General features: G+C 45.5%; 1 protein-coding gene across 1 annotated transcript; it reads right to left on the minus strand.

The window, feature by feature from the left end:
- Positions 1–15829: 15829 nt before the first annotated feature.
- Positions 15830–101183, minus strand: RNF19B (ring finger protein 19B). The gene is made up of 9 exons (XM_069223402.1): positions 100386–101183; positions 75716–75921; positions 65542–65686; positions 65024–65186; positions 64325–64439; positions 57150–57290; positions 25642–25849; positions 17875–18006; positions 15830–16981 (listed from the first exon to the last, which is right to left on the minus strand). The coding sequence occupies exons 1-9, from the start codon at positions 100829–100831 to the stop codon at positions 16576–16578; spliced, it is 1962 nt and encodes a 653-aa protein (XP_069079503.1). The 5' UTR covers positions 100832–101183; the 3' UTR covers positions 15830–16575.
- Positions 101184–144179: the final 42996 nt, after the last annotated feature.

The raw sequence follows: 144179 nt of genomic DNA on the forward strand, positions 1-144179 counted from the left end.
GCGCATTATGTTTGGTCTCCAATGTAGCACAAGACTCTCCGATTTTTCCTTGATTATACTCAGAAACCTTGAATTCACCTCTGATCTCCTCAGATAAGGAAATCAAGAGGTTCTGTACCACAGAATCATGGGGGGATGGACCTGACTAAAGCCTTCATAGACGAGGGGCCCTGCGCCCCGCCACACTCAAGTTGAATTTGCGCAGCCTCTTTCTCGCCAGCCTGCTTCCCATTCCCAAAGGAAGAGGCTAAGGGGGCCAAGGAGCAAAGAGTTCTCTAAAGGTTGTGGAGGCTGCCTCTCTGTGCTGCGTAAAGTGTTTCTCAAAGAGCGTGCAAGGGGAGATACCAGCTTACCCCCCTCAGATAATAAGCCTTGAGCGCAAAAGGTTTTACTGATATTACTGAGTTTATTACTATGCCTCTTTCGACTCAATGTCAGACGGAAGGGGCACGGGAAAACTCCCTTTTTTTTAGATTTTATAGTCACCTTCCCTTGCGCTCTCTTGGTACCGGACCCCACCTTACTTGGCACTGCTGAGTTACTAATGGTGACTTTTTGGAGGGCCTCTTCACCCTCCCCAATACATAAAAAAATCTTTCTGCTTCTGCGCCAATGGGGGGCCCCTGCTAGACACCTGCGCTCTTAATTTCACTGGTGTCATAAACAAGCTGCCTCCCATTGAAATGGCCGAATAATACTTGCTGTGAGTCTGGGATTCCTTCCCCAACTCTTTCCTGAAGATGTTGAAGGCTGCTGCAAAATGTGGCCCCTGGAAACAGCAGAGGGTAAGATAGCGTTTCCCCTCGATGGAAAACATAGGCTGCCTCTGCCCAGGATCTGATATGTGAGACGCTGAGCCTTGGCGTCTCTGCGAGAAAATCCGTCTCCACGCCTTGCCCTGGCTCGCGCTGGGGGCTGAGATGGAGCGAGAGGCTTATTCAGCCGGACTGAGCCTCGCGGCATCCAGGAACGGCGTTGCACCACACAATTCCGTGCGCCGACCAGAGAGACCTCCCGACCGCGGAGCTTACGCGGCCGCCATGTTAATGTTGTGTAAGGCGGCTGGACAGAGATTGCCTGCATCTCACTCATGAGTCAAGCTGATGCTATTCAACCAGAAAGACCATTTTCAGGGGCTACAGGTGTAGTAGACAACTTTTCGCTGGCTCGGATAGGGGTACATTAGAAAACTGGGACTCAAATTCAAACCCCACTGAAAAAAAGGTTTTGGCAGAAACTGTGGTAAACCTTTAAGAAATCCCAACACAACAGGTGATTTAAACAAAGAAAGCAGATCTGGCAAACTTAAAAAGCAGAAGAGCTCACAAACATCCTATTATAGTGTCCACCGCAAATCTTTGCTGGGTACATGTAAGGAAATGCCTCCTTGGCATGGTTACCCCCTGACTTTTTGCCTTTGCCTTTGCTGATGCTATGTTTTGAATTGAAAGTGCTGCTAACCAGGCCCCAGCACCAGTGTTCTTTCCCTAACCTGTACTTTTGTATCCACAATTGGCACACCCTGGCATCCAGGTAAGTCCCTTGTAACTGGTACCCCTGGTACCAAGGGCCCTGATGCCAGGGAAGGTCTCTAAGGGCTGCAGCATATCTTATGCCACCCTGGGGACCCCTCACTCAGCACAGACACACTGCTTGCCAGCTTGTGTGTGCTGGTGAGGACAAAACGAGTAAGTCGACATGGCACTCCCCTCAGGGTGCCATGCCAACCTCACACTGCCTATACAGTATAGATAAGTCACCCCTCTAGCAGGCCTTACAGCCCTAAGGCAGGGTGCACTATACCATAGGTGAGGGCACCAGTGCATGAGCACTGTGCCCATACAGTGCCTAAGCCAAACCTTAGATATTGTAAGTGCAGGGTAGCCATAAGAGTATATGGTCTGGGAGTCTGTCAAACACGAACTCCACAGCATCATAATGGCTACACTGAAAATTGGGAAGTTTGGTATCAAACTTCTCAGCACAATAAATGCACACTGATGCCAGTGTACATTTTATTGTAAAATACACCCCAGAGGGCACCTTAGAGGTGCCCCCAGAAACTTTAACCAACTACCTGTGTAGGCTGACTGGTTCTAGCAGCCTGCCACACTCGAGACATGTTGCTGGCCCCATGGGGAGAGTGCCTTTGTCACTCTGAGGCCAGTAACAAAGCCTGCACTGGGTGGAGATGCTAACACCTCCCCCAGGCAGGAGCTGTAACACCTGGCGGTGAGCCTCCAAGGCTCACCCCCTTTGTTCCAGCACCGCAGGGCACTCCAGCTAGTGGAGTTGCTCGCCCCCTCCGGCCACGGCCCCACTTTTTGGCGGCAAGGCCGGAGGAAATAATGAGAATAACAAGGAGGAGTCACTGGCCAGTCAGGACAGCCCCTAAGGTGTCCTGAGCTGAAGTGACTAACTTTTAGAAATCCTCCATCTTGCAGATGGAGGATTCCCCCAATAGGGATAGGATTGTGACCCCCCTCCCCTTGGGAGTGGGCACAAAAGGGTGTACCCACCCTCAGGACTAGTAGCCATTGGCTACTAACCCCCCAGACCTAGACACGCCCTTAAATTTAGTATTTAAGGGCTTCCCTGAACCTAAGAATTTAGATTCCTGCAACTTACAAGAAGAAGAGGACTGCTGAGCTGAAAAACCTCTGCAGAAGAAGAAAGAAGAAACCAACTGCTTTTGGCCCCAGTCCTACCGGCCTGTCTCCTGCCTTCCAAAGAAACCTGCTCCAGCGACGCTTTCCCCAGGACCAGCGACCTCAGAGGACTGCCCTGCTTCAAGAAAGACTAGAAACTCCCGAGGACAGCGGCCCTGTGCCAAAAAGACTGCAACTTTGTTACAGAGGAGCAGATTTAAAGACCCCTGCAATCCCCGCAAGAAGCTTGAGACTTGCAACACTGCACCCGGCGACCCCGACTCGACTGGTGGAGAACCAACACCTCAGGGAGGACCCTCCGGCGACTCCAAGACCGTGAGTAACCAAAGTTGTCCCCCCTGAGTCCCCACAGCGACGCCTGCAGAGGGAATCCCGAGGCTCCCCCTGACCGCGACTGCCTGACTAACATCCAGATGGTTGGAAAAGACCCTGCACCCGCAGCCCCCAGCACCTGAAGGATCGGAACTCCAGTGCAGGAGTGACCCCCAGGAGGCCCTCTCCCTTGCCCAGGTGGTGGCTACCCTGAGGAGACCCCCCTTGCCTGCCTGCACCGCTGAAGAGACCCTTGGTCTCTCATTGGAAACAATTGGAAACACGACGCGTGTTTGCACACTGCACCCGGCCGCCCCCGCGCTGCTGAGGGTGTACTTTTTGTGCTGACCTGTGTCCCCCCCCCCCCCCCCCCGGTGCCCTACAAAACCCCCCTGGTCTGCCCTCCGAAGACGCGGGTACTTACCTGCTGGCAGACCGGAACCGGGGCACCCCCTTCTCTCCATTGAAGCCTATGTGTTTTGGGCACCTCTTTGACCTCTGCACCTGACCGGCCCTGAGCTGCTGGTGTGGTAACTTTGGGGTTGCTCTGAACCCCCAACGGTGGGCTACCTTGGACCCAAATCTGAGCCCTGTAGGTGGGTTACTTACCTCCAAGAACTAACAATACTTTACCTCCCCCAGGAACTGTGAAAATTGCACTGTGTCCACTTTTAAAACAGCTATTTGTGTTTTATGTGAAAAGTATATATGCTACTGTAATTATTCAAAGTTCCTAAAGTACTTACCTGCAATACCTTTCAAATGAGATATTACATGTAGAATTTGAACCTGTGGTTCTTAAAATAAACTAAGAAAATATATTTTTCTATAACAAAACCTATTGGTATTGGCTGGATTTGTCCGAGTGTGTGTTCCTAATTTATTGCCTGTGTGTATGTACAACAAATGCTTAACACTACTCCTTTGACAAGCCTACTGCTCGACCACACTACCACAAAATAGAGCATTAGTATTATCTCTTTTTGCCACTATCTTACCTCTAAGGGGAACCCTTGGACTCTGTGCATACTATTCCTTACTTTGAAATAGTGCATACAGAGCCAACTTCCTACATTGGTGGATCAGCTGTGGGGTACATGACTTTGCATTTGCTGGACTACTCAGCCAATACCTGATCACACGACAAATTCCAAAAATTGTCATTAGAAATTGATTTTTGCAATTTGAACTATTTTTCTACATTTTTAAAAGTCCTGCTAGGGCCTTGTGTTAGTCCCTGTTAGCATTTCTTTTAGAGTTTAAAAGTTTGAATTAGAACCTAGAACTAGTTTTAGATTCTTAAAAAGTATTCCAACTTTTAGAAGCATAATGTCTAGTACAGATGTGAATGTGGTGGAACTCGACACCACCCCTTACCTCCATCTTAAGATGAGGGAGCTAAGGTCACTCTGTAAATTAAAGAAAATAACAATGGGCCCCAGATCTTCCAAACTACAGCTCCAGGAGCTTTTGGCAGAGTTTGAAAGAGCCAACCCCTCTTAGGATGGCAACACAGAGGATGAAGATAGTGACTTGGAGGAGAATTCCCCCCTACCGGTCCTATTTAGGGAGAACAGGGCCTCTCAAGCCCTGTCTCCAAACATAATAGTCAGAGATGCTGTTCCCCTCACAGGAGGGACCGACCTCTCTGAAATCACTGAGGATAACTCCAGTGAAGAGGACATCCAGTTAGCCAGGATGGCCAAAAGATTGGCTTTGGAAAGACAGATCCTAGCCATAGAAAGGGAAAGACAAGAGATGGGCCTAGGACCCATCAATGGTGGCAGCAACATAAATAGGGTCTGAGATTCTCCTGACATGTTGAAAATCCCTAAAGGGATTGTAACTAAATATGAAGATGGTGATGACATCACCAAATGGTTCACAGCTTTTGAGAGGGCTTGTGTAGCCAGAAAAGTGAACAAATCTCACTGGGGTGCTCTCCTTTGGGAAATGTTCACTGGAAAGTGTAGGGATAGACTCCTCACACTCTCCGGAAAAGATGCAGAATCTTATGACCTCATGAAGGGTACCCTAATTGAGGGCTTTGGATTCTCCACTGAGGAGTATAGGATTAGATTCATGGGGGCTCAAAAATCCTCGAGCCAGACCTGGGTTGACTTTGTAGACTACTCAGTAAAAACACTAGATGGTTGGATTCAAGGCAGTGGTGTAAGTAATTATGATGGGCTGTACAATCTATTTGTGAAAGAACACCTATTAAGTAATTGTTTCAATGACAAACTGCATCAGCATCTGGTAGACCTAGGCCTAATTTCTCCCCAAGAATTGGGAAAGAAGGCGGACCATTGGGTCAAGACTAGGGTGTCCACGACTTCCACAGGGGCTGACCAAAAGAAAGGGGTCACAAAACCTCCCCAGGGGAAGGGTGGTGAGACAGCCAAAAACAAAAATAGTAGAGTCTTCTACAGGCCCCCAAAAACCTGCACAGGAGGGTGGGCCCAGAGCCTCTTCACAAAACAATTTTGGGTACAAGGGTAAAAACTTTGATCCCAAGAAGGCCTGGTGTCGTAGCTGTAATCAGCCTGGACACCAAACTGGAGACAAGGCCTGTCCCAAGAAAACAACCACTTCTAACTCCACTCCAGCTAACACTGGAATGGCTAGTCTCCAAGTGGGATCAACAGTGTGCCCAGAGCAAATCGGGGTTCACACTGAAGCTACATTAGTCTCTGAGGGTGGGGTGGATTTAGCCACACTGGCTGCCTGGCCTCCTAACATGCAAAAATACAGGCAGCAGCTCTTAATTAATGGGACAAGTGTAGAAGGCCTGAGGGATACAGGTGCCAGTGTCACCATGGTGACAGAGAAACTGGTTTCCCCTGGTCAATACCTGACTGGACAAACTTATCCAGTCACCAATGCTGACAATCAAACTAAAGTACATCCCATGGCTATGGTAACTTTAGAGTGGGGAGGGGTCAATGGCCTGAAACAGGTGGTGGTCTCCTCGAATATCCCAGTAGACTGTTTGCTTGGAAATGACCTGGAGTCCTCAGCATGGGCTGAGGTAGAACTGAAAACCCATGCAGCCATGCTGGGTATCCCTGAACTGGTGTGTGTCAAGACAAGGTCACAGTGCAAGGCACAGGGTGAACAAGTAGAGCTAGAGTCTGGAAAAAGGGCCCAGCCTACCAAGAGAAAGGGAAAGCCAGCCGGGAAACCAACTGCAACACAACACCAAAAAGAGAACCTCTCTTCTCAGGAAGAAGTTCTGCCCTCTGAGGGAACTGAGCCTATGGAGCTGGAACCTTATCAGGTTGAGCTCTTGGGCCCAGGGGGACCCCTCAAGGGAGCAGTTATGTAAGGGACAAGAAACCTGTCCCTCTCTTGAAGGCCTTAGGCAGCAAGCTGCTGAAGAGTCCAATGGCAAGAAAACTGGAACACATAGGGTCTATTGGGAAGATGGACTCCTGTACACTGAGGCAAGAGATCCCAAACCTGGTGCCACTAGGAGAGTGGTAGTGCCTCAGGAGTTCAGAGAGTTTATTCTGACCTTAGCCCATGATATTCCACTTGCTGGGCATTTGGGACAAACCAAGACGTGGGAGAGGTTAGTCAACCACTTCTACTGGCCCAACATGTCCCAGAAAGTTAAGGAGTTTTGTGTCTCCTGTACCACCTGTCAAGCCAGTGGTAAGACAGGTGGACACCCAAAGGCCCCCCTCATTCCACTTCCAGTGGTGGGGGTCCCCTTTGAAAGAGTGGGTGTGGACATAGTGGGTCCACTTGAACCTCCCACAGCCTAAGGAAATATGTACATCCTGGTAGTAGTGGATCATGCTACTAGGTATCCTGAAGCTATTCCCCTTAGGTCGACTACTGCCCCTGCAGTAGCCAAGGCCCTCATTGGTATCTTTACCAGAGTGGGCTTCCCCAAGGAGGTGGTGTCTGACAGAGGTACCAACTTCATGTCAGCATACCTGAAACACATGTGGAATGAGTGTGGAGTGACTTATAAATTCACTACACCCTATCATCCACAAACTAATGGCCTTGTTGAGAGATTCAACAAGACATTAAAGGGCATGATCATGGGGCTCCCAGAAAAACTCAAAAGGAGATGGGATGTCCTCTTGCCATGCCTGCTTTTCGCTTACAGAGAGGTGCCTCGGAAGGGAGTAGGGTTCTCACCCTTTGAGCTTCTGTTTGGCCACCCTGTAAGGGGACCATTAGCTCTTGTTAAAGAAGGCTGGGAGAGACCTCTTCATGAGCCTAAACAAGACATAGTGGACTATGTACTTGGCCTTCGCTCAAGGATGGCAGAGTACATGGAAAAGGCAAGCAAAAACCTTGAGGCCAGCCAACAGCTCCAGAAGTTTTGGTATGACCAAAAAGCTGCAATGGTTGAATTTCAACCAGGGCAGAAAGTCTGGGTTTTGGAGCCTGTGGCTCCCAGGGCACTCCAGGACAGATGGAGTGGCCCTTACCCAGTGCTAGAGAAGAAGAGTCAGGTCACCTACCTGGTGGACCTAGGCACTAGCAGGAGCCCCAAGAGGGTGATCCATGTGAACCGCCTAAAGCTCTTCCATGACAGGGCTGATGTAAATCTGTTGATGGTAACAGATGAGGACCAGGAAGCTGAGAGTGAGCCTCTCCCTGATCACCTCTCATCAGACCCTAAAGATGGCTCAGTGGATGGAGTGATCTATTCAGACACCCTCTCTAGCCAACAGCAATCTGACTGTAAGAAGGTCCTGCAGCAGTTTGCTGAGGTCTTTTCCTTAACCCCTGGTCAGACACACCTGTGTACCCATGATGTGGACACAGGAGACAGCATGCCTGTCAAAAACAAAATATTCAGACAGTTTGACCAAGTTAAGGAAAGCATCAAGGTGGAAGTCCACAAGATGCTGGAATTGGGAGTAATTGAGCACTCTGACAGCCCCTGGGCTAGCCCAGTGGTCTTAGTCCCCAAACCTCACACCAAAGATGGAAAGAGAGAGATGAGGTTTTGTGTGGACTACAGAGGACTTAATTCTGTCACCAAGACAGATGCCCATCCCATTCCTAGAGTTGATGAACTGATTGATAAATTAGGGGCTGCCAAATTCTTAAGTACCTTTGACTTAACAGCAGGGTACTGGCAAATCAAAATGGCCCCTGGAGCAAAAGAAAAGACAGCATTCTCCACACCTGATGGGCATTATCAGTTCACTGTTATGCCCTTTGGTTTAAAGAATGCCCCTGCCACCTTCCAAAGGTTGGTGAATCAAGTCCTTGCTGGCTTGGAGTCCTTTAGTGCAGCTTATCTTGATGATATTGCTGTCTTTAGCTCCAACTGGCAGGATCACCTGGTCCACCTGAAGAAGGTTTTGAAGGCTCTGCAATCAGCAGGCCTCTCTATCAAGGCATCCAAATGCCAGATAGGGCAGGGAACTGTGGTTTACTTGGGACACCTTGTAGGTGGAGGCCAAGTTCAGCCACTCCAGCCTAAGATCCAGACTATTCTGGACTGGGCAGCTCCAAAAACCCAGACTCAAGTCAGGGCATTCCTTGGCTTGACTGGGTACTATAGGAGGTTTGTGAAGGGATATGGATCCATTGTGACAGCCCTCACAGAACTCACCTCCAAGAAAATGCCCAAGAAGGTAAACTGGACTGTAGAATGCCAACAGACCTTTGACACCCTGAAACAAGCTATGTGCACAGCACCAGTTCTAAAAGCTCCAGATTACTCCAAGCAATTCATTGTGCAGACAGATGCCTCTGAACATGGGAAAGGGGCAGTTTTGTCCCAAACAAATAATGATGGCCTTGACCAGCCTGTGGCTTTCATTAGCAGGAGGTTACTCCCCAGGGAGCAGCGTTGGAGTGCCATTGAGAGGGAGGCCTTTGCTGTGGTTTGGTCCCTGAAGAAGCTGAGACCATACCTCTTTGGTACTCACTTTGTAGTTCAAACTGACCACAGACCTCTCAGATGGCTGATGCAAATGAAAGGTGAAAATCCAAAACTGTTGAGGTGGTCCATCTCCCTACAGGGAATGGACTTTATAGTGGAACACAGACCTGGGACTGCCCATGCCAATGCAGATGGCCTTTCCAGGTTCTTCCACTTAGAGTGCCATGCCAACCTCACACTGCCTATGCAGTATAGATAAGTCACCCCTCTGGCAGGCCTTACAGCCCTAAGGCAGGGTGCACTATACCATAGGTGAGGACACCAGTTCATGAGCACTGTGCCCCTACAGTGCCTAAGCCAAACCTTAGACATTGTAAGTGCAGGGTAGCCATAAGAGTATATGGTCTGGGAGTCTGTCAAACACGAACTCCACAGCACCATAATGGCTACACTGAAAATTGGGAAGTTTGGTATCAAACTTCTCAGCACAATAAATGCACACTGATGGCAGTGTACATTTTATTGTAAAATACACCCCAGAGGGCACCTTAGAGGTGCCCCCTGAAACTTCAACCAACTACCTGATAGGCTGACTGGTTCTAGCAGCCTGCCACACTCGAGACATGTTGCTGGCCCCATGGGGAGAGTGCCTTTGTCACTCTGAGGCCAGTAACAAAGCCTGCACTGGGTGGAAATGCTAACACCTCCCCCAGGCAGGAGCTGTAACACCTGGCGGTGAGCCTCAAAGGCTCACCCCCTTTGTTCCAGCACCGCAGGGCACTCCAGCTAGTGGAGTTGCCCGCCCCCTCCGGCCACGGCCCCACTTTTGGCGGCAAGGCCGGAGGAAATAATGAGAATAACAAGGAGGAGTCACTGGCCAGTCAGGACAGCCCCTAAGGTGTCCTGAGCTGAAGTGACTAACTTTTAGAAATCCTCAATCTTGCAGATGGAGGATTCCCCCAATAGGGATAGGATTGTGATCCCCTCCCCTTGGGAGGAGGCACAAAGAGGGTGTACCCACCCTCAGGACTAGTAGCCATTGGCTACTAACCCCCCAGACCTAAACACGCCCTTAAATTTAGTATTTAAGGGCTTCCCTGAACCTAAGAATTTAGATTCCTGCAACTTACAGGAAGAAGAGGACTGCTGAGCTGAAAAACCCCTGCAGAAGAAGAAAGAACACACCAACTGCTTTGGCCCCAGTCCTACCGGCCTGTCTCCTGCCTTCCAAAGAAACCTGCTCCAGCGACGCTTTCCCCAGGACCAGCGACCTCTGAATCCTCAGAGGACTGCCCTGCTTCAAGAAAGACCAGAAACTCCCGAGGACAGCGGCCCTGTGCCAAAAAGACTGCAACTTTGTTACAGAGGAGCAGATTTAAAGACCCCTGCAATCCCCGCAAGAAGCGTGAGACTTGCAACACTGCACCCGGCGACCCCGACTCGACTGGTGGAGAACCAACACCTCAGGGAGGACCCTCCGGCGACTCCAAGACCGTGAGTAACCAAAGTTGTCCCCCCTGAGCCCCCACAGCGACGCCTGCAGAGGGAATCCCGAGGCTCCCCATGACCGCGACTGCCTGACTAACATCCCAACGGCTGGAAAAGACCCTGCACCCGCAGCCCCCAGCACCTGAAGGATCGGAACTCCAGTGCAGTAGTGACCCCCAGGAGGCCCTCTCCCTTGCCCAGGTGGTGGCTACCCCAAGGAGCCCCCCCCCTTGCCTGCCTGCACCACTGAAGAGACCCCTTGGTCTCTCATTGAAAACAATTGGAAACCCGACGCGTGTTTGCACACTGCACCCGGCCGCCCCCGCGCTGCTGAGGGTGTACTTTTTGTGCTGACCTGTGTCCCCCCCCCCCGATGCCCTACAAAACCCCCCTGGTCTGCCCTCCGAAGACGCGGGTACTTACCTGCTGGCAGAACGGAACCGGGGCACCCCCTTCTCTCCATTGAAGCCTATGTGTTTTGGGCACCTCTTTGACCTCTGCACCTGACCGGCCCTGAGCTGCTGGTGTGGTAACTTTGGGGTTGCTCTGAACCCCCAACGGTGGGCTACCTTGGAACCAAATCTGAGCCCTGTAGGTGGGTTACTTACCTGCAAGAACTAACAATACTTTACCTCCCCCAGGAACTGTGAAAACTGCACTGTGTCCACTTTTAAAACAGCTATTTGTGTTTTATGTGAAAAGTATATATGCTACTGTAATTATTCAAAGTTCCTAAAGTACTTACCTGCAATACCTTTCAAATGAGATATTACATGTAGAATTTGAACCTGTGGTTCTTAAAATAAACTAAGAAAATATATTTTTCTATAACAAAACCTATTGGCTGGATTTGTCTTTGAGTGTGTGTTTCTCATTTATTGCCTGTGTGTATGTACAACAAATGCTTAACACTACTCCTTTGATAAGCCTACTGCTCGACCACACTACCACAAAATAGAGCATTAGTATTATCTCTTTTTGCCACTATCTTACCTCTAAGGGGAACCCTTGGACTCTGTGCATACTATTCCTTACTTTGAAATAGTGCATACAGAGCCAACTTCCTACAGTACACAACAAATCAAACATCATAGCTTGTAGCAGATCAATCAGACAGGTGCTGCATCAAGCCACAATCTTTTAACAGTGCCTACAGTACACCAATTTCGTAAATGGGTATCTGACTGACTGCAAAAAATGCAATGACGACCTTTGAAGGAATAGCAAAGAGACCAGCTTCCGACCCGCAAACTCCAAGCATGGCAGTACACGTTGCAGAGGCCCGGGCCCAGGACAATGCCCTTTTGCAGCGACAGTAGATCCTCCCAAAGCTTGATCTGCTCATGCCCAGAAACACCAGATACAACGCCCTCGTAGCCCAATCCTGAGCCACTAGGATGACTTGAGCCGGTCAGCCTTTACTTCTTCAAATATAGAGCCAAGAGCAGTACAAGCATGGAAGCATGTAGAGTCAAAGCATCACTTTGGGAATGGCAGAAGGGGGTAAAACGGTAGAGCACGAAACTGCAGTGCACTCAGGATGGCTTAAATGAATGAAAATGTCTGAGAAGGAGTCAGATGTGTCTTCAGAATATTGATATTGAATATGGAACTAAGTGTCCTGTAGGTTCATTGCTATCATCCAGTTTCCAGGGTAAACAAAACCTAGGCAGGAGTGAGAATCTGTAATTTATCCTTCCATAGAAAGGCGCAGAGTGGGTCCATACTTCTTACGTACAAGTAGCAGAAGTAACTCCCAGTCCTTACTTGCAAAGCATAACACATTCTACAGTTTTTTTTTTTTTAAGCTAAAAAAAGGGCATGCACTTCATGCTGCAAAATAAACATGTGTTCCTCCATCAGCCAACTTACGGGGTGGAAAGTGCAGCGGGTTAGAAAGAGATGAACAGGCATAGCCCATGGCACAATATGGAGGATCCATGTGTCCAAAGGAATCAATGTCTCCCCACCATTAGAGAAAATGTCTGCTCTCCTATAGGGTGAGGCTTTGTCGAAAAGGACACACTAAGTGGTTTTGAAATTGCAATAGCTGAGGAGGCCGGGGGATGGTTATAGGGGGTCGGGGGACAACTGCATGTAATGCCATGGATGTTGCTTTTGAGAGCCTCAGTCACTAAGTGGCTGAGAAGGTTGTTGTGCAAATGTTGAGGTCATGTGTCAATGATATTGGAAGCTCCCAGTATAATCATGGAGAATAAATGGTTGGGGAAATTGACTGGTAGGGGCAAGACAGTCCTAATAAATGTTCTATGATACAGAATTTCCTTAAAGGCTTTCAGGGCACAGTACAATTTCTCCCCAAAAAAGTGAGAGTTATCTAACAGCATGCTCACTAACTGTAACTGGACATCCCCAGAGAAGCCTACAGACCTCATCGAGAAAGGACACCAAAGCGCCACACTCTTGCCTATCGTGCAGCCCAATCAATCTTGTGTGTCCAGGACAGAGTGTATAACAAATATTGCTGCATCCTGTCTGTCCTGTCGGGTTTTGGGCTAAAGATGCCTGTATGTCCTTTGGAGCTGCCAGCAGGTCTTGACACTATATCCCATAAATCATGGTTACAGCCCAAGAAGCAACATGGAGCTGCAAAAAGCCTCCATCCATTTGGACTCACAGTCAGGAGTGGTTGCAGGAAAGGCATTGGGGTTCACTCTGCTGGCGGACACATGATCACCAGATTCTCCAGCATCTGGTGTTGAGTCAGGATCGTCCAGCATCAGTTTGTGACAACAAGCTACCCGTCTATTCACTGGCAACACAGAGCATGGTTTTTCCCAATAAGGTTTTTGAAAGGGCTTCATTGAAAGGCAGGAGATCATTTGGTAGACAACTGGTTAAACTGAAGAACCTCCATGAGGATTTTCATTTAGTCTTACATGGTAGGAAACAGTAGGACAAAGCCCTGCACAGCCCGTTGCATAACTATGGCAGACAAAACTTTCTTCTAGGACCAGGATAGACAAGTTCATTCCACTAGTGCAGGCCACTAGTATCTTGTAAGTCTGCAAACCAATTGCCATCTTACTCTTGGACAAACTTGTTCCACTTCTCATAGCTGTAAGAATCGAAACGAAAAAGAGCTGATGTAAAGTATAAGCACTGCACATGGTAAAAGCAATGTATTGGAATCAGGAGATGGCTGTAGACTGCTCTGGAGGGATCAGAACTTTACCTCAGTCGAGGTTGCGATTTTGGTGGCTCAAATTTGGAAAGCCCTATAGACAGTGGATCACTACCAGCATCACAGCTAAGGGAACATACATGGGGAGTGGCGCTGTAGCCAGTGCTGCCTCCGTAGTTGATTCAAGAGAAACAGACAGAACCGCATCCACCAACGGGACCACAACTGGAGGCCTCTTTGGGAAGAGGGACCCAAAATGATGCCAAATATGTGCAGCACAGCCTCCCTAAAGTCCATTTGCTGTGATGTTGCCAATAGATGCAGAAACTGGGACTGCACCAGGACCAAATCTGAATCAGCTCTAGAGAAGTGGGACACAGTGGCTCATTGAAGCACCTTCTATGGAGCTGAAGACTGATGTCAAGGGGCTGATTCTCACCTGAACTGTTTGTGCTTTTCCTACTTACCCAGAGACTTATACAAGGATCTTCTGTGTGACCAATGTTTGGAGAAGGGGAGTTTTACAGTGCAGCCCCGTTATTATTTGGATTCATCTGGGGGCAATTTTCACAGGTCCTGGGGTTGTGCTCTGACATAGTCATATGTCATAGGCATAGACATAGGCATATTTCGCAAGGTGGTGTGGGTGGGAAGGAGAAATTTGTCACAAACATCTTTTAGGAAGGTGATCCCTTTACTTTTCACATGGGTGAAAAAAAAAAAAAGAAATTTGAAGGGAAAAAAAAAAAAAATAGAAATTCACTTAAAGACGAGAGGAGTAGAGTGCCGGACCCACGTCTGACGGCATGAAAAGAAAAACTGAATTCAGCACGATGGGTGACACTTTATATTTGGCCCCGTTGATCACTTCTGGAGGAGTTTGGGGAAATGTGGGGGTGTTATTGCCCAGTTTTTTTTCCTGGGAGTCTAACCTTTGAAACAGACAACAAAAATCTACTTGAACACTAAAATAACTTCAATTGGACACTATGAATATCTATTAATGTACAAAGGATACAGCGAACCAAATGCTGTACCTGTTCTTAATACCTAGAACCTCACATGACTGCAGACTCCCGCCTGTGAGGCAACTCTAAAACATGGTAGCAAGACGTCCTAGACAGCCCACAGCCTTATAAGGCACTTGTGCACTGTACAAATGCATATAATATCACATGTATCTCCACACCATATTACACCATCCATTACTACATTTCATACACGAAGGTACAGCCAGCACGTGATACATAATATCCAGCACCATATAAATAAACCCATGTCACATCTCGTATAGCAACTACCTCAGTGCATTAATTGATACTTAAAGTGAGAGTGCATCTTGCATATTCAGGCTTTGGCAAAATTGTTGGCATTATCATAATCCTAAATCTTCGCCTGGACATTTCCTTGTTTACACCATTGTCAGGATTAAATGAAATACCTACACCCGTTATCTCCAAACTTGGAATGCCACAACTGGACCAGTGCTTACTAATAAGAGTTCAGAATGTTTTGTTTCAACATTGTGGCTTGATCACAGACTTGAATTTTTGAAAAAATTCCTTATAGAGCTAGTATCAGGAGGACTATTTATTAAATTGCGGCATCTATCTCTGGAGATCACATTATTTGGAAGTGTGGAATTTCAGCGGTAGCCATCTAGCGGCAAATTCCTTGGTGGCTGTTCATTCAGTCAGCTGTGCTCTCTGGGGGAATGCTTTTGGTCAAATACCTAAACTAGGGTTAGAACCCAGGAGAATAGCTTGTAATAAGGTCCATTTTCTAGTTGCTTGTCACTCCTATTGAAGTGTCATCTTAAGGCTTGCCTTCAAGAGTAGAAGGCTGTCAAAATCAAAGCTGTTGGTAAAGTATCCCTCCAGTAATGCATCTTGAACAGTGATCCTTCATAGCTATGGCCATTCAATGTTAACGTTAGGAGTCCGGGATCTAGCACTACTTACAATCTCCACCACACCTCACTGAGCCCTCTGGCACCTAGCCACTGTGACCTCTAGTGATTGGGAAGAAAAGCACAACATGTGCCGAAAGAGCCAGAGCGTGCACGTCCAGCACAGTGTTTCCACTATGCATGGCTGCAAAAGCCCATGGTAACAATTTTCTCTTTTTTTCTAAAAAATTACAATGTAGTTAGCAGTATGCGTTCAGAAATCATGCACCAATAAGAATTCAGTGTTGATTATCGAAGAACCCAGGACCAAGAAAAATACTCAGAGGCTACTTTACCCTACAAGCTAATACTACGGACCCACAAGACAAAACGCTCCCTTCTAAATGGAACGTCTTTAACTAGAGAATCACTTTACAGCCTCAACGAACATTGAGCTCCACATATTAGGCCATAAAATCTTTATTGAAATGTGCTCTCAATATGGTCTGCATACACACAATTTACACATGTATGTACATAACGCAAACATATGTACACTCATACATACACTATACACACATATACACTGTACCCAGACAGCCCTACAGAGGTTACTCTTGCCAGTTTCTGAAATAACAAGGCTGTGCGTGCCCAGATACTGCAGTTTTCAGGCAGAGAAGAAAACCCACCTCAATATACAAATGATTTTGGAAGTGGGTAAACCACTGCAACCCACCCAATTAGGAAAATGGAAAGAGGATAACAATGACCTACCCCCTGAGCATACAACTGTAATTTTGTCTCATTGGCAATTTAGCACAATTACATAATCATTTACATTCGAGGGAGAGCCTGCCCCCTCCCAGTTCACTAACAATCACATGTGCCCCAGTCCCTTAATGCCAACCCCCAGTACCCACCCACCTCCCACACAATAACTGCCCAAGCTGTATTTGTCATGGAGCTCCATTTTAGTGTCACTCCAAGTAGTGGACTGGCTAAGCTTCTGAATGCCAATCTGTCCAGCTGGGGTAGTGTCAGCTCCTCCCAACCTTCAAGGGAGGATAAGCAAATACAGGACTATCTTGGGCTGCTGAAGCAATGGACTCAGATTTTGGAACGCATTAGAAAGAAATGACAAAACAAAAACAGAAAAAAAAAAAGAGTGCTCAATAAGTGTGCTTCATTGTACAGACAAGTGTACACCATGCTATACTTCGATCTCCACTTGCTCTAGGCTGACCACTGCCTCCTCGCACATGTCCTCCCCCTGGAGTTCCATGTCTCCAGCTGTTGGCGGACGAGGCTCAGGCCCTCTATGAATATACGGGGAGTCACACTCGTCCATTGTGAGGTCTGGCACATCTTCAGACTGTGTGTCTGAGCTTTCCAGGTCACTGCGTAGGCTCTCTGGCTGAGCTAGGGTGATGTTACACGTTTGGCTGACTACACAATCCAGGCCACCATAGCTGGAGAATTTGTAATGGTGCTCCTCCTCCTTCTCGATCATCTGGGGGTGTGCGTGCAAAGAGTCTTCTGTGCTGCTTCCACTAACCAGAGGATAGTGGCTGGGCTTGGCCTCGATGTCCACCTGAATCTCCATGTTATTACAATCCCTGCAGAAAACAGTTATAAATTCAGTACAGACAGGTGATAAGACATGTTTGGAGGAAGTCATGCAAGAATGCAGCAAAGAGAAACAACAAAACTATATAGCAGCATGGTAGCATATGCCGATAAGGCGATCAAGCGGCACTCAAAATAATATGGTATGTAGTCAACTTACAACTAAAAAACAGTTCTGTTGACAGGTCAGACGCCGCTGTCAAACTAAAATGACAGCCATGTTCACGCCTTCCAGCAATTCTACCCCACCAATCAGGCTGTACCAGCCCGTGTTCACATCCTGCCGAAGCTATTGTGTGCCTGTAGTATGCATAGGAATATAGAACTCTTGGGAGAGGATTAGAACCATGTGATGTCAGGTCTGAGGTCATTGAGAATGTGTTGGTGAGGAGATGCAGGCAGTGGGATTGAGGCTGGATGGGACCTTTATTTACTGGAATAAAGCTTCCTTGTGAACTACGTGCCTTTAACTTCTTTATTTCATCTGGAAAGACATCTTGATTTACCACAGTGCCCCTCGACAGGTCCTGTTAATGTCCCATGCATAAATGTTGCTGCTCATTTTCCCACTTGTCTTGACTACAGATCAGCTTCAGCCTCTCTACCAGGTTCTCGAGAGGGGATTTTCTAAAGAAGATGTCCCTCGCCAAGTCTACCCTATCTCACTTGCACAGTCTTATTTCACCAACCCACATGCCACCTCATGTCAACCACTTATGTGGATTTCTTTGCCTTGCACCCACCAATCCAGGCTCTTTCCTCAGTTATTCTGCCTTATATCTTGTTTCTGTGCCATCTGTCACAGCAGGTTAAGCTACAGCCCCACTGCACATCGGCCCCATGTGAGGCTTTGCACACCCAATGGCTACCAGTACAAACTCACCTGTCTTGCGGGTTGTAGGAGCTGATGATTGAGCCTGCCATTGCACGTGTGCTGGCGCTGTCACTCACAGCACCAAGGCTGACTGAATCCTTGTGAAAAGTCTCTTTCTGCACATCAGCTTGGACTTCTAACCTGTAGTGAGGATTAATGTACAAACATCAGATCGGGTGAAGCCTGAAATGGTCATACTCTTCAAGTTGGTGACTGCAAAACTAGAAACAGTTGGCAAAAGGTAGAGAGATGTGCAAAGGGTACAAGGGGCTTGGGCGGGTGAGCAGTGGGAGAAAGAGAATAGGCAGCAGAGAAGAGAGACTGGAACAGATGAGATAGAGCGAGAAAGGCAGTGAGAGAGGTTGAGAGATAGGTGAAGGAGAAAGGGCAAAACAGTTACAGGTTGCTATTCTGCACCACTTCAGAGGCTGAAGGAACATATTTAGAAATGCAGATGGTGAAGCAAGGAGGCAGTCAGTAACTATGTTGCTCTAGGGAAGAACAATGGATCACTACACACTAACAGCTGCTAGAGACTGTTGGCCTTAAATGAGGATTGACCGTTCTGGCATTTGTTGGGGTACTGGTACAACGGGTGAGCTTAGCCCTGGAACCAAATGAACATTTATTAGTGGAGCAAAGTACAAAGAGGCCAGCAAGGGTTCAACACCTAACTGAAGCAGCAACCATAGCTCACCTGCTGCAGGTGTTTGACATACATGGACTGGCAACAGATCTACAAGGGGAAGACTGAGGCTGGTGACAAATCAGCAGAAGATGGAGTATTCAGCAGAAGTAAAATGTTACTTACCCAATAAGCATCTGTTCGTGGCATGTAGTGCTGTAGATTCACATGCTTAGCATAATTCTGCTACCTAGTGTTGAGCTCAGATGTGTAAAAAAAAATATTTTCTTCAAAGAAAGTATTTTGAGTCACAAGGTAGAGTGACTTCTCTTGCTGGCCACACACATGGTCATCAACTCCATTGTTGGATAGTTTCTTCTGCCGGTACTCCTCTGCTCCGGTTTTACACAGTTGTCGCTCAATCTTTTGCACACTTTATAGTCTGTATTGTTTTCAATCACGGTTTTTTCAGCATCCCTCATCCATTCATATCCATGGACTCTGTCAGGGAAACTCGAGTCGGCTGGGGCCTATGTGGGTCTTCGCCTTCTGGGGCAGACTTCATATCTTTGATGTTCCCTTTGCACCATGTCCAGCCGATGACGGAACAGACACCTTTCCGATTCTGTCCTCGCTGCCACACCCAGTATACAGGCACCAATCTCCATCAGGTGTGTAACTTGTGCCTCTCCACTAAACTTGAGGAGGTTACCTGTGAGGCCTGCATGTCCTTTCGGTCCAAGAAGAGGCTGTGTGACGGTCGAGCTTGACGCCTCGAAATGTCCCATTGCTGCATTGAAGATGCACTGGATTCAAGGACCCTCAAGAGGCGGCACAAGCCCAGGTGAGGCTGCAGATGAGGAAACCTTCTTCCCAGATGACAGTTCCGAACCAGCGGCGCAGGATCTCACACCAAGTCAAGCCATGAGTACTGTGCCCCTTTCACCTAGACAACAAACCCATTTGGAGGGGGCTCTTCAGTACAACATTCACCTGTGATTGGAATATCTACCGGGAGTGGACAACAACTTTGCAGATCTCCTCAGCAAGAGTTGCCAACAAGTAACAAGTCCATAAGTGGGAACTCCACCAGCAACTCCTCCACCAATACTTCCAGCATTGGGGTCAACCACAGAAAGACCTCTTCGCCACAGCAGAAAAAGCCAAATGCTCAAACTTTGCCTCCTGGTTCCCGCAGCCACAGACCAGGGACAACGCACTATGGGTCAGTTGGTCCAGGATATCCACTTATGATTTTCCACCTCTCCCACTGCTTCAGTTCGTGGTTCACAAACTTCGGCAGACATCTCTCAGCTTCATCCTAGTGGCTCCCATCTGGATGCGACAACTATGGTTCACCAAACTCCTAGAACTTTGTAGTTCCCCATGAGATACTGCTGAACAGACAGCACCTTCTCACGCAGAGCCATGGAGAAATCGAACACACAGACCCCAGGTTCTTAAACCTTGGAACCTGGCTCCTGAAGTCCTAGGAGTTTGGTTATTTAAATCTAACACAGCCTTGTAAGAACATTCTTAAAGACGCATGCAGATCCACTACTCGTGCCTGTTAAGCTTCTAAATGGAAACGATGTGTTCACTATTGTCATTCCAAGTTCAAGATATTGTCTGCTATTTATCTGATTAGCATACCTCAGATTTAGCTTTCACATCTATAAGGCTACACCTAGCGGCAGTAGACACATATCTACAAAATAGGCAACACTTCACTCTTTAGGATTCCAATAATCAAAGCCTTCTTGGAAGGACTTTAAAGGGACATTCCTCAAAGGGTGCCACCAGATACCACTTGGAATCTTACTATTGTATTAACAAGTTCAATGGGCCCTCCATTTGAGCCCCTCCACTTCTGCCCCCTTCACTTTTTATCTTGGAAGGTATCATTCCTAGTTGCTATCATTTCTCAGACGTGTCAGTGAGCCTCAGGGATTAACTTTAGAAGAACTTTTCTTTCAACTACATGTATAGGGTGGTACTGAGTACCAATCCTAAATTTCTTCCAAACGGGGTGTCTCAATTCCACCTTAATCTATTGAATTGTCAGTGTTTTTCCACAACCGGATTCAGTTGTAGAAAGGGCCCTATATGCTGTAGACGTTAAAGGAGCCCTAATGTATTATATTGAGCGAAACAAAACATTTAGGAAAACACAACAACTTTGTTGCCTTTTCAAAACCACACAAAGAAAGGGCTATTTCAAAGCCAGAATTGCACAGTGGATTGTTAGGTGCATCCGAATGTGCAATGCTGACGCCTCTTAGAGCTCACTACTCACAAGAAAGGAGTTTCAATGGCTTTTCTGGGTGATGTACCTATAGCTGACTTATGTAAAGTAGCAACGTGGCACACCCCACATACATTCACAAAAGACGCATGCAGGTCCACTACTTGTGCCTGTTAAGCTTCTAAATGGAAACGGTGTGTTCACTATTGTCATTCCAAGTTCAAGATATTGTCTGCTATTTATCTGATTAGCATACCTCAGATTTAGCTTTCACATCTATAAGGCTACACCTAGCAGCAGGCATCTACACCTATCTCACTGTGTAGATGTGCTGGCCCACCAACAAGCTAGTATGGGCCAAGCAGTTTTACATACACTATTTCAAACAAATGTAACACCCACAGGTTCGCTACCACTTATGGAGGAGGACTGCTTTACAGTCTATGCTAAGCATGTGTATCTACAGCCACACATGCCTCGAACGGAAATGTTACCCAGTAAGCATCTGTTCGTGGTATGTAGTGCTGTAAATTCACACACGCCTACCCTCCAGTCAAGGTTTATTAAGTTACTTCTGTGTGTCATCACAAACCTTTTTAGCATGAACAGCTCACTATACCTCTCTCTGCTACACATGATATCCTCACCCACCTTGCTGCGCTCCATCAGCAGCAGTATTTTATGGCCATATTTAACATGGCGAAAAACCTGAACCTCCAAGAACAAGGGATGCGTCAGACTACTTCCTGTAGAAAGAATGAAGTCCAAAGGGAAGAGGGGGGAAAAAAAGAAAAAGGAAGGGAGTACCATTTGTAGATAATCTGGAGCACCCAGCAATCAGTTAAGAGTGCCCTCATACTTGTGCAGAAGTGGGAAACCCTCCAGAAGTTGGTGGTGGAGAGTGGCAGGGGTTTGGATTTTTTGAGGCCAGATGCAGTTGAAGGTGGGAGAGACTGGAGATGCAGTTGCTGCAGGTTCACATCACACACAAAAACTAGAGGGACTTCTGAAAAGTCTGGTCCAGCTGTGAGGGTCCACTCCCCTCCCCACCTCACCCCCCCCCACCCCCACTACCTTACCCACTAAACCACTTCAACATCACAGTTTGATATGCTTGTTGTGACAACTTCTCTAAACATATTCACATATTGACATTAACAATGCATCTACTACTAACAAATACACAACATACTACACACAATTTAAAATTTATGAACGATCACCAAGCGGGTGCGAGGCAACAACTGTTTATATTGACCAGAAGAGCATCAAATTCACAATACATTTCTGTACACAAAGTCCCTAGTGGAGTTTTCAAATTTGAAGGCACTTCATTTTTAGGCCTTTCGTAGGCAGCCCTTACATGTTCTTTTCAAGACATGCTCTATTCAGTCTATGGGCTTTGAACACGCCCAGTGCTTTTGGTTGGTTGTTTGGCCTGAATTTTAAACTTCCTTTGCTCTGGTTGGTGATTAGTGTACATCTGCCCTTTGGGTGCTTTGTTCCCTCCCAGGGGACTTCACTCACTGATTCTTTTTGTTGGCCATCTGATGTCTCCTCTCTCGCATCCAGTCATTGCTGCCGTCCTTCCTGTGCTGCTGCTGGTTTTGAAAGGGAGTCTCTTTGCACTGCCCCCAGGGGATGTTATTTCCTTTTCTGACGTTCTCAGAAACAAAGACTTAATAAACAAGTCATTCCCGTGCGCCTCTTGTATAGCCTCAGTCCATCTCAATCCAGAGTCTCAATCCTCATGCTGCCAACTTTACATTCAGCTTGTGCCAAAGCATTTTAATTTGTCGCATTAATGCCTCACTTGCTGAAAACCGTGACTTCAAGTAGCGACTCTCACCCTCTCTTTCCCCCTCTTCACATATTCCCCTGTGAAATGGATCCAAAAGAGAAAGAAACTTCTGCTGAAAATTGTTTTTTTCTGACATTTTTCTATTCCAAAGAGCAGACTCAGGACGGCGAGAAAAAAAGGTTCAGAATATGAACAATAAATTAAAAAAAAAAAAAAAAAAAACACCGAGTGGTCGCATTTGGGCCAGATTAGTTTTATTCTCCCCCACACACACATTAGCTCCACTTTCCAGAGTTTGCTAGTGAAGTGCTTTCTAATCTTTCTTTGAAAACCATTGTTTTCCGTGGGAAGAGTGCACCATTCCTGGAGGTATTGCAATACCTGGTTGATACATACAGTGGGAAACGTTTAAGGTCATCCTTATCAGCTGTTTTACTTTGCCGAGAGTTTAAACAAGTGTTACAACATCCAGCTTGCTTAATGCTGCCTGCTTCTCTGCACATGCTTGGAGCACTAAACACCCTCATGCTGCATACGGGTGGCAATCCCCTTACTTTAAAAACACAAAGAAGACTTTTAGGCACTGCTTCAACAACACTGGAAAAACTAAATAAAGCAAGACAAAATGGTTGCAAAGTGGCCAGATTGATTTTAGTCACGCCCACACACATTAGCGCCATATTACAGTTTGTCAGTGAAGCACTACTTTCCTTTTCTCGTCTTTCTTTCAACAACATTGTTTTCCCCAGGTGGGGGAGTGCACCATATCTGTGCCTAATTTTCTTTACTTGGTGGATTCACTCCAGACTTCACTCCCTTTGAATGACAGAGGACTGTTGGTTTCAGATATTTGAGCACTTTTGTTCGGCAGAAAGACGGAACACCGCGGAATGTTTGGCAGCGGCTGTTTTTGCTTTATTCGGTGAATATCCTCCAAATGACAGAGAGCCTTTGGCTTTTTAGATATTTGAGCACTTTCATTTGGCGGACAGACGGAGCACCATGGAATGTGTATTACTTGCAACACCTCCTCTTTGGTTTTTAATCTGAATTTGGCAGTGGCTGTTTGGCTTCCTTTCTAACCTCTGAATGACAAAGGGCTATTGGCCAATGTATCTTATTTTTTTATTTTTTTTATTATTATTATTGCCTTGGGTGCTTTTGTTCGGCTGCTTCGTGTAAAAGTTTGATAACATACTATTTATGACTGCTGCAAATCACACAGTGCGTATAAAATATAGCTGCGGCTGTTGGCGTTTTATTTCTTCCCCGTTGTGAATTCCCTCTACAGCTATCTGCCTCTAAATGAGATAGGGTTTTTGGGCGATGCATTCTTTTAACATACACTCTTTGGGAACATAATGCCATATTTATGTGCTTTTTAACACTAAACAGCTGTTTGCGTTTCCTTTCCCTCCCTTGGCTCTGCACAGCTCTCTCGCTAAGCTAACAAATTGAACACCATGGAAAGTGTGGGCATTCTGGCAGCTTCTTTTTCCCTTTGGTTTTAAGTTGGACTCGTTATATATTACAAAAAGCTCCTGTCTTTGCATAACGCTTTCACTAGGCTTATCCACTTATCACAGGAGATTAAATAGGATTGTGTTGCATATTTGGACAGGTGTGGAAGTCTCTTTATTGGTGCATTTCATGGGTTTCACAATTAAATCTACATGAAATAAGTGGTTGTGCATGGAACTACTTTAGTTATATTCAGGGCCACTAGAATTATGTGGGAGAGAACGAAATTATGCGTTAGATTTAACCAATTTTGTTGACAAAAAAATTCCAGTTATGCATTTACAACGCCAATAGCTTTAACTCAAGCAAATGCGAGACCTATTGCATCGCAAATGCTGGTTTTAAATTGTTACTTTAAGTGCTGCTAACGGCAGAACTATTTCTGTGGTGGTTTCTACGAGAGGGGAAGTGATAAACAAAATAAAAAATTAAATCCCTTATTTTTTCATATGCCCTCACTCTCTTGGCTTGTACACTTTTCCAACCTCTTCTCAGTTGTGTCTGTGGAGGCCTGGTTAGGACTGAATATTTTTATGGAGGGGCTCCATGGGTCTGGAAATATATGCATGTAGAAAAAGTCACTTATTCTAAAATTTATGCAAATTAGGGTGAAAATGAAACTTCTCAGATGAAAGCCTTCACTCAATATTGTTTCTTTTGGGAGAATTATTTATGAGCACGAATTTCGTGGGTCAGAGCTGTATTAATGGGTGGATATCTTGCTTCACCCTAACATTCTACTTTCTAAATGTATGTCTCAGTACCTTGGATAACAACAAAGCTATCAGTTTTGGATGTCCGCGTCTGCAAGGATGCTGTTCACCTTCATAAAGCATTATATGTGCATCTGACGTGAAAGGACCTTTTTATCAAAATGGTTACGATTTTCAAGGAGGAACCATTTTTCTCATACTATGAACTGCAGTTATATGTTGTTCTGTTTTCCTAAGGGTTTTTGGCAATGTTCCTTTAATTTGCAAATACTATTAATCTATGATTGGTGGAGGAGGAAATCAGTGCCAGCATTGTCAGCCTTAGAATAAAAGATGTTAGAACTCAAGTTGTTTTGTCCCTCTTTTGCAGGTATTTTTCCACACACCTCTAGCACTTTTTCCATAGAATATCTCTACAGAGGGGCTTTACATTCAAGGTGACTTGTATTTGTTTGTTCCTTAACTGTGGACATGGAAAGCTTTCTACCGTTATCATTATATTTGTAGTAATTTTTAATACTGCTGTGGAAGGGACAAATTGAATCAGAAAAATGTCTACATTCTTTGAGATTTGGGCAAATATTGATTCACAAAAAATAAAGTGGAAGGCCCCCTTGTTACTAATATATAGTATCCTCTAGGTCAATCAGAGCATGCAAGGCCCTTTATTGCTTCTCTGAACAGGAGCTTCATCGTACAAGTACAATGGTCACAAGAGAGGAATAAAAGGTGGTCTGTGCGCCAAGGAACCCACAGGAGTTCTTGTAGACAGCAGGTTAATATGGTTGTGGGTTTTTCTAGAGACAGCAAAGACAACAGTTTCTTGTTCTTAATATGCAACAAGCTTATTAATGAGATGGAGTTTACTTACTTGCTATATTTCCCTTTTCCGCCACTTAAGGTTCCCCCGGAGAGGGCACCTCCGGAAAGAGCTGCAAAGCTGGCCGTCTCAAGGTAGTTTCCATGCACCACACTCAGACCATCTGTAGGGCTCCCACTAGCACTCAGCACGCTAGTCAGCCCCTCAATGCTGCTCTCACCAATGCTGGGGTTCTTCAGGGCACGCCAGGCATCTGCCACTGCAAGTAGACCAGAGGACATTAGTGTAGCGACTTAAGGCAAACAAATGACACGTACAACACTCAAACAGAGACAAGCAAAAATACAAGTGAAGTTCTTCAGCCCAAGTAAGATGAAGAAGAATTTATCTATTAGGTACCATGAAAGCAGATCACCAGTGTATTTGTTATAGGTATTGAAGGAGCAGGATGCTCAAAGAAAAGACAGTATTTAAAGTATATTTGAGCATCAATTGAGAACAGATAAGACTTTAAAAAAGTGGTTAATACATAAATTTGGGAGCTATCTAGTGACAGCATGAAGAGCGCCCCCGATTGGAAGTGTCTTGTCAGACACAACATAATCCCCAAAGACCACCTCCAGCTGAGAAAATTAAAAGGAAACTTAAGAACATCAGTGGGTGAGGAGGACAGGCATTAATAACTAAATATACATTAAAACTATTGTTAACCAACAGAATTCTTCAAACAAGTCTTTCTTCCTCATGATTTTTCCATTTTGAGGTTTACACTTGTGAGAGCTTGGAGACCACAATAAAGTCCAGAATATTACCCTAATGTAACATCAATAAGTTACATTTGTCTGCAGTGTGAACAGCAAGATTATACCTTTTTTTTTAAACTAGAGGGTGTAACCAACTCCCACAAAGCAAAAATGGCTTTTTGGCATTTTGTGAAATAAACAACAACATTTTAAGGAACCAATTTTAGGCGTGGAGCTGAAATGTAAAGGGATATTAACACAGAGTGCTTTTCGGATTTCATCTGGTGGAAACGCTTCCCACTACAAGGAGGTACCATTAATATGCTGCATTAGCTGGAGAAGAAGAGGCTAGAAGGGATATTCTGATGCATGGTCAGCAACCAATACGTTGGAAGCGAGGGAAATGGAAGAAAATGAAAAACCTTTCCTGGTACGACTTGGGAGGGGGGGGGGGGGGCACTGCAGTCCAAACACAAGCCCATCAGCAGCAATAGATCACCGTATCAAGCTCTTTATTTGGAGCTGCAAAGGCGGGAAAGGATTCCTCTGGACAACTTCACTCCATGTTTAACTATCAATACCTGGGATGCACAAACAAGTAGCTTTCTCTGTGGGTCCTTGGAGAAGACAGATACGCCCCAGTACTGCAGTCCTGGTACATTCCCAATAAAAAAGGATCTGCATACCACTCCTATAGTATCTAGATCAAAGTGCATGATTAGTTTCGGAGTTCTTTCCATCTGACCGTGGCTCTACAAAGCCAGTCTTCTGACAGCAGTTTGATACTATATCACACAAGGTGACTCACTAAGCTGAAAGTGGGAATCCTGGCAAAGGCAAGCTCAGCACCCTATCCTTTAGATATCTATAAATGTAAGTATATTTTCTGCAACTGTTATCTAACCCACAATACACCAAGACACCAACAACTCAATTTGTGATTGCTTCCACCGACGTTTCACTGTATGTGTAGAGGTACAATGCATTACAAAATCTGCCTACTGGATACAAAATGTGTTAGCGGAATGGAGGTGGAAACATCAGGCAAAGTGCATGAGACATCTTCCTGTGTACTCTTATCTGGGCCCATCCCCGTCCCCCCAGTAGGGGTCATTAGAAGGGCTGTTGCAACACCATCTTTGAAATAAACTTAAATAAGTGGGTTACGTCCACCACTGTCCATAGTTATCTGAACAAGAAACAAAAGCACACTTGTTGGAATAGATAAAGGCTTTGCTTCTCAACACAACAGAAGCAGTGCTCCACTATGCAGCAGCAGACACAAGGGGTGTACTCCCTGTACTTCCTGGTTCTAAATGTGGTTACGTTTTTACCAACCTAGATCTCTGAGCACTAATCTGCTAAATCACATCTAACAGCTTCAGAATGACAACCACAGAGGACGTCATTCCACTTCTGTACCATGGATCGTACGAAGCTACACTCAACCTTAAGGACACGGACTTCCAAATTTCTGTACCTCCAGACCATCACCACTAAGGTGTGTGGTAAGTGGAATACATGACTAATTCAAAGTCTTTCTTTTGAATAATCACGAAACAGCTAGGAATTATACAATCATGCATTCCATTACCCAAATACACACTAATGCATGCATCCGTTCCAGTCATGTCTTACCAGACGATGATCACAAGGGACTAGGAGGCTCAGGTGTTGGAGTAATTACCACAAACTGCAATGGTAGAACAAAGTAAACTTGAAACTGATCAAATGGTTTCTTTACCCACACTAGTTCTGACAGTCAGCAGAGATGCAAAGCATAAAGCAAGGAGCACTGCTTACACAATTGGTTGGTATTCATGTTGGTTCAATTTCCTCCACAAGTGATCCTAACCAGAATTCAAAACAAGGTGTTACTGATTCAAAGCAACATGACAACTATACCTTACATTCAAGGACAAGGTAGCAAACATCTAGCCAAGCTAGACAATATGGTTTGGGCAATCTGGTATTGATCACTCAGCCATCACCTATATAACTTCTGGCAGTATACACACCAGGGGTGGACAACTACTTTGCCAGTCTCCTCAGCCGAAGTGATCAGGAAAATCTTAAGATTAGCTTACAGGGGTGTGGAATTATTATAGCCCAACACCCAGGACATATTGTTGAAGGCCCAGGACAAAGAGTTGTCATATTTATTTAGTCCTTGAGACAAGTAGTTCCAAACATATATACATATATATATATATATATATATATATACATATATATATATACATATATATATACATATATACATATATACATACATATATATATATTGAAAATGTCACTTACCCAGTGTACATCTGTTCGTGGCATCAGTCGCAGTAGATTTGCATGTTCTGCAATAGCTCGCCATCTGGTGTTGGGCCGGAGTGTTACAAGTTGTTTTTCTTCGAAGAAGTCTTTCGAGTCACGGGACCGAGTGACTCCTCCTTTTGTCTCCATTGCGCATGGGCGTCGACTCCATCTTCGATTGTTTTTCCCCGCAGAGGGTGAGGTAGGAGTTGAATTGTAGTAATAGTGCCCATGCAATGGAGTGACTAAGTATGCACCTATTTAAGGTTGAGATGATACATATATAAATAATTGAAGGTAACTTCCAAACTGCTACAGGCTCCCGGGGAGGCGGGTGGGCACATGCGAATCTACTGCGACTGATGCCACGAACAGATGTACACTGGGTAAGTGACATTTTCAGTTCGATGGCATCTGTCGCTGTAGATACGCATGTTCTGCAATAGACTAGTAAGCAGTTATTTCCCCAAAAGCGGTGGATCAGCCTGTAGGAGTGGAAGTAGTCTGAAATAATGTCCTTAATACAGCTTGACCTACTGTGGCTTGTTGTGCGGATAACACGTCTACACAGTAGTGCTTGGTGAATGTGTGAGGCGTAGACCATGTGGCTGCCTTACATATTTCTTGCATTGGGATGTTTCCTAGAAAGGCCATGGTAGCACCTTTCTTTCTGGTTGAGTGTGCCCTTGGTGTAATGGGCAGCTGTCGTTTAGCTTTAAGGTAGCAGATTTGGATGCATTTAACTATCCATCTGGCTATACCTTGTTTTGAAATTGGGTTTCCTGCATGAGGTTTTTGAAATGCAATAAAGAGTTGTTTAGTCTTTCTGATGTTCTTTGTTCTGTCAATGTAATACATTAATGCTCTTTTGACATCTAATGTATGTAGTGCCCTTTCAGCTACGGTATCTGGCTGTGGAAAGAACACTGGAAGTTCCACTGTTTGATTTAGATGGAACGGTGAAATAACCTTTGGCAAAAATTTAGGATTGGTCCTTAGGACGACTTTATTTTTGTGTAGTTGTATAAAAGGTTCCTGTATAGTAAACGCCTGAATCTCGCTTACTCTTCTCAGGGAAGTAATGGCGATGAGAAATGCCACCTTCCAGGTTAGGAACTGTATGTCGCAGGAGTGCATGGGTTCAAAAGGTGGACCCATAAGTCTAGTTAGGACAACATTTAGGTTCCATGAAGGAACAGGTAGTGTTCTTGGTGGTATAATTCTCCTAAGGCCCTCCATGAATGCTTTAATGACTGGTATTTTATATAGGGAAGTTGAATAGGTAGTCTGCAGGTATGCAGATATTGCTGCAAGGTGAATCTTAATGGAAGAGAAAGCTAGGTTAGATTTTTGTAAGTGAAGCAAGTAACCCACTACATGTTCTGGAGTTGTGTGTAATGGTTGTATTTGATTAATATGGCAGTAGCAAACAAACCTCTTCCATTTACTTGCATAGCAGTGCCTGGTGGATGGCCTTCTTGCTTGTTTTATGACTTCCATACATTCTTGGGTAAGTTGTAAGTGCCCGAATTCTAGGATTTCAGGAGCCAGATTGCTAGATTCAGCGATGCTGGATCTGGGTGTCTGATCTTTTGGTTGTGCTGTGTCAACAGATCTGGCCTGTTGGGCAATTTGATGCAGGGTACCACTGATAGGTCTAGCAGCGTTGTGTACCAGGGTTGCCTTGCCCAAGTTGGTGCTATCAATATGAGTTTGAGTTTGCTTTGACTGAGTTTGTTTACCAGGTAAGGAAGGAGAGGGAGAGGAGGAAAAGCGTAAGCAAATATCCCTGACCAGTTCATCCATAGGGCATTGCCTTGGGATTGTTTGTGTGGGTATCTGGATGCGAAGTTTTGGCATTTTGCGTTCTCCCTTGTCGCAAACAAGTCTATCTGAGGTGTTCCCCAGAGTTTGAAATAAGTGTTCAGTATTTGGGGGTGAATTTCCCATTCGTGGACCTGTTGGTGATCTCGAGAGAGATTGTCTGCGAGTTGATTTTGTATCCCTGGTATAAACTGTGCAATTAGGCGAATTTGGTTGTGAATTGCCCAATGCCAAATTTTTTGTGCTAGCAGGCTTAACTGCGTGGAGTGCGTCCCTCCCTGCTTGTTTAGATAATACATTGTTGTCATGTTGTCTGTTTTGACGAGAATGTATTTGTGAACTATTATTGGTTGGAAAGCTTTTAGTGCTTGAAAAACTGCTAGAAGTTCTAGGTGATTGATATGCAGTTTTGTTTGATGTACGTTCCATTGTCCTTGTATGCTGTGTTGATTGAGGTGTGCTCCCCACCCTGTCATGGAAGCATCTGTTGTTATTACGTATTGTGGCACTGGGTCTTGGAAAGGCCGCCCCTTGTTTAAATTTATGTTGTTCCACCACAGAAGCGAGAGGTAAGTTTGGCGGTCTATTAACACCAGATCTAGAAGGTGACCCTGTGCTTGAGACCACTGTGATGCTAGGCATTGTTGTAAGGGCCTCATGTGCAGTCTTGCGTTTGGGACAATGGCTATGCATGATGACATCATGCCTAGGAGTTGTAGTACCATCTTTGCCTGTATCTTTTGTGTTGGATACATGCGTTGTATGATGGTGTTGAAATTTTGAATTCTTTGTGGACTTGGAGTGGCTACTCCTTTTGATGTGTCTATTATGGCTCCCAGGTATTGTTGTACCTTGCGTGGCAGAATTTTGGATTTTGTGAAATTGACGGTGAACCCTAGTTTGAAGAGGGTTTGTATGATATGATTTGTGTGATTTGAGCACTCTATTAACGAATGGGCTTTGATTAGCCAGTCGTCTAGATATGGGAACACATGTATTTGCTGCCTTCTTATGTGTGCTGCGACCACTGCTAGACATTTGGTAAAGACTCTTGGTGCGGTTGTTAATCCGAAAGGCAGTACCTTGAATTGGTAATGTATTCCTTTGAATACAAACCTTAGGTATTTCCTGTGCGATGGGTGTATTGGTATATGGAAATAAGCATCCTTGAGGTCTAAAGTTGCCATGTAGTCGTGCAGTTTTAGCAATGGCAATACTTCTTGTAGTGTGACCATGTGGAAGTGGTCTGATTTGATTAAAGTGTTCACTACTCTGAGGTCTAGGATTGGTCTCAGCGTTTTGTCCTTCTTTGGTATCAAAGTACAGTGAGTAAACTCCTGTGTTTATTTGTGTGTTTGGCACTAATTCGATTGCATTCTTTTGCAATAGTGCCTGCACTTCTATCTCCAGGAGATTGGAATGGTGTGTTGTTAAATTTTGTGCTTTTGGTGGTATGTTTGGAGGGAATTGTAGAAATTCTATGCAATAACCATGTTGGATAATTGCTAGAACCCAAGTGTCTGTAGTGATTTCCTCCCATGCTTTGTAATGATGACCTATTCTTCCCCCCACTGGTGTTGTGTGGAGGGGGTGAGTGACATGTGAGTCATTGTTTAGTAGTAGGGGTTTTGGGGCTTTGAAATCTCCCTCTATTTCTAGGGAATTGCCCTCCTCTATATTGTCCCCTAAAACCTCCTCTATACTGTCCCTGGTAAGTGGACGGTGTTGCTTGTGAGGTGCTGGCTTGTGTGCTTTGACCCCGAAACCCCCCTCGAAAGGGCGTTTTACGGAATGTGCTGTAATTCCCTCTGCTCTGCGGGGAGTAGAGTGCGCCCATGGCTTTGGCAGTGTCTGTATCTTTTTTGAGTTTCTCAATCGCTGTGTCCACTTCTGGACCGAACAGTTCTTTTTCATTAAAAGGCATATTGAGAACTGCTTGTTGAATCTCTGGTTTAAATCCAGACGTTCGGAGCCATGCATGCCTTCTGATAGTTACAGATGTATTAATTGTCCGTGCAGCTGTATCTGCAGCGTCCATGGAGGAACGTATCTGGTTGTTGGAGATGGTCTGTCCCTCCTCAACCACTTGTTTTGCCCTATTTTGGAAGTCTTTGGGCAGATGTTCAATGAGATGTTGCATCTCGTCCCAGTGGGCTCTGTCATAGCGCGCAAGTAGTGCCTGGGAGTTCGCGATGCGCCACTGGTTTGCAGCTTGTGCTGCGACTCTCTTACCAGCTGCATCGAACTTGCGGCTTTCTTTATCTGGGGGTGGTGCATCTCCAGATGTGTGAGAGTTGGCCCTTTTCCTAGCTGCTCCTACAACAACAGAGTCTGGTGGCAGCTGTGTTGTGATGAAAACCGGGTCCGTAGGAGGCGGCTTATACTTTTTTTCCACCCTTGGTGTGATTGCCCTACTTTTGACCGGGTCCTTAAATATGTCTTTTGCGTGCCGGAGCATACCAGGGAGCATAGGCAGGCTTTGGTAGGAGCTGTGGGTGGAGGAGAGTGTGTTGAACAAGAAATCATCCTCGACCTGTTCTGAGTGGAGGCTTACGTTGTGAAATTGTGCTGCTCTAGCCACCACCTGAGAGTACGCGGTGCTGTCTTCTGGTGGAGATGGTTTTGTAGGGTATGCCTCTGGGCTGTTATCTGACACTGGGGCGTCGTATAGGTCCCATGCGTCCTGGTCTTGGTCACCCTGGCTCATGGTGGTGTGAGCTGGGGAGTGTGATGGCGTTTGTGCTGGTGAAACGTTAATCACGGGCGGAGGAGAGGGTGGTGGTGTAACTCTTTTCACCACTTTTGGTTGTGGTGCTTGTTCCGTCTGGAACTCCAACCTTCTCTTTCTCCTAATGGGGGGAAGGGTGCTTATTTTTCCTGTCCCCTGCTGAATGAAGATACGCTTTTGCGTATGGTCCACATCAGTTGCTTGTAGCTCTTCCTCAAACCTATGCTTTTGCATTTGGGAGGTTAGCGAGTGCTCTTATGTATAAGAGCCCGAAGCTGGGTCGCTTGCAGTTTGTTTCGGCATCGAAACTTTGTGTGTTTTTTCGGCTCCGAGGTGACTTTTTTCCTTGTCGGGCCGAAACCTCTCGGCGTCGATCTGTTTCGGTGCCGCTGTCTCGGCGTCGAGCCGTGTCCACACCGGCATCTCGGTGTCGAGGCTTGTCTCCAGCACTTTCTCGGTCCCGAGAAGGCTGCGTGCCGGTGTCTCGACCGGAGTCGGACGATCTCGGCACTGTTTGGGCCTTTTTCGGTGCCGACGGTCGGTCACCGAATTTATGGGTCGAGCCATGGCCTGGTGGCAGTGGCGTCCCCTGGGCCTTGTAAATGTTTCTTTGTGTGGTTTTCGACGTCTTACTCACGGTTTGTGTATCGTCGAATCCTTCGGAGTCTGAGTCTTGGATCGAGAAGGTACCTTCCTCTTCCTGTTCCTCGAACTCCCGTTGGGCTGTCGGTGCGGACGCCATTTGAAGTCTTCTGGCTCGACGGTCTCGGAGTGTTTTTCGGGACCGGAACGCACGACAGGCCTCGCAGGTGTCTTCGCTGTGCTCAGGTGACAGGCACAGGTTGCAGACCAAGTGTTGGTCTGTGTAGGGGTATTTATTGTGGCATTTGGGGCAGAAACGGAACGGGGTCCGTTCCATCGGCGTTCCTCAGCACGCGGTCGGGCCGACCAGGCCCCGACGGAGGATCGAAAAACTACCCCGAAGGGCACCGGAGCTCTTCGATCTTCGATGCGGTGTTGAATCTAAGTACGCCGAACCCGAACGCAACAATACCGACGAAAATCTTCCGAAATTAACTATTTTTTCCGTTCCGAAACTCGGAGCGACAGGAACACGTCCGAACCCGATGGCGGAAAAAAAACAATCGAAGATGGAGTCGACGCCCATGCGCAATGGAGACAAAAGGAGGAGTCACTCGGTCCCGTGACTCGAAAGACTTCTTCGAAGAAAAACAACTTGTAACACTCCGGCCCAACACCAGATGGCGAGCTATTGCAGAACATGCGTATCTACAGAGACAGATGCCATCGAACATAGTTGTTTTGTTTTTCGAATTAGTTTTGTTCTGTCAATGTAGTACATTAGCGCTCTTTTGATGTCTAATGTATGTAGTGCTCTTTCAGCTACAGAATCTGGCTGTGGGAAGAACACTGGTAATTCTGTTTGATTCAAGTGGAACGGTGAGATCACTTTTGGTAAAAATTTTGGATTTGTCCGTAGAACTACTTTATTCTTGTGTATTTGAATAAATGGTTCTTGTATGGTAAATGCTTGAATTTCACTCACCCTTCTTAGAGATGTGATGGCAATCAAAAATGCAACTTTCCACGTTAAGTATTGCATTTCACAAGAGTGCATGGGCTCAAAAGGCAGACCCATGAGTCGTGTTAAGACAATGTTGAGGTTCCATGAAGGAACTGGTGGTGTTCTTGGTGGTATAATTCTCTTTAGGCCTTCCATAAACGCTTTTATGACTGGTGTAGGAAGTTGGCTCTGTATGTGCTATTTCAAAGTAAGGAATAGCATGCACAGAGTCCAAGGGTTCCCCTTAGAGGTAAAATAGTGGTAAAAATAGATAATACTAATGCTCTATTTTGTGGTAGTGTGGTCGAGCAGTAGGCTTATCCAAGGAGTAGTGTTAAGCATTTGTTGTACATACACATAGACAATAAATGAGGTACACACACTCAGAGACAAATCCAGCCAATAGGTTTTTGTATAGAAAAATATCTTTTCTTAGTTTATTTTAAGAACCACAGGTTCAAATTCTACATGTAATATCTTATTCGAAAGGTATTGCAGGTAAGTACTTTAGGAACTTCAAATCATCAAAATTGCATGTATACTTTTCAAGTTATTCACAAATAGCTGTTTTAAAAGTGGACACTTAGTGCAATTTTCACAGTTCCTAGGGGAGGTAAGTATTTGTTAGGTTAACCAGGTAAGTAAGACACTTACAGGGCTTAGTTCTTGGTCCAAGGTAGCCCACCGTTGGGGGTTCAGAGCAACCCCAAAGTCACCACACCAGCAGCTCAGGGCCGGTCAGGTGCAGAGTTCAAAGTGGTGCCCAAAACACATAGGCTAGAATGGAGAGAAGGGGGTGCCCCGGTTCCGGTCTGCTTGCAGGTAAGTACCCGCGTCTTCGGAGGGCAGACCAGGGGGGTTTTGTAGGGCACCGGGGGGGACACAAGTCCACACAGAAATTTCACCCTCAGCAGCGCGGGGGCGGCCGGGTGCAGTGTAGAAACAAGCGTCGGGTTTTCAATGTTAGTCTATGAGAGATCTCGGGATCTCTCCAGCGCTGCAGGCAGGCAAGGGGGGGATTCCTCGGGGAAACCTCCACTTGGGCAAGGGAGAGGGACTCCTGGGGGTCACTTCTCCAGTGAAAGTCCGGTCCTTCAGGTCCTGGGGGCTGCGGGTGCAGGGTCTCTCCCAGGCGTCGGGACTTTAGGTTCAAAGAGTCGCGGTCAGGGGAAGCCTCGGGATTCCCTCTGCAGGCGGCGCTGTGGGGGCTCAGGGGGGACAGGTTTTGGTACTCACAGTATCAGAGTAGTCCTGGGGTCCCTCCTGAGGTGTTGGATCGCCACCAGCCGAGTCGGGGTCGCCGGGTGCAGTGTTGCAAGTCTCACGCTTCTTGCGGGGAGCTTGCAGGGTTCTTTCAAGGCTGCTGGAAACTAAGTTGCAGCCTTTCTTGGAGCAGGTCCGCTGTCCTCGGGAGTTTCTTGTCTTTTCGAAGCAGGGGCAGTCCTCAGAGGATGTCGAGGTCGCTGGTCCCTTTGGAAGGCGTCGCTGGAGCAGGATCTTTGGAAGGCAGGAGACAGGCCGGTGAGTTTCTGGAGCCAAGGCAGTTGTCGTCTTCTGGTCTTCCTCTGCAGGGGTTTTTCAGCTAGGCAGTCCTTCTTCTTGTAGTTGCAGGAATCTAATTTTCTAGGGTTCAGGGTAGCCCTTAAATACTAAATTTAAGGGCGTGTTTAGGTCTGGGGGTTTAGTAGCCAATGGCTACTAGCCCTGAGGGTGGGTACACCCTCTTTGTGCCTCCTCCCAAGGGGAGGGGGTCACAATCCTAACCCTATCGGGGGAATCCTCCATCTGCAAGATGGAGGATTTCTAAAAGTTAGAGTCACTTCAGCTCAGGACACCTTAGGGGCTGTCCTGACTGGCCAGTGACTCCTCCTTGTTGCTTTCTTTGTTCCCTCCAGCCTTGCCGCCAAAAGTGGGGGCCGTGGCCGGAGGGGGCGGGCAACTCCACTAAGCTGGAGTGCCCTGCTGGGCTGTGACAAAGGGGTGAGCCTTTGAGGCTCACCGCCAGGTGTCACAGCTCCTGCCTGGGGGAGGTGTTAGCATCTCCACCCAGTGCAGGCTTTGTTACTGGCCTCAGAGTGACAAAGGCACTCTCCCCATGGGGCCAGCAACATGTCTCTAGTGTGGCAGGCTGCTGGAACCAATCAGCCTACACAGATAGTCGGATAGGTTTCAGGGGGCACCTCTAAGGTGCCCTCTGTGGTGCATTTTACAATAAAATGTACACTGGCATCAGTGTGCATTTATTGTGTTGAGAAGTTTGATACCAAACTTCCCAGTTTTCAGTGTAGCCATTATGGTGCTGTGGAGTTCGTGTTTGACAGACTCCCAGACCATATACTCTTATGGCTACCCTGCACTTACAATGTCTAAGGTTTTGTTTAGACACTGTAGGGGTACCATGCTCATGCACTGGTACCCTCACCTATGGTATAGTGCACCCTGCCTTAGGGCTGTAAGGCCTGCTAGAGGGGTGTCTTACCTATACTGCATAGGCAGTGAGAGGCTGGCATGGCACCCTGAGGGGAGTGCCATGTCGACTTACTCGTTTTGTCCTCACTAGCACACACAAGCTGGCAAGCAGTGTGTCTGTGCTGAGTGAGAGGTCTCCAGGGTGGCATAAGACATGCTGCAGCCCTTAGAGACCTTCCTTGGCATCAGGGCCCTTGGTACTAGAAGTACCAGTTACAAGGGACTTATCTGGATGCCAGGGTCTGCCAATTGTGGATACAAAAGTACAGGTAAGGGAAAGAACACTGGTGCTGGGGCCTGGTTAGCAGGCCTCAGCACACTTTCAATTGTAAACATAGCATCAGCAAAGGCAAAAAGTCAGGGGGCAACCATGCCAAGGAGGCATTTCCTTACAACTGGTATCCTAAATAATGAAGTTGAGTGCGTCATTTGCAGGTAAGCTGAAATTGCAGTGAGATGTATCTTTATGGAAGAGAAAGCTAGTTTTGACTTTTGCAAATGTAGTAAGTATCCTACTATATCTTTTGCAGATGCGTGTAAGGGTTGAATTTGATTATTATGGCAGTAATAAACAAATCTTTTCCACTTATTTGCATAGCAGTGTCTAGTGGTAGGCTTCCTAGCTTGTCTTGTCTTGTATACATTCTTGTGTGAGGTCTAAGTGTCCGAATTCTAGGATTTCAGGAGCCAAATTGCTAGATTCAGCGATGCTGGATTTGGATGTCTGATCTGTTGTTTGTGTTGTGTTAACAGATCTGGTCTGTTTGGTAGTTTGACATGAGGTACTACTGAAAGGTCTAGTAGTGTTGTGTACCAAGGTTGTCTTGCCCATGTTGGTGCTATTAGTATGAGTTTGAGTTTGTTTTGACTCAACTGGTCTACTAGATATGGAAGGAGTGGGAGAGGGGGAAAAGCGTACGCAAATATCCCTGACCAGTTCATCCATAGCGCATTGCCTTGAGACTGATGTTGTGGGTACCTGGATGCGAAGTTTTGGCATTTTGAGTTTTCCTTTGTTGCAAATAGATCTATTTGTGGTGTTCCCCAAACTTGGAAGTAGGTGTTCAGTATTTGGGGGTGAATCTCCCATTCGTGGATCTGTTGGTGATCCCGAGAGAGATTGTCTGCTAACTGATTCTGAATTCCTGGAATAAATTGTGCTATTAGGCGAATGTGGTTGTGAATCGCCCAATGCCATATTTTCTGTGTCAGGAGACACAACTGTGTCGAGTGTGTCCCTCCTTGTTTGTTTAGGTAATACATTGTTGTCATGTTGTCTGTTTTGACAAGAATGTATTTGTGGGTTATCATGGGTTGAAATGCTTTCAGCGCTAGAAATACCGCTAACAGTTCTAAGTGATTTATGTGAAACTGTCTTTGCTGTATGTCCCATTGTCCTTGGATGCTGTGTTGATTGAGGTGTGTTCCCCACCCTGTCATGGAAGCATCTGTTATCACGTATTGTGGCACTGGGTCTTGGAAAGGCCGCCCTTGGTTTAAATTTATACTGTTCCACCACTGAAGCGAGATGAATGTTTGGCGGTCTATCAACACCAGATCTAGAAGCTGACCCTGTGCTTGTGACCATTGTGATGCTAGGCACTGTTGTAAGTTCATTACCATTTTGACTTGTATCCTTTGTTTTGGATACATGGCCTGTATTACATTGTGAAATGTTTGAACTCTTTGTGGACTTGGAGTGGCAATCCCTTTTGCTGTGTTGATTGTTGCTCCTAAGTATTGCTGTGTTTGACACGGCAGAAGGTATGACTTTGCGTAGTTGATTGAGAAACCTAGTTTGTGTAGGATTTCTATGACATATTTTGTGTGTTGTGAACACCGTCTTAGCATGTTTGTTTTGATTAACCAATCGTCCAGGTACGGGAACACATGTATTTGCTGCCTTCTGATATGTGCAGCTACTACTGCCAGGCATTTTGTAAAAACTCTTGGCGCAGTTGTTATTCCGAATGGCAACACTTTGAATTGGTAATGTATCCCTTGGAATACAAACCTTAGGTACTTTCTGTGTGAAGGATGTATTGGTATATGGAGATATGCATCCTTTAGGTCTAGTGTTGTCATGTAGTCTTGTTGTTTGAGCAGTGGGATTACGTCTTGTAAAGTAACCATGTGAAAGTGGTCTGATTTGATGTAGGTATTTAATGTTCTGAGATCTAGTATAGGTCTTAGACTCTTGTCTTTTTTGGGTATCAGAAAGTACAGTGAGTAGACTCCTGTGTTTAATTGTTGTGTTGGTACTAATTCTATTGCTTCTTTCTGTAGCAATGCCTGAACTTCTAGTCCTACAAGATCTATATGTTGTTTTGACATACTGTGTGTTTTCGGTGGGACGTTTGGAGGGAATTTGAGAAATTCTATGCAATAACCATGCTGGATAATTGCTAAGACCCAAGTGTCTGTTGTTATTTCCTCCCAATGTGTGTAAAACTTGGTTAGTCTCCCTCCCACAGGTGTTGTGTGTTGGGGATTTGTGACCTTGAAGTCACTGTTTGTTTGGAGGAGTTTTGGGACTTTGGAACTTTCCTCTGTTTCATTGAAACTGTCCTCCTCTATATTGTCCCTGAAAACCTCCCCGCTGGTACTGGCTCTGGTAAGTGGGCTTTGTTTGTGAGGTTGTGGCTTCTGTGGTCTGCCCTCGAAACCCCCCTCGAAATTGTGTCTTTCGAAATGTGCCTCTGCTCTGCGGGGAGTAGAGTGCGCCCATGGCTTTGGCAGTGTCAGTGTCTTTCTTAAGTTTTTCTATTGCAGTGTCCACCTCCGGCCCAAACAACTGCTGTCCGTTGAATGGCATATTCAGCACAGCTTGCTGTATCTCTGGTTTAAATCCTGATGTACGCAGCCATGCAGGTCTTCTTATTGTTACTGCTGTGTTGATAGTTCTAGCAGCTGTGTCTGCAGCATCCATTGCTGATCGTATCTGATTATTGGAGATACTTTGTCCCTCTTCTACCACTTGCTGCGCTCTTTTTTGGAACTCTTTTGGTAAATGCTCAATAAAGTGTTGCATCTCATCCCAATGGGCCCTATCATATCTGGCTAACAAAGCTTGCGAATTAGCAATACGCCACTGGTTTGCTGCCTGTGCTGCCACCCTTCTGCCTGCAGCATCGAATTTTCTACTCTCTTTATCTGGAGGTGGTGCAGCTCCTGAAGTATGAGAGTTGGCTCTTTTGCACGCTGCTCCAACTACAACACAGTCTGGTGATAGCTGTTGTGTGATGTACACTGGGTCTGTTGGTGGCGGTTTATATTTTTTTATCTACTCTTGGGAGTAATGGCTCTCCCTTTGACAGGCTCCTCAAACACTTGTTTGGAGTGTTTCAGCATTCCGGGTAACATCGGAAGACTCTGATATTGACTGTGTGTAGACGACAGTGTATTAAAAAGAAAGTAGTCTTCAATGGGTTCTGAATGAAGGCTGACATTGTGAAATGCTGCTGCTCTTGATACCACTTGAGGGTAGCCTGTACTATCCTCTGGTGGCGATGGTCTTGCTGGATAGCATTGAGGACTATTATCTGACACTGGTGCGTCATAAAGGTCCCATGCGTCAGGGTCATCTTGACTCATTCCCGTATGAGTTGGGGATTGCATCATTGGTGGAGTGGCTACCGGTGATGGTTGCGGAGAGTGATGTGGGGATGGTGGTGGTGTTACTTGTCTAGCCACCTTTGCTTGTGGCAGTTTGTCCTTGTCTTGGAAGGCAAGTTTACGTTTCATTTTGATTGGAGGAAGAGTGCTGATCTTCCCTGTATCTTTTTGAATAAAGATCCGCCTTTGTGTGTGATCTGGCTCTATTGTCTCTAATTCTTGTTCAAATCTGTGTGTCTTCATTTGTGAGGACAGTCCTTGTTCCTCTGAATATGAACTTATTTTCGGTTCCGAGGCCGGATGTTTAGGTACCGAAATCTTTTTGGCTGCTTTTTTCCGGCTCTGACGAAATCTTTTTTACTTTAGGCGTCGTGCCCTCTCGGTGCCGACCCATTTTGGTGCTGCTGTCTCGATGCCGAATCTTCTCGGAGCCACTCTCTCTGGCCCGAGATTGCTGTGTGCCGGTATCTCGACCGGAGTCGGATGACTTCGACACCAGCTCGCCCTTTTTCGGTGCCAATGGACGGTCACCTAGTTTTCGGGTTAAGCCATGGCCTGTTGGCGGTGGCGTCCCCTGGGCTTTAGCGGTCTTCTCGTGAGTTCTTTGTTTCGACGTCTTACTCACGGTTTTCGGCGTTTCTTCGGGATCGATCTCCGACGAGTCCGAATCCTGGATGGAGAATGTTTCTTCCTCCTCCTCGAAACGCCCTTGTCCTGTTGGCGCCGACGCCATTTGCAGTCTTCTTGCTCTTCGGTCCCGGAGTGTCTTCCTGGACCGAAACGCTCGACAGGCCTCACAAGTATCCTCCTTGTGTTCTGGTAACAGACACAAGTTACAGACCAGGTGTTGATCTTTATATGGATACTTGTTATGGCATTTTGGACAGTTTCGGAATGGGGTACGTTCCATCAGCCTTGAAGAGACACGTGGCCGGGACGACCAGGCCCCGACGGGGATCGAAAAAACCCCGAAGGGCCACCAGAGCTCTTCTTAATTCGGTGTCGATCTGTTGTAACTAACCCGATACCGAACGCAAACAATACCGACGATTTTTCCGAGATTCTAACTAACTTTCCGACCCGAAACACGGAGTGAAAAGGAACACGTCCGAACCCGATGGCGGAAAAAAACAAAAAACAATCTAAGATGGAGTCAACGCCCATGCGCAATGGAGTCGAAATGGGAGGAGTCCCTCGGTCTCGTGACTCGAAAAGACTTCTTCGAAGAAAAACAACTTGTAACACTCCGAGCCCAACACCAGATGGCGGGATGTGCACAGCATGTGTATCTGCAGCTACACATGCCACCGAATATATATATATATATATATATATATATATATATACACATATATACACACACACACACACACACACACACACACATATATATATATACACACACACACACAGCCAGATACTGTTAAACTTTTCAAATGTCTGTACAACGCTCCCAGAATGCTCTCCGATTAGATGCAAATGTTTTCAGAAGCTTGTAATCAAAGTGATTATCTGCTTTCAAAATAAAATGTTCAGAGAGAAAGCAACTAGGGCAAAAATGATTAAATTACTGCTAAATTTTTGTTACCAATTTTTTGAAGCCTTTAGTAACACATGTTGATGCATGCTACTATTTCCAAAATATATTTTTATAATGGAAAACCAGTGTATCCAGTTTCAACAAGATTATGTGAAACATGAAAATTAACAAACATTGGCAAAGCCAACCAATCTGACATTGGTGGTCAGTTTTTTGGATTTGTCACTTTGTGTCTTCTTTTGACATGGCTTTTTAAAAACTTTGTTGTGGGCGCTGCCAGGCCCTCACCATTGTAATAAGCATTGGCATAAGCAAAAAGCACAGATTGCCACATTACTTCCAGGCACTGAAAAGGAAAAAAAAAAAAAAAAAAAGGAAAGAAAAAGAGATAGTGTGCCAATATGCTCTTTGTGAAAGAACGGAATATTATCTATTGCTCACAATAAAGCCAGACAATAGATTAAAGGAGAGCGAAATAGAATTGTAGTAAAAATAAAAGGTCTTGGTTAGCACTAGACCTAATTAGGGGCCCAATTCTTAAAGTCACAAAGGTGTGACCATGGCTTACATAGATTAACAAGAATTTACAGAAGATCAGGAAATCGTACTCCTAGAAAATATTTGTGAACTCTATTTTAGCATGAGCAAATGTGCACATGTAGATTTATTTGCTCATGCAAAAACCTACTGATGGTTTACAAGTTTAGTTTCCCTCCAGCCACTTTTTTTCCCCCAACCCTGGAAGAACTTCTACTTCTGCCCTCATCAGGGGTAGATTTCCAGCCGCTTTCAGTACAGGAAAACATTAGAGAAAAGCTGGTGAAAACACCTAAAACAGGCACGATAGTAGTTTTCGCAGACTCAAAGGCATTCCAACACTGGAACTATAGCTTACTGCTAGCTCCAGCTCCAGTATATAGATCTGCAGAAAGGTGGCAAAATAAGGACACTGCTAGTGCTCAAGCCCTACCATGGTATTAGCCCTGGCATAATCAGAAGCTATTATCAGAGCTCTTATATAGTGAGACAGCTGCCATAATTTGTTGCCACACTACATGGCACCAAAGGGACAACCATTTTTTTTTTTTCTTACAGGACAAGTAGATTTTTAAAAGCAGCTTGTCACATGGGCAAGTAGATATTTTATCAACTTCCACAACCCTGAGCCCACAAGCTCTCAACCAGTACTTTCCGGTTTGGGGAAAGTCAAGCAGTTGATATGTTTGCCATTCCCAAGTGCGAAATGTCAAACCTTCAAATCCAGATGCCCATAACCGCAGTCTCTAGGGGATGCCCTTTGGGGAAATTATTCAGAGATATTTGCATATGTTTTTCCACCATTTCCAATGATCCTCTTCGAGTGCATAAAATGCAGTGGACAGTAATGAAACACTTATCGCACCTGCATGGGCCTAACAATCATGGTACTTTTCTGTTAGAAATATCTATTCGCTCACAAACAAACTGCACTTGTGTCCAAACTTACTCTGTCCACACCAAGTTCACCTGTTGCATTCCAACCTTTGGTTACTCAGTCCGTCAACAGGGACCTGCTGTTATAGTATTTGGGAATCTGCAGCCAGCCTCAAGAATGTAAGCACATTCTTTACGAGTGTAGGAAAGCATGGGATGCTTCTAAGTGGAGATGTCATTTGTTATGCAACTTAAAAACACAGAGACTCCTGCAGTCATATCTACCACCTGCTCAATATTCAAAAAGTAGTTTGGCTTAAATGTTTATCAGCATTAATTTATTGTCAGTCACCATGAACCTCGCTCTGGCTATTAAAGTTTGAAAGGAAGCACATGTTAGACAATGAAAATGTCACATGTACATCTGTTCGTGGCATCAGTCGCAGTAGATTCGCATGTTCTGCAATAGCTCGCCATCTGGTGTTGGGCCGGAGTGTTACAAGTTGTTTTTCTTCGAAGAAGTCTTTCGAGTCACGGGACCGAGTGACTCCTCCTTTTGTCTCCATTGCGCATGGGCGTCGACTCCATCTTCGATTGTTTTTCCCCGCAGAGGGTGAGGTAGGAGTTGAATTGTAGTAATAGTGCCCATGCAATGGAGTGACTAAGTATGCACCTATTTAAGGTTGAGATGATACATATATAAATAATTGAAGGTAACTTCCAAACTGCTACAGGCTCCCGGGGAGGCGGGTGGGCACATGCGAATCTACTGCGACTGATGCCACGAACAGATGTACACTGGGTAAGTGACATTTTCAGTTCGATAGCATCTGTCGCTGTAGATACGCATGTTCTGCATAGACTAGTAAGCAGTTATTTCCCCAAAAGCGGTGGATCAGCCTGTAGGAGTGGAAGTAGTCTGAAATAATGTTCTTAATACAGCTTGACCTACTGTGGCTTGTTGTGCGGATAACACGTCTACACAGTAGTGCTTGGTGAATGTGTGAGGCGTAGACCATGTGGCTGCCTTACATATTTCTTGCATTGGGATGTTTCCTAGAAAGGCCATGGTAGCACCTTTCTTTCTGGTTGAGTGTGCCCTTGGTGTAATGGGCAGCTGTCGTTTAGCTTTAAGGTAGCAGATTTGGATGCATTTAACTATCCATCTGGCTATACCTTGTTTTGAAATTGGGTTTCCTGCATGAGGTTTTTGAAATGCAATAAAGAGTTGTTTAGTCTTTCTGATGTTTTTTGTTCTGTGAATGTAATACATCAATGCTCTTTTGACATCTAATGTATGTAGCGCCCTTTCAGCTACGGTATCTGGCTGTGGAAAGAACACTGGAAGTTCCACTGTTTGATTTAGATGGAACGGTGAAATAACCTTTGGCAAAAATTTAGGATTGGTCCTTAAGACGACTTTATTTTTGTGTAGTTGTATAAAAGGTTCCTGTATTGTAAACGCCTGAATCTCGCTTACTCTTCTTAGGGAAGTAATGGCGATGAGAAATGCCACCTTCCAGGTTAGGAACTGTATGTCGCAGGAGTGCATGGGTTCAAAAGGTGGACCCATAAGTCTAGTTAGGACAACATTTAGGTTCCATGAAGGGACAGGTAGTGTTCTTGGTGGTATAATTCTCCTAAGGCCCTCCATGAATGCTTTAATGACTGGTATCTTATATAGGGAAGTTGAATAGGTAGTCTGCAGGTATGCAGAAATTGCTGCAAGGTGTATTTTAATGGAAGAGAAAGCTAGGTTAGATTTTTGTAAGTGAAGCAAGTAACCCACTACATGTTCTGGAGTTGTGTGTAATGGTTGTATTTGATTAATATGGCAGTAGCAAACAAACCTCTTACATTTACTTGCATAACAGTGCCTGGTGGATGGCCTTCTGGCCTGTTTTATGACTTCCATACATTCTTGGGTAAGTTGTAAGTGCCCGAATTCTAGGATTTCAGGAGCCAGATTGCTAGATTCAGCGATGCTGGATCTGGGTGTCTGATCTTTTGGTTGTGCTGTGTCAACAGATTTGGCCTGTTGGGCAATTTGATGCAGGGTACCACTGATAGGTCTAGCAGCGTTGTGTACCAGGGTTGCCTTGCCCAAGTTGGTGCTATCAATATGAGTTTGAGTTTGCTTTGACTGAGTTTGTTTACCAGGTAAGGAAGGAGAGGGAGAGGAGGAAAAGCGTAAGCAAATATCCCTGACCAGTTCATCCATAGGGCATTGCCTTGGGATTGTTTGTGTGGGTATCTGGATGCGAAGTTTTGGCATTTTGCGTTCTCCCTTGTCGCAAACAAGTCTATCTGAGGTGTTCCCCAGAGTTTGAAATAAGTGTTCAGAATTTGGGGGTGAATTTCCCATTCGTGGACCTGTTGATGATCTCAAGAGAGATTGTCTGCGAGTTGATTTTGGATCCCTGGTATAAACTGTGCTATTAGGCGAATTTGGTTGTGAATTGCCCAATGCCAAATTTTTTGTGCTAGCAGGCTTAACTGCGTGGAGTGCGTCCCCCCCTGCTTGTTTAGATAATACATTGTTGTCATGTTGTCTGTTTTGACGAGAATGTATTTGTGAACTATTATTGGTTGGAAGGCTTTTAGTGCTTGAAAAACTGCTAGAAGTTCTAGGTGATTGATATGCAGTTTTGTTTGATGTACGTTCCATTGTCCTTGTATGCTGTGTTGATCGAGGTGTGCTCCCCACCCTGTCATGGAAGCATCTGTTGTTATTACGTATTGTGGCACTGGGTCTTGGAAAGGCCGCCCCTTGTTTAAATTTATGTTGTTCCACCACAGAAGCGAGAGGTAAGTTTGGCGGTCTATTAACACCAGATCTAGAAGGTGACCCTGTGCTTGAGACCACTGTGATGCGGGGCATTGTTGTAAGGGCCTCATGTGCAGTCTTGCGTTTGGGACAATGGCTATGCATGAAGACATCATGCCTAGGAGTTGTAATACCATCTTTGCTTGTATCTTTTGTGTTGGATACATGCGTTGTATGATGGTGTTGAAATTTTGAATTCTTTGTGGACTTGGAGTGGCTACTCCCTTTGATGTGTCTATTATGGCTCCTAGGTATTGTTGTACCTTGCGCGGCAGAATGTTGGATTTTGTAAAGTTGACGGTGAACCAGAGTTTGAAGAGGGTTTGTATGATCTGATTTGAGCACTGTATGAACGAATGGGCCTTGATTAGCCAGTCGTCCAAATATGGGAACACATGTATTTGCTGCCTTCTTATGTGTGCAGCGACTACCGCTAGACATTTGGTAAAGACTCTTGGTGCGGTTGTTAATCCGAAAGGCAGTACCTTGAATTGGTAATGTATTCCTTTGAATACAAACCTTAGGTATTTCCTGTGCGATGGGTGTATTGGTATATGGAAATAAGCATCCTTGAGGTCTAAAGTTGCCATGTAGTCGTGTAGTTTTAGCAATGGCAATACTTCTTGTAGTGTGACCATGTGGAAGTGGTCTGATTTGATGAAAGTGTTCACTACTCTGAGGTCTAGGATTGGTCTCAGTGTTTTGTCCTTCTTTGGTATCAGAAAGTACAGTGAGTAAACTCCTGTGTTTATTTGTGTGTTTGGCACTAATTCGATTGCATTCTTTTGCAATAGTGCCTGCACTTCTATCTCCAGGAGATTGGAATGGTGTGTTGTTAGATTTTGTGCTTTTGGTGGTATGTTTGGAGGGAATTGTAGAAATTCTATGCAATAACCATGTTGGATAATTGCTAGAACCCAAGTGTCTGTAGTGATTTTCTCCCATGCTTTGTAATAATGACCTATTCTTCCCCCCACTGGTGTTGTGTGGAGGGGGTGAGTGACATGTGAGTCACTGTTTAGTAGTAGGGGTTTTGGGGCTTTCAAATCTCCCTCTATTTCTAGGGAATTGCCCTCCTCTATATTGTCCCCGAAAACCTCCTCTATACTGTCCCTGGTAACTGGACGGTGTGGCTTGTGAGGTGTTGGCTTGTGTGCTTTGACCCCGAAACCCCCCTCGAAAGGGCGTTTTACGGAATGTGCTGTAATTCCCTCTGCTCTGCGGGGAGTAGAGTGCGCCCATGGCTTTGGCAGTGTCTGTATCTTTTTTGAGTTTCTCAATCGCTGTGTCCACTTCTGGACCGAACAGTTCTTTTTCATTAAAAGGCATATTGAGAACTGCTTGTTGAATCTCTGGTTTAAATCCAGACGTTCGGAGCCATGCATGCCTTCTGATAGTTACAGATGTATTAATTGTCCGTGCAGCTGTATCTGCAGCGTCCATGGAGGAGCGGATCTGGTTGTTGGAAATGGTCTGTCCCTCCTCAACCACTTGTTTTGCCCTATTTTGTAAGTCCTTGGGCAGATGTTCAATGAGATGTTGCATCTCGTCCCAGTGGGCTCTGTCATAGCGCGCAAGTAGTGCCTGGGAGTTCGCGATGCGCCACTGGTTTGCAGCTTGTGCTGCGACTCTTTTACCAGCTGCATCGAACTTGCGGCTTTCTTTATCTGGGGGTGGTGCATCTCCAGATGTGTGAGAGTTGGCCCTTTTCCTAGCTGCTCCTACAACGACAGAGTCTGGTGGCAGCTGTGTAGTGATGAAAACCGGGTCCGTAGGAGGCGGCTTATACTTTTTTTCCACCCTTGGTGTGATTGCCCTACTTTTGACCGGCTCCTTAAAGATGTCTTTTGCGTGCCGGAGCATACAAGGGAGCATAGGCAGGCTTTGGTATGAGCTGTGGGTGGAGGAGAGTGTGTTGAATAAGAAATCATCCTCGACCTGTTCTGAGTGGAGGCTTACGTGGTGAAATTGTGCTGCTCTAGCCACCACTTGAGAGTACGCGGTGCTGTCTTCTGGTGGAGATGGCTTTGTAGGGTATGCCTCCGGACTGTTATCTGACACTGGGGCGTCATATAGGTCCCATGCGTCCTGATCTTGGTCACCCTGGCTCATGGTGGTGTGAGCTGGGGAGTGTGATGGAGTTTGTGCTGGTGAAACGTTAATCACGGGCGGAGGAGAGGGTGGTGGTGTAACTCTTTTCACCACTTTTGGTTGTGGTGTTTGTTCCCTCTGGAACTCCAACCTTCTCTTTCTCCTAATGGGGGGAAGGGTGCTTATTTTTCCTGTCCCCTGCTGAATGAAGATACGCTTTTGCGTATGGTCTACATCAGTTGCTTGTAGCTCTTCCTCAAACCTATGCTTCTGCATTTGGGAGGTTAGCGAGTGCTCTTCTGTATAAGAGCCTGAAGCTGGGTCGCTTGCAGTCTGTTTCGGCATCGAAACTTTGTCTGCGTGTTTTTTCGGCTCCGAGGTGACTTTTTTCCTTTTCGGGGCCGAAACCTCTCGGCGTCGATCTGTTTCGGTGCCGCTGTCTCGGCGTCGAGCCGTGTCCACACCGGCATCTCGGTGTCGAGGCTTGTCTCCAGCACTTTCTCGGTCCCGAGAAGGCTGCGTGCCGGTGTCTCGACCGGAGTCGGACGATCTCGGCACTGTTTGGGCCTTTTTCGGTGCCGACGGTCGGTCACCGATTTTATGGGTCGAGCCATGGCCTGGTGGCAGTGGCGTCCCCTGGGCCTTGTAAATGTTTCTTTGAGTGGATTTCGACGTCTTACTCACGGTTTGTGTATCGTCGAATCCTTCGGAGTCTGAGTCTTGGATCGAGAAGGTACCTTCCTCTTCTTGTTCCTCGAACTCCCGTTGGGCTGTCGGAGCGGACGCCATCTGAAGTCTTCTGGCTCGACGGTCTCGGAGTGTTTTTCGGGACCGGAACGCACGACAGGCCTCGCAGGTGTCTTCGCTGTGCTCAGGTGACAGGCACAGGTTGCAGACCAAGTGTTGGTCTGTGTAGGGGTATTTATTGTGGCATTTGGGGCAGAAACGGAACGGGGTCCGTTCCATCGGCGTTCTTCAGCACGCGGTCGGGCCGACCAGGCCCCGACGGAGGATCGAAAAAACTACCCCGAAGGGCACCGGAGCTCTCCGATCTTCGATGCGGTGTGGAATCTAAGTACGCCGATCCCGAACGCAACAATACCGACGAAAATCTTCCGAAATTAGCTAATTTTCCGTTCCGAAACTCGGAGCGACAGGAACACGTCCGAACCCGATGGCGGAAAAAAAACAATCGAAGATGGAGTCGACGCCCATGCGCAATGGAGACAAAAGGAGGAGTCACTCGGTCCCGTGACTCGAAAGACTTCTTCGAAGAAAAACAACTTGTAACACTCCGGCCCAACACCAGATGGCGAGCTATTGCAGAACATGCGTATCTACAGCGACAGATGCCATCGAACACTATATTTAACTTTAAGTATCTTCACCCTTTGTTCACAACCTACTGGACTGGTGAATTTGTGATGCACCACTACGCTCTTGCCAAGACTGCTGAGAGTTTTCCTGCTGTGTCAATTTTCTTTCCTGATCAGTGGTGGGTACCTCATGTCTGACAGCATACAAAGAATAACAGAAGCAGCAGCTTAACTGCAAATAAATTATAGCACTTTTGTTAAGAATGGTACCTGCTTTGCAGCGCTATGAAATGGCAGAACCTGTATTACCAAGCGCTATAATCAAAACGAGTTATTCACAGAGTGCCCCAACACGCACCAGACAAAGAACCCTAAGGGGAGGATGTAGCATAAGGGCCAGAGCTGCCAACCTTGGAGCTGGGGAACACGGTTGGAGTCTCGTCGCCGGCTCAACATCCTGTGATTCTGGGCAAATCACTATCTTCCCTTGATACCAAAAATGAATGTGCTCTTGTGTAATGTAACTGGCGCTCATGTAAAGTGCTGTAATACATTGATGTTGAGCTACATAAAACTGCTAAAAAACTAATTAAAAAGACCCCGCAGACATCACAAAGAGATAGCAAGATGCTCAAAACCAAAGTTGAAGAAACAACATACTGCCATAAGCAAAGCGGTGAGGCAAAAGACAAAAAATTGTGCGCTGACATGAAAGCCATCTGGCCAATCGTGCAATTTTCCATGTAAAAGAGTCAGTCTCCAAAGTGGTATTAAAATAGCCTCAAGACAGGACAAACTTAAAGCATTAACCAAGGACATCAAGGGATTTTTGAAAGGCAGGCCTAGGAACAAATGAAAGTGATGGGTGTAAGTAGACAGAATAGATTAGACTAGGTCAAAAGCAGCACTTGTGCACAGCTATGCTCGACCTAAAATGAGACAGAGAAAGATACTGCAGACAGGTGTCTGGGCAGGAGGGTATGCGCATGTGAATCTACAGCACTACATGCCATGAACAGATGGTTACTTGCTAAGTAACATTTTCCATCCGAGGCATGTCTGTAGATACACATGCTATGCACAGACTAAGGCAGTGTTGCCAAAAAGCAGTGGCTAGCAAGTGGGTGTTGCAGAAGACTGAAAAGAGTGGAGTACTGCCTGACCAACATTAGCTTCTTGGCAATGAGAACATCCGTACAGTAATGTTTTGTAAGTGTGTGGTGTTGCCCAAGTAGCTGCTTTGCATTTATCAGCTATAGGGATGTTCCCCAGGAAGAGCACAGAGGCTCCTTTCTTCCACACAGGGTGTGCGCCAGGAGGAGTGGGCACAGTCTTCTTAGCTTTAAGGTAGCATGACTGGATGGATTTAACTATCCATCTGGCAATGCTTTACTTGAATAGTCTCTTCTCTTTGTGGGGCTCGAAAAACCCCAGTGCCTTTGGGGCGTCTTTCTAAATGGTCTGGTTCTATCAACGCAGTACATGCAAGCTCGTTTTACATACAAAATATGAAGAGCCCATTCCGCAACAGAATCAGGTTTTTTAAGGGGGGGGGGGAGAAGAAATAGGAAGGTCAACAGACTGATTAAGCTAAAAGTGGGGCACTAACTTGGGGAGGGACTTGGGGTTCGTGTGGAGGACAACCATATCTCTATGTACTTGGAAGAAAGGTTCTTCGAGGGTTAATGCCTAAAGCTTACAGAGAGATGCCAGAGTGAGGTGATGGCAACCAGAAATACCTCCTTCCAAGAGAGGAACTGCAGAGTGCAGGAGTGAAGGGGCTCAAAAGGGGGGGCCCAAAAGTATTGCAAGTATAATGCTGAGTTTCCATGCAGGTGCCGCTGGGACCTGCGGAGGTTAACCCTCTTGTAACATTACATGAAAGCTTTAATGACTGGTATCCTGAAGGCAGAAACGTTTGTCTAATCTGAAGGTAGGCAGCCACGAGGCCAGGTTTAATCATATGGAGGTAACGGCTAGCCCAGAAAGGTGCAACATTGCATGGCAAAGTGGCTTTCTATGAACACACTAGAGCGTTGCGCTCCTCTCATCCAGCCTTGATTCGCAGTACACATCTAGAAAGCCAGGTGGGTGCTTGTTTGGTCACCTAGCGGCACCCCAGTTAAATTCCTTACCTTTGGAAATTCGCCTCACAAATGGCAATCACTTAAAGTCCTGGATTTTCTGTCTCTAATGGCTTTGAGTTCGCAGAGATGTGTGTTTGGTCCAGTACTGGGATGTCCCTATCAGGATGATGGTTGAGCTTTATTAATAAATTAAAACGACAATGTTGTGTACTGTGACTTTCAAAGGATCAATATCTTGAGTGACAGTAGTACACAAGCCTTTTCCATTGGCTGCATAGCAGGCGTGGGTGGTAGGTCTGTGTGCTTCCTCAAAAATGCTCATGCAATCAGGTAGAATATTAAGGTATCCAAATTCTATAACCCAGGAGCCAGATTTCAAGGTTGAGGGATCTGTGAGTCTGATCTCTCCACGGTTCTGCATGAGAAGGTCCAGCTTGCTGCGGAACCAGAGTTAGAGCACTGTTGTGAACCAGGGCTGATGGGCCCGTGTGGGTGCTACCAAGATGAGGGCCGTCTGCCCAAGCCTCCAAACCACAAAGGTAAGAAGAGATAGGAGAAAAAGCGTAGGCAAAAATCCTTGACCAATTCATCCATAGTCCTTTGCCACTAGACTGTGGCAGTGGGAAACTGGAGGCAAGGTTTGGACATTAGGCGTTTTCTGTTGTTGTCAACAGGTTGATCTGTGAGTACCCCAATCTGTGAAAGTAGCAGAGGAGGACTTGTGGATAGGGTTCCCACTCGTGAACTTGTTGCCTACTGAGGAGCTCAGCAAAATTGCTGTGCACTTACAGAAGATACTCTGCAAGCAATTTAATTTTGTAGCAGAAAGTCAAACGCCAAATGCTCTGGTATAGCTGAGACAGTGTCTCCATTCCCCCCCTCCAGTTTCTGAAGGTAGTACATGTCTGTTAAATTGTCCATTCAAACAAGAACAACCTTGCCCATCAGGTGAGGTAAGTAAGCCTTCAGCCTAAGGTGTGCGGCTAGCGGTTCCAGGTAGTTGATGTGGAGGTACTAGAACTCTGCTTTCCACTAACCCTGGACTGTCTGATCTTGCAAGTATGTGGCCCAAGCCATAAGAGATGTCAGTTGTAACACTCTTTTGCTGAACTGGGTCATGGTAAGGATGCCCCTGTAACAGGTTGTTGTTGTTTCACCACAGCAGAGAGCGATAAGTGTGGAGGCTGATCATCACTAGATCATCCCAATGACCCTCCACCTTGGACCACTGTAATATTCTTGCGATGGATGAATTTGAAGCCTGGCATGAGGTACTATGGCCCATCATGCCAAGGAGGTGCATGACTTCTGCCTGAGTTGTTGATTTGGTTGGAACAAAGGGAGCAGTGCCTAAAAGGTCTGGTTCCTGGTAGATCTAGATAGGCTATACCTACCTCAGTGTTGAGAATAGACCATAGATAGGGTTGGAAGTGGGATCTTGTAGTGTAAACCCCAAGCGATACACAAGATCTAATGTTACCGAGGTGTGTTCGCAGCACTGCTGGAAGCAGTACAAAGCAGCCAGTTGTCCAGATATGAGAAATGTGAATGCCCAGTCTGCGCAGGTGTGCATTCACCACCGTAGGGCACTCAGTAAACACCTAAGGTGCTGCTGCGACCCCAAAGGGGAGCACTTTAAATTGGAAATGCATAACACTGACCAAACATGAGACTGTGATGAACCATATGTATGTTTGTGGAAATAGGCATCCTTCAGGTGAAGAATGGCTATAAAGTCGCCTTGCTGGAGAAGCAGAATGACATACTAAAGGTTAATTATGTGGCAATGCTCTGAGAGGATGTATTCCTTCAGGGGCCCGAGGTCTACAATGAGCCTGAAAGACCTTCCCTTTTTGGGTATTAAGAAGTACAGTGAGCACACTTCTGTGCCTTGCCGGTGGCAGGGGCGGGTTCTATAGCTCCTTTGAGAAGGAGCACTATGACATCCTCTTGGAGTAGCCTTTGGTGCTCTGGCGAGAGTGTCTTTGCTAGGTGGAATGGTAAGAGAATCATTTTGGATAATAGCCAAAACCCACTGGTCTGAGGTAATGGTTTGCCATGTGGGAAAGACGACTTGTAGGCATCCCCACGGACTGGTGCTGTGTGGTCATGAGACGAGGCAACAAGACAGCCGGCAACAAGACAGCGTTATCACGCGCTGTCCTTGCGCTCTCCGCACTAATGGATGCATTACTAAACGTATAGTGACTGAAAGAAATAAGGTTGGGCCCAGAGGGACCCCGTGTCTATCACCGTATGTAACTACGGATATACTATTTGACCAATACTTACGAGTACGGCAAGCCGCATAGTGCCAAAGACAGGAGCACTAGCCACAAAATATGGCAAGACTGACTATTTACATTGGAACCAATGCTATATTTTAGGGGCTACAGCAGCCCTAGTGAAACTATTCTTCATCCAAGTCTGAATCTATGAGCCTTGAAAAAGTCTGCTAGGACGAAACACGTGTTGGCTGTTGTCTGTTCTTGGATTAAACACTCCTTGCAACTCTACTCATTTTGGACTATATATTTATTATAGAGACTCGGAGTGCCCTGGTCCCTGTTTCTTTCTCAAATTGTATCTCACAGCACAGTCCATGGGTGGTCCCCTCCGGGGTTCCATCTACGAAACCTGTGCAATTTTGAAACCCTTTGTGGTTGGGTTTCTCTGACCAGGTTGGCACCGCGCACAAATACAGGCTACGCGACTTTAAATTGATTGGCTTCAGATGTGCGACAATATAGCATTAACCACTTCCTTGTTATGAATGTGTACAGAAAACAATCTAACAATGGAGTCTATGACCATGCGCATTATCTCCAAGAGGAGGAGTTACAGCACCTCGTGACTCAAAAGACTTCTTTGAAGAAAAACAACATGCAAACATCCAGGCCCAACACAAGCTGGCTGGAATATGCACAGCATCTGTATCTACAGCCACACATGCCTAGTACATACAGCTTTTTAATGCGAGTATTTCAATGAGTAAATCAGCCTCCACATTTTCAAGTGGGACTTTGTGTTCTTGTGCAGCCTTCACTGTACTGGTATTATGTCGATGTTTGGTCATAAGAGAGAAGCCTTTACATGGTTGTCTCCAGCAGTACCCCATTATGCACAACAACCCTATAATTCTGGCACATAGCTTCAGTATGATCTTTAGTATTTGGTTGCTGAAATAGGAGCAGTGGGTAGGAAGAGATTTCTTCTTCTGAACTGCAGTATAATGAGGGGAGGAAAGCTTATGGAATCCTGGGAGAGGAATAGAGATTGGTAAGAGGGTTGGCGGTTATTAGGGAACACAATTTAAGGTGGAGTCTGTGCCCTAGTGTATTGTGCGTTTCGGGGAAGGTATAGTGGGTATTTGTTTCAAGCTCAGATTTAGTGCTAATATATGGAATTCAAGAGTTGCACCAGTCTCAATACATTAAAGATTTTCCGGCTGCAGTCTTTAGAAAAAGCTCCAGTTCAAAAAAACAACAGTAAATCCCATTGGGGAAAAAAAAAAAAAAAAAAGGGGGGGGGAAGTAAACGTTCTCCCCTCCCCACCCCCCACCCTAAAATTGCTCATGGATATCAATCACTACAAGCAGAAAACCAAGAAACAGATGTCTGAAAGGCACCTCACCCACACTCAAGATGTTAAAATGCTAAGGAACTGAGGAATTGACAAAGGGAAGGAACACCATGTGAGATAGACAAAGGCCACTTGCAAGTCATCTGAAAGGAATAGTTACTTGTCTTCCTAGTCCACAATCACAGCAGATTGTCATTTAAAATCATAAATACCTGGCCCAGTGTGTGGGATTTCGTTGCAATTTTACATGAGACAATTTTGATATAGAAGAAGTATCTTTTTGAACCCATCTACAAGCTGTGTAGGTCAAACTCGGCTTAATTTGAAAAGAAGCAATTAACAAAAACAAAAAAACAAACAAACAAAAAAAAAACGCACCAGTGTAGCGCTAGGGTACTACTACCACCACCTTTCATGCACCCCCTTATTTAATTGGCGAAATTAAAGAAAACCAGGGCAATAGGCAGCAGCTTTACAAGGAGTGTCCCGTGGACTAAACTGAAAAGCATTTATAGTCTATTCACAATATGAATAGGCCTGAATAAAAAAAATAAAAAAACTTGAACAAAAAATCTTGAGTTCTGAAAGCTGAAAAAGGTGGCCAGATGCCAAAGGGTGGCAGTTATGTCCATAAAGGAACTACTTCCAAGAATACCACGGGTCTCTAGTTGCATGTGGCATGGCAAGGTAGAGTAATAAAGTATTAGCCAAATGCCAGGGAAGCTTTTAAAAAGCAAACAAGTCTACAGGCTCAAAATAACCACAGCAGATGTACTTGGTAAATTATAACGTTGCTCTTTAGTTTTATTAAGTTGTATGTAGGTAAAAGGTGGGGTAGTTAACAATGTAGCTCCCAACAGCATGTGGGAGTGCACCCCAGTACAAGAGAATAGTTTAAAAAGAAAACATTTTGCTCAGCTTACTCAATACACTGAACTAGTCTTTTTTTATTTAAACAATCTTTTTGGAGTAGAATACCTTCATATTCTAACATACACTTTGAATTCAATGTGTAGTATGAGAAGTCTAGTCCAACTTTGGCAAGCAGTCTGGGACTTTGCCACTGCCTCCAGTCTTTCCATCACGAAGGCTTATAGCCTGAAGACCTCAAACTGAATGACATCCAGGGCATGCACAAAGCCAATGAACAGCTAATTAAGGACCGCACTCGATTACTATAAGAGATGTCGAAGCATGAAAAGGATAATACCCAAAAATTAGAGTGGCCAAAAGTGTTAAAATGTATTTAAAGATGGGAAAATAACTATTTTTCAATGGCTTTGCAAGTGTATGAAATTGTGTGTTCAGATTCAAGATTTTTGTATCTGTTTTATGATTAATGCACAAATTAGGCAAAAAGTGGTGTTTTCAAAGCACAGATACAATGACACCTGTGTACAATTTCACTTTAAAAAAATGTCAGCACAGCAGTACCTGTAATAGGTCCATCCTCTTCATCAAACTCTATCTTCACTCCTTTCCCATTAGCCGTACTGACACCACAGCCTCCTCCACGACACAGTGAGACTGGTACTACACCATATACATATGCCAGCATGATGGGCACCCCGATCCCTGCAATGAAAGAAACAATCAAAAATGAATCACAAAGTAAGTGAAAATAGTGGAAATCAAGGTCTGCCAAAGCACATTAATCATCAAAAATACAGGGCAAATGAGAGAGGTGGAGGAGAACCAGCAAATGGAGTCAACATTTTACAAGTTAAGAACTAGAGTGAAGAGACAGGTGCAAAGAACATAGGCAATCGGTAGGAAAGGCGGAGCTCGCTGCTGATAAAGCAAACGAGCTCAGAACAGAGATGAGGATAAGTGAAGGGCACCAAAAAAAAAAAAAAAAAAGGATTGGGGGGGGGGGGGGGGGGGTGTTGGGGTTGAGAAGAACCAGGGTAAAACGAGCTGGGGGGCAAATACCTGTCATACTGGCTTATTCCAGTGAGCATTCCATTATTCATAGCAGCAAATTAATTATTTTTACAAATTCTCCACAGTTTGAGAATATTGGGTATTTTTTTATTTTTTATGTCTGCACCAAAACAAAATTGCAGTTAACGCTGGCAGAATCTAGGCTCTGGAAACCACTTTGTGCAGACTTTATCGTTTATATGAAGCACCCAACGGTCAAGTCAAAGAACGAGCTGCTCTGGAGCAAATGCTGACTGGAAAAGAAAGCCGGAGAAACTACGAGCGAAAGCCCAAGAGATTAAAAATAAACCCCCTAGGGATAGCAGACATCAAAACCCAAATGTGATGCACTGTATAGAGGTTTACATTATCAATACAGTTCATAACGAGCTGAAAGAAATTTAAGTCAAGTCAGACTGTGCAAATTTACAATACGCCATTTTAAAGTTAAAACCCTTAGACTGAAATCAGCTAAAACGCTGGGAACAGCTTTCCCGAAAGGACAACATACCCTATCTCCTCATTTCTCCTTCAGCCCAGACAAACATCACAAGGGTCAGCTGATGGGTGTGTAAACAACCACTTTTGTGCAGCTTACGGGCCTAATTGTAATAGTCGTTCAATGAGTGGCCTCTTATTGGGTTTCTGGGTGGCCTTAACCAACACTGTCCTTGGGCCACCAATAAACTGGTTGCCAACATAACAACCAAATTACTGTATTTGGGCACTGGACTTTGCTAGGGTAGCCTGGTCAAGCAGTCAAGTCTGGTCCAAAGCTGTGATTGGTTAGAAACTCAAACATAGTATGACAGAGTATATTTCACTCAAAAGGAGTTTTACAACACTAAGAAGAACAAGACTGTACTTAGAGGGAGGTGAAAAAGGCACTGCCAAAATAATAAAAGTACCATACTTAGAAGACACTAGGTTTCAAGGACCTAGGTCACACAAAGGCTGGTGTGCACGCAATGGACCCTCATACTTCAGCAGACCAATAAAAGGAACTGGGGTTTAAAGTCTGGGCCCAAAAGAGCCTTTGAATGGAGACATCTCACACAATGCATAAAACAGATGGTTCAAGTACAGGGCAGTGGCTGTAGCGAGCAGGGACCATCTTCAAGGCTTGTGGTGAAGAGGAACAACTCACATGGCCTTGTAGAGCTAGGTGGGGAAGATAGGCTTCCTTTGATAACATTTTGGAAGGGTGCAGGCTCACCACAGAGGTCATCATGGAAGGAGCTTCTGCAGCTCCTATGCTTCTGGCCCTTCTTGGTCACTTCCTGTGATTTTACCACCTAAAAAATCATTTCTCCCTCAAGAGATTTAAAGGTTCTCAGTCCAGAAGCCTGCACCTTTCCTAATAGGTGAATAGGACTTACTCATATTTGTGGGCAGGTCACAGTAGCAAAGCTGTTCCAGACACCAAGTTTAATTGCAGCTCTAAGGAAAGGCAGCCACTCGAAATGGTCCTATCAGGCCTGGCGTTTATCTTCTTTTAGGGGTAATGGCAGCTGAAATCTCAAATAGTGCTCTTGGGTGCCAGAAGGCGGTGCTGTACAATTCGGCACAAACTTAATTCAGCCATTGCGTCTGCTGTCAGTTTCTATTGTAGGCTTGTCCATGCCTTTAGACCTGGAGCTCATCTGTAAAACGGACCTATGTACAGGTTCCCAATCTGGAACCTTTTTAGACTGAAAAAAAGTAGACCACCCAGAATGGTGGGAGGGTGGTGAGGAATAAGCAGTTAGATAGAGCATCCACCAGAAAGGGCATTACAAAGGTAAGTAAGTAACTTGTTCTTCTGATGGATACTTCTAAGCACAGATTCCTCACCTTGTGAAGAGAATAAAGAAGTGTCTCTTGAAGTGGTGGCTCTGTAGAATATCTCAGATCAGAAAGTCCTGCAGGACTGAATGAGCAAAATGGCCTTTAAGACAGACTTGACTGTCAAGCAATAGTGGTTTGGGAATGTGTGTACTGTCGCCATGTAGCATCAGATATGCAGGACAGACACACAATGGGTCAAAACAGTGGTAACAGCCTTGGCTCAGGTAGAACAAGCCCTCAGAACTTGCGGAGGCAGCTTATTAGTTAAAGTGAAGCGAATCCTAATAGGGGACTATCCATCTTGAGCTGACCTATTTCTGCACCGCCTTGCCTTTTTTTGCTCCAGAGAATCCCATAAAGAGCTGATCTCCCACCAGATGGTCTCTGGTACTATCAATGTTCTCCGTGCTCTCTTTCGATTAAGTCTGCAGGAATGTGAACTATGTGGTGTGGTTGTGAGACCTCACCAGGTAATGCCACAATACCCATCATGTCCAGTTAGGTACCTTAACAAAAGCCCATTTCACAGTCTTAGGTAGCTGTGGCACAGAGCAGTCAGGCTTAATCAAATGAAAAATTGTAAAGCACTTAGAAGTGCCAAAACTGTTAAGTAAGCGACAAACTACACAAATTTGACTCTGCTTCATAAAAATAATGCACCTTTTAGAATCATAAATTAGCCATCAAAATGACAAAAATGTACTAAGGGGAACCAGAGACAAGATTTTTTTTTTTTAAAGGTAAGTAAATTACTTTAAGCTTCCGGATGCAATAAATCGTTGCAAGCAGTTAGTTTTCAACAAGCTTAAACACCTGGTAGAGTCTTCTTAGCCTAGCCACAGTGGGCTGGAGACATTCACAGGGACCAACCCGGTCCAGGGGGCACACTTTACCTGTCGTATTCAGCAGCCTTCGGTTTCTCAGAATCTTTTTTTCTCCTTAAAGCGATCCAGAAAAAAAGTTGTCCTGATGCTGGTGATAAAGGATGCTGAAGAGATGCAGTTTTCCTGCGGCCAACCTTGGTTCACAAACCTGAAGGGTTATCCCTCACCTCAAGACTCTGTGCCCTCGAGCAGCAGTCGTCGTCAAGTGCAGGTCCAGTCCGCACTCAACAGGTCTCCGCAGCAGGATCAGTAGTCGTTTGCAGGTAAGCAAATCCTTTTCCTTAGGGGACCAGAGTCCAAGTCAAACTCAGCAATGGGCTCAAAAGGAGGCTAGTCATCTGGCCCTTGGAGTCACTCTTTACGTCCTCACACAAGTGACGTTCCTTGCCAAGAGTGGGCATAGCCCTGTTTGCGGGTCTCTGGGTGCAGTCCATCTTCTGTATTCTTCCAGTCCAGTAGTGATATGAGGACTGTGGGTGCCACGATTAAGCCATCTTCTCGTTTGTCGGAGGAGACGATTCCCCCAACAATGGAGCAATTGTTTTCACAAGGCTACCCTTTCCACTTTAAATCACTTCCTGGGGGTTTGGCCCCTCAAACAATCCCAGGCTACCCCTTTCTACCCTAAATTAAGATAGTTCAAGCCTTCTTCACCTGTGAGGAACCCTTGTACTCGGCATAATGAGCTACTCCACCTAGAAAACAGGTTCTGCAGCATGTTTTCCCCCTTCTTGAAGAGATGCTTATCTGTATACACAAAGGAGCAGGCAGGTGAAAGTGTGATCGCCATTTGCTTCACTGAGGTTGTAGCCTCTTTGAAGCTGGGCTATTTGTGGCCACCGTCCAGTGGTCATCCTGCTGGAGAAGTTCACACCTCTTCCCCTCAGCAGTTCTCTTGGCTCCCTCTTCTTGGGAGTACTTCACACTTCCTATTTGGGGGGGGGGGGGGGGGTTGGTGGGGTGGTTTGGGTGGTGTTAGCACTTAATGCAGTTGTTAGTGAAACTTCATGTTAGCAAATGGGGCCACTGGCATTACTGTCAGCACAAAAGTTACATAACTTTCTTTTTAATACTCAGCACCCTGCCTCATGAACTACCAGGGCCTTTCCTCGGGGTGGCTTAGTAATACTAAAAAGGAAGGATTTGACCTGGCAAACAGGGTTTATTTTGGCACGTTCACATGGCAAGTTTAAGCTACCTGACCAGGTTGCAATGGCAGGCTTAGAGTCACGTTTTTACTTTGTGAAAGCAGTGGTGACACTATTAAGAGCTGCAGTCCATTTATGACATTTAATTTAATAGCAATGGGTACCTGTTGTGCAATGTACTAGGGACTTAAATGTAAGGTAAATGAGCTATGGTATTAGCCAATTTTATAAGTAATTTGGGGTTAAGAGCATATGTGTTGGGACCTGCACAGCAGGGCCAGGTACACTACAGAGTTGAAACACCAAAAGCATCAGTCAAAAAAAACTTGGGAGGAATTATACAGAAAGATGTCCTTTTCTACAAAATCGCAGTCATTCCTCTTCTTTTGAGGGGGTTAAGCAGAGCAAAGAATGTGGGATGGGTGACAACTTGTCAAACATGAAAAACTGTCAGGTTCTCAACACTAGTTAGATTGGTATAAAGGTGGTATAAGCCGGCTAGGACAAGAAAGTTTGAAGCTCACTCGTGCAATCTGATAATGTTATCGCAAACAGAAAGAACGTTTTCAAGGTCAAGCAGAGTAATGGACAACTGAATTGGCTTAAAAAGGGAACACATTAGGAAAGCGAAAACCAAAATCAACTCCCATTGTCGCATCACAAAGAGTTTTAGCAGAAACATGTGTTGCAAACCTCTAAGGAATTTCCTTATAGCTGGTGACTGGAACAAGTATGGCTGGTCTAGCAAACTAAAAAGGATGAACTGGCAGACAAGTACCTTCAACAATACCCAGTACAAATCGTTGCTGAGCCAAAGCTAAAATGAACACTTCATCCAACAGTTTGCCTTTCAACATATCTGGTGGGTGCCACACCAAGCCACAAACTTTTCTCAGCACCCGCATACACAGATTTTGACCTTAAACGTCAGTGCAGTGACTGTGCGGTTATGGTATTGTGTAAAAGAGGGAAGGACTGAGTATTGGCTGTGCCACGTCTGAATTGGGACACAACCTCAGTCGAGCTCAAGACAAATGCAGCTCAGACACCGCCATAGGTTGTGGACCCTCTTTCAGTGAAAGTAGCATTGGTTCAGGCATTGCAGGGAACAGCACAGATTTCGGTGCGGTACTAGAGTCATCCCCAATGCAGACCCCTAAACAGGTTTAAGGGACACAGATGGAGCTGAAGACCGACTCACCAATGTTAATCTGACTGGAGCCCCCTGCAGAACCTGGGGCACCAAAGCATGCCAGCAGAAGAAGAAAGTACAGCAAAGATGTGCAGCATGGCTCCCTCTAAAGGGAGCTATGACAACGGACTCAAAGTCATGCTGCATCAGGACCAGGCCTGGAATCAGCTCCTAAGAGGAGCAGGAATAAGAGTGGCACAGCAACACCCTTGTGCCTTCTGGTGGCTGGATATGACAGTGTCCCGCTTGGACTTCAGGGCCTGCAGGAGGTCCTTTGGTGTTCAATCTCATGTCCTTGAATGGCCTTTGTGTTCATTTGGGTGCAGTCCTGGCAGGTCTTCGAGTCAGGCTCCAAACCCAAACATCTCATGGGGCCTTATCATCAACCACTGCTTGCGACAGTCCCTTCAATGTTTAAGCCCTGTGGTTTTAGGAGGTGGCATGTTACCACACTGATACCGTTGGAAGGAAAATAAAAACAGTTAAGAAAAAGAAAAAAAAACACTTCTTCAAGAGCTGAAGAAAAGGAGTGGAGCACCAGATCTACGTCTGGAAGTGCAAAACTAAATGAACTAACATCAGTGTGCATGGGTTTTACTTAGACGCAGCTCCATTCATCACTTCTGGGACAAAGCAAAGTCAGCACGGAGCCGCACAGAGCCACACTGCACCACCTACTAACACACTGGAGCACTGCTTTTTGAATTTGCAGATCTATCCCTTGCACAGAGGTGATAAATCTGTAGTCAGACGTATCCATCATACCTAGATGAACTCAAAAGGGGATTATGAGGAATAACCTCCACCTTCCAACACTGTGCTGTGTTCTGCTCCTTTAGCTCGAGTCAAACTGGAAACATTCCCTCAAACTATCCCTTGTACAAGGTTAGTCACAGACACTACACCTGTCACTATAAGATGCTCCTGCTAGAGATTAAGGGTACACAGCCATAAAAGCGGATCTACAGTAACTGCTTGTATTTGTTGAGGCACAAGAAAAATATATTCTTTCTGGTGAGGCATAGGTTGAACATTTTCTTTTCACAAAAGTTTCCCGATGTAGGTACTATCTTTTGCATCTCTGTCCCAGTGATGGTCTGGTTTTCTAGTCCGATCTCAAGGTGAAGTGACAGTTTGGCAGATGACTGCAACTCAACTTAATAGCTACTGTAAGCAGAAGCAGAGTGAACATGAAACCTCTAAAGTCAAGGGAGCCTCAATATGGAACAGCACGCCAGCGAGGCTGTGTGTGTCGAAAATGAGACTCTCAGCATTCTCACCAGGGCGCCATAAGGGGTCAGAGTGGGTCCCCAAAATTAACGTTATTTTTTAAGTGCTATACAGGAACCCCATCTAATACAAAATTTGGGGTCATTGTTCTATTAAAAGGTCTGGTAAGCTAGTAGAGATTGTCTTTGCCTCTATAAATTTGTCAGGTACCAACTATAGAGCTGGACTTCGGGCAGGATGCATCTCAGATAACCCCAAACAAGTACAGCAGTGTACTACTCTGTATCCACCTTCAACTATATAAAGCTTAGACATTCTCCAGGTGTGGTTGGGGCACAAAATAAAGAAAAGATGTATTCATGTGCCAAGGCCCCCTCCAATTCAAATGTTAGGAAATACTCTTACCCACGCTGACAGCAGCTATGACGGGGGATGCAATGACAGACAGTGTCACTCCTCCAGTGATGGCAAGGTTCCTCTTGTGCTTGGATATCTTCTTTCCTTCATACCGGCCATGAATCTAAGGTGGGAGGGGTGTAAGTAAAAAGCAGTTGGATAAACAAGTCACCAAGATCATTCAACAAAAAGAATGTGTACGTTGGAAGGACAAAAGGTAAAATTGTTAGATGACAGACCAAAACCACTAAGCATTTTTTTTTTTGTTATTTGTTTTATTAGCCTTAGATGTGTAACTCCACCCTGCCCCCACATCTTGCTTGCTTTACCTCCACAAGATCTCCAATTGAAACGTTCTCAATTTTCTCTTACACTTGCCCAACTCCAGCACCCTGCTTTATGTCCACCCTAATATCTTGTTTAGAGTTTCTAAGTGATCTAATGGTTTCCGCGGGTCAAAACATTTTTAATGAATCAAGTCACCCCACTGCCCCCCCCCACCTTCAGACAGCCATCACTTTAACAAAGTGCAGGTCAAATTTTTACTCCTTTAGTATCAGGCCTAAATTGGAAGGCTATTTCAGAAAGTGAGCATTGACATAAAAGACTACCTTACTATAGAAGCAACCACACGTGATATCACATAACAGCAAATCCACACCACCTTCCATCCCACTGCACCCCTTCTAGAAATTCTCAGCAACTCACCTTCCTGCCCACATAGACTGGAATCCCAATGACCATGGCTGGAATAGCAATGCCAGCTATAAGAGAGATGCCCACCGGGGCACCAATGAGTGTTCCCAGCTGCCAGAGGATTTTCTTCTTACGGCTCCACGGCTTCTTGCCCCAAAAGGTGCAACCGGATGGACTGTAGCGAGAGAAGACGGCACAGAGCAAAACATTAGTAAGACAAATGTTTGTGTATTAAAACACTATCAAGCTGGAACAAGTGTATTAAATTAGGGAATTTACACCCTTCAATCCAAAAGTCAACAATATACACTCAAGAGAAAATTTAGCAAAAACTTAAAATAAAAATAATGGAATACTCTACTTTTTGCTCCGGTACAAACACTTCAGCATTTTTTCCTCAAAAGAATAACATATCTTCTAGCTATTTCACCCAAGATAAGACCTTCCCTGTCCCACATGAGATACGGACGCACATGCTTGCATCAACCATAGTTTAGAGTCCAGTCTTCCACCACTATCTAGCCCATCACCTGAGGTAATGCAGATCCGAAATCTCCTTCATACACAGCCAGCAAAACTCACAGCCACATACAGCACAGGTCATGTGATTGCAACTGCCATCATTCATTTTAATGATGTAGGCACTGCATCTGGGGCACGGCTTGATGTCATCACCTGCATGAAGAAGAAAAAAAAAACAGAGGTCAACAAGTAGCAGGCAGATGCCAGCACCTCAGGCCATTAAGTAAACACGTTTACACTGGAGCAAGTCACACATTGGAAGCTGTCCGTTACATCACAACGCATAAACAGTAGTGACAAAAGATGCAAGCACTGTCATAGTATTGCAAACATGCAATGTGAACTAGTCACACTACACCTCTGTAAAATCAGGACAGACATTTTACAAAAACAGACTTGCATTTAAAAAATAAAAACACCACACACACATACACTGATGACACTAGCTGAATGAGATTTTAGAGGTTGTGTACAATCCTATCTTTAATATCTTTCATCACAGATGGTTCTCTCGCATTACCTCCTCATGTCTGTGCCTGACATGTCATGGGTGCCCAGTGCTGATACACTTGTGCGTGACCTCTGAGATCACTCACTGTAGTACTGTGTGCGAGGACCACAGGAAGAGTGTGACAAACATGGCTGCATGATGAGAAGTTCAGACTAGCTTGGAGAAGATGAAATCAGTTGCATACCTTTAATTATGGTTTCGCAACATTAAATCTTTTGTAGATTCACATCCGTGTGTGTGTGTGGGGGGGGGGGGGGAACCATAATTTGAAGTAAATGTTTTATTTTGTATCAAAATCTCTTCTAGGTCGAGATGCTTTTCACAGATAGTGTAGCCATATTACGCAGGGGTAGACTGGAGAGTGAGTGGAAGTAAAAATATTTTTAAAGTACTGCTTGCCTTAATGCAACATCTTTTTGTTACTGTAAATCTACAGGAGAGCGAGAGCTTGCTTCATGAAACATTTGGTCAGTCGAGACAAGAAAAAAATGCTAGTTAGCTTGACACTATGTTAATTATCTCTTCCACTCCGACGCATAGTGCCTCCAGTTGACGGTTTTTTAAGATTACAATTCAGCTTTTCACGTATCATGCTCTGAACTGCAGTTACCCTGGGTTTGGACTGAACACCCCACTCCTTGCAGTATGACAGGTATTGTGGGTTTCCCCTAGTACCTGGGTTGGACACCCTGTTTTTAGCACTAGGCCCATAGCCTGTGCTTTTAAATACTCTGACACATTTTATTCATTTAATTTTTTTTTTAAATTTTTTTTTTGCACAGCCAGCTCTTAGCTCATTTTTTTTATATTTTAAATCAACAGCCTTTCCCGAGTAGGCATAGTTGTTCGCATTGCATATTTTATTCAGTTCTTCGTGTCAGTTTCACTTTATGCCCTGCTCATGGCAGTTATGTTCGGTACCTTATATTCTAACTAGTGTTATCGCTCCAGGAGTTAGGGAGCCCGCCCTCATTAGAGATATCATGTCAGACCTGTTCTTTGAACACTAAGATTTGTTATATAAACACCATGTAGGCCAAAGAAGGGCAGAGGGCATTCCAGTCATGGCCGTCATGCAACATACACCATTCTATTGACAGCTTCGCTGATCCTGGCAGTGACTCTTCAGCCAACCTGGAGACAACAGGCAGACCCTTGCCTGCCTTATGGGAAAGTCAGTCCTTCCAACAGAGCTGGATAGGCAGAAGAGTTACCACCTCTATGCTCTTGGATTTAGACATTAGGGTGTAGGTAGGAATCCCTAGGATCATACCAAGATAGTGAGAGTGTTTATCTTCTTCACTCCGATGGTAAAAATGATCACAGTATTAGGTTTCATCTGTCCAATTATCTCAGCCCATACTTTCTATAATCGAATGCAACTGCTTCAATAAATATATTAAAACGTATTCCGCATCTCCTCTTTTGCCTTGGCAGGTGTGGGTCTTTGTTTAACTGAGAAGGGGTAGGATATGTTCACCACAACTTCCTTGGGGAATCAGAATGTTATTTTTAGGTTGCTACAAATCACCTTCACCCTCTAGGTTTGGGTGAGGCACTGCAAGCTAGCCAGAAGTCAGGCTGACAGCTTCCAGACCGTGTGAAACAGACTGTCGCCCACCATCTGTAGGGCTGTCACCCTAAACTATGCATTTCTTTTACCAAAATAGAAACAGTACCACACTAAGGTATCCCTGTATAGAGTAATATTGGGTATTCATACTTGGGCTCCAAGGGTTGTAGTGGGCGTGAAAACCACAGTTGACTAGGCCATTTGGTAACTAGGAAAGTCATTGTCATGTTGGAATATTCTCATTTTCTCTAGGACTGGTAGGATCAGTGGTACAGGGGAAAGTGTGTGTGTGTGGGGGGGGGGGGGGGGGGGAGGGTATGCAAATATGTATCAGCTTATCAACAGGCATTCCCTAGTGACTGTGAATCAGTGTCTAGATGAAAAGCAGTGGAGCTGGTATGCTTAGCTTGCCAACCTGCATTTTTCCACCCTGCGACATGATTTGCCATTAGCAAAATGTATTTTGCAATGGCCCATTTCCAGTTATGTGCCCGAATGTGAGAGCGAGCAGTACTCCTTTTCTTCTGGGGACAAAAGAGCTGTTGCCCATCAGTATTTGGATCGTCTTATTCCGCACTTAGCAGTAAGGACCCTTCAAGGCCAAGAAAATTGTTTTTAGTTTTAAGAAGTTGTGGTTACCTTCTCTGGCGAACACAATCTTACATGCTGGGTGAACCTGTGTGTGCTCCCCAACCTATGTGTGAGGAGTCTGTGGTTATGATGACTTGTGGCAGGAGAGTGGTGGAGATGCTTTCTTTCAGTAAATGCACTGCATTCCTAAACACTACCTAGCGGACCTGGTTGTTACAACCAGTGGATTTTCCCAACTGTCTGTAGCTTGAGACCATTGCTTGTTTAAACACTCCAGAAGAGCTTACACAGCTTGAATGACGCAGCCTTGACCAGCCAGTCTTCCAGATAAGTGTCGACATGTGGCCTGTCTGCAGAGGCATACTACTACAACTGCCAGTTTCTTTGTGAAGACTGTTGGTGCAAACATTATGCAGAAAGGCAGAACCTTCAATATGTCATGGCCTCACCTCATTCCAAATCTTAGCTACTGTCTATGTGCAGGGTGTATAGGGATGTGGAAGTAGGAGTCTTTGAGATCCACTGTTGTCAGATAATCCCCTTCTCTAATAGAGGTATAACATCTTGTAAGGTTGTCATTTAGAATCTTGTGTTTTTATGTGCTGGTTTACAAAGCGTAGGTGTATGATAGGCTGCATGGCTAAGTCCTAATTTAGGACTAGGAAGCCAACAGTACACACATGCGTTTCTTTTTTGTGAGAAATGTTCTATAGTATTTTATTTGCAGAAGCAGCAGGTTACTGCACCACTGTCTCCAGGACTTTTAACAGCTCCTTTTTTGTGCTGGTGCCTTGGAGGCTTTATTGGTTGATTTTTGTATAAAGTACATGCAGTAATTACAACTCTCCTGTCTAGAGGAATACCTTGCTTGAATGAGGGCCCAAGCTGCTTCACTGGCTTTTCTCATTCCTGCAAGAGTCTATACCACCCCAGGGCCAAAGAGCTGGTTTGCCCATGGAGGGCATATCAATATATTAGATTGCACTTCTGGATTAAAACCAGAGGTGAGCAGCAATGCATGCAGGGCCATGCCTGTTGCTAGTTGTCTGTTCTATCAGCAGTGTTGAGCAATGACTTAAGGCATGACTTAATGATGGTTTCCCCCCTCCCCCAGTCGAATTATCTCTTTGCCCTTTTCCAATGTTCTTCTGGGAGATGTGACCAAATGCCCCCTGCGTCTTCACAGTATTGATGAGCATGTCTTTTTAGTTGGCATTCAAATTAGTTCATGCCACTGTAAAGCAGCCGCTCTCTCCATTTTCTTCCAAAACGCAATGGCAGAAAAAAAGAATCCTAGATGGGGGACATATGTATGGGCATTGTCGGTCAACATCAGATCAACACCTGCTCACACACTAAAGAGAGCTTAGAAACCACTACAAGCAAAAATTATGCAAAGCATGTGAATCTAGAAGAGATTTCTTGTTGCAAAAACCAAATTCAGCTTCAAAAGAAAATTCTGGAACAATGCAGTGACTGCAGATTTTGTGGGAAGCTTTCAAATCATCTGAGGGAGATAGCCATGAATACCTCCTAGAGCAGTGGTTCCCAACCTGTGGTCCGGGGCCCCCTGGGGGGTCCGGGAAGTCTCCTCAGGGGGTCCGCGACTGCTTCGAAAATTAAATATCATCATCAAATTAGGTCCCCAGCTTTCAGTAATGACTTAGTGGGGGATCCCTGGATTCCAATAATGATTCAGTGGGGGTCCCAGGGCTCCAGTAAAGATAAAATGGGGGTCCGCAGAAGTCGAAAGGTTGGGAACCACTGTCCTAGAGCACACAAGGATCAGCAGGGATGTGACTGCAGAGTTGAAGGCACAAGTGTGAGGAATGAAAAAGCAGTATGTCACCACTGCAAGACATGGAATGTCAGAGGTTGGCTTTGAAACAAATAATGCTCGATGAAGCCAGGATCTGCTGCAAGATGTCCAAAATGAGCATCTAAGAATGCAGACAGTGTGTAAGTCCAAGAAGTCATAAGATTGCCCTACCAAATTAGTTGGGTTCCTCGGTTCTCAGGTCAGCAGTCTTCTCACACACTTTTTGCCTGGTTTTTGATGCAGCTTTGACTTAAGTGCACTGGGTTCCTGCTAACCAGATCCCCAGTACCAGTATTCCTTCCCCCAAAAACAAAACGCCTTGTCACTTGATCCCTAAGTGGCCAGGCCTTTAACACCTATGTAAGACCCTAGTAAGTGGTACCTTTGTTACTTGAGGCATAGGCACTAACTAGGGTCCCTAAGAGCAGCAACACAGCTTCTCCTACTCTAAGGGACACAGCAACACCCTCAAACAGCCCTGCACAACAAAATGCTCCAAAAAGTGAAAACATGACTTGGCCTGTGTGCCATGTCCCCTAAACTCTGCATTTATTATTTGTAAGTCACCCCTATAGCAGACCTTACAGCCCTATGGCAGAGTGCATTATATTGCAGGTGGGGACATATCTTCAAAAGCAGGTATGCCCCTGCTAGGTCTTTGTCGATTCTTAGACATAGTAGGAGAACAGGGAAGCCATGTTAAGTCCATGAGCTGAACACGGGTCAACACAAGTTCCCCAGCTACATGATGGCTTCATGTAAACCAGGGATGTTTGGTAATAAACATTTCGTATTAGTAAACACTCAGTGATCGATTTATTAATACATGCACCCACAGGGCACCTTAGAGGTGCTCCCTAAAAACCTACAGACTGCCAGTGTGCGGATTGACTAGTTCTAGGCAGCCTGCCACCAACAGACATGTTTCTGATCAAAGGGTGAGAGCCTTTGCTCCCTGGTGGTCAGGAACAAAGCATGCTCTGGCAGGAGTGTTAACTCCCCTCCCAAAAGGATGACCTGCAAATCTGCATTCCAAGGTAGGAGGCTTCAAAGAAGCCCAGTGCCTGTGGTATGCAGACCAGGCTTCCCTTCAGAAAGGAGATGCCGACCCCCCTGCCGCAGGACCCATTTGGTTTCTGGGCAGGTGGGAAAATGAACTATGCAGGAGGCGTATTGCACAGCCAGGCTGGACACCTCTAGGGAGACCAGCCTGACGTGAACACAACCTTAGGAATCTCACTATCTTGTGTGGTGGAATTAGGAATTCTGGGACATGGTGATGACCGCTCCCAAAGGAAGTGGTCGTCTAGGGGGCATAGGGATCCCTGGGGTAAGTAGCTCCCTTACTCCACTTAAAACCCCCTAAATGGAATATTTAGGGGACCCCCCTGATACTAGTAAATCAGATTAGCTTTGGACCCAAAAGAAGTGGACAGAGAAGACTGCTGCCCTGAGAACCGACGAACACAACTGATTTGGAGCCAAGCCTGCGAGCTTGGTTGCTGCACCGACCCCTGTGGAGCAACCGACCTGCCCAGACTCCCAAAAACCCAGAGAGCTGCCAGTGCTTTGCCAATTGCCAGAAGAATCTCCCTTGGAGCAGAGGGGCTGCTTCCCTGTATCTGCAGGCACCAACAAAAGGACTGAGAGGACCCGGACCGCCAAAAACCAGATAGCAGACAGCACCTCTTCACCAGAGTGACCTAGCCCGAGCTGAACTAGGTCAACGGTGTCAGCGTGGTTCCCAAGCCCCAGAGACGAAATCCACCCCGAGTTCACCCACTGTAGACTTCCCGACGGCACCTGCAGCCTGTTTCTGCAGAATCCCTTTTCCACCAACCGTAAAAGAAACCAGACGGTCCACTGCACCTCTGTACCCGGATGCCCTGGACCAAGGAGAAGAGGACTACAGGTGTCCCTACGTCCCTGAGGCACAAGAGACCTGAACCCAGTTGTTGGTTCGGCGGACTGGACCCCCAGTCCATGCCTGCAGCCTCATTCTGCAGGCCCCCTCTACCGCGATCACCAACGGTGACAGGAACAGGACGGTTCAAGACACCTCTACACCTGGCCATCCCAGAGCAAGGAGAACAGGACCACTGGTGCCTCTACATCTCTGAGCACTGCACGACTTGAAACCACTTGCTGGTTTACCTAGAATGGGCCCCACAGTCTAAACCTGCAGTATCTTTTGGACCGGACTGATCCTCATAGACTTCCACCACTGCACTCGGCAGTCCCAATGGGACTGAGGTGAACTGTTGGTGTGGCCTAGTACCCTGCCCTGTATTCACCTTAAGTCCAGAAGATTGGCCCTGCAAGTTGCTGTCAAGTATCTGTTTTAACTTTCTATGTTTTCTCTCCCATAGTGTAACACTGCAGCTTCAGAAAAATGCACTTTCAGCTTTTGAGAACTGTAAAAAAAATAACTGAAAAAGTACTTGCCCGCTTCTGGTGAGCTAGGTGCCTAAATTTATATCAAAGTATATATTATTTTTATAAATTGGTGTCAGATTTCTTTATCGAGTGTGAATCTCGTTTACTGTCCCTGTGTGTGCTGTACATGCTTAGCACTACCCACCGATAGGCCCAACAACTCCCCCACACTACCACAAAAAAAAAAAAAAAAATAATTAGAACATTTGGGGTTAAGGTTATATTTGTGAATCTGTAGTTCTTTTGGGGTTTGCCTGGACTCTTTGCACAGTGTACCTATTTTTGGTCCACTATATAAAGAGCGAGTTTCCTACACAAATGATCACTACTTGATTTACCACAGAATCACCCCTCTACTTGAAAGAAGTAAAAGTGAAATGATTTAATATACACTAGATGGCCCTGATGACGCGGTTAATGTTGCAAAATGTGTAGGCCTTTTTTCTGATTAATATTTTGGACTAAGTAAATGTTCTTTTTACTATGAAAAACCGGATAGTGTCCCTCGCTTGTCTTTTTATTCAATAGTTTTAAACTACAAACAAACCTTGCAGAATTGTTACAGTCTATGAAAAGAGCTAGGTGTTACACAAAGGAAGGCGTGCAGATGGCCAACTTCAACAAAAGAATCACTATGTTCTGCCCACACACCAATAAAATTGTGAAAATAATTAAGAAGCACTGGAATATACTGTGGGCTGGCAATCTTAAGTCTGGCCGTACATTATTTTGTTACAAATGAGGCAGCGATATTTAAGACAAACTGCTTGATTATGACCCAGTGGGGCCTTTCTACCAACATGGGTCACTTCAATGTACCATCTGAGCTGCTTGTGACTTTACTGTCAATACAAATCCCTGGGCTTGTAAAAGCGTAAGAGCTGAAATCCTTCATCCATCTAAAGTTAGTATATTCTACACTGGCCAGACATTTCATGATATTATACGGAATAAGCAAACACAGGAGCAGGCTCAAGTGCAAGGTCATCAAATGCCTGCCTAGTCGAACATTATGTGCAGGCTAATCATAATGAAAGACCTTTACTGTCAAATCCTCAATACTAGTATTAAACCACCTGCTTGTGAAGAAGAAATTGTGCTGAACAATTACACCGAGTAACTTTATAAAAAAAAATATATATTTTTTTTTTTATTGTTCATTAGGATAAAATTCTTTACTCCGTGTAATCTCAACAACATGGAAATGGATTGTTGCACTCATGAACATTGTTCGTTTATTTTAAGTTGGTCCCAAATGCATTTCAGAAGAATGGCGTTTATCAGGGTGTTTGCTTTAATTGTATTTACTCCAAACTGCAATTAACAAGCTGAAAGTAAAATAATTAACAAGCTGAAAGTAAAATAAAACATGCACAAATCAATAAATAAGCATCACAAAGTTCCACAAGCTAGACACAGTGAGATCAATAACTTCACAAAATATTCCACAAAACATGATCCCAGAATATAGTACTAAATGCAAAGCACACTATTTAGACCTTCACATTAACTTCATCTGCACTGTATATAGCGCTATAGTCAATCATCCATGCGCTAGCCAAATCTAACTACACTGTATTATAAGTTAACGTAGCAAACCGTGCTCGTTAGGTAAAACACTCGTCACAACAGGATTTCACTCACTTGGGCACCTCTTGCACCACAGAAAGCGTCATTATTAACGTTTATCTTTTTCTTGATTTCGGTAGCTAGTGACTCCCTGACATTGTTAACAGCATTTTGTCAATGCTCCCGCCATCACAACATCTCGCACTAAGAGTTTCTGCCAGTGTTTTTTGAATTTTAAATACCCACTACTAAATAGCCAGACAATCTAATTGTTGCATTTCAACTGATTTCTTTAAGACGTGCTCCCAATATATTTAGCTCTTATGACTCCGGGACAGTGCATTCTACTTTTTATTGGCATTTCTCTGCTGTTTCCCCACTGACTGATTATATTCCTTGCACATACACACTAGTTCACGTTTATACTTCGTATCTGTGACCGCTTAAAAGCGCATTTCGATAAAGTGTTAAGTGCTGACAAGAGTTATTGCTGTGAGAACAATACTTTAAATCATGCAATAAGGGCTACTGGGTTGTTGTAGGAGATTTCTGAGAAATATTTGTGCTCATACAATGAAGTGATGTACCTAAAAGAATCTTTTTAAACCACTGTATCCATGTGCTTTATATTAACACAAGATGTACATTAGCATATTATGTTACCTTTGCATTTTAGTCTCGCATATTACACATACTTAGCCAGTGAGTATGCCTTTACTGACTTCCTTTAAAACAACGTGCGCACCTGTACAGTGGAAATTATGTTTGAGATAATGTCACTGGAATTTATGGGAGTATGAACTTCTGACTTTCCTGTTTTTCATTTCATGTATCTGGTATTTCTAACTATATATTAAGACAAGTGTCTTCCTAAAGAAATACTTCACTGGACAATGACCTTGGAAACATAATAAAAAAAATTGACAGCAACCGCAATTTCCTCTGAATGAGTCCCGACTACCAGACTATAGCTACCACTGGAGAGATAAAGAAATTGAGGATCTCCTAGCAAACCCTTTCCAGCAATAGCATCTGCTGAGCAACCAGTGGTATGATTTCATAATTTAATAATACCCAGTTTCCGGCTGAGGATTCCTGAATGTGCGTCTTCGCATCCCAAATGCTAACTTAAGAGTCAAAGTAGATGTTAACAGCCAGCAATCAGCTCACTAACGTAGACACATTAACAATGTCTTCTCTTCCAGGCGTTTCTAATTACTCTCTAAAATAAAACAAGCCAGTTTGTGGAAGCATTAATTTCATTCTAAACTAGGAATCATGAGCAGGCATATCAAAAAACAAACATACTAGAAAATAAAATGATGTGCAATGATTCATGCTGTCTTGTGCAATACACCCTTTTGGACAGTTCCTTCTTTAAGACCCATGACAGCCTAATGTGGTAATTTAGCTATGGTGAAGGGTAGTTAGTACCTTTGCAAACTAGGAACTGCAAACTGTTACGTACTTTCTTTCATAGAAACGTTCTAATATTTCGTTGCCAAAGGGAAACAACACCCTACCACCTCTTTACATATTGCCTGGAATAAGTTTGCTCTGAACCCTTACAATGTATACCCACACGCTGAACAATGTTCCCATGTCTGTTAAGAACCATCCTATTTCTGGATTGCCTGGATAGGAGAAATCACACAGAACAATTACCTTAATAATATACCATACCTGATCCAGACTCTTGTCCACAGCTAAGGCCGGAGCTGTGCTTGCCCCGAACACGCAATGGCTGAGCCCTCTGCTGCCGCGCCATGTCACAGGTTTGGTTTGGGTGCCACACTTGTTTGCAGTGGTAGCAGAATTCGGTTTGGCATCCTTCTCTCTCGCACGTGAGTTTCGGACAGCTTGCACAACCATAAGCAATGACAGCATAACTAGAAGAGAGAAGCCAAGGGTGAGCTAGGTCAAGTAATCATGGACTAAATTGAGGCTGGAATTCATAGTGGTCCGGGGGTCAAGCTTACAGTCAAAACTAACAATGAGTGAACGGGGTCAAGTGAAGAAAGCGTAACTAGAAGCAAATTTAATGAGGCTTGGTGGAAAACAAGTAGTAATGGCATAAATGGAGGCTATAACTACAGAGGATAATGATTGGGGGAATTGAAAGGGGTGATGGGGGAAGTGGGGGAAATCAATAGAGAAGAGCATGTGAGTCTGTGGAAGTTAAAAGAAAAGCACAGTTTTGCCAGATGTTTACTTCACATTCACAGTCAAGAGAGAAGCATCAAGAGAAGAGAAATACGAGGGTGGCAAAGCAGTCCTGACTCATGCACAGAGGCATTAACTAGCGATAAAAGGACCCTGCGAAAGTGGAATAAGCACTCATACAAGACTTGGAAGCAGACAGATCTAGAAGCATTGGTTAAGAGGCAGTGGCATAACAAGTCTCAGCTACATACCCAACAAGTAAGAAGAAAATCTAGCAGCAAATATTGACAAATCAATTAACCCATGGAGACTGGATGTCTCCCAGAGCCACTTTGAACACAGAAAATAAAAATTTGAAGAAAATAACCACACTACTGCGGTTAGAGCCAGAGGGTAAATAAGCTGTGTACAAAAGGACAAACATATCACAGGCAGAAGCTCGGGTTTGATGGATGTAGTCAAAGTCTTGCTTTCTACATTGAAAGGCATTTGTAATGATGATGAAAAAAAATAAAAAAAATTGTGGTTTGGTCACACAAGTCTGCTCATGTGCCACCATCTTTCCAGGGTTGAACTAGCCTCCTTTCCAAGATTCTATGTCAGGACCGGAGGTTCCGATTATGCCTTTTCTACTCCAAACACAGCAGTCAGAAAACAGTAATACATAAGCAAACCACACATCCAATGAGGCTTTGAACCACGCCTCCATCCCAGTCCACCAAGAGTATATGGTCATAACTTACTAAACAGAAAAGCACCACCGTGACTCCCTCTTTCTTTGCTGCTGTGCAGTCAAGATAATTGCCTCTCCTTATTTTACGCGTACGACTGTGTAGAATTAGAAGTCTCTGAAGTATTGCACTTCTAGCGCGGTATCGTTGCTATCTATATTTTATCTTCAAAGCTTCTGTGAGCGCTCGTTGTTCAAGTGACTGCAGTTCAGTCCACTTTTTTCTCTTCGAGATGTGTGTAGCACCTCCGGTTTCATTTTAGTTATAGCTTCGCTTTTAATTTAGTTTACATGTTTCTTGCACAGATCGCAAACTGCGCAGCCGCACAGTGAAAGGCAGCCCCTCCTGGGAGAGAGGCTAAGCGTGCATACCTCTTAGAAGTTTGCCAAAACGTCTTTTTCTTGCGCTCAGCAACTTCGAGAGAAACATTGTGCTGGTGCCGCCTCCCCCAGCTGTAATAGGGTGTATTTGCAGGCAATGAGAGACTTTGGGGCGATCAAAATATGTGCATTTTCCCGATTACGAGCCCTTTGAGCACTCAGCCCACTGGCAAAAACTTTAGAATTGGCCCTCCACGCTCAGGGCATGCGCACAACCGTCAATCCGGAGGTGGTAGCTGACTAGACCTGGAGTGATCCATCTATTAGGCAAAGCCAATTGCCCAGTGGACTTAGAAAGGCTCAAATATGTTCTTAGGATTGATCCCCAGTTGGTGGAATTGGCCATGGCTGAACCAGGTCCTTTACTGAAGGACAGCTTTACAGAGAACGATCTGTCAAAGATATTGGCAAATTATTAAACACGTTTGCTTCACTTGACAAACCACAGTCTTCTCTAAATAAGGTTTTCAACGCCCTTATTGGACGGGCAGACAGAGGCAGAGGATGCCAGGCCGGAGACTTCAACTAACAGTCCTCAACGAGGTTTTGTCTACAGATGCAGAGGTTACAGACAAGATCCCTCAAAGAAGGCTTCTTCCCCTCCAGGGGCTTTCGATGATGCTTAACAGAGGTTATCAAGCCTCCAACAATTAATCAGCAAGTAATGATACTTCCTCTTCTTTGGAATCTTCCATGGGGAGTGGGGGGTGCAGTGGGGTGGCAAGGAGATTACAACATTTTGCTCATAATTTGGGCAAAAACTTGACGGATGGTTGGGTACTGGAAACGGTTCAAGGTTACTGTATAGAACTTTCGCAAAGGCATGTTCAGAACTCCCTTCCCCCTCTCCCAACTCATCGCCCCCCCAACTAGATATGAATTTTATAGACTCAAGGTTCGTGCTTTTAGCAAGAAAGGTTATTGCGCCAGCTTTCCCACATCCAAATGGGTTTTGCAGCAAATGTGTCTCTGGTTCAGAAAAAAGGCGGAGGACAGAGACTGATTTGCAACTTCTGAGAGTTTAAACCCTGGGTGATTTATCAACATTTCTAAATGGAAGGTATTCACCTTTTTCGGGATCTTCATCAAGGAAAGGATTGAATGGTGCACCTAGACCTCAAAAATGTCCCTATTTTTCCTCCACACATGCGCTATCTTCAATTCCACTGGTGAAATCAGTGGTACAAGTACTGTTTTCTACACTTCGGGCTGTCTTCAGCTCCTTGGGCATTCACAAAACTCATGAAACCCGTGGTGGAGCATTTGAGGGAGATGAGGGTTTGCATAATCGTCTATCTAGACAACATGATTATCATTGCACAGGACAAGGTTCAACCTCCTGACTCATCTTTCTTGGGCAGTGTCTCTGTTGCAAGACTTGGGAATCATCATCAATTAAAAAAAAAATCCATGATGAATCCTTTCCAATAGATAAGAGTTTTTGGGGTTTCAGGTGGACTTAGTAAAAACCCAACTTCTTCCTCATCAGAAAGTAAAATCTATCAATCAAGAATTCAATCAGATGGTAAATTTTAGATCCCCAGCTCGGACTGCGGGTTTGTAAGCTTCTTCTATTCAAGCTCTTTCCCTCAAATTTGTTACACAACAGAACCCTTTAACAGCTAAAGATTTGCTACCTTCGAAAAGGTATTGCATACTTTTGTCAGGTTGCCTTAATTCCCAAAAACAGAAGAACTCCAGTGGTGGCTTTTTCACTTGGAGGCCTGGAATGGCAGGGCCATTTTTGGGGTTGAGGCAGATATCATCATAGAATCTGATGTCACCCATTAGGGTTGAGGATCAAGGTGTAGGGAATTTTCCACCAGCGGTCGATGGTCATCAGAAGAGTGAGGATTTCACATAAACTGCCTAGAACTGTTAGCAGAGTCCTTCGTTATAAAAACGCTTTCCCCCAAGAAGAGCAACTGCTGCATTCTCCTGCGGATAGGCAATGCGTCAGTGGTTCGTTACATCAATCGATAGGGGCGCACTCCTTCATTGGTGAACACCACCAGGGAGTTTTTGCATTTCTATCTCACTCAGAAAATTACCGTGCTAGCGGAATGCCTTCCCAGCAAAAACAACAAGGCAGCAGATAAGAACTCCAGGTTTCTGGTGGATTACAGCGGCAGGAAGTTCCATCCTCGGATTCTTCAGAAGATGGTGGAATATCTTGGTCCATGCCAAATGGATATAATTACATCTCATCTGAATGACGAGGGACACAGCTCAAGCCCAGCAACCATCGGCATCATAAGTCTTGATAAGCCTGAAAGACACAACCTTGGTTTCCGGTTCTTCTGGAGGTGTAGGTGTCTTTTCTTATGCTTCTTCGTGCATTCCCTCAGCTTCTCTTAGATTCTTTGGGCTTCCCTCATCCTCTTCTCCTCGAAGGCTAGCTGGTTCTCATAGCTTGGAAAATATCAGGCAACGTGAACAAGTCATGGGCATTTCGACAGCAGCTGCCGCTTTTATACAATAAGCATGGACTCCTTCCACCCACAAGCAATATTCTTCTGCATGGAAGAAGTGGGTGAGTTGATGCATTCAACAGGATGTGGATCCCGTGGGTTCTGAGGTGAAGAATATTCTCAATTTTCCATCTGTATGTGCTGAATCTGGGTTATGTTACAGGTCAGTAAACAGGTAGGTATGCAGCCTTTGAAATGTAAGCTGCTTAAAAGGTATCTGAGTGGCAAACCCTCCGAAGCCTAGATATTCCAAATTGTGAGATGTAAACTGTGTTCCCCTCATGTTTGATTCTTGGCCAGATAATTCTGATTTATCCATAAAGCAAATTTCGGCCAAGTTGGCCATGTTTTTCTGTTTAATTCTGTGCCAAAGGTTTTCAGATGTCAGAGCTCTCGACTTGGCTGGTAGGTTGTGTTGAAGGCTGGCTCTCTATGCAGTTTGCAAAACCAAGCACACTATGCAGATGGTTCGGGCAACCACATGTTGGTTTCCAGAGGTAAAAATTAGACCACCTAATGCTCCAATTTTTAAGATAGCTGGTCAAGCAGTTAGGCTAATCCAGGAGATGTGCTAAGCATTTGCTGTACTCACAATCCAAGCATGCACCACACACACTATGAATAACTCAAGGCCAGAATTTATAAAGATACTTCAGACTTTTATTTAACTTTTAAGACCAAGATCTTTGGAATATGTTAAGTACTTTTGAAGTTTTAGCTAAGTTAGTCTTTCTGTGCGCAATTAAGTACGATTGGTATCAATGCACAGTCACCTTTAAAAATGCAGTAAAATAAAAATAAAATCACAGTTGAGTTACCAGTTTCTCTTCTCTTGCAGGGTGGTTGCAGCACTCGGTGGCCACCCTGTGGTAGCTGGAGAGTCTCGGGCGGCTCCCGGTTCCCTGGGTGGTAGCCCTTTGAAGCTCACTGCCATTGCCGAGCAAATCCCTCCGGGGTGGGGGTGGGAGGGGGGGGAGGGGGGGGGGGGTAAGAGCTGCCACCCAGGGAGGGATTTGTTTCACAAACCAGAGGGACAGGGCTCTCCCTCAGGGTTTGTGTATTGGTTATCTGGATGTGGGAGGCTTGCTGGAACCAGCCAGCAACCATGCCAGGACAGTTGGCTTTTTCAGTGGGCACATCCTAGGTGACCCATGGGTACTTTTTTTTATTTATTTTTTTATAATAAATCCAGTACTGGTACCAATTTAGATTTATCATTTTGAGTTGTTCAGTACCAAACAACTCAGGGTTCAGAGTAGCCATTATGTAGCTGGGAAACTTACACTGATCAGTGTCCAGCACATTTATTAAAATGGCTGCTCTGTTCACTCACTATGTCCCAGGTTTGGCAAGGACACAGTGGGGGAATATTGCTCATGCAATTATGCCCTCACATATAGTATGGGGCACCCTGCCTTAGGGATGGAAGGCCTGCTAGAGGTGTGACTTACTTATAACATGCAGTGTAGGGTGGACAGGGCACACAGAGTGTGCCATGTCGAGTTTGCATTTTAGGTTTGCACCAGGACACTCAGCCTGCCATGGCAGTGCTGGGTGCATCTGGATGAACGGCTCTTGAGGGTGGCACAATCAGTGCTGCTGCCCTAGGGGGCTTACCCATAGTACCCCATGCCCTGGGTATCTAAATACCTTTTACTAGGGACTTATAGTGGTAGCTAAACCAGGCAAAAAGTGTGTATGGGTGTCTTGGGGGTGGGGGGGGGGGGGGGGAGTAAGGGGGTAAGAGGTACTGCAACAAGGAGTCAGTCTCTCACAGGTTGTTTTCACCTGATGGTGTTTTTGTTATTTCAAAACAGGATGAAGACCAGGTCTCTGGTTATTGACTATCCGGCTTTTCCTCATAACGCAAAATTATGTACAGTCAATTGTTCAAAGGTATATGAAGAACGCATATTGAATTGCAGAACTGTTCCCTTGGACCATAGTTTGTTAGCACTTCAGAAACCCTTCAAGCCAGTATCTGCCACAACTTTGGCCTGCTGTGTCTTGGCAGAAGTGGGCATTGATGTGCCTATGTATAGGGCTCATTCTGCTCGGGGGCCATGGCTTCCAAACATTTGCGTTTGGTCCCAGATCAGAAGACACATTATGTGCAGTTATCTTTTACCCACACTTGTGATTTTTTCAGGGTTCTGGATTCGTATCTTCACCCTTTTATTTTTAGGCTCAGAACAGAAGCAAGGCTGAAGTGTCTGGGATTTCCAGGTTCCTTTGGACGTCAGTTCTCTTCTGGAACTTTACGAATGCTATGTTGACTGTCTAGTGGTTGGCTCCTGTTATGGACTCTGTTTGACAAAGTCTGGATGGTTTTTAAAGCAAATAAACAGGCAGTTAAGACAGTGCTTCTCTGTTTTGCCTGTTATAACCATATAGTATTGGTGGACCGTGATGGAGGTGTGGTTCAAAGCCTCATGGGCTATGTGGTTTATTTTTTTGATTGGCTGCTGGGTTTGTAGTAGTAAAGATTGAGAAAGCATAATCCTGGCTTCCGTGTCCTGAATAGAATCTGAAATTCTTGCTACAAAATGTTAATTTCTATTTGAAGTGTGTTTTCTGGTCTACAAAGTTCTCCATGTGCACAACTCACATCCCCTGGTCAGTAAATGTAATATCTAAGGGATGGCTGTGGGTTAAGTAACTCATGCAGTGTAACAACCTACTAGAGGCATTAAATGCCACACCAATGGATTCGGATCCATTGTCACTGTGAATCATATCTCAATACCGTTGATTTAGGAGAAAGCTAAAGCCTGTTTTCTCTCAGGCTACAATTCGGCATAAGAAAAGGATGGTGCCCTGGTTTCCTGCTAATGGTGTGGTCTCGTTATAATCAAGGAGTGCCTTGTTCTTTTTTTTTTGTTAACTTATTACAAATGTTTCTTGCAAAGCGCACCTGTGAATCTGTGCATGGCTACGGCCAATAAATAGGCAGAAGAAAATAGGGTTGGAGAAAGGTTCCATAGTTTTTCGTCAAGGCCTAAAACCTTGGCGAAAACTATAAAAAATTCCAAATTACATAACAGAACTAACTTCCACACACAGGGTCGAGGGAAGGATCTAGAGTAGAATAACCTTAGACAACATGACCTGTAACTCAGAATTAAAGACAAACCGAGCAAGGGAGGGCACATGAACAGAGAAGCTCACTGAACACTAAAACACAGTCCTCAAAATGTGGCGCCCTGCATTAGTAACTTGAGCAACAATGGCCAATCCCTCTACATATACAGTCAAATTCAAAGACTTTTGCATTCCAATTCAAACATGAGCCCTTTCAAAATATTCATTTCATCCGGACATTCTGCTCTTAGCTTTTCACCGCCCATTTAATAAAATAGGAAAAACTCACCAGTCAAATGTCCACCTACATCGAGGTTAACCTATCATTTCTGAGTACCCACCAGAGTATTATGTGCAAATCATGGAAAGCTATATCAGCTATTTCTTATAAGTGAATATATTGCACATGGTAAATAAGGCCTACATTATCCATTCCACCCAATCCAGACAGTTGGGTTATGTGCACTCTATACTGACTATATGGGAGACATGTGCCAGTGGCACTGCACTAAAAGGGCACACCTTGCCCCCATGAGCCGAGTAGAGCAGGTACAGCTCTTCGTCTGATTAAGTGTAGCTAATAAGACATACCGAAGAAGGTTGAAAAATTCCCTGCGTGCTTCTGGTAGTCATAACAGCAAAGACAGGGGAAGGCAATGCTGCCGTGAGTCATTTCTCGTGGGAGGTTTCAAGCAGATTCACCCACCGATAAACAGAATTACTTTCCATTAAAGCAACAAAAACCTCACAGGTGCTGAAATGAGCACCAAGGAAGGCAGAGGTGGTGCAAGTATCCATGTCGTCATCTTCCTACAGCTATGTGGGCAGTGAATGCCTTATTAGCAAGTGCGAGCCATAAGCCACAGACCACTGTTCCTGCCCAGCCTCATGCACACAGAGGACAGACAATACTTTTAAACCCAATCTCCAAATATACACTAAAGGTAAGTACTCCAGTCAAAGGTGCTCAGTGTGATATACGCCAGAAAGAGGACGTAGAATAATCAGTGCTCAACATCTTCCTTAAACATAAAGGAAAAGATGTACAACACATAGTTGAAATGAAAAGAGACTACCATTTATTAATTTACCAGTTTTTATAGTGCCCCTGCACCACGTACAGTATTAGAGGGCTTTACAGAAAACAGCACAGTAAAACAATTTTGCGAGGGAAGCACAGCATTCTTTCAAATACAGATGGAAAAGATGGGTTTTAAGGTTGTTAATCTAAGCAGGGTGGGTTGAATTTTGCTATCCAGAGCCAGAGAGTTCAACATAGGTCACAGCCCTCGAAAAATGCTGATGGACAAAAAGTGTTTTGAACCTTGATGGATGTTTTTTTTTATTTTGGTGTCCTCTGTGGCTCAGAGAAAACTTCAGGCATAGGGGTTTAACTTAGTGAATGGCTCTGTAAAGGAGACCACATACTTTAAATATAATTGTGGCCAGTCTGAGTCCGAAGTAGCTCACATAACACAGCAATCGAGTGGTCAAAATGTATTTTCTTTTTACTGTGATTAGTCTTGCCGCTGAGTGTGGTATGTCACTGATCAGAAAGGGTGAGGACAATGGAACTTCTGCTAGAATAGCATTTATGAAGTCCAGCCTGCCGAAAACAAGACTATGAAATGTTGTTTTCAAGTGATCTGGGGAGATATCAGCTTTCCAGTAGGCCCTCTGATTTTATGTTATTTTGTTGGAGCTGTATTTCTTGGGCACTAAACAATTCTATCAGAATGAAGAGCACGCTGGCAAGAAACACATCCAAGTGTTAACATCGCTACAAACTGTAGTTGTTTATAAACCTGAGGGAAAAAAAGCAAATCCACTCACACTTTAAGCCAAGAAGGTATTATATAAATGAAAACTCGAGGGTGAATACCAGATTAGCAAAGATTTGAGATCCATCATGCTGAAACGAGGCAAGAGACCACAATTAGTCAATTCACTATGTTGGCCCTTAAAAAATAGATGGGTGAACTTAAAAATGCCCCAGCTCTCCAATCTAGGAAGTGAAGCTGTGAGCAGCCGGCCTTTGGCCAAAATAAAGGAAAAAAGGCCCAGAAAATTCAAACAATGTTAGACTCTTAAAGTGTCATACATAGTGAGCTTGTTAAGACCTATGTCTAGGATGTTTAAGGGCAATAGTCTACCAACTAAGCATTCTTTTTACTGAAGGCAAAAAAAAAAAAACGTGGGGGTGGGATTAAAAAGAAAAGCCTTAAAAATAAATTAATAAAACACCACACTGGCAAGACAGACATAACACATAGAAGAACAATCACTTCATCTCAGGAATGCGCATTGTTGCAAAAGCAAACAAAAACTACCAGCAATGATCATTCAAACATCACACAAAGCAATATTTCTTGGAGGCAGAAATCCCAAAAGAACCAGGTTATCTTCCACAATAACAGTCCAATCTGCTGAAACAAGTTCATAAATCAGCAGGTGGCCCAGTTTAAAAAGGCAAACACCCATTTTGAAAGTAAGCCAAGGCTTCAAGCATTTTTGTGGCTCCCATATTAGAAGAGGACTAAATAGAGGATTTCCAGACAAATTGCAACGCCATTTCACCACGTGCAACTCTACGCTGAACTATCAACCTATGACTAATTGATGATGTGGATAGGCACATAGCCTAAACTCACTCAACCGAGCACAGCTAGTGCCCGAATTACATTTGTATTATTATTCAAATATAATTTTTCAAGAAGACCACATATGGTAAATACTCTAGTCTTTAAGAAGTTCGGGGTGAGAAACTAAATATGTATTCTGATCAGATGCATAGGATGTTTTTTTTTTAATCCAGAAAAGATGCTCAAATAAAATCATCTATGAAGAATCGGTTTGGCTAGGAAATTGAAATGATGTGTTTGACAACTATGTATTTTACACCACTTCAATAGCAACAATAGGCCACCTGTCACCCACTACAGTTCTGACACTGCTCCATGGAGTTTCTTTTTATGCTGCTAAAAGAGCATACAGCGAAAAGGCTAGGTACTAGCTGATCAAAGTCTCACTCTGGGGTTCTGATCTGTAATAATGAAGTAGCTTTAAAATAATTTCTAAATGTGTACTAAATAATTATTAAGTACAAGTCAGCGATAAGCGCCCTTTCGTCTTTTGGTAGCAATCTTACCTAAGAACACAGAAGATAGTTGCGTAACAGATGTTTTTTGTGCAACTTCCTTGTTTTAAGCACATTATAGTTACGGGCTCTCAATCACATGGATGATCAAACACCGGCATCACATTTCATGTGATAAAACCGTTCACACAAACATTTCCCAACACAAAACCAAAAGGTTTGCGTGTGGAAAAAATTACGGTTTATAGACAGTCACAGACGATGGCGCTGAGATCAAGGCATAGAGCTATAGGATCTTTGTGTGGTATACATAGCAGGCCATGTTACTGGGCTGGAGTCAACCCAAGATGCTTAAGTGCCATCACTAAGCCTGAACGTATCATTAAAAGAGTCTGCCTTTTAGAGCCTCTGATTCCATGTACCTCAATAAGAATGCGGACCACGGTAACCTTCTCAGTACAACATTTGGTCGTACTTGGGGCCCGATTTATACTTTAGCGCCGCATTCGCGTCATTTTTTGACGCAAAGGCGGCAAACTCACAAAATAACTGAAATTTTTGAGTTTGCCCAGTTTTAGCGTCAAATAAATTATGCAAATGCCGCACTAAAAAAGTTTAAATCAGGCCCTTGGTATTATTATGCTGTGTATACCTGTAAAATCACTCACCTTGCAGCCTTGCAAGGCATTTCCTATTAAAAAATTAAAACCTGTGCAGAAGTTACCTGTCCGTTTCTACACAAGCTCTGAAAGTGCCCACTTCCCAGACAGGCACGTCAGGCCAAGATTAATCAGCACACCCAAAGGTTTGTCATCATTATGAGATCCTACTACACACTCACTGAACCAGTTTGTGCCACTACCAGATCCTGCCAGGCAATCTCCAAAAGCATGCTACACTGACACTGCAGGGTTGAAAGTTTTCACATGGCTAGGAAGCTGTGTCAACCTCACCTGGTTTGACTTTTTTGCCTATTCTTATCTCTGCAAAGACTTGACAATATGCAAGTCCACTGGAGGAAAAACATGTTTTTTTGTTTAAATGCGAAAGGAGACAAACGGGCACTACTGGCAAGAAAGCCATCAAACTGTTACACCCCCCCCCCCCACTAGCCTTTGAAGAGTCGCTATTAAGAGAATGACAAATGGCAACTGTAGTTTAAAGATCAATGCAAACTCCATTTTTACCCAAACCTTTGAGGGTTAGGCTACCAGCCGCATTACAGAAAATATGGTCGGTTCTCTATTAGCAAGGTTCTTGCGCTACCTCAGCAAAGGCCTGTACCGAAACTGTGGTCAGATGCAAGTACAAGTATCTTAATTCTCGTTTGTGTGTATTAAGCCTACAAGTTCTGGTTCATGGGATGCTATTGCAGGACATGTACATTTTTGGAGATTCTGCATGCCACAGTATCCAAGCCAAATGGGCCATGACATTTTTTTCTTGTGTAGGGCGTTCTCCAGCAACAACACTTTGATAGAGTTTGTTTCAGTAGGACCTACCCCCCGCATAGCTTGTTAACTTTCTACCAGCTCTCACTTGTTTCTAGAACGCCCACAGTAAATATCTAGCGCAGAGGCTAGCTGACTGAATGCTGGATGATCTCATCACATTGGAGTGAGCACTGATATGGCCAGGAGGTCCTTCCGGCCAAGCTGGCCAGACCGGGCCTCAAAAGCATGTGCGACCAAAAAGGTGTGTATGTGCCAAGTCAGCACTGTTCTATATACAACCATAAACATTACAGGCCCTATCTGAGCCAACCTATGACAACGGTTTACTCCACAAGCTAGTATACAATTGGGTTTGGTCAGTGGCCCTTGATTCCAGAACTGTATGAGGTCTTTCTATGCATACCCATTCTGATAGTTCAGGGGATAATAATCTGAAACATGTTGGATCCTAAACCTATAATCCAGTCCCAAATGTGAACATCTTGATGGTCCATGGGTGCCTCCATAGTCCTGAAAGTGCCTCACCAAACTAATTTTAACCATAGCCAGACCGTTTGAGATACAATGCATTGACTTGTTAGTGTGCTGGGGAACATATCTTAAGTTCTAACATTTTGCAGATATTAAATTCCAGCAGATTTGACCATATAAAATTTGACTCCGGAGCTCATCACATTCTGTAATTATTGGGCATGAGAAATTGAGCATATCTTATATTTCCAATCCTCCTCAAGCAAGGGTTTGCATAGGGATTGGAATTTTAAGGGCCACTCATTGAGGGCCTTAGAGTGCAAAGATACTCGACTTTCTATTCTTGGAGTGTAAAATGACTAAATACAATAAACTGCTTATCCCACTAACAACCAACAGGAATAGCCCATCAACACCAGCACTAAACTAACAGTACCCATACAGAGGACTAGCCAAGGACCAAAAACAAGGTCCCTGAAGATCCCACTATAAACCCCAACAGTTCACAATGTCTACGAAGGATGCCATAACCTTACCCAATGTAATACTTTGGAATCCAAATGGTGTGGCTAATCACTTAAAGGGTGTGGCCTGTGTTTGTTTTGACCGCTTATCGCCACTCCAGAAGGAGCAAGTACAGTCCGTTTTTCTTTATGTTCATATTTTTATTTTATTTTTTATGTCAAACTGTCAAATGTGACAACTGGAAAGACTAAGAAAGACTGGCAGAACGTACTGTACTGAGTGAGTGGTGGGCAGTGAGCACCGAGCCATGCCTGGCAAATGAGCTTCTGACCAGTCTGAGGATCATGTCGAGTCACAGCCCTGCTGCTTTCTCTGCGGTTTTCTCAAGACGCTCCCAAGTCAAGCAGAGGCTAGCGAACAAAATTCATACAGCATACCAGACCTTGTCTCGCCTCAATTGGCCATCTTTGCTGCTTTGTAGTAGTTTTGGGGGGGGGGGGGGAATTTTGGGCTCCTTTGCTCTTGAATGTGGGTTGTGAAATCTCAGACTGCTCAGGCCCCTGTCCTGCGTATGCCCAGACAATCGTTTGCTGGAGTGCTGTGCCCTGCAGAAGCCGGTATATTTGAGCTTCCTCCCAAGGGTTGTCTGCTGTTCAGCCCTCATTGTCAAGGCACGGTGGGTGGTGTTGGCATTGTTCACATAGATGTGTCGGACCTGGGCTGCATGACAGTGATGGAGAGGCGTAGCTTGCTCTATAAGTGTGGGACTACTGCTGAGTCACGAATAACATTTTTGAGGCACATGTAGGAACAACGTGGCAGTAGCACAAGGTTTAAGTAACTCCAAATCCAAATTTTAATCCCCTAAATATTCTTACAAATTAACATTTTTACTCACTAATAATTTCAGCATTTTAAATCCATCGAAGTCAACAGGTGAGCTAATCTGCAAATGTATTTTATAGGAGACACTGTCTGTGATAACTGCCTGTTGCCTACATTTTCTGTGAAACTGATCAGAAATGAGGACTGTACAGAGCAAGGACATTTAAAAGTACCAAGAGGAGAATAATGACTTTCAGGTATTACCTATAGATATAAGTTATAAATTAATAATCACTAATCATGCTAACCACATACAAGTGAAATTAGGAGCACCGACTCGTACAGGATAATTCTCACACCCATCCTTAAAACTGGGTTGAAAGGCAAAGTAAAAATGCTAACAACTGAAAAAAGGACCGGGAACACCTATTGATCCCTACTAGAAAAACATATACATATGATGCATGAACTCTTTTACAAATAGCACCAAGTAAGCATAGGTAAAGCCAATAACCACAAACCAAAATGTTTCTAGCTATTCAAATAGAGAAACACACCAAGTAGAAAAATATAAGCTGTTCGGTATCCTTAAAAGGGGAAAAGATCTGTTGGGTAAAATAATACAAGACCAAAAAGATCAGTAAGAATAATGAAACCAATAGTACCCAAGAACTGAAAGGAACAAAGCGTGGAGGATGGCGCTTAAATAGCCAACACAAGGTAATGGATCCCAACCTGTGTAGTCGCAAAAGAACTTGGATTCTAAATAACTAAATAAAATGGGGAAGATCTATTAGAAACAATTTGGCATGATGAAACAAAATTAGTCTTGTGGGGAAGAATGACACAAAACTCGGACAGTCAGGAAAGAAAATCGACAAAAAGACTACTTGGTTCAAAATGACAGCAGCCTTAGATGTAATAAAAACTACACTATCCAAACAGTTAACCATTATGGAAAAACAGTAATATAATAGAAAATTCATCGACCAGACAGACTACAATAGAAATAAGATAAATACGCTGGTAAAATGGGCACAAGAAGAGCCAAGATGTACTTCAATGATGTGCTCCTGTGTCTCTATCCTCAGTCTTTCAAAGTGTTACAGACTGTGGGTAATTTTTAGAAGAAAAAAGTAACTCGTCATGCAACAGATCATTGAAAACAAATCCAATCTTTTCAGCACAAAAAAATAAAAGAGATTACATATGGAAGGCAATTGGAAACAGCATTCCAAGAGCTCAATTTTAACAGGAGGTGTGAACTGAAACAAATCCTATAATGGGAAAACCTGGTGTTAATTGATTTACAACTTCTACACAGTTAAAAATGTCTACAAAAAGGGAATAACTGAATTTGGAAGATATTCACATGACCATAATAATATATATTAAAGGGTTCCCAAGACTAAATAGGTGTAACAATTTAAAATTGCTCTAACCTCCCCCCCTCTCAACAACATTATACCATTTCTAATCCAGACCTCCTAAATTTTAGCAGAATCTGTTTACAGCATACTTTAAGTAAATAAACACTTATTACACAGCCAACAAATTAGAGATCAATAATGGCAAAACACAAATAATAAAATATGTAAGAAAAAGGACCAGTGGAATGACTCAGAAAGTAGGATGGTAAACTATTTCAACAACTGAGACCTATACATATTCCAGGAGGAGAATCTAATGAAAAAGAGCTTGTTAGGTCAAATTGATAAACTATGAGAAACTAAGCAGCCACACCGAAATTCGCCTTCCTAAGATTATCCAAGAATCTTGATGGGCTCACAATTGTATCACTATTGAAAGAAATGCAGGCAACGCAGTGTTTTACCGCTGATAACCTATGGTTCTGATGCTTTTACCCTGGTAAATGAATACCTGTCTAAATCCGGCACAGAAGCAGCTACTGAAAACCATATTTCACCTTCCCCAGTGGGCTAGCCAAGCCCAATTTCACCAAGTGCAACAGAACAGAGTAATATATTGCCACAAAACGGAGCTACAATAAAGTATTGATTTCAATGTAAGTGATCTGAGAAACATATCTTTAAAAACATTCTTAGTAAAGAATTAAACATCTTCAGTTATCATAGCAACACCCCCTGGCATGACTCAATATTTTTCCCTGCAAAAGAAACATTATTACGTGACCTTTTCGCTTTCAGATGCATTCTTATAGGAATATATGCCACTGCACAGAAAACAGGTGGACTACCCAGGAATAATAATAATAATTATTATTATATGAATAAGTAAGATCAAATACCTCCAAAAGACATGCTTATTTGTATGTAAAAATATAATTTTAAACAGTGCGGTTTAATTATGTATTTTCTATTATGTGGTTTAAGTTAACAATAAAGTTGATTTGATTTCTGACTAAGATGCTGACTGCGCAGATATTGTTTGCACCAAAAAGAATTTGCCTTTAAAAAACACCCCCCCCCCCCCATTTTTTTGGTTGAACATGGTTCAACTGATCAACTCACTACTGTTGAGCAACAGACATACCAAGGGAGTACATTTGAAATGTCCAATAAGGATGCGGTGATACCCAAATATTTGGGACGCCAGTGGTAAGGGGCCCTAAGAACAAATTATACTGCCCAAGGACATCCCACAAGACGAAGAAAAAGCCTTACATGCTCAGTCTGAACGCGTCAGTACGGACTAGTGCAACAGTACACGATCCTGTGGGCACCCACTTGGCCGGCATGAATCAGTACAGATTGTGCAGTAAATAGTCGTTTGAACTGTACATAACGGTGTGCGTTCCCAACATGCCGTTACACACACACAGTACCAAATCATACTTGTTCCTGCGGTGCAGAATTACTGGGATCGAGACAGTCAGTGCAGGATCCTGCCACACACAAGTCACTGTCAACTTCCTGCTTCCATGTACGTCCAGGAAGAACAGAATAAGGTAAGACCTGTCTTTCACAGACTAGATCCCTTGTGCCCTAACAAACACTGTTCCATTCCCCCCCCCCCCCCCCCCTCCAAAGACAACTGAAGTTAGAGGAGCCAGGTGCGGTCCGCTTCAAATACAACCTGGAGCCAATTCAGGGAGATTGGACTGAAAGGGGGAAAGGTGATCACTACTGCCAATCCTACCCTTAGTAAAGGGTAATTGGGTGAAAGACTTAACAACAGTCAATATGAAACAGAAATCACAAATGACGGCGTATTGAACCTTGTGGCATAAAAACGGCCCAAATGGCTGGACGAATCACAAGGCCAGTTAAGGAAAGTACTCCATTTTCAAAATTAAATTCACCGGCTATACAGCTTGCAAGTTGTTTTCACAAGAATATATTACTCACCTGCTCAGGGTTTTTGCCCCCCTGTTAACTCCTCCAATATTTTAGAGGTCTAGTATGGCGTACTACGCCAATGACGACGAGCAGTATGAAGAAGTGCAAGAGATGCCATTGGAGCATCAAATGGAGGAAAGACTTGTAGAGACACTAGGGCATCACGTGCAAGACTCCGTGAATTGGGCACTAATTCAGGCCCTGAAACCTTTTACCCAACCATTGACAAATTTTGCCAAAAGAGTTTTTGGGTGAGAGCAGTCAACAACCTTGCTTACTATCTGGAGAACCAAAAGAGAATTTGGGTCTCCCTCTGCAACGCTCAGGTGGCACTTCTTCAGCAGAGATTTTGGCGCAAATATTATCCACCCACATTCCACTGAATGGGTTCCTATCCCGGAAGTTGCCAACTACGCCCAAGACAGACTACGTAAAAGCTTCGAGGAGGTGGTGTGCAACACCCTCAGGTCAGAATGCCCTCGCCCCTCTCTTCTCAGTAAGGTGGTGGAGACGCCTGAGTTGGACCCTAGCATGGTGACCTTTCTCTGAAAATTCGCCAAAGACCCGAAGAAGGGTCTAGATCGTGCCCGGAGAGGCTGCCAGGACATATTACTTGACATCGCCGGTCCTTTGACAAAAATCTTGGATATGGCCATCCAATCTAAAGAATCAGATATTCCTTTGGATATGGAAGCCGTGTTGCAATGGGCTCAGAGAGCAATCTGTCTTCTTGGCAACACCAACTGCGCCATGTCAACTGAGCGTAGACGATCCTTCCTCATTCGCTTGGATCCTAAGCTGGCAGAATTGGCTAACAATGAAGCGGGCTCGTCGGCCAATGGTATGCTCTTTGGGGATAAATTTATTTCCAACTTGAGCAAATATGTTGCCACATTTACAGTCCTAGACAAGGCCCAATCCAACATTAAAAAAAGTGTTCAATAATGCTCTTTTTGCCCGGTCCAGGCGCTTCAGAGGCCGAGCGCCAGGCCGAAGATACCAGGTTTCCAGATACGCCTCTAAGGGTAACCGAAGTGGTTCTTCAGACCAGCAGAATTTTTACACCAACTGCTACAGAGGGCGTGGTCACTCCTCCAGAGGTTATCGCGGAGGTGGTTCCAACCAAGACACCTCAAATTCAGGTGAGAATTATTCCTCCTTCGGAGGTCGTTATGGGGGGCAGGATATAGTCATTTCTCCAAGCCTGGCAGTTAAATACTCAAGACCCTTGGGTTCTGCAGACCGTTCAGGGTTTCCAATTAGAATTTTATGCCTCCACGACTCAAAAGGCTCCTCCTATGCCTCTCCTTTTTTCCCCCCCTCGCAGATCGCGAATTCATAGAAGAAGAGATATCTTCTCTCATACAAAAAGGGGCTACAGTGCACACGTCCCCTCATCCTCGGGGGTTCGCCAGCACAATCTTCTTAGTCCAAAAGAAGGGCGGCGGTTCCAGGTTGGTACTAAATCTCAAACTTTTCAATTCTTGGATGGTGTATCGCCATTTCAAGATGGAAGGTATCCACCTCCTCAGAGGCCTCTTAAGGGACAAAGACTGGATGGTGCATCTGGATCTCAAAGACGCCTACCTCTCAGTTCCGATTTTTGCCCCTCACAGACGTTTTCTACAATTCCAATGGGGTTCCCACTGGTTCGGGTTCAAAGTCCTTCCCTTCGGTCTATCCTCAGCTCCTTGGTGTTTCACCAAACTTCTGCGCCCAGTGGTCCAGTTCTTAAGAGTACGAGGAGTGCGTCTGATTATTTATCTAGAGGACATTCTTATTATGGCTCAAGACAAACACCTTGTACTGATTCATCTAAATTGGACAATACAATTGCTACAGGATCTCGGGTTTGTCATCAATTCCGAGAAGTATTGTTTAATACCAACTCAGAATATAGAATTCTTAGGTTTTCAAATAGATTCTATGAAGGCCTTGCTAATTCTTCCGATCAACAAACGGAGTTTGATCATGAAAGAGTTGAGGAGAGCGTTTGCCTCTCCGACTATATCACTGAGGACGTTAGCTCGCCTAGTCGGGCTCTTGGCATCGTCCATTCAAGAGATTTTTCCGGGCCCGTTATACTACAGAGCCCTTCAGAGATTGAAGATTCTTCAGTACTCTGAGTTGGTTCCCCTGTCAGAGGAAGCCAAGACAGAGATGTCATGGTGGCTCTCTCACATGGATGCATGGAATGGCAGAGCGATCTTTCCTTCCAGTCCAGATGTGGTAATAAAGAGTCAGATGCCAGCCGATGGGGCTGGGGAGCACGTTGCGGCCCTGTGGAGACGGGGGAACGGTGGTCCCCGGGAGAACTGACATATCAATTGTCTAGAACTCCTAGCAGGGGCTTTTGCCATCGTATCTCTTGCCCCTCGCCAGGCTCATTGTTGTATCCTCCTGCGGATGGACAATGTCTCCGCGGTCAGATACATCAAATCGCCTGGGGGGGGGGGGGGGGGGGGGGGGGGGGGGCCAGATCACGTCTCCTAGCGGAGATAGCGAAGGAATTCTGGCATTATTGCCTCAATCAGAAAATGTCGGTAATAGCGGACTACATTTCAGGCCGTGTCAACACGACAGCGGATTGGAATTCTCACTTCTTTCGAGATGGCAGCGACTGGAGGCTCAATCTACAGATTTTTGAAGTGCTCCAACTACGTTGGGAGACGTGTCAGCTGGATTTATTTGCCTCCTGATTGAACAGTCAAGTTCCTTGTTTTTTTTCAGTTGGAAACCGGACCCTGAGGCGAAGGGGACAGATGCTTCCTGCAGCTGTGGCCTAGGGAGCTTCTTTATGCTTTCCCTCCCTTCATGATGATTCCTCGCGTCCTGGCACAAGTTTGTCGCCAACGCTCGGAGGTCATTCTGATAACTCTGATTTGGAGTGCTCAGCCTTGGTTCCCTTCTGCGATGATTCGGTCTTGGACTTTCCGGTGAAGATTCCATTGTCTGTGGATCTTCTCACGGATCCGTTGAACAATTTTCACCCACTAATTCTGAAGGGATTGTTAACCCTGATGACGTGGAGACTTTCAGGCGACGATGGCAAGTGCCTGGAGTTTTGGAATCTGCGATGTTGTTCTTATCCCAATCTTGGGCCCCTTCCACTCAGAAAAGATACGAGCAAGCCTGGAGAAGTGGGTATGTTGGTGCAATACAAGGAGTGTGGATCCCCTTGGGTCAGAAATTCATGTCATAGCCAATGTTCTTTCTGAATTGGCCTCCTAGGGTTTGGCATATAGGACAATTAATAATTGTCGCTCCGCCTTTTCTGCTGGACACCCTCACATTCAGGAGAAATCAGTAGGTGAACACCCTTTGATTTGTAAATTACTTGGAGGTATCTGTATGGTTAAACCTCCTCAACCAAAATATACTTCTTTGTGGGACGTCAATATTGTCTTACGTTTCCTTAGAAATTGGCCAGATAATGAAGGATTATCTCGCAAACAATTATCGGCAAAACTGACAATGCTACTAGGCCTGCTGTCATGCAGAAGAGTGTCAGGTGTTAAAGCTCTGGATTTATCGGGTAGAGTACTTACTCCAGAAGGAGTATCTTTTTCCATTACTAGATGCACTAAAACCGCTTCGAAATTTATTTCTTATCCATCTTTTTCCACATAATAGGAAGCTTTGTGTGGTTCAATGTTTGAAAACGTATGAAGATTGCACATGAGAATTCAGACAGAATATTTTTGGTCAATTATTGAATTCTTTACAAAAACCTTTTCGTCCAGTCACTGCAGCAACTTTGGCTCGTTGTGTCAAATGGTTATTAGCTGAAGCAGGTATTGATGTAAGTGTATTTGGAGCTCATTCTGTTAGAGGAGCCATGGCTTCAAAAGCTTTTGCTACTGGAGCCAGATTGGAGGATATTATGGCTGCAGCGGATTGGTCAAATGATTTCACCTTCAAGGTATTCTATCACAAACCCATTGTTGATGTAGTGTCAGAAGTGGTAAAAAGACTTTAAACTAGCATAATCCGAAGCCTCCGGTCCCGACATAGAATTAAAAAAAATTCTAGTTATTGCATCAAGAATTTTAGTTTCTATTAAGGACACAGATGCGAGGATTATCCCACCCAATCGTTATTATGAATATTATAAGTATTTATAATCAATTTATGGTATATGCATCAACCATGTTAAATTGCTGACCCTCCCTTCAGTGTACATGGATATTAGTTTATTCTTTTACATCCATAGGATCTTCTAACACAAATTTGTAAAGGTCATCTTTGGATCGAGTCGGATTGCAGTTCTGTTCTAAGTTGAAGTGGAGTGTTGGTCCCTTATGTTCGAGGAGTTCATTTCTGATGCGGCAAACTAATTCAACGTCAGGTTGGATTCGCAAAGAAAGACGAAGGACTATGGCACACAGGCTATTTATGGGCTTATCGTGTGGCAGTAATTGGTGGACTTGGCATCATGGGAATGATAGTCAGTAAAGTAAAGAGTACGCATAATCCTCGCCTTCGTGTCCTTAATAGAATCTAAGATTCTTGCTGCGATAGCCAGAATTTTTTTAATCCTATAGATATGGCTTCATCCAGTGTCACAGGATGAGCATTCTACTGACAGCACCAGGTGACGTAAAAAAAGGACTCCAATCTACCTAGGGACAAAAGACGTGTGTGTACACACACACACACGCGTGCACACACACACACACCATCAAGGACTACGCAAGCAGCGAAAAAATTAAAATAAATAAATAACAGCAAATTCACTTTTCTTAGTAAGCCTTGTAACTAAGTAACTATACATGCTTTTAGCACTCCAACACCAGCCGTTTACAGAGACAGGCACACGCCTACCAGTTCGTAACACGCCCTCCTCGGGGTGTGACAGGCAGCGCAAAGCCTGTGACGCATCGAATGGGCACTGAAAGTATGCGGGGGGGGGGGGGGGGGGCAAAGGGTTGGAGGGAAGAATTGTTGTGGGTCACGGGGTCCACGTGTAATAGAAATTTGGTACCCCGGTGACACAGGCAGCTGTCCTGAATGAGAGGAGTGATACTGTAAGACAAGAGGCCAAGGAAGGTGATCAGAGGCAGACACCGATGCTCAGATACTTAGAGACTACTCTCGGAGTGGGAGAGCTACCGTGACACCAAGTAGAAGAAAGTTAAATGCTACTATTGCTTTCAGGACGTAGCAGTAACACTCTTAACTAACAGACAGAAGGGATTGTTAAGGATAGTGGTGTCTGTTGCTTAGCTCCAGTGCACAGGCCAAGAAGTGTTTTGCTGTACAAACTCACAGCGCTCGAAAGAGTTCCGTGTACAAGGAGGGGGAATTACAAGAAGATGAAACGGAAAGAGAAAGCACCGTGAGACCGTCATTTCGAAACCGCAACTACAAAGTATTCCTTGAACAAAAAAGAGCTTGTCGGAAGTCATCCCCAGCTGCTCCTCGTCATGAGATTTGGTGCCGTTGCCCTGTTAAAAAAAAAAAAAAAAAAAAAAAAAAAAAGAAGAAGGACACACCACGTTCTATATTCTTGAGCACCAGAAGCGGTTGGTACATGTCAACAGACCGAAATGGGTAATTTCCCGTCTGACATTACGTCTTCTCGAGAAGTGTTGCGTCTGCTCTTTCACCAGTCTGACGATTCTACACAGTGGGCGAAAAGGGCAATAACTATACAGTTGAAACACTGCCATTAACAAGTAGGGCATGTTATGACTGCAAGAGTGTAATCAACACCCATAAGCATGCAGAGGTAAACGAAGCGCTGTGGGAACTTAAAATCACTCCGAGACAACCAAGCAATCTACACCGGGAAGTAACGACAGCCAGCGACAAAGGTGTAGATACCCCAGTTCGGACATAAAAGTGAAATCAACACTCCAATCGCAGTATGAGAGATAGAAGCATTGTTTAGCTGGGCACTTACAGGCACTCAGTGACAAATAATGGATGTTGGTGACAAAATCCAGCGTAAGAAGAATTTTAGCACGAACAGGCTTTGATTAATCACAAAAACATAATAACTGTACCCAAGTGAATATGAAACCCAGATCAGTAGGCCCTGTTCTAGGGGCATTACTCAGCTCCACCACAGTTTATAACTAAGGGGTCCTCTTAGAATAATAGCTTTCGCAATCACAAATAAGGAATATTATAATTAAACGCACGTTCTAAACGCGACTTGTAACACCTCGCCCTTACTGAATTGTTATGTAAAGGGTCTCAGAAAAAAAAAAATTTAGTTTTGCACACTTGGGTCCTGTAACATTCTTTATGTAAAGGGCTCAACATTGTAAGTAAAGGATGCCAAACATACCAAAGGGTACACTTTTCATCTCAGCCCTTTACATAGCCACAAGAATTGGGTGTCACACTGGAAAAGGAGGGTACTGACGTGGAACAGGCCACAAGCTGTTCAACAACGTCGTCCCTATTTCTCAGCGTAATAGAATAAAAAACATTTTCACACCAGTACCATGTTTGCACTACACAAGTCTGTTATGATATAATGGTCGTGGAAAGCAACAGCCCCACCCAGCTTTGCAGACACTAGTGCTAAGCAATCCTCACTACCAGCACTTACAAACTGGAGATGCCACTGGAAGCCAAGTCAAAATAAATACATAATGCCACCCCACACCTAGAGGCCTAATACCTAACAGCAAAGTCATAGCCGGACAACTTATGCCTTACAGCAGTTCACAGACATCTGTTAACTGCAATACTTTCATATTACACGTGTGATAATCTCGAGTTCAAACAAAGCTTGGTACAACCCAATTGATAAACAGAACACTTTCAAGGACTGCCCAAGCACTTTTGGCTCAAACATGCCCCAGTTTTTAAGAGAGCGTCTGGTGAACATGCAGATTAATCTCTGTAGTGTGCAGGCTCACATTTCAACCTGCCCTCTTTCAGAAACTGGGGACATAAGTTCACTAGTTTCAAATGCCTGCTGTGCTGCCTCGCCTCATTCAAGCAGAAAAGCAGGATTTAATTAGGTGCGAATCAGAGCCCATAAGGCCTTACCCAATATATATGCTATTCTGCAGGAAAATACCTTTGTGCTTGCACCCAGCTCCACAAGAGTAATTTGGGGACTGCGCGTAAGATTGGACATCCCCTGGCTCCATTTGTGGTCGCTAGGAGGACATCCAGCAACTTTTTTCCAATGCAAACAGTCGCAGACATTCAAGGTGAGAAGGCTGGTGCCAGAGTAGATGGTGTACTCGAGCAGCAGCACAACCAACTCTCGTAGTTACGCATTCTAGTGTGCCGCAATTTGTGATGATTTGTCAGAGTGAAACGTGCTATCTGCACTAAATCACAACGTGAACAGAGCAACAGAACTACTTCTACGCGGTGGCGGAACTCCACGGAATCTTGCAGAATTTTTATGTCACGTCCCGGAGATCCAGGGAGTCAAATTCCACAAGTTCCTGTCCAGCCCCTATATATTAATCCGAGACGTCATATGCCCTAATGGGACACTAAGGGCCATATGTACGAACGTTTTTTCCCATAGACAGAATAGGTAAAATCCTTTGGTACATCTGGCCCCAAGTCCTATTTCTAGGTCTGTGCCCGTCCCAGTTATTCGTTCTGAAAATGAGGTTACAATAAGTTGAAGGGACGTGATCAGTACTCATTTGTGGGGCACCCTGGACCGTTAGCATAAAGGAAAACATCCAAAATGCAGTCTTATATCGCAGATGTATCAGCACAGGTCTCTCTCTCAACAACCCCATCCAAAGGCACCAACTATAGGCGTACTTTCTTCCCTAATTTCCCTTGGCTTTCACGCTCAGAGGTTCGCCCTATATCCTCTGTTCTCAATAATAAATAGTCGCTCCTTCCCTTAACTATAATAGGAGTCATGCCGACCTCCCCGTCTCTCTCACCTACTAGGATCTTACCCGCAGTCAGGCGCCGGGCACCACCTACAGTCCGGGTCCTGGGCTAGGTGTCTGCGCAGAACGAAGGCCTCGTACTTTGCGAGCAGCGGAGGGTCTTGCAGGATGGCGCGGACGTGGTGGGGTTGCAGGCGCTCAGCACATTCGGGGCAGCAGATATCCACACGGCTTTCAGTGATCTCAATGCGCAGGTACTGCCGCAGGCAGGCCAGACACGAGCGGTGAGGACACGGCAGCAACGGAGGGCCCGGGGGCTGCGGTTCAAGGCACAGAGGACATTCGGCGGGGCTCTCTGGAGGCGGTGGTGGAGGCTGCGGTGGTGGTATTGGTGCGGGGATAGCGGGGGGCTCACGCCGACGCACAAACACCCGCCGCAGATCCAACCTCCGCCGGCGCCGACGAAGCCCCCCCGAGGCAGGATCCTGGCACGACGGGGACTCGAGGGCCATGACTGGGCCCCTGCGGTTCCCACAGCCCGAATGCGATACAATCTCAGTTGGCTTCCGGGAGTTTCCGCGGCCAACCCCAGACTTCCTCCAGGCCTCCGGGGGCCTTCCTACGCTCAGCTGTGAAATCCCATATGGTATCCAGCGACCCGGACTCCGGTATCGTCTTACTTCCGCCTTCAAGAGGTCGCTTTTCTTGTAAGAGGGAGTCACATCCCAGTTTGTGACTCTCACTTCCTGCTTTTATCCCTTACTTCCGGTGAGCTCAGTCCCTCTCCCGTGTCCGTCTCACCCGGTCACTGAGGCTTCTAGAGCTGCTCTCAAAAGCCTAGTCAGGGCTCCGCCTCTGCCGCTCGAACGCAAGCGCGAGGACTGGGCGTACATCCGCCAACGCTCGGGGACTCGCGGCAACGTCATAAAGTAAGATAAGGCGTCAAGCGTCCATGACGGCCATGTTGGGTCGGGAACCACCAATTCAAATCAAAGATGCTTTATAGGCATAACCAAATACACAAGAGTCGCCAGGGTCGGTTGACTATATTTGTAACCATCAAAGGGGAGGGCGGGTGACGTAAAATAATAATACAGGGGTGATGTATTTACCCCATTGATTTCTGTAAAGAGAGAGACAACTTAAGGTGAAAGAAAGCTAAAATAAACCACATTTTACTTTAACCCCTTCCTGCCAGGCCTTTTCCCCTCCTGTGTCGAGCCTTTTTTTGGCTATTTGGGGCAGTTTGCGCTTAGGCCCTCATAACTTTTTCTCCACATAAGCTACCCATGCCAAATTTGAGTCCTTTTTTCCAACATCCTAGGGATTCTAGGGGTACCCAGACTTTGTGGGTGCCCCTAAAGAAGACCAAGAAATTAGCCAAAATGATGCGAAAAACTTGTTTACAAAAAAAAAATGGGAAAAAAGGGCTGCAGAAGAAGGCTTGTGTTTTTCCCCCTGAAAATGGCATCAACAAAAGGTTTGCAGTGCTAAAATCACCATCTTCCCAGCTTTCAGGAACAGGTAGACTTGAATTACAAAACCCAATTTTTCAACACAATTTTGACATTTTATTGGGACATACCCCCATTTTTACAATTTTTTTGTGATTCCAGCCTCTTTCCAGTTAGGAATAGAAATGGGTGTGAAACCAATACTGGATGCCAGGAAGCTAAACATTTCTTAAAGGCAGACAACATTCTGAATTCAGCAAGGGGTCATTTGTGTAGATCACACAAGTGTTTCCTACAGAAAATAACAGCTGAAATAAAAGAATATTAAAATTGAGTTAAAAAAAACCCAGTCATTTTTCTCCATGTTTTACTCTGTAACTTTTTCCTGCAATATCAAATATTTGAAAGCAATATACCGTTACGTCTGCTGGACTCTTCTGGTTGCGGGGATTATATAGGGCTTGTAGGTTCATCGAGAACCCTAGGTACCCAGAGCCAATAACTGAGCTGCACCTTGCAAGGGGTTTTCATTCTATACCAGGTATACAGCAATTCATTTGCTGAAATATAAAAAGTGAAAAATAGGTATTAAGAAAACCTTTGTATTTCCAAAATGGGCACAAGATAAGGTGTTGAGAAGCAGTGGTTATTTGCACATTTCTGAATTACAGGGTGCCCATACTAGCATGTGAATTACAGGGCATTTCTCAAATAGACGTCTTTTTTACACACTGTCTTACATTTGGAAGGAAAAAATGTAGAGAAAGACAAGGGGCAATAACATTTGTTTTGCTAGTCTGTGTTCCCCCAAGTCTCCCGATAAAAATGGTACCTCACTTGCGTGGGTAGGTCTAACGCTTGAGACAGGAAACATAACATGGACACATCACATTTGTACATTGAAATCTGACATGTTTTTTGCAAAGTGCCTAGCTGTAGATTTTGGCCTCCAGCTCAGCCGGCACCTAGAGAAACCTACCAAACCTGCACATTTTTTAAAACAAGACACCTAGGGGAATCCAAGATGGGATGACTTGTGGGGCTCTGACCAGGTTCTGTTACCCAGAACCATTTGCAAACCTCAAAATGTGGCAAAAAAACCCACTTTTTCCTCTCGTTTCGGTGACAGAAAGTTCTGGAATCTGGGAGGAACCACACATTTCCTTCCACACAGCATTCCCCCAAGTCTCCCGATAAAAATGGTACCTCACTTGTGAGGGTAGCCCTAGTGCCCACAACAGGAAATGCCCCAAAACACTATGTGGACACATCAAAATTATCAAATACAAACCAAACTGTTTTTGCGGGGTGGGGCACCTGCGTTTCTGGACCTGGGCTCAGCAGCCATATAAGGAAACCTACCAAACCCAGTCATTTCTGAAAACTAGACACCCAGGGGAGTCCAGGGAGGTGTGACTTGCGTGGATCCCCCAATATTTTCTTACCCAGAATCCTCAGCAAACCTCAAATTTAGCTAAAAAAATCACATTTTCCCACATTTCTGTGTGGGATCACCGCACCAGGACAAATTTCCTACCACCCAAAGTTCCCCTCAGTCTCTCGGTAAAAATGATACCTCAGTTGTGTAGGTGGGCCAAGTGCTTGTGACAGGGAAGAGCCAAAAACATGTCGAAATTGAGGGTGGAACCACAGTGGGTCCAAAAGGGAAGTTGGAAAAAAAAAAATTTAGGTTGACAAGTGCAGCAGAATTTTTATCGGTATAGATGAGACAATGCTGGGTGGTAGGAATTTTGTGGATTCCTGCAGATTCCAGAAGGTTCCATTACAAAAATGTGGGAAAAATGTGTGATTTCCTGCAAAGTTGGAGGTTTGCAGGGCATTGTGGGTAAGAAAATAGTGTGGCGTGCATGTGAAGCACACCACCCTGTAATCACACAGATATTTAGTTTTCAGATGTGTCTAGGTCTTGTGGATTTTTCTACATGGCAGCATCCCAAAGTCCATAAAGTGCAGCCCTGACCATTCCAAGTGGGACGATTTTGAGAGTTAGCCAAGCTCTCATGGCCCAAATGTAAAACCAAAACCTACAATAATCAAATGTCCTCTCCCTTGCCGTGGGATAAGATGTTTTAGTGTGTGGGGGTAGAGCTGAAAGACTGTTACCCCCTTCAGTTGGGGTGGGGGCATAACCAGGCCCATACTGGTTGGTAGCCACCACCCCACAATTTGTTTTTTGTTTAATTTCCCTGGCACCTAGTAGACTTTCTGCCCCCCACCCAGGGTGTGGATCGGGGGTAATTGCCCCATCTGCCCACTGGTGGGCTGAACAGCTTTGGCCCCATTTATTTGAGGTGGGGGTATGGCCATACTCCCACTCTCTTATTTTGAAAAAAAAACTTCCCTGGTCTCTGGTGGGCTTTCTGCCCTCCCTTGGGGGGCAGATTGGCCTTCCAAAAATAGGCCAATCTGTCCCCAAGGTGGACAGATATGGCCAACAGCAACGTGCCCCCATGGGGAGCGACCCTTGCCCAAGGGGCTGCCCCCGCCAACAAAACACACACATACACACACACCAATCCCTGGTGCCTTAGTGGTTTCTGCCCCCGGCCCCCTGGGGGACAGAAGGGCCTAATAGAAATAGGCCGATCTGCCCCCCCCCAAGGGAACAGAAATGGCCTAAAATAAATTTGCCCCTCCTCCCCCCCCACAGGGGAACGACCCTTGCCTAAGGGGTCGTTCCCCTTGCATGAAGTTCACCTTAAAAAACTCCCTGGTATCTAGTGGCCTCATAAAAATAGGCCGATCCGCCCCCAAGGGGGTAAGAAATGGCCTAAATATAATTTGCCTCCTAGGGGAGCAACCCTTGCCTAAGGGGTCGCTCCCCACCTCTAAAAAACGGAAAAAAAAGATCCCTGTTGCCAAAAGGTTTCTGCCCCCCCCAGGGTCAGATCGGCCTAATAACAATAGGCCGATCTACCCCACCCCAGGGGGGGCAGAAATGGCCTAAAATACATTTGCCCCCTCTGGGGAGCAACCCTTGCCTAGGCTTCCCCTTCCATTCCTGCCTTGGTGGGGGTGGGAGGGAAGCCCACGGAGGGAGCGCTCCCTCCGAGCTCATGTGCCAGGACGTAATGGTTACATCCTCGGCACAGGAGCACTGTGCCGGTGGACATAACCATTACGTCCCCAGCACAGAAGCGGTTAACAATTGGTGGCAGAGGGGGGAGTATTACAGCAAGAAACTGGTCTGCAGGTATGTCTAACAAGCATTTGCACTACAATGCCTCATGCATTTGATTGAGTTAGAGATATTAGTGCTGTAAATTCCTAACCAGGGGCGCCTCCTCTGCAATGGCAGAGGAGCATCTCCCCACTGGCTAAGAGCCATTGTGACAGATGAATTACTTACTGACTTTCGTTTATTAATAATTACAAATTTCAATGGAATTAGGCGAACATAGAAAATAATGTGTGACTTGGAAAATGTGCGCACTTGAGTGGCCGTCATCACTACCTAAATGTTTATAGTGAATGCATATTATTATTAGTCATTGAGAACATGTAGAAAATAAATGTATTAGTATGTCACATTAATAGATCTATGTTATGTATTTTGGTTTATTAACTTTAGGCCATAAGTAGGCGAAGTTTGGGCCTGGTTGCACAACCGTGTTAAGCTGCAGTGTTTAATAAATGTTGGGAAAAGTGTTACTAGACTAGAAAATGAATGCTTCATTGTTTACGCTGTGCTGACCAAACAATTTGCAGATGTCTTTAACTTTCTCATGAGAATTGCTTGTAGAACCACGTTGTACTAGAAAAGATAAAAAAATGTTAATTTGATGCGTGAGACTGAAATGTTCCCAGGAATCAACAATGGATGCACTGACTAGAGTACGGATTGCAATAAAGGAGATACCTGACGAGCCTGATGATGGGAACAGGAGAAGACGAGCCAACCATTGACGCCTGAAAGACAGTTTAGTTACATTTTAGATTTGGGTTTTAGTTTTCATTGGATCAACTGTAAACGTATGGTTTCCTGACCAATGACGATGTGGGAAGATACTTTAGGAAATTCTAACTTAGTCTGACTCCAGAGAGAGTTCGGTGTCACATTTTTGTCATGTAGCCACTGATCGTTTTGCCATTATCCCATTCTACTTCTTCGCGCAATGTGTTTGGGGAGCTGAACAGTTTCTGATGGTCTTTTTCTTTATAACAATTCTCATAGAGTGAATTTGTGCTAATGCTGATTCTATGTCAGGACCGGTTCGCGAGGATTAGGCTTTTCTTTATTCATAACAGCAGCTTTAAACAAGTATTTAAGCTATCATTAAAACTACATTTCCCAGCCAACATCAGGAAAGAACAACAGCGACAAAGGACTTCCATTTGCATCCAATCAACAGTCATCCAGCGTCTGAAGAGCTGATTCCACAGCTTCCCCTCCTCTTTCTTCACTGCTCCCACAGCGAGATAAGTACTGTTTATCCTTTTTCCTGTGTAGCGACATATGCAGTATGTTTTATTTGCTCTCTTGCAGTGTTTGACGCTTGCACTTGTTGCTGCGAGTTAGGGAATATTCCCTACAACCGCGGGAACGTTCCCATCTCCTTTGCGGCATTTGCAGCAGGGTTCCGAGTGCGGTGTGGTCTTCCAACCGCCAGGGGGCCTGCGCATTCCTGGCATTCCATGCTTCACTCGTCTTACCCCGGGGGCAGACGCACGTCAGTTTCATTAGTTCTAAATAGCAATAACTGACGCACGTCCACAGCTTGTTGTCTCCAGGAGGTTTTAATCCCCAAGCTTGGTGGGAGCTGTCCAGTTGCAATTACGGAGCCGGCCTGGAGTCCGACACCGGCAGGGTAAGGCTCAAGTCATATCAGGGATGCAGCACAGGCCTATAGCATCCAGGCTACCAGGCCGCCCCTCTCCCCATGTATTACTACAGGGGAGAATTAATTAGCGTTCAGATTTGCCCCAAGGGCAGATTTAAACATACTGCACATCAATTTTAAACTTGCCAGGAACTATATTGCCCTCAGAGCAGCGAGTGCTGCACAGAGTGTCAGTCACAGGCCACAGTGTGTGATAAAATGGCCGAGAAACACCACATGTGAGATACCTCTGGGGATTATATGGAGGAGGAGCAAATCTCCTACCTCCCCGTTGGTGATAATTTCTGCCACATTATGAGAAGAAAATAGACCTGATGGCAGCCCAATGTCCCCAATCCATTCCAAAGAATCATCAAGCTGGACCCTCAAGACTATCAGCTATGGGTCAGGCAAAAAGTCTGAACCATACACGAAAACGCACAGGGGAAGATGACGCCCTAGAGGCCTTTATGTGCCTTAAAAAAGCCTTATGGTTATGGAACACCCCCAGGATCCTGACCCCCTGCCTGACAAACCCAATGAGTCCCCACGCTCTTCGGACACGGACATAGACCCGGAAGGGCCTGTGCCCCTCTCACTCACTGCTAAAAGAACAGGAGACGTCCCTCCGGACGATATGCTCGATCCTGATGACCTAGTTCATCTACGGTCGACGGAATAGCTGCCAATGCCCAAAGTAGACAACTACGTGGCGGGGCGCCTTCACAAACCACTGGATAAGTAGGTCCGGAACCGCCTCAAAGCAGATTGTGCCCTCGTCCCTCCTTCCAGGACAAATTGGCCTTCACCCTTGAGATTGACACCAATATGGTGACATTCCTGGGTAAATTCATCAAAGACCCCAAGAAGGGGATCGACCGGTCCTGATGGGCTTGCCAGGACAAACTTCTTGACGATGTTGGTCCACTCACCAAGATCCTGGACATGGCGGAAGATGCAAAGTCCTCAGGATCCCTCATATCCCCAGACGTGTTGTTGGGATGGGCGCAACAAGCAATTATCCTTCTGGGCAAAGCCAATTGTGTGCTTTCTACGGAAAGGCGCAGGTCTCTTCTGATCAACGTAGACCCCAAACTGGAGGAGCTGACGACGTCGGATGCAGGTCTGGTTACCCAGGGTGGCCTCTTTGGGGAGCCGTTCATCCGTGAGCTTGGCAAGTTCGTTTCCACTTTCACGTCAGTGGATAAGGCCCAGACATCCATCAAAAATGTCTTCTCCTGGGTTTTTTGCCTTGGCCAATCGAGGAAGGGAGCGCTTGACTGTCCGTCCACCTCAAAACACGTCCAGGGAAAGAGGACAATGGCAGGACACGTCCCGATTTGGATCCTTTTATCCAACCCGTCGATTCCCCAGACACCGGGGATCCAGAGGCACTGGCAGAGGCACCTTCAATACCTCCAGTACCCAAAAAGGTGAGTGTTTCTCACAATATGGGATGTGCTCTGGGGGGCAGGTTGGCACAGTTTTCTTACAATTGGGGAGCTATCACCGCAGATGCCTGGGTTCTGCAGACAGTCGAAGGGTTTCACATAGAGTTTTACGGCTCCCCTATACAGGTAAGGAGACCCCGACCGCTGCGTTTCTCACCATCCCAGATGGTTTTCATAGACACAGAGATCTCTGACCTATTGGAGAAACAGGCTATCACTCTAACCTATCCCCATCCCTCGGGCTTTGTCAGCAACATCTTTCGGGTGGAGCAAAGAGACGGAGGTCACCGCCCAGTGATCAACCTGAGGGAGTTCAAAGAATGGGTCATATTCCGACACTTCAAAATGGAGGGCATCCACCTCTAACGAGACCTTCTCCAGGCAAACGACTGGCTGGTACGCCTCGACCTGAAGGATGCTTATCTAACAGTACCCATCTTTCCGCCTTATCGTCTTTTCCTCCAGTTTAAATGGAGGGGACAGATGTTCGAGTTTACCTCTCTACCTTTCAGTCTCTCCTCTGCTCCTTGGTGCTTTACCAAGCTCTCGCGTCCCATCGTAGAGTTCCTCGGGTCCAGAGGCATCAGGCTCATTATTTATCTGGACGATCTTCTCCTGATGGATGAATTTCCTCATCGTCTCTCTGCATCTGCAATTTTCCATCCATTTTCTGAAATCTCTAGGCTTTGTCATCAACGAGGCAAAATCAATCCTAATTCCAACCCAGTTCCTCCAATTCTTGGGTTTCGTTGTGGACTCCGTCAAAGCCAGTCTCAGCCTCCCATCCTGCAAAATACCCCAAATTCGCCACAAACTCAGACATACCCTGGTCAAGGTTACGATTTCTCTTTGCCATCTTGCCCGTATTGTGGGCCTCCTCTCATCTCCCATTCAAGCGATCTTTCCAGGCCCCTCCACTATCCAGCCCTCCAACGGCTGAAAATCTCCCATCTGCTAAGGGGCCTCACTTACTGTCAAATGGTCCCACTCTCGGACGAAGCTAAGGAGGAAATCCAATGGTGGATCGCTGACATGGAAGCATGTAACGGCTGCGCCATCTTCGGTTCACGACCTGATCTGGTCATCAAACCCAATGCCAGCGCTTCCGGCTGGGGAGCGCTATGTGGGGAATTTACCACAGGTGGAGTGTGGTCTTCTGAAGAATGCACCCTCCATATCAATCGCCTGGAGCTCCTGGCAGGCTCTTTTGCAGTGTGTTGCTGAATGAGGGACAGACCTCAATGCTGCGTCCTGTTGAAAATGGACAATGTGGTGACAGTGCATTATATCAGCCACCTAGGCGGCACCCAGTCGAAGGTTATTTACGATCTAGCGAAATCCTTCTGGGAATACTGTCTCGACAATCAGATATCAGTGGTGGCAGAGCATCTGCCCGGGTCCTCCAATCAGGTGGCAGACTTGCACTCCCGTCATTGGCACAAAGCAAGCTTATGGAAATTCCACACAACAGTCTTCCAAGTGATCTAAGCCTGATGGGGACCCTTTTCCATAAACCTTTTTGCCTTCCGCCTGGATCACCAACTCAACATGTACTGCAGTTGGAGACCAGATCCCAAAACGATCTGCACAGATGGTTTCCTCCAGGACTGGTCCTGGGAACAGGGAAATGCGTTTCCCCCATTCGCGATGATAATGAGGATGTCATCCTTTCTCAGAAGACAGAGGGCGGATCTGGTGCTGATCACACCGATCTGGAAATCTCAAGCCTGGTTTCCGGTTCTGGTGGAACTTTCTTGGGATTTTCCAATCTGTCTACCCCATCTCCCAGATCTTCTGCTCGATCCTTCGGGTCTCCCCCAACCCCTCGTAGGGAAGGGAGGTCTCAATCTGATGGCGTGAAGGATTACCAGGAACGTTGGAAGATCCCAGGAACTTCACAAGAGGCAGCTGCCCTCCTCGCCAGAGCCTGGTCAGAGAGACAGAAGGTACAATTCTGCATTGAAACGCTGGGTCGGTTGGTGCCTTCAATGTCATATGGATCCCATGGGGCAGGAGCTGTCCATATAATTAATGTTTTTGGCGTCCCTCGCTTCAAAAGGGATGGCATATAGATCAGTTAATACCTTCCGATCCGCCATTTCTGTGGGTCACTGTCTGATTGAAGGTTCTCTCGCAGGACAGCTTCCTATGGTATGCAAATTTTTAAGAGGCATTAGACTGTCTCTGCCTCCCCAACCACGCTATTCTTTCCTTTGGGACGTCAATAGGGTTCCGACTCTCTTTTAGAAATGGCTGTCTAATAAATATCTCTCCAGGAAACAGATGTCGTCCAAGTTAGCAACCCTTCTAAGCCTTCTATCCTGTCGCAGGGTCTCAGATGTCAGAGCCTTGGATTTAACAGGTAGAGTGTTTACTCCAGAAGTTGTCCTATTTCATATTCACAGGCGTACATAATCTAACTCTCATACAATTTCTTATCCACAACTCCTACAGATTCCTAAACTCTGCGTAGTCAGGGCGATTAAGGTTTACAAAGCCATGACTAGTAATCTCAGACCGCATGGAGAAGATCAACTCCTCATCGCTCTAACGAAACCCCATAAAGCGGTTTCGTCTCCTACAATTGCCAGAGGGGTTAAATAGGCCTTGAGTGAGGCAGGAATAGACATTTCTATTTTTGGAGCTCATTCCGTGAGAAGTGCGATGGCATCTAAGGCTTTCGCCTTTGGGGCTCGCTTGGAGGATATTCTTAATGCAGCCGACTGGTCCTCTGAGTCCACGTTCAAAACCTTCTATTTTAAACCCATCCAAACGTGGCCTCGCTAGTGGCCGAACAGCTTTAAACTAGCCTAATCCTCGCCTCTGGTCCTGACATAGAATGAAAATGTTCATAGCTGTCGTAACGGAAAGTTTCACTTCTATTAAGGACATGCAGGTGAGGATTAGCTCAACTCATTTATTTAGATCAAGGATCCCGCCCTGTCTATGAGGTGGGTGATATGAAATATATTTTCCTATTTCCAGATCTGACAGGAAAATAAAAAAGGATTTGTAGTCTGCTACAACTGCATGGTTCTTCTGTACGAATTCAGCAATCTTGAAACTTTAGAAAAGTTTTGTTTGACACATTTGGGCCATATTTATTAAAAAGCTTGGATTTAATCATTCTATACCTATGTAGAAACGGATATCTCAAAGCAAGAATACAAGACTCATCCTAAATGGAGGTCGAAGGAAGAAAGAGGAGGGGAAGCTGTGGAAATCGGGCTCTTCAGATGCTGGCTGACTGTTGATTGGATGCAAATGGAAGTCCTTTGTCGCTGTTGTTCTTTCCCGATGTTGGCTGGGAAATATTGTTTTAATTATGACGCAAAGCCTAATCCTCACCTCACTGTGTCCTTAATAGAATTGAAACTTTCCATTACGATAGCTAGGACATTTTTTATTCCTTAGCTTGCTAAATATAAATTGCCCGGAAGCTAAAAGCCCACAATGTCTAAACCATTTTTCCTTTTACTACCCGTTATTTTACTATCCGTTATCGATGCTGACCAGACTGATGTCCAACTGACGAAGAGAATCCTGACTTGCTGATCCCATCGAGGAGAGGTATAACAAAATGTTATTGTTTGTTGAAGGGTTTTGTTCTTTACATTTCTAGGTACCAACCGCTAATTTTGATGGAGCCATAATTAGATGTTTTCCAAATTAACTTTGTCTAAATTGCTTCTGCATGAAGTCCAAACATGCTATTCTAATTAGAGGGTTAGTGAGAAATCCTAATGCTGATGAATGATAGTAATTGAGAATTTATCTTGTTCACCTGCTGAGACTGGATGTATGTTGTAGGAAGTTGGCTCTGTATGTGCTATTTCAAAGTAAGGAATAGCATGCACAGAGTCCAAGGGTTCCCCTTAGAGGTAAGATTCTGGCAAAAAGAGATAATACTAATGCTCTATTTTGTGGTAGTGTGGTCGAGCAGTAGGCTTATCAAAGGAGTAGTGTTAAGCATTTGTTGTACATACACACAGGCAATAAATGAGGAACACACACTCAGAGACAATTCCAAGCCAATAGGTTTTTGTTATAGAAAAATATATTTTCTTAGTTTATTTTAAGAACCACAGGTTCAAATTCTACATGTAATATCTCATTTGAAAGGTATTGCAGGTAAGTACTTTAGGAACTTTGAATAATTACAATAGCATGTATACTTTTTACATGAAACACATTTAGCTGTTTTAAAAGTGGACACTGCAATTTTCACAGTTCCTGGGGGAGGTAAAGTAATGTTAGTTTTTGCAGGTAAGTAAACCACCTACGGGGTTCAGATTGGGGTCCAAGGTAGCCCACCGTTGGGGGTTCAGAGCAACCCCAAAGTCACCACACCAGCAGCTCAGGGCCGGTCAGGTGCAGAGTTCAAAGTGGTGCCCAAAACGCATAGGCTTCAATGGAGAGAAAGGGGTGCCCCGGTTCCAGTCTGCCAGCAGGTAAGTACCCGCGTCTTCGGAGGGCAGACCAGGGGGGTTTTGTAGGGCACCGGGGGGGACACAAGTCCACACAAAAAGTACACCCTCAGCAGTGCGGGGGCGGCCGGGTGCAGTGTGCAAACTAGCATCGGGTTTCCAATGGGAGTCAATGGGAGACCACGGGGTCTCTTCAGCGGTGCAGGCAGGCAAGGGGGGGCTCCTCGGGGTAGCCACCACCTGGGCAAGGGAGAGGGCCTCCTGGGGGTCACTCCTGCACTGGAGTTCCGATCCTTCAGGTGCTGGGGGCTGTGGGTGCAGGGTCTTTTCCAGCCGTCTGGATTTTAGAGTCAGGCAGTCGCGGTCAGTGGGAGCCTCGGGATTCCCTCTGCAGGCGTCGCTGTGGGGGGTCAGGGGGGACAACTTTGGTTACTCACAGTCTTGGAGTCACCGGAGGGTCCTCCCTGTAGCGTTGTTTCTCCACCAGTCGAGTCGGGGGCGCCGGATGCAGTGTTGCAAGTCTCACGCTTCTTGCGGGGATTTGCAGGGGTCTTTAAATCTGCTCCTCTGTAACAAAGTTGCAGTCTTTTTGGAACAGGGCCGCTGTCCTCAGGAGTTTCTTGTTCCTCTTGAAGCAGGGCAGTCCTCTGAGGATTCAGAGGTCGCTGGTCCTGGGGAAAGCGTCGCTGAAGCAGGTTTCTTTAGAAGGCAGGAGACAGGCCGGTAGGTCTGGGGCCAAAGCAGTTGGTGTCTTCTTTTCTTCTTCTGCAGGGGTCTTTCAGCTCAGCAGTCCTCTTCTTCTTGTAGTTGCAGGAATCTAAATTCTTAGGTTCAGGGGAGCCCTTAAATACTAAATTTAAGGGCGTGTTTAGGTCTGGGGGGTTAGTAGCCAATGGCTACTAGCCCTGAGGGTAGGTACACCCTCTTTGTGCCTCCTCCCAAGGGGAGGGGGTCACAATCCTATCCCTATTGGGGGAATCCTCCATCTGCAAGATGGAGGATTTCTAAAAGTTAGAGTCACTTCAGCTCAGGACACCTTAGGGGCTGTCCTGACTGGCCAGTGACTCCTCCTTGTTATTCTCATTATTTCCTCCGGCCTTGCCGCCAAAAGTGGGGCCGTGGCCGGAGGGGGCGGGCAACTCCACTAGCTGGAGTGCCCTGCGGTGCTGGAACAAAGGGGGTGAGCCTTTGAGGCTCACCGCCAGGTGTTACAGCTCCTGCCTGGGGGAGGTGTTAGCATCTCCACCCAGTGCAGGCTTTGTTACTGGCCTCAGAGTGACAAAGGCACTCTCCCCATGGGGCCAGCAACATGTCTCGAGTGTGGCAGGCTGCTAGAACCAGTCAGCCTACACAGGTAGTTGGTTAAGTTAAAGTTTCAGGGGGCACCTCTAAGGTGCCCTCTGGGGTGTATTTTACAATAAAATGTACACTGGCATCAGTGTGCATTTATTGTGCTGAGAAGTTTGATACCAAACTTCCCAGTTTTCAGTGTAGCCATTATGGTGCTGTGGAGTTCGTGTTTGACAAACTCCCAGACCATATACTCTTATGGCTACCCTGCACTTACAATGTCTAAGGTTTGGTTTAGACACTGTAGGGGCACAGTGCTCATGCACTGGTGCCCTCACCTATGGTATAGTGCACCCTGCCTTAGGGCTGTAAGGCCTGCTAGAGGGGTGACTTATCTATACTTGCAAAGGCAGTGAGAGGCTGGCATGGCACCCTGAGGGGAGTGCCATGTCGACTTACTCATTTTGTTCTCACCAGCACACTGGCAAGCAGTGTGTCTGTGCTGAGTGAGGGGTCTCCAGGGTGGCATAAGACATGCTGCAGCCCTTAGAGACCTTCCCTGGCATCAGGGCCCTTGGTACCAGGGGTACCAGTTACAAGGGACTTATCTGGATGCCAGGGTGTGCCAATTGTGGATACAAAATCACAGGTTAGGGAAAGAACACTGGTGCTGGGGCCTGGTTAGCAGGCCTCAGCACACTTTCAATTCAAAACATAGCATCAGCAAAGGCAAAAAGTCAGGGGGTAACCATGCCAAGGAGGCATTTCCTTACATATGTCATTTCTATTTCGCATTTATTGTTATTATTGCCTTGTACTGGAACTCTTGAATGTTTAATTGTAAACGCTTTAGTTAAACTGAGATTCTTTAGAAGATCTGGTCAGCCAGTGTTATTCATATATGTTTATCATTTGGTATTGAGACTAATATATGTAATGTTAGCATTGTTAATATAGGGGAATAAACTTTCTAACTTTTCCTAAAGGTGTGGTTATTCATGGCCACATGGGTCATACCATAGTGCATGACGTTTACTTACTCAAGTTTTGACAACTCAATTGTTTATATGTTGTGGGCCCTAAATTGTTTATGAAAAGAGTGAGAGTAATGATGGTAAGATTCCTCTAAGCGCAGTCAAAAGGTCTATCGAACCTCTAACGTGTCCCCTTATGAATAAAATATTAAAGACCAAATGAGGTCGGAAGCTCTCAGACCAGCAGCAGAAAAATAAAACAATACTTGAATATCGTTTTATTTTTCTGCTGTTGGCTCAGCCAACAGGTGCAAGGAGGGGTGGAGCCGCACCTTGGGAAGTGGGAGGAGGGGTGAGGAGAGAGGGCACTAACTGCACATGTGTGTTTGGCCGGACTATGGTGTGAGAAGGTAGCCTCTTTCTAGCCTTGTTACCCCCACTTTTGGCCTGTTTGTGAGTGTATGTCAGGGTGTTTGTCACTGTTTTCACTGTCTCACTGGGATCCTGATAGCCAGGCCTCAGTGCTCATAGTGAAAACACCATGTTTTCAGTATGGTTGTTATGTGTCACTGGGATCCTGCTAGTCAGGACCCCAGTGCTCATAGGTTTGTGGCCTATATGTATGTGTCACTGGGACCCTGTCACACAGGGCCCCAGTGCTCATAGGTGTGCATGTATATGTTCCCTGTGTGGTGCCTAACTGTCTCACTGAGGCTCTGCTAACCAGAACCTCAGTGGTTATGCTCTCTCATTACTTTCAAATTGTCACTAACAGGCTAGTGACCAATTTTACCAATTTACATTGGCTTACTGGAACACCCTTATAATTCCCTAGTATATGGTACTGAGGTACCCAGGGTATTGGGGTTCCAGGAGATCCCTATGGGCTGCAGCATTTCTTTTGCCACCCATAGGGAGCTCTGACAATTCTTACACAGGCCTGCCACTGCAGCCTGAGTGAAATAACGTCCACGTTATTTCACAGCCATTTTACACTGCACTTAAGTAACTTATAAGTCACCTATATGTCTAACCTTTACCTGGTAAAGGTTAGGTGCAAAGTTACTTAGTGTGAGGGCACCCTGGCACTAGCCAAGGTGCCCCCACATCGTTCAGAGCCAATTCACTGAACTTTGTGAGTGCGGGGACACCATTACACGCGTGCACTACATATAGGTCACTACCTATATGTAGCTTCACCTTGGTAACTCCGAATATGGCCATGTAACATGTCTATGATCATGGAATTGCCCCCTCTATGCCATCCTGGCATTGTTGGTACAATTCCATAATCCCAGTGGTCTGTAGCACAGACCCTGGTACTGCCAGACTGCCCTTCCTGGGGTTTCTCTGCAGCTGCTGCTGCTGCCAACCCCTCAGACAGGCATCTGCCCTCCTGGGGTCCAGCCAGGCCTGGCCCAGGATGGCAGAACAAAGAACTTCCTCTGAGAGAGGGTGTGACACCCTCTCCCTTTGGAAAATGGTGTGAAGGCAGGGGAGGAGTAGCCTCCCCCAGCCTCTGGAAATGCTTTGTTGGGCACAGAGGTGCCCAATTCTGCATAAGCCAGTCTACACCGGTTCAGGGACCCCTTAGCCCCTGCTCTGGCGCGAAACTGGACAAAGGAAAGGGGAGTGACCACTCCCCTGACCTGCACCTCCCCTGGGAGGTGTCCAGAGCTCCTCCAGTGTGCTCCAGACCTCTGCCATCTTGGAAACAGAGGTGCTGCTGGCACACTGGACTGCTCTGAGTGGCCAGTGCCACCAGGTGACGTCAGAGACTCCTTGTGATAGGCTCCTTCAGGTGTTAGTAGCCTTTCCTCTCTCCTAGGTAGCCAAACCCTCTTTTCTGGCTATTTAGGGTCTCTGTCTCTGGGGAAACTTTAGATAACGAATGCATGAGCTCAGCCGAGTTCCTCTGCATCTCCCTCTTCACCTTCTGATAAGGAATCGACCGCTGACCGCGCTGGAAGCCTGCAAACCTGCAACATAGTAGCAAAGACGACTACTGCAACTCTGTAACGCTGATCCTGACGCCTTCTCGACTGTTTTCCTGCTTGTGCATGCTGTGGGGGTAGCCTGCCTCCTCTCTGCACCAGAAGCTCCGAAGAAATCTCCCGTGGGTCGACGGAATCTTCCCCCTGCAACCGCAGGCACCAAAAAGCTGCATCTCCGGTCCCTTGGGTCTCCTCTCAGCACGACGAGCGAGGTCCCTCGAATCCAGCGACACCGTCCAAGTGACCCCCACAGTCCAGTGACTCTTCAGCCCAAGTTTGGTGGAGGTAAGTCCTTGCCTCACCTCGCTGGGCTGCATTGCTGGGAACCGCGACTTTGCAAGCTTCTCCGGCCCCTGTGCACTTCCGGCGGAAATCCTGTGTGCACAGCCAAGCCTGGGTCCACGGCACTCTAACCTGCATTGCACGACTTTCTAAGTTGGTCTCCGGCGACGTGGGACTCCTTTGTGCAACTTCGGCGAGCACCGTTTCACGCATCCTCGTAGTGCCTGTTTCTGGCACTTCTCCGGGTGCTACCTGCTTCAGTGAGGGCTCTTTGTCTTGCTCGACGTCCCCTCTCTCTGCAGGTCCAATTTGCGACCTTCTGGTCCCTCCTGGGCCCCAGCAGCGTCCAAAAACGCCAAACGCACGATTTGCGTGTAGCAAGGCTTGTTGGCGTCCATCCGGCGGGAAAACACTTCTGCACGACTCTCCAAGGCGTGGGGGATCCATCCTCCAAAGGGGAAGTCTCTAGCCCTTGTCGTTCCTGCAGTATTCACAGTTCTTCAGCCTAGAAAGAGCTTCTTTGCACCAACCGCTGGCATTTCTTGGGCATCTGCCCATCTCCGAGCTGCTTGTGACTTTTGGACTTGGTCCCCTTGTTCCACAGGTACCTTCAGACAGGAATCCATCGTTGTTGCATTGCTGATTTGTGTTTTCCTTGCATTCTCCCTCTAACACGACTATTTTGTCCTTAGGGGAACTTTGGTGCACTTTGCACTCACTTTTCAGGGTCTTGGGGAGGGTTATTTTTCTAACTCTCACTATTGTCTAATAGTCCCAGCGACCCTCTACAAGGTCACATAGGTTTGGGGTCCATTCGTGGTTCGCATTCCACTTTTGGAGTATATGGTTTGTGTTGCCCCTATCCCTATGTTTCCCCATTGCATCCTATTGTAACTATACATTGTTTGCACTGTTTTCTAAGACTATACTGCATATTTTTGCTATTGTGTATATATATCTTGTGTATATTTCCTATCCTCTCACTGAGGGTACACTCTAAGATACTTTGGCATATTGTCATAAAAATAAAGTACCTTTATTTTTAGTATAACTGTGTATTGTGTTTTCTTATGATATTGTGCATATGACACTAAGTGGTACTGTAGTAGCTTCACCCGTCTCCTAGTTCAGCCTGAGCTGCTTTGCTAAGCTACCATTATCTATCAGCCTAAGCTGCTAGACACCCTATACACTAATAAGGGATAACTGGGCCTGGTGCAAGGTGCAAGTACCCCTTGGTACTCACTACAAGCCAGTCCAGCCTCCTACATTGGTTGTGCAGTGGTGGGATAAGTGCTTGAGACTACTTACCACTCTTGTCATTGTACTTTTCATAAGAGAAAAATATACAAAACAAGGTCAGTGTATATACACATAGCCAAAAAGTTTTGCATTTCCTCTTTTCACTCTTTTCTAAGTGCTGAAAAGTACTCCTAAACTTTCAAAAAGTTCTTAAAAGTTTAAAAAGTTTTTTTCTGTCTTTCCAAAAAGTTCTGAAAACTTTTTTCTCTTTGTCTATCACTTTAACTCTCTAAAAATGTCTGGCACAGGCCAAAAAGTTGAACTGTCCAAACTTGCATATGATCACCTTAGCTGGAAAGGAGCAAGGAGTCTCTGCATAGAGAGAGGTTTGAGTGTAGGGAAGAATCCTTCCTTAGAACTGTTAATTAATATGCTTAGAGTACAGGATAAGGCCATAAGTGCCCAATCTGTAGAAAAAGTAGCTAATGGTTCTCAATCTGATCCAGGGACTCCCCCAGGAAAAGGTTCAGGAAAGAAACTTCTCAGCCTGCCCATTACTAGACAGTCTAGCATAGTTGGTACAGAGGTTGAATCACATCATACTGATGATGTGCTCTCACATTATACTGGTAGCCAAGCTGTTAGGGTGCCCTCTGTAAGGGACAGGTCTCCTTCTGTTCATTCCCATCATACCTCTGTATCTAGAAATGTCCCTCCCACCCACCCTGATGACAGATTGTTAGAAAGGGAGCTCAATAGATTGAGAGTGGAGCAAACTAGACTGAAGCTCAAGAAGCAACAGCTGGATTTGGATAGACAGTCTTTAGAAATAGAGAGGGAAAGACAGAAAATGGGTTTAGATACCCATGGTGGCAGCAGCAGTATTCCCCATAGTCATCCTGCAAAAGAGCATGATTCCAGGAATCTGCATAAGATAGTTCCCCCTTACAAGGAGGGGGATGACATTAACAAGTGGTTTGCTGCACTTGAGAGGGCCTGTGCTGTACAGGATGTCCCTCAAAAGCAGTGGGCTGCTATCCTATGGCTATCATTTACTGGAAAAGGTAGGGATAGGCTCCTTACTGTAAAAGAAAATGATGCTAACAATTTCCAAGTTCTTAAGAATGCACTCCTGGATGGTTATGGCTTAACCACTGAACAGTACAGGATAAAGTTCAGAGATACCAAAAAGGAGTCTTCACAAGACTGGGTTGATTTCATTGACCAGGCAGTGAAGGCCTTGGAGGGGTGGTTACATGGCAGTAAAGTTACTGATTATGACAGCCTGTATAACTTAATCCTGAGAGAGCATATTCTTAATAATTGTGTGTCTGATTTGTTGCACCAGTACCTGGTAGACTCTGATCTGACCTCTCCCCAAGAATTGGGAAAGAAGGCAGACAAATGGGTCAGAACAAGGGTGAACAGAAAAGTTCATACAGGGGGTGACAAAGATGGCAATAAGAAGAAAGATGGTGAAAAATCTCAAGATAAGCATGGGGATAAGGGTAAAACCAAAGATCCCACTTCAAATCTTAAACATTCTTCAGAGGGTGGGGATAAAACAAATTCTTCCTCTTCTTCCCAACCTGCACACATTAAAAAGCCTTGGTGCTTTGTGTGTAAGAACAGAGGCCATAGGCCAGGGGATAAGTCCTGTCCAGGTAAACCCCCTGAGCCTACCACCACTAATACATCAAGCTCTAGTGCCCCTAGCAGTAGTGGTACTAGTGGTGGGACTGCTGGCAACAGTCAAGCAAAGGGTGTAGTTGGGTTCACTTATGGGTCCATAGTGGAAACTGATGTAATCAGTCCCAAGACAGTTTCTGTCACACCTAGTGGCACTGGCCTTGCCACACTGGCTGCTTGTCCCCTTACAATGGATAAGTACAGGCAGACAGTTTCAATAAATGGTGTTGAGGCCTTGGCCTACAGGGACACAGGTGCCAGTTTCACTTTGGTGACTGAAAACCTAGTGCCTCCTGAACAACACATCATTGGACAACAGTATAAGATTATTGATGTCCATAACTCCACTAAGTTTCTTCCCTTAGCTATAATTCAGTTTAGTTGGGGTGGAGTTACTGGCCCTAAGCAGGTGGTGGTATCACCTAGCTTACCTGTAGACTGTCTCTTAGGTAATGACCTAGAGGCCTCAGGTTGGGCTGATGTAGAGTTTTATGCCCATGCAGCCATGCTGGGCATCCCTGAGGAATTGTTCCCTCTCATTTCAAGTGAAATGAAAAAGCAAAGGAGAGAAGGCCTGAAAACTCAGGATCCCTCTCCATCAACAGGTAAAAAGGGTATCACAGTATCCCCTAACCACCCTACCATTCAGGATACTATTCCTGTGGTGGGAGAAACCTCTCCTGGGGTGGCACCTGTTCCAAGGGAATCATCAGCTGGCAAAGCTGGACTCCCTGAGGTGGAAGTACCTCTCTGTGGGATAACTAACATTGGTGACAAAAAGAGCACCATTTTAGTTAACATGGAGCATCCCTCCAACCCTCCCAGAGAAACTTTAGTGCAGAAACCCTGTACTGCCTCACAACACTTAGGACAGCATCCCTGCCCTAGTGTGGAGCTCATAGGACAGCATCCCTGCCCTGCTCCAACTCAAGAGAAACAGCATCCCTGTTCTCTCTTCCAGCCAAATGGACAAAGTTTTTGCCCAGCCATGGCTTTTCTGAGACAGCATCCCTGTCTGGCATTTCCATCACTACAAATAGGTTCAGTGGACAATTCCCACTGCTCTAAACTAAAACTTACTGATAGAAACTCTGAAAATACATCTTCACATTGTTGCTTAGCTAAAAAACTTCAAACAGGGTGGTTTACATCCCCACAGGGAAGTAACCATATAGTGGATGATAAAGGGAGTAACCAGTCTATTGCAGAGCTACTCTCTACTTATCACCACTTAGACAATAAAGTCCCAACTGGCCAAGGTTAGCCTTATTGTCCTTCGTTTGGGGGGGGGTTGTGTGAGAAGGTAGCCTCTTTCTAGCCTTGTTACCCCCACTTTTGGCCTGTTTGTGAGTGTATGTCAGGGTGTTTGTCACTGTTTTCACTGTCTCACTGGGATCCTGATAGCCAGGCCTCAGTGCTCATAGTGAAAACACCATGTTTTCAGTATGGTTGTTATGTGTCACTGGGATCCTGCTAGTCAGGACCCCAGTGCTCATAGGTTTGTGGCCTATATGTATGTGTCACTGGGACCCTGTCACACAGGGCCCCAGTGCTCATAGGTGTGCATGTATATGTTCCCTGTGTGGTGCCTAACTGTCTCACTGAGGCTCTGCTAACCAGAACCTCAGTGGTTATGCTCTCTCATTACTTTCAAATTGTCACTAACAGGCTAGTGACCAATTTTACCAATTTACATTGGCTTACTGGAACACCCTTATAATTCCCTAGTATATGGTACTGAGGTACCCAGGGTATTGGGGTTCCAGGAGATCCCTATGGGCTGCAGCATTTCTTTTGCCACCCATAGGGAGCTCTGACAATTCTTACACAGGCCTGCCACTGCAGCCTGAGTGAAATAACGTCCACGTTATTTCACAGCCATTTTACACTGCACTTAAGTAACTTATAAGTCACCTATATGTCTAACCTTTACCTGGTAAAGGTTAGGTGCAAAGTTACTTAGTGTGAGGGCACCCTGGCACTAGCCAAGGTGCCCCCACATCGTTCAGAGCCAATTCACTGAACTTTGTGAGTGCGGGGACACCATTACACGCGTGCACTACATATAGGTCACTACCTATATGTAGCTTCACCTTGGTAACTCCGAATATGGCCATGTAACATGTCTATGATCATGGAATTGCCCCCTCTATGCCATCCTGGCATTGTTGGTACAATTCCATAATCCCAGTGGTCTGTAGCACAGACCCTGGTACTGCCAGACTGCCCTTCCTGGGGTTTCTCTGCAGCTGCTGCTGCTGCCAACCCCTCAGACAGGCATCTGCCCTCCTGGGGTCCAGCCAGGCCTGGCCCAGGATGGCAGAACAAAGAACTTCCTCTGAGAGAGGGTGTGACACCCTCTCCCTTTGGAAAATGGTGTGAAGGCAGGGGAGGAGTAGCCTCCCCCAGCCTCTGGAAATGCTTTGTTGGGCACAGAGGTGCCCAATTCTGCATAAGCCAGTCTACACCGGTTCAGGGACCCCTTAGCCCCTGCTCTGGCGCGAAACTGGACAAAGGAAAGGGGAGTGACCACTCCCCTGACCTGCACCTCCCCTGGGAGGTGTCCAGAGCTCCTCCAGTGTGCTCCAGACCTCTGCCATCTTGGAAACAGAGGTGCTGCTGGCACACTGGACTGCTCTGAGTGGCCAGTGCCACCAGGTGACGTCAGAGACTCCTTGTGATAGGCTCCTTCAGGTGTTAGTAGCCTTTCCTCTCTCCTAGGTAGCCAAACCCTCTTTTCTGGCTATTTAGGGTCTCTGTCTCTGGGGAAACTTTAGATAACGAATGCATGAGCTCAGCCGAGTTCCTCTGCATCTCCCTCTTCACCTTCTGATAAGGAATCGACCGCTGACCGCGCTGGAAGCCTGCAAACCTGCAACATAGTAGCAAAGACGACTACTGCAACTCTGTAACGCTGATCCTGACGCCTTCTCGACTGTTTTCCTGCTTGTGCATGCTGTGGGGGTAGCCTGCCTCCTCTCTGCACCAGAAGCTCCGAAGAAATCTCCCGTGGGTCGACGGAATCTTCCCCCTGCAACCGCAGGCACCAAAAAGCTGCATCTCCGGTCCCTTGGGTCTCCTCTCAGCACGACGAGCGAGGTCCCTCGAATCCAGCGACACCGTCCAAGTGACCCCCACAGTCCAGTGACTCTTCAGCCCAAGTTTGGTGGAGGTAAGTCCTTGCCTCACCTCGCTGGGCTGCATTGCTGGGAACCGCGACTTTGCAAGCTTCTCCGGCCCCTGTGCACTTCCGGCGGAAATCCTGTGTGCACAGCCAAGCCTGGGTCCACGGCACTCTAACCTGCATTGCACGACTTTCTAAGTTGGTCTCCGGCGACGTGGGACTCCTTTGTGCAACTTCGGCGAGCACCGTTTCACGCATCCTCGTAGTGCCTGTTTCTGGCACTTCTCCGGGTGCTACCTGCTTCAGTGAGGGCTCTTTGTCTTGCTCGACGTCCCCTCTCTCTGCAGGTCCAATTTGCGACCTTCTGGTCCCTCCTGGGCCCCAGCAGCGTCCAAAAACGCCAAACGCACGATTTGCGTGTAGCAAGGCTTGTTGGCGTCCATCCGGCGGGAAAACACTTCTGCACGACTCTCCAAGGCGTGGGGGATCCATCCTCCAAAGGGGAAGTCTCTAGCCCTTGTCGTTCCTGCAGTATTCACAGTTCTTCAGCCTAGAAAGAGCTTCTTTGCACCAACCGCTGGCATTTCTTGGGCATCTGCCCATCTCCGAGCTGCTTGTGACTTTTGGACTTGGTCCCCTTGTTCCACAGGTACCTTCAGACAGGAATCCATCGTTGTTGCATTGCTGATTTGTGTTTTCCTTGCATTCTCCCTCTAACACGACTATTTTGTCCTTAGGGGAACTTTGGTGCACTTTGCACTCACTTTTCAGGGTCTTGGGGAGGGTTATTTTTCTAACTCTCACTATTGTCTAATAGTCCCAGCGACCCTCTACAAGGTCACATAGGTTTGGGGTCCATTCGTGGTTCGCATTCCACTTTTGGAGTATATGGTTTGTGTTGCCCCTATCCCTATGTTTCCCCATTGCATCCTATTGTAACTATACATTGTTTGCACTGTTTTCTAAGACTATACTGCATATTTTTGCTATTGTGTATATATATCTTGTGTATATTTCCTATCCTCTCACTGAGGGTACACTCTAAGATACTTTGGCATATTGTCATAAAAATAAAGTACCTTTATTTTTAGTATAACTGTGTATTGTGTTTTCTTATGATATTGTGCATATGACACTAAGTGGTACTGTAGTAGCTTCACCCGTCTCCTAGTTCAGCCTGAGCTGCTTTGCTAAGCTACCATTATCTATCAGCCTAAGCTGCTAGACACCCTATACACTAATAAGGGATAACTGGGCCTGGTGCAAGGTGCAAGTACCCCTTGGTACTCACTACAAGCCAGTCCAGCCTCCTACATATGGTCCGTCCAAACACACATGCGCACTTAGGTTTCTCCAGTCCCCCTGTGTATACAGCCGGACTGAAGAAAGTGAAGAGGCCCCAGGGTTGTGTCTGGGTGGCAGTGACTGCCACTCAGACCACTCCTAGTGCTGCTTACATGCTATGTGTAGCACGTAAGCAGCACCAGGATTGCTGGGGAGCCTGTTCTGGTTTCCCAGCAAATGTTAGGACACCAGAACAGGCAAGGAGGACGAGCGAGGAGGCAGGAGAAGACGGCGGCGACAATGAAAAATTGTAAGTGGCCCCTGGCCTTGATACTTGCAGCCGACACTGCTGTTTTTAACTGGACTTTTCTTGCCACTTAAATTGAGAATGCAAAGTGAAACAGTTGACATAAGCGAGCCGATTCAAAGCGACATAGCTGCCATGAGCATAAGCAAAGGAGAGACAAAAAAAGAAAAAGAAGTTCGCTCGCAGTCAACTTATTGGCAATCTTGCAATTATCCATGTAACAGGGCCAGTCTGCAAGGCGATGTCAAAACCGCCCCAAGGAGGGACAAACGTAAACCATTATTTACCAATGATATCAAAGAATTTTTGAAAGGTAAGCCCACAAACGATTGAAAGTGTTGAGCATGCAGAGAGCATAGTTGAAAGACCACAATACTTACAACAGGTCAAAGAGCTTGCACGCTCAACCTAAAAATCATTGTATATATTTTCTAGCAAGGTACCGCATACTGCAGTAACAAGGCCATTGCAGTGTATATGAAGTAGATGTATTCAGCATGTGAAGATAGCGTGTCTAGATCCTGAAAAGTAAAATCAGGGACAGAACAGATATTCAACGAGAACTAAAAGTATATCATGATTTTACTAATTTATATACTGTTTTATTTATACACACACAAACATATATACACACACAAAAAAATAAAGGTTACATGGATGTTATAGTTAGGTTCTGAAGTTACTCGTACAAAACCACAGAAATTAAGCAGTTACATTTATTTCAAGTAACTAGAACTCGTGCCCAAAGGAAACTATAACTCACACCCTTGCCATGCAAAGTTTTCTGTCATCAGTGATATAATATGTGGAGTAATTAGCTGCCTTATGGCACAAGTTATTCTTGGAAAAACTCACTATAACTGCAGAATTTCTATGGTTTTGTACGATTAAATTCAGAACCTAATTATAACATCCTCATAAGCTTTGTTTTTTTCAGTGAATTTCTATGGTAATCAGCAATAATAGATTTTTGTTTTTTTACTATTTCTTTATTTTTCAAATTTATTACTTTGGGCTTGTATGGAGAATAGTAATATATGCAGTGGCATTTTATACACCTGGCCTTTTGTACAGTAAGGGCACCTCTATCAGACTGTTTAGGAAAAACATGCACTAGCAATATTATGTTTTGATAATTCTATGAACTTTTGCTGGACACTGTTTTTTAGGGCTAGGTTGCGCTCATCCAGAATAATCACTGTTTTGGTACAATGTATGCATTATCTTATGTGCTATGAACATTATTCAATATTTGTTTTAATTAGCATTCATTCAGGAGACACCATAGAATGCGTTTTATGTAACCTTAGTGTATTCATAACATTGTTCCAAGGTGGCACCCACAGCACCGGCCCTGAACTACTCCTTTCACTGTGTTTTGTGTACACATATTCGTTATGGTCACTATACTCCTGTGACAAAGGTCTAGTGGGACAGCAACGCATCGTAAGAGGCCAAATAAACTGACGTTTGCACCTACATGAGTGGTTTCGAGCGTTCTCTTTTTGGTGGGGCAGTGGTGTGTGCTATTGTAAGGGCAGCCGGAGCCCTGCTCAAACCTACGCGCTGTCAGTCCCGGTGAACATCAGCATCTAAGTAGTGAAGTGGATACTTTTCACTACTGAGGCTTCCTGCATTCCCGGTAATAAGCTGTTGGTTACAGGCAGTGGATTTTACTTTTTGAATCTTTTTTGGCCCTCATTACAACCCTGGCGGTAAATGCCACCTATTGCCGTGCTGAAGGCTGCCAACATACAGTGACCGGGGCAGAAATCCGCTACGGGTATTATGACCCACACAGAGAAATCCGCCACTATACAGACACCCACACAAGTCCGCCACACCAAAGGTCAGTGATAAACTGGCGGTACCAAAACCCACACCATTACGCCAACAGGAACACGCCCACAGTATCACAACCCACGAATCACTGCAGCAGTCTTTCAAACGTGGTAAACCATTGGCGGTACACACCGCGGCGCTCAAAATACACACACATTTACAAAACACCATCACATTGGACAATTCAAACTACACACACCTGACACATATACGCACACCACACCCACACACTCACACCACTATAAAACACCCACACCCACATTACCCACAACCATTTACGACCACAGGGCTTTGACAACTGAGAGAGAGACAAGGCAGGAGCACTCAATCAGAGGCACAGAACACCATCACCCATACACCATCCACGCACCTCACACCACGCACCTCACACCACAACATATCACCCCACACATCCTCACACCACATCCATGGCACCCCAAAGACTCCCCAGGTGTTCTGAGGAGGAGCTAAGGGTCAAGGTGGAGGAAATCATCCGGGTAGAGCCACAGCTATTTGGATCACAGGTGCAGCAGACGTCCATTGCAAGGAAGATGGAGCTATGGTGGAGAGTCGTGGACAGGGTCAATGCCGTGGGACAGCACCCCAGAACAAGGGATGACATCAGGAAGAGGTGGAACGACCTAACGGGGGAAGGTGCAATACGTGGTTGCAAGACACCAGGTAGCAGTACAGAGGACTGTCGGTGGACCCCCACTTCCTCCCCCACAACTAACAACATGGGAGGAGCAAGTCTTGGCAATAATGCACCCTGAGGGCCTCACAGGAGTAGCAGGAGGACTGGCCTCTGGTGAGTCAAATCTTTTCTACTAAATCCCCCACCCTACCTGCATGCCATCACATACCCCTACCCTTACCCTCACCCCCATCACTCCACCACCTCACATATACCCCACATCACAACCCACCCATCCCAATACCAAGCCCTGCATGCAACACCTATGCATGGACACCCATCACAGGCCTGCATGGACACCCATCACCACAGCATGTCCATCACAGAGATTCACCCAGCCCACAAAACCACCACAAACACAAGGCCAAGCTCACAAGGAAATCACAATTATACAGGGAAACACACCCATGCACAAGATGGCACATGCAGATACATAAACACTGCATTTGCATCCCCACAGGGCCCCTACTCAACATCACGGAGAGGAGGTGCCAGCTACAACCAGTCCAACCCCTGAAGAGGCCCACAGTGATGACAGAAGCTCTGCACGCCTGGATCAGGATGACCAACCTGGCCCATAAGGGACCTCTGGACGGTCAGTTCCCCTGCCACAGTCCCAACCCACCACAGAGCCTCCCCCCTCAGGAAACACCAGCACAGCTCCCACCCAGCGGGCCCATCCCTCTTTCCCCAGGATACGTCAATCATCAGTGTGTCCACCACTTCAGGGACCCCAGGCAACCCCACATACACAGAACTATCAGGGACCTGGGGTCAGTGGCAGTGGGCACACGGTTCAGGGGACAGACGCACAGGACAACAGGGAAGCTGGGATGACTGCTGTGTGACAGGGGGAGGACAGGCCCAGGGAACCCACTCTCCACAAGGCTCTCTCCAACATCCTGGGAGCATACCACCATTCCAAAGAGACCATGGGCCAGATACTGGCCAAGCTGCAGGAGACACAGCGGCTGCAGGAGGGACAATACCTAGGGAACAGGGATGACCTAACAAACATCTACACCATCCTGGTCACCTTTGCAGGGGTACTGGGTGACATGGCCAAGACCATGAGGGAGGCAGTGGCACAACAACGGGCCCCTGACACTAGCCACACTGATGAACAGCCCTCCACCTCTGCCGGCGCTAGTGGACAGGAGGCACCACCACAGGACTAACAGGCCACCAGCACCCCACCCCCTGCAGAAGGAGAACCACCCCGCAAACAGTCCCTGCGATCCAGGCAGAAGACAGAGAACATTGCCAAGACCCCCGCCAGGAAATAAGACTCTCCTGATTGTAACCCTTCTGTCCCACTTTGTCACCCTGTCCACCTTGAACTACCATTATTCCCTTCCTATGCCCTCTTGGACAATGCACCTGTGATACCAAGAGACTGGACTCTAACTGGACCCTCCTCCACCATCACCCCTGCCCATTGCACACCCCCCTCTACTTATGAACACTGAAATAAACACCCTTGGATCAAATACAAGTACAAAGTCTGTCAATTGATTACAATATGTATTAGGTTAACAAGCTGTAAACATTTCAATCCATTTGTCCAGTTATATATACATTGGTATGACCTGTAGTGGGCAGCAGTACACATAGTAGGAACCAGAGTGGGGCACAGGGATCTAAAAATAGACATGAAAAAGGCTAAAGTCAGTGGCCAGAAACATAGGATAAGAGGCTGTCTTGTACAATGTCCAACAGTTAACTGAAATGTAATAAGATGTGTGTCACTGGAAGTATTGCAGAATAATGTTGCTCCTGTTGTCAACATCTTCTTCCTCTGCCTCCTCTTCCTCACTGTCCACAGGCTCCACCGCTGCCACAAGACCATCTCCAGGCTCATCCTCCTGCAGAAAAGGCACCTGATGTCTCAAGGTCAGGTTGTGCAACATGCAACAGGCAACCATGATCTGGCACACTTTCTTGGGTGAGTAGTACAGGAATCCACCAGTCAGATGAAGGCACTGGAATCTGGATTTCAGGAGGCCGAAGGTCCGTCCGATAATCCTCCTTGTACGCCCATGTGCCTCATAGTAACGTTCCTCTGCCCTTGTCCTGGCATTCCTCCCTGGGGTCGCTTTTGTCCTGGCATTCCTCACTGGGGTCCGTAGCCATGAGAGGTTGGGGTAACAAGTCACCAGCAAATATTGAGGGGTACCTGTTAGACACCCTATGGGTTCCAGGAGCCAATGCCGATGTACGCTGGTGGTGACGGTACGCACTGCCGCGGACGTGACCGTCATTTTCTATCTATTCACTCACTTGCTACCTGACCTTCAATAGGAGAGGACCTACACTGCAAGTGCTGCTGTGACCTGTGTCTGGAAGCGACAATGGCTCATGTGTCTGGGAAAAAGGCCCCTGCCTTTACTGCGGAGGAGTTAGAGAAAATCGTGGATGGGGTCCTACCCCAGTACACATTACTCTACGGTCCTCCAGACAAACAGGTGAGTACACTGTGAGCATGATGCGTGGGCCATGAATGTATGGAGTGCTATGGATGTAAGCCACATGTTGGGGGGTGCTGAGGCGTCCTGGCCAGAGTGCAGCATGTAAAGTGGTCATTGTATGTGCATCAAGGGATAGGTGGGAACTGGTGGCCAATGAGTCTGACGGCCCGGACGGGTGAATAATTCCCTTTTCTGCAGTCTTTTCCCTCCAGGTCAGCGCCCACCAGAAAAAGGGTATTTGGTGTGCCATCGCCAAGGAGGTGTGGACTCTGGTGGTCTTTCACAGGCAGAGCACCCACTGCCACAAGAGATGGGAGGACCTGCGCCGCTGGTCAAAGAAGACGGCGGACGCCCAGCTGGGGCTGGCCTCCTAACGAGGAAGGGGTGCCTGTCGCACCATGACCCTCCTGATGTTCCGCATCCTGGCGGTGGCCTATCCGGATAATGGTGACGGACGCGCTGGACTGCTTTTCTGCGTATTTGTGGCCTTATTTGAAATACGGAATATTTGTTGTGTAAATGATTGTTCAGGACATCCTTAGAGGTTCAAATGCATCTTTATGCCTTGAGAAAGCCCAGGTGAATGCACCCCATTGGGCGAAACACGTATCGGCTGGCTGAATGTTTACTTTGCTCTATGATTTAATCAATGAAGTACAATATGGAAATTATCTGTTTCTTCTGAATAAATTTCAATCTGGATAACGTTTTGAGACATTTTTTGAACATTTCAAGGAACCCTCAAGAATAATTGGCAATTTGTTGCTTTAATTTTATTGCTACAAGTGGGAACCTACCATATACCATTTAACCTATCCGGTGTTGGATGGGCGCTTGAGGGCATCACAGCAGACACAAGAGGGTGAGTACTGATTCTAAAAGCTGACTTTGCACGCGTTAGGAGGTACCTGGGTGGGGGATGTGAGCTGTGGGTGTCCCTAGGCCAGGGCGATCATGGCAAGGTAGGTCCCTTGTTGGGAGGGCTCTGGCGCACTCCTATCCCAATAGTGTAAGTGGCCATCTACAACTGGGCAGGGTTCTGTGGGTTTCTGGTGTGCAGATGCTGGCGTTAGACATTGTACCCCATGGGCTGGTGACTGTCCTAGGAAATGGTTGGGCATGGCCTAGTGTATAGGGCTGCTCCCTGTGTGTTGTGTACGCCAACGGTAGTGGTGTTGCTGGCATTGACCAAGTGTATCCTCTGTCTCCCCCCCTTTTTTGTTTTGTCACCCTGTCCTGGTGTGCATTAGCATCATCTGGTGGAGGAGCAGAGGCACCGCCGATGGTGGGCGCTGCATCCCAAATGGGCCTGGAGGCCGAAACCACCGACGATGAGGGCACCAGTCGGATGGTGGGCGAGGGGAGCACCACGACGTGGACAGACAGTGACTCCTTCTCCGATGGAAGCTCCCTGTCGGTGGCGGACTACTCTGTGCCCACCCCAAAACAGGTACAGCCGCCACCCCCCTACCAGCACCGCCCTCCCAGCAGCCCTTCAGCGTGTTTCCCGTGCCCGCTTACCCGGGACGGTGGGCATCTCCTTCGCCCAGGCACCTCAGGCCCTGCTCCAGTCAGCCCTGCTGCCCTTAGTGAGGAGGCTATTGACCTCCTGAGATCCCTCACTGTTGGGCAGTCAACCATACTGAATGACATCCAGGGTGTAGCAGGGCATTTGCAACAAACAAATGCATACCTGGAGGGCATTCACTCGGGTGTGCCAGCCCAACAGAGAGCATTTCAGGCTCTGGCCTCAGCACTGATGGAGCCCTTGTCCTGTGTCTAGTCTCCTCCTCCAACGTCCTCTATCCAGACCCAATCCCCTCATCCCCAGCCTATCTCAAGCACACCTTCGGAACAGCATTCACCCAAATCACCACACAAAAACATAAGCACCACACTTCATCTCACAGGCACTCACACAAGCACTATACCCATGCAAACACACCAACATCCACTACTTTCACTGTGTCCCCCTCCTCCTCCTCATCCACCTCCCTCCCAGTAGCATCTACACTCCCACCTGCATGCACTACATCTTCATCCACTACCTCCATCACCAGCACGCCCATCACAACACACCCCTCACGAGCAGTCACCACCCAACCATGCACACGCCCCCTGTGTCCTCTACCAGTGTGTCTGTGACCCCTCCTCCTAAAGTACACAAACTGAAGCACCCTCCCACCCAACAGCCATCCACCTCACAACAGCTTCCAGCCCATGCACCTTCACCCAAACTCAGCAGACAGACACCTCCTACAAGCACTCCCCCTTCCTCCACTCCCAGACCCTCTCCATCTTATCGTCCCAGTGTGTCTAAAAAACATTTCCTGGCAAACATTGACCTGTTCCCTACCCCTTCCCCCCACCCCTGTCCTTCCCCTCGTGCCAGGGTGTCCAGATCCCAGGCCAGCACCTCAGCCACCAAGTCGGCGTCAAACCATTCCGCCACCTGCCAAGGTGAAGATGGGGCCAGCATGCAGCAAGGCCAAGGAGCACGACCCACCCAGCAAGGCCTCCTTCAAAACTCCAGCTGTCAGAGCCAAGGTCCCAGCAGCATCTGCCAAGGTGAGGAAGGGGCAGAAAAGCCAAGGCAAGGCACTTCAGGCCTCGGAGACTCCAGGTGAGGGCCTGGTGCCCACCATCAGAACCAACAGCCCCGCCACCTGTACTGTGGCCAGCACCGCCACCTGCACCGCCGCTGCCACCACTACTGTCAGTAGCAGCATCCCCAGTCGGCAGCCGTCCGAGGCTGCGGGAGACGGGCTGGTGCCTCCCTCCACCACTGACAGCACCACCAGCATCCCCAACGCAAGCACCCCCACCTGCACAGCTGACAGTAGGACCACTACCAGAAGCAGCAGCCCCAGTGTGCATCCGTCCGAGGCTGCAGGAGACAGCCTGGAACCTCCCACCACCACTGGAAGCACCAGCACCAGCACTACCACCAGTTTGCAGCTTAGTCGCCGTAGGATGGAATCTGGCCCTGCCTCCATGGAGTATCATGCTACCTCGTCCACGCAAATCTCGTGCCCCAGACACCCAGGTGAGGGAATGTGAACTGCCACACCCCAAGTGCTGCATCACTGGGCACACAGCCCCCTCCAGAACCAGTGGCGAACTGCATCCATTCACCCTATCCTTGGCAGGATGAAGCACACTGGGCACAACACCCCCTTCAGAACCAGTGGAGAACTGCATCCACAAACCCTATCCTTGGCAGGATGAAGCACACTGGGCACAAAGCCCACTCCAGAACCAGTGGAGAACTACATCCACTCACCCTATCCTTGGCAGTATGAAGCACACTGGGCACAAGGCCCCCTCCAGTACCAGTGGAGAAGCCATCCACTTGAGAGACTTGAGAGACTGTGGACGTGCACTCCCCAGGAACAAGCAGTGGGCAAACCACCCACTAGAGAGAATGTGGTCTTGCACGCCTAAGGACCAAGCAGTGGCCAACCCACCCACTTGAGAGACTGTGGCTTTGCACTCCCCAGGACCTAGCAGTGGGCATGGAGCCCCCTTGAGGAGCAGTGGTGTTATTCCATCTTCCCCCTTCCCCGTCCCCCTGAGGTGCCTGTGTGTTTTCGACCTGACGCCCCTGCAGTGTTCTCTCTGTATTGAGGCAGGAGTCAAGTGTGGGCTTGGCCCATGATGTTTGGCCCAGTGGGCCACGGACATTTGCAAAGGACAGTGTACGGCCTTCTGTACATATTGTAAATATTTGTACATACTGTTTTTCTATTTGTTACGTATATCTGCATATTTCAAAAATATCACTTATTTCACTCAATTCCTTTTGTCCTTGCGTTCTTCCATGGGATAACGGGGTGTAAATGTACTGTTGTTGCATGTGTTTGTGTGTATGGTGTTGTGGGTGAGGGTGGCGGTGTTGCGTGTGTGTGTCACTCTCTTTTTCCTCCCCCCGTTCCCTGTGTGATAGGTGCAGTACTCACCGTGGTCATCGTCGCCACCTTTGATACTCCTCATGTATGAGGAGGTAGACCAGCATCGGCAGGACCTGCAGCTCTGGCTCCATGGCGTCCTTTTTCTTTGTTTAGTGTCGTGCGGTGAGTGGTTTCCCTTCCATAGACTGTTTCCGCCGTGCTTTTGATGGCGTTGGTACTGCCCAAGAAAAGCTGGCGGATTGGCGGGTTGTGATGTGGTGGGCGGTACATTGTCCTCCGCCTGTCTGTTGGCGGTGAGCGCTGCAGTGTTTGTTGCTACCGCTGTGGCAGTCGGAGTGTTAAAGTGGCTGTCTGTGTTGGCGGTTTCCACCGTGGTCATGATCCCATTTTTTGTACCACCGGCCTGTTGGCAGTATTACCGCCGCTTTAACACCGACCGCCAGGGTTGTAATAAGGGACTTTATTCTCATTGTCTGAACTCTCTTCAACACATGAATACTAGCAGAGATTTGTCTTCGTGTAACGCCGGCAGCTGTTAAGTTAGCCGCTGGCCGACTTTGGAAGAACTACTCTCGCACAGAAGGGCAAGCGGCATGCCACTTTTTAATTTACAACTAGACTGAGCACACTCAGGTTATGGCGGCTGGTGACTGCACTGTGTGCCGCGAGCTTACTTACACCGTTGTATCATTCTTGGATTGTGGCAGAGCTGCATGCCAACTCTTATCATCAACAATTACATGGTACAAAGATAGCCCCTACGCTAGGGACCCATTTGAAACCAATTTGTTGCGAAAACACCGAAACAGAGGTCGCACTGGAGTCAGAGGGCTTGTGTGCTAAATCATCAAAGTAAGTGGTAAGTTCCTGTTTTAGTTTCTTTTTTAGGGGTTCCATTATTGAGGGAAGCTGGAATTATATGAGGGGCAAAGCCTTTCCCTAAGATCAAGTGAGCACTATTAGGTTATTGGCGTAAAGGCCTGTTAGTGCAGCTGATTTACACGCAAAACACATCTTAACCTTGAAGCAAAGCAAGAAACAAGCAAATTATTTTTCTCCTCCTCCCTGAAAGTAGACGGTCTAACTGCAAAAGAGAAGGATGGAGGGGGGATGCAGATTCAGTTGAAACTTGATAAATTGAAAAAATTGAGTATAAAAGAACTGTCAAAATGGTGAGAGAACTCCAAAACAGGTCTTCCTCAGGACTAGTAGGTAGGGAACATATAAAATTCACTTGGCCTTTAAACCAAAATCTTCTCAAGTATAACTCCAAATTTCCTCAGATCCTCAATGCATGAGAATCCTTATTATCATCTTCTTCTTTTAATAATATTTTCTAATCGGGTAATTCAATGTATCCTTTACCCCCTTTATAATTTCTTCCAATTCGGTCCCTTTTCAGTTTTGTGCATTCATCACCTACATTCAGTCGCGGCCTCTGCTTCTATCGTTCTAGGGTATGTAAAATAAAAGATGGGTTCTTAATGGTTTTTGTATCTATGCTGCATGATATTAATATTTTTTGTAAGTTTTTTATTTTTGGAAATCTTTTCTGGTAAATTAGTTTTTGGATTCGATAAGAAATGGAGGTATTTGCTTCCTGATGGATCAATGTTGTTTGGTAAAATGATTTACCCAGATCCTTCGGGTTCTTTACTGGGTTACCCTGTGTGGTTTCTAATATACACCTGTATAAGGAGGAGGAACGAACCAGTGAGGAGAATACAGCAAAAGATCAACAACCCAGCTCAGGATGAGAATTTTCAGACAGCAATGCCTCGGATGCATCATGCATGACCCTTGTCCGGATGGAACAGTGAAGCTCAAGACAAAGTTTTTTTTAAAACAGTTCCAATTGTTGAACCAAAACAGGACAGAGAGAGCATAGAACAGAAGTATCAAGGAGGCAGAGAGGACGGAAGAAAAAGGAGCAAAGGAAAACAAAACACCAGTCAAAGATCCAAGAACAAAACCACAGTGGGAAATAAGACAAGGGGTCAAACAAAGGCACCATGAATGTGGTAAATCTTTCCAATCATAATTAATCAGATGAGGAAATAATTTGCTATCTCTAGGCTTATCCTTTTCACCATCAATATATTTTAACTAGGTCCAGAACAGTGTGGATTTGTTCTACTTCATGAGAAAATTAAAACAAAAAAGTGGTTTGAACTTAAACCTAAATGTCAGGAGCAGAGGGGTTAGACCCTGACCATTAGTGAACTACAGATTGGGGAAATTGATTTGTTACCTACTATATTGGCTTTGGAGGATACCGACTCCCTTCATGAGAATCCTTATCTTAATTTGCTTAATTTTGATATTGAAATAGGTATAAACTGCCCAAGTAATTTCAAGCCAAAATCTACCTTTCTGCCTATGATATCTTGTGATGCCATGAATGTGTTTGAGAGGGATGTGATCAAAGATTTTAAAAGTATCAGGGATTGCACGTTCACACACAAAAAACTTGACATGGAAACAATTTCAGGTATTGGAGGGGTTAAGATCAGATCTTGGGATATTAATGTGTGAATCAGATAAAGGTGGCAATATAGTTGTCATGCCAAAGGACATGCACTTAAAGGAGGGTAGAAAACAATTGGCTGAAGAAAATTGCAACACCATCTCCAGTAGGATGGAATGTAGGCAGGCTAAACAGACTTATGTTGAATTACTGATGAATATGAGAGAAAGAGGACTCCTAGATTGGGAAAAATTTATTTTTCTCAAACCAGAGACATCTAGGATTCCTATCTTATATCTCCTCCATCAAGTTGCATAAAAATGCCAGGAATCCCCCCGGGAGACCGATTGTGTCCTCTGTAGGCCCCCCTAGAAACCACATCTAGATACATGGATCATTACCTCAGATAATTTGTCTCAGCATTGCCGGCTTATTTGAAGGATACCAGACACTTTTTAACTACCATTGAGGGTATACATTGAGAAAAGGATTTTGTCCTTATGACATTAGACATCACCAGCCTCTATACCAGTATACAACATAACATAGGGATCAGGGTCTGCAGGAATATTTTACAAGCAAGATCCTTATCTTACCTTTTGCACTCAGAAATGATTCTGGATATGATAACATTTTGCCCAAGCAATAACTTCTTTATTTTTGAACATAAGGTCTACAGACAGACCCAGGGGACGGCCATGGGGACTTGTTTCGCCCCGTGACAGCAATTTGGTGGTGGGCTGGTGGGAGGAGCAGGTCCTGCATGGCTGCCCAGAATTTGCTGATCATGCTGTATTATGGGACAGATTTATTGATTACATTTTTTGCAGTTTGAAAGGGTGAGGAAAATTCTGCTAGGAATGTTGGTCAAGGACCTGAATGAGAATGGAATCTGCAGTTTACTGGGCACATTAGTTAAGGCAAAGTTGGGTTTTTGAATGTTGAGGTCAAGGTAATGGGTGAGCAACTTGAAACTACATTATATCACATATCCACAGCAGACAATAGCATTCTTTTTTAAACTAGTGCTCACCCTAGAAACCCAGTCGATAGCAATCTGTACGGGGAACTATTAAGAGCCAAGAAAAATTGCAGCTCATAGATGACCTTTGAACTTGAGAAAAGTTATGGTTAACAGATTCAAAGAAAGGGTGCACTCTAGCAAGGTAATCAAACGGGCTGTCAGCAAGGTGGAGGAAGTATTCTGCCACAGCCTACTTTACCCAGAGCCTAAACTACAGGGTGAAGAGTCAAATGTTTTGAGATTCATTACAACTTTCTCCAACCAGCCCCTAGATTGAGAAAGATACTGACAAAACACTGGCATACATTACACAAGGACAGCACCCTCAGCAAACACATCGCCCCAACTCTGCAGATTACATTTAGGGGATGCCGCTCACTGAAAGACACTGTAAATAAGAACTTTATAGCTGAACAGATTCCCCCAAAACATATGCAAGGTTTTTGCCACTGTAGGAATTGGAAAGCATGCATGAAAAGCCAGGATGTTAAGAAATTCATTATACCTAAATCAATTATAGAATTATTAGAAAACATACTTTGTGCAATACAGAATATGGGGTATACTGCTTGATATGTCCATGCAAGCGCATGTATGTTGGTAGAGTCATTACACATAAAGTTGCCTCATATCCTGTTGCTAGGCATTTTGCAGAAATCCATTCAGAAAAGTCTAGCCTGCTGCAGTTTATGATGAAAGATAATATTGCACCAAACAGAAGAGGAGGGGATAGAGAGAAGGAATTGCCGATTTTAGAATTAAGATCTTGTATTTTGACATGCTTATAACCCAGGGATTGAACTCAAACAGAGAGATGACAGTACGTTTGTAATAATGGGGGTAATACGCTGCTATTCAACTCCTTATTTTTTCAGGTTGTTTAGTAATGATGGTTTTAATCAAGTTTTTTATTTTCTTATTCAGGTCAGTGCATGGTAATGTGGACTAGCAAGAATGGTCATGGAGCCGTGTGTAGTCTCCATAGACCCACTTGGGTTAGATTGTGATCACTGCACGAGCCACAGCTACAGTCAGTGAGACGGTTATGATCATATGTTTGGTAATTAGCCCACTTGGGCTATATCTTTGCAATAATAGATTTTTGTACTCCTGTTACCCATGACAAAGGTCCACTGGGACTGAAACACGTCAGGAGAGGCCAAATTAACTGACGTTTGCACCTACAAGTGGTTTCCAGCGTTCTTTCTTGGTGGGGAAGTTGTGCATGCTAAATACATACACGTATATATATATATATATATATATATATATATCTATAGACATATATGATTTTCTCCTCACATACTCCCCTGGCTGCTTAGTGCGGTGGCGCGTGCTTGGGTGTGAGACCCAAATCCATAGTAGAGACACTCTTGCTTATTTAAAAAGAAAAGGTACACATACTTTAGCGCTGAAGAATATAGTGTAGTTTATTCAACAGTCAACACTACCTGATGCGTTTCATGAAAGCCTGGCCTTAGTCACAGATCAGAATGGTAGCAGTCAGATATAAACTGAAATGTGCAAGAAGTGAAGAAGACAAAAGTACTCAAGAGTTGTCAGAGGGAACAGAATAGAAACAACATATTTAAATGGTTTTGCACTGATTATTCATGGATCATACAATGTTGTCACTTTACATGAAAAGGCTTTGTTTTCTCTGTATTTGTTCAAAACATTTGTTTGGATTTCAAATATTTGCTTGCCTGTCAATGCAAGCACCATACATTATTTAATAAAGGAAAAAGGGAACTCTGGGTAGTTTTCAAGTTTAAATATTGAGCAGCTCACCCTACAACACCAGAGATATTCTGAATCTGTTCACCTCAAATGTTTTTCTAGCACAGTTTGTAAGAATAGGATTAGTACAGTGCCAACCACGCTTTTACCACTGCAGGCACAGCAGTATAGCTTTGGGCTGGTAAAATACCATCCAAGCCAACTTGGAATGAACACAAGCAACTCCTGACACGTGTTTTGCTTTAATTAAAGCTCACCCGAGAGGTACAGCTTTGTCCAGACACAAGAGAGCAGCCAGTATATGTCAAAACAATACACCTTCAGGCATAGAGTGCTGAACTCAACAACACACTGACACTCCAAATTTGCTCTCCTCAAATGTTTGTTTATAGGCAGAGCATGCATGAACATACGCTCTTGTTTGGGAGACATTTGTGTTCAATAATGGGCTTGGAACTCACCCATTCTTTACCATTCATTAGCATCATCATCATTATTCTTTTCTAATTGGGCAGCACTTGCCTTGCATTACTTCCTTTATATCAACGGTGCATGGACCAAGCACAGATTTAGGCCTTCATTATGAACTAGGCGGTCTGGGCCGCCATGCCGGCGGTGGCGGGAAATCCCAACATCCGGCATGGCAGCCCAGACCCCCACATAATGAAGCCAGGGAGGGCCGCCATAGGAGGCCCTCCTCCACTATCAAGATGCCTCCGACAGGCAGCCTGACGGTGGATGGCATCATTATCCAACAGGGCAGCGCTGCTGCCCCTCGGATAATGATCCCATTTCCCCCAGCATTTCCCTGGTGGGTTTCGCCAACAGGGAAAGGCTGGTGGAAGGGGTGCTCCGGGGCCCCCCTGGGGGCCCATGCACTTGGCATGGGCAGTGCAGGGGCCCTTGTGCAGTGCCCCATCACGCAGATGCAGCTGCACAAGCCACACAGAGCCATTGAGGCGGCTACATGTGGAGCCGCCGGCAATGTCCCGGCCAGGCATTCTCCTGGGCCGGCGGGCGGAAACAATGGCCTAGCAGAATGTATATTATACGGCCGGCAGGGTTCCAGGGGAGCTGGCGGTCAAAAGAAAGACCGCTAGCATGAACACGGTGGTGGAAACCGCCGTATTCATAATGAGGGCCTTAGTTTGGTTAGTGGCCCTCAACTCTTTACCCACTGCTTGTACACATACTTGATTACTGCGAGCCAGATGTAAATAGACATTATTTTTGCACCGCCACAGGAATGTAAAGGGATACCTTATCGACCCAAATGCTATATTGTCCCTGACCTGATTGCTGAGCTTCCTGGTGTAAGTACCTTGAACTCAGTTGTAAACTGTGGATCTTGGAGGATGCACTTATTATTTTGGGTATTGAATCATGTTTCTTAGAGAATTCCGGTTAAGAATGTTTAATAGAGATCAGGCTCGGTTTGACTTCTTTGCAGCACTTCTGAAACGTTTGGTTTAGTTTCATATCCACTAATGCAGAAAAACAAAGTATCTTTCTAAGTATTCGGATGTAGCAAGAAGAAAGTTTTTTTTAATTAATTTGTAAAACAAAACAGTGCACTTTAGTTATTTTTGGTTTTCATACGAACACTCTTGAAAGGAGTGTTCTGTTCTGCTAATATCTGTGGCATTTAGCTTGCAGGGACCGCAGACCCTTTAATTGATGGTTCTGTCATAGATGCACAGTGCCTTAAAGGTAGAGCATCTCACTTTTGGTAGCCATTGTAATGTGTGAATCACTGATTTAATATATTCACTTGGATAGAGGTGCAGGTAAAGTCTTGCTCCAGTGTTTTGGACCCTCTGTAGTTTGCGGTCAAAGAAGCACGGATCTTATAGATATTGCACATTTACGCATTATACCCATGACATGACTTATAGTTTCTGAGGATATACCAGATGAGGCAATATGTGTCACAATGTCATCATAGTGTATAATACACTCCTTGTGAATTCATTCACATGTCAAATCATGGATAGGTTGGAGTCCTCACTCTGAGGTTTCTTACCTCCATTGATGTTGCTGGTGGAGCCTCCAGTCTCTTGATCCAGAATATTGTAGGTTGGTAATTACTGCATTATCTACATGCCATGATCTCGGTTTTGGAGGAATTGAATTTAAGATGGTTGATCATCATCCATTCATTCACTTCACAGAGGTACACGTCAAATCATCACACTCCTTTGGGGTTTCCCGTTTTTAGATAATCTGCATTTCATTTGCATATTTTTAACATGTTAGGTTGAATGTATTGATCAGGTCTGGTGACACAGAGTTTGAAATGCAGTGAAGAAATAATAGAATCTTGCAGGGCTCCGCAGTGAGTAGTTTGAGATGGGAAGTGATCCAGGTTGGTATATTTCCTCGTATGTCAATTTCTTCCAATCCCTGTAATACAGTGTGGTTGTGAGCAGTGTCAAATGCTGCTGACTAGTCCAAGAGTTGTACTGATACCACTCTATTCAAGTTCTGTACCACTTCCTGGACAGAATCCAGATTGTTAATCTGGCAGTAGGTTATTCTCATCCACAATGTTTGAGATCTGGGACAAGATGTCTCTTTCAATCTGTATTCCTAGGAATGGGCGATGAGTTCAGTCTGTAGGTGGCTGGATTGGACTGGTCTTGATTCTAATGTTTTGCATTTCTTAAATAGCGAATTTTAAGAAATCGCTATTTAAGAAACGCAAAATGAAATGTATGAAAATTGTGAGTCGGTAATAGCGATTTCTTAAAATTCGCAATTACTATTACAGAATCGCAATCAGTAAATGGGACTCCATTCATCCCTATCGGCCTGTTAGGAATTCGCAAATTAGGTAATGCAAACCCCAGGGTGCTGGGAGCCTAAGGCCCACTCTAAAAAATTATTTGCGGACATGTGAAGCGCACACATGCCCTAGGGCATGTGTGCGCTACATGTCATTTTTAAAGATGTATTTTTAAAAATTTCACATGCTTACCACCAACTTGGATTTGGTGGTAATTGCATTTCCTAAATGCCCAATCCGCATTTAGGAAATGCTTGATACATGTGCTTTGGAAATCGCAAACAGTAATTCCCTATATGCGATTTCCTATTTAGGGAATCGCAATTTGGAATTCTCTAAATGGAGTAGATTTTTCAGGGAATCGATTTTTTATCGATTCCTTGAAACTACATTGCGAATGCCTTTCATACATCTTGAAAGGCATTTTTGCATTTGCAAACGGGCAAATTTTGCGATTCGCACTGTTTGCGAATGCAAAAATGTTTGGTACACCTGGCCCTAGGTTATTTGTGCAGAGGGGAAGATTTTTTTATCTAGAGAATTGCTAAGTATGTTCTTTGCACCAACACACGTTTAGAAGGGTGCTTTTGAAGATTCTTACCAGGGGAGGATCAGTTTCCAATCCAGAAGGCGTGCTTGTCTTAATCAGGTCACAAAATTCAATAGTTGATAGCTGGGTGAAGGCAGTTAGTGCCTGTTAGGTCTTTACAACTTTTGTTCTTCCTGCTAGGTCTTTGTCCTTTGAGTATTGGCTGTTTTTCTTCTGAGGTATTCTTCAAATTTCTTTGTTTGGTTGACTAGTTCATTGGCAATTGCATCACAAAAAGCTTGCACGTGTGGTATCTCAGTGGCCATGTTTTCTGGGTTATTGAACTCTTTCCTTTGTAGCACTACCGAAGAACATTCCACATTGGTTATTGGTGTGGAATAATTAAATCTCATTGCCACATGGCTTAAAGATTTGTATGATATGTCATAGTAGGCAGATTTTGTCAGGCTTGTTTGTCTTTCTACATTTGTACTGCAATATAGCTACAGACAGTGCATGTCATAGCTGGTATCGGTTGGGCGTTTGCAGAATCTCATAATTTAAAAAATATATTCATTGTGAAATGATGTGATTAATTTGATTGGAATGGAAGTTAAAAATGTATGTCAGAACAATACGCATTTATGTAATGCAAAATCTTTTTTAACATAGTGATTCTTATGTATGGACACAATTTGATATATATTGATATTAGTGTTAGCCTTGACACCTTCTGATGGGGGTTCCCTAAGATATTTTGCCTTCTCTCCTCCAATCTGTCTGAAATCGTTTTTGTTGTCTTTGGGGCCCTGTGCACTTTACCACTGCCCACCAGTGCTAAGAGACTTGTGTCCTCGTCTTAAAACATGGGAAAAGTGACCTACACCTAATTGGTGCATTTAATTTATCTGAAAGTCCCTGGAAAATGATACTAAATGTACTCCGAGCCTTTACATTAAATGCTACTGTGCCTGCAACACCCATCAAAACAGCACTTTCAAACATGCCTCAGGCCTGCCACTGCAGCCTGTAGTGCAGTTTCAAAACTGACATTTCGACCTGGTAAATAAACCTTTTGCCAGGCCTAAACCTTCCCTTTCAATACTTATAAATCAACCATAAGGAAGGCCCTAAGAGCTCCTAGGGCAGGCTGCAAGGTATTTAAAAGGTCAAACAAGTGTACTTAAGTTTTACATTTCTGGTCTGAAAAAAACAGTCATTTTTCACTGTGGTAAGGCATATCTGTTACATCGGCTATCACATAGACAAATTCTGGGTTACCTTATAACATTTATTATTAAGTGTTAACTTTGGATTGGGAACATCTAGAGCTGTTCAGACTCAAATTAATTGTAATTTAAAATCATATTTAACTAACGTCGGATTTTAAGTCACAATTCTGAAAATACCATTTCAGAAAGTTACCATTTTACACCAGGATCCTGGGGCACATGACTGTGAAAGGCTCTACTGTTAAGGTCTGTGTATTCCTCCCGGACAGTGACACAAAGGGGACCAGGAGTGGGCAAGATGGCTGAAGACAGAGCTGTACCGGGCCCAACTTACACTTCAAAAAAACTTTGCCTTCAACACACGCAAAGCAACCCAACACCACTCTTGTGTCACGCCAGACAATTTGGAGTCTTGACAGGGAAAGGGAAGAACTTTCTAGAATCAGAAGGCTGGCACCAGGTACAAATATTGGACCCCAGAACCACATTTCAAATCACTTCCAGACCTGTGGAATACTCAGAAGAAAGACTGCCCACCTGCCTTAGGAGGGAAGACTGGACGTGTTCCTTAAAACCAGGACTACCAGAGTGACTCCAAGGGCTAGCTGTGTCAGCTACAGTGACACAAAAAGCTACAGAGTCTCTGCAACTTACTTGTTTGTTGCTTCTGGTCCCTGTTGGAGTGACTAAGAACTCAATTTGTGGGCCCTTGAAGTAGTGCTAGGGTCGCCACCTTCTACCAAAAGTAAAACCTGGAACTTAAAACATTTATCAGCAAAAACTGCTCTGAGAACTGGCAGGGGATTTGG

Source organism: Pleurodeles waltl, chromosome 3_1, assembly GCF_031143425.1.
Source record: "Pleurodeles waltl isolate 20211129_DDA chromosome 3_1, aPleWal1.hap1.20221129, whole genome shotgun sequence".
Classification (NCBI taxonomy): domain Eukaryota; kingdom Metazoa; phylum Chordata; class Amphibia; order Caudata; family Salamandridae; genus Pleurodeles; species Pleurodeles waltl.

Coding starts and splice junctions, on each gene's coding strand:
- RNF19B (XM_069223402.1), bottom strand. CDS start 100,831: ATGGCCCTCGAGTCCCCGTCGTGCCAGGATCCTGCCTCGGGGGGGCTT. Junction 64,440..65,023: donor CAGTCTATGTGGGCAGGAAG/GTGAGTTGCTGA, acceptor CTCCCACCTTAG/ATTCATGGCCGGTATGAAGG. Junction 18,007..25,641: donor GGAAAAGGGAAATATAGCAA/GTAAGTAAACTC, acceptor TCCTCACTACAG/GTTAGAAGTCCAAGCTGATG.